We start from the raw sequence: 121,896 nt of genomic DNA on the forward strand, positions 1-121,896 counted from the left end.
AGGTTGAAAACACTGTTGTAGAGGTTTAATCTTTTGGAAAGTTAACATTTAAAATTTTTAATTCCATAATCAAATAAAACATATCATCAGTGGTGAATAATATATTCGAAATTTTAATAAATTAATTTTATACTTTTAACATAATCTTGATTACAATTTTAAACACAAAATAGTAGTTTTAGATTCTGAGCGGAGAGATGAATGTATTGATTTTACCATGCTGTGTTTTTTTTTTTTTTTTGTGTGTGTGTCTGTCATCACGTTTTGGGGCAGTAAAAATGCTTCGATTTTTGACTTCAGTACCTCGTTCGATCAGAAAGTGAATCTAGTTGGTACTTTGGGGGTCAAAAGTAAAAAATTCTTAATACTTTTCTAAATAATTGAGAAAAACAAACTAAAAATAAAGGGAAAAACAGGAAATTTTACGCACACTCATTTTTCGACAAAATCGATTTTGGTTTTTGATGTAACTTTAAAACAAATGACCATAGGTACATACAATTTTCACCTAATGTTTATATAAGTATATTCTATCCACCATGCAATTTTCAAAAAATTTCGACTTAAGTTGAACTATTCATAGGCATTTCAAATTTCGATCATTATTATTTTTTTTTAAATTAATATCGATAAAAATTTATTTGTTAGGCAGAAAAGCTTGAAAATTTAATACAAGGCTCTTAACATATTGTTACAGTAGCAGTTGAAAAATAAAAGAAATTCATAGTCACCATTTTTTTTATAAGCATTCAAAGTTTGAATTTCGACAAAATACTTAAAAATCACAAATTATTTTAAGCTAGAAATTCATAAAAAATTTTCTTTTTAAATCTAAGATTTAAAAATTTAATACAAGATTCCTTACAAGTTTTTCAATCTTTATCACAAATAAAAATTCCACCAGAAATTCAAATTAAATTTTTATGAGTATTTGAAATTTAAATTTTTACAACATTGGATTTTCACTTTTAGCGATTTCCTTATTTTGGTGTAACTCTAAAACAAATTACCGCAGATACTTGAAATTTTGACTGAATGTTTATATAGGAGTTTTTATATATTTGATAAAATTTTCAAAATATTTAGATGCAATTGTGTTTTGAGCTGTTTACTGACATTTTAATTTTTCAACTTTTTTAGTTTTTTTTTTTAAAATATCGATAAAAATTTATTTGTTCGGTAGAAAAGCTTGAAAATTTAATACACGGCTTCTAACACATTGTAACAATAGAAGTTCAAAAATATTAAAAATTCGTAGGCACGATTTTTTTTTATAAGCATTTAAAGTTCAAATTTTGACTAAATACGTAAAAATTACGGCAATGTTCAAATTATCTTAGATAGAAATTCATAAAAGTTTTTCTTTTTAATTCTAAGATTTGAAAATTTAATACAAGGCTCCTAACATATTTTTACAATAGAAGTTGAAATTTAAAAGAAAAACATAGTCACAATTTTTTTTTTACAAGCATTCAAAGTTTGAATTTTGACAACATATGTAAAAATCACGAAAATTCGCAAATTATTTCAAACTAGAAATTCATTAAAAAATTTCTTTTTAAATCTAAGATTTGAAATTTTTAATAATCTATAATATATCCTAGACAGATAAGCCGTCTTCGCTCAGAATCGTTTTTTGTATACAATGATATAATATCATTGGATTCAAATTTAATTCCATCCATTACAGTAACCTACTGTACAGCAGAGCGACATACACGGCTTGCCCGCCTTTTTTCTATTTAAATTAAAGTAAATTGTATTTGATGATCGAAAATATATCACTCCATTTAAGAGGACGCTACACCCGCATGTATTGTCTCCGTCTTACAAGTGCGTAACATTGCAAAAACTGTTTCGCGCGGGAAAGAACCGAGAAGGCTACAGCTATAACTAAGAAACGAAATTTTCACCACATAATAAGGAGAACATTTACTGTGCAACGTTGTTTTCAATTTTTCGATATCACAAATAGAAAAAAAGTTCTTATTGTTTCAAAATGCATTATTTTTGCATTTTTCAAAATCGAATAACTTGTTTTTCAGTTCTAATATCAAAAAAATAAAAACAATGTTGCACAGTCGAAATTCCCTTTTATCTGTGGTGAGAATTTCGTTTTTTAGTTATGACTGTAGCCTTCTCGGTTCTTTCCCGCGCGAAACAGTTTTTGCAATGTTACGTACTTGTAAGACGGAGACAACACATGCGGGTGTAGCGTCCTCTTAAAATCTCAAGTTTTATTTTTGATTTTCTGAGTGAAGTGATGGATATCTATAAATTTATTTTGTAATTCTTAATATTTTTTTGGTGATAAAAATGTGTCAAATTTCAAAATTTCATTAAAGATTATTTTTTTCATTTGACTGTAGTACAAAACGTATAATTATGTTCTTTGTTTGCTGTATTTTGTGTTATATTACTCGCTTATAAAATATAAACTTTGCAGGAAGTCACTTCACTAACCATATTCACCCCTTTTCTAGATTCTAAGCAGAGGTACAAAAGTATTGCTTTTACAATGTGTATACATGATAAGTAGTTGAAATGATACGTTCATTTTAAATTTTTAGGGAAGAAGTGATTTTAGTTTTAAATATGTATCCAATTGTATTTTCTAGAGGTTAAATAGATAATTTATAATAATTTTTTTAAGTGTAAGAAAAAAAACTTTTGGTTAAGTGATTTTTATATTTTATCGTCAGCCCAAGACCATAAATACTTGAAATTTCTACTAAATGAGCATAATAATTATTTAAACTTGAGTTATTTATAAAATTTGAAATTTTATATTTTTTTTAATTCAACGTACTTGTGTAATTATTATTACTTTTAGCTGAGTCAAAAAACTACATTTTTAGCATTTTAAGTATAATTTTTCTAAAGTTATCAAAATCATGAAAAATTACAAATTATTTTTGAAATTTGAGAAAAATTTCAGTTTTTAAGATTCTAAATTACAAATAAAATGTCTTGTAAGTAATTTCTATTGCAACAAAAAATATTGAATAGTTCTTTTTTTTAATGGATATAATATTAAATTTAAATTTGGAAGAAATTAATTATTTAAATAAAGAATGCTAGTTTAGATACTTTCAAAACTAGTTTTTACTAATTCAATTAGTGGATTGAGACTGCCCACAACTACCCTACTTTTAAAATGTTAAACATCTCTTACTCACCCTAAACTGCTGGCTCCTTATATACGCTCCAAACGTTTAATGCTCAATGATTGTAGCTGCCAGCTGTGACACCTACTGACCTCTAAACATATTCATCTGAACAACAAGCTTCTTATACACAAAATGCTATTTAAACCAATATAGTTCTATGGAATACAGCTCAGGGGGTCATCAAAATCTACTAAAATCAATAGAATACAAACCTATCAATCCCAAACTTTGAGGACAAATCACTAAATCACCTTATTACGTTTCCAATCACACACTCACAATATCTCCAAACTCTTAGTTGCAGACGTGGCTAAAATACACTACAAAAGATGCCATAACGGTCTTTTAATAAACCAGAGAAACCTACTCATGCACGATAGCCCTTCACTGACTATCCCTGAAAATTCTTCTAAACGGCTACTATTTATTTCGTCTTTATCTTTTTTTCTATCTATTCCCCAGTTTCTCATTTTTGTAATACATAAATAGTACAATAAATTTATTATAACAGCAAGATTTAATATTTTATACTATTAACTTAGTAATAATGGCTGACTAACAATTTTTCCTCAGAATTATTTTTCTTATACAATGATTTATGAATGAATTTAAATTTAGCACATACATTACTCTGACTTACTCAATGTTTAAGGTCATCTCCTTGTTTTTAGTATATTTAATTTAACTGTTAAAATTAATATTTTTGAAAAACACTTAATAAATAGAACTATTTAATTAAATATTGTTCTTAATCAGATAAATATGATGTTCATAATTACCTATTAGACATCAATTTTTCTATTGTAGTAGAGGATATTAAAATCATTTTGTTCTTTATTCGATTTAATAAATATCCATTATTTTATTTTATCATACAAAAATAATACAAAAATCTACATTTTATAGATATTGAAAAATAATAATATGGAAATAATATTTTTATTATTATTTATTACATACATAACTTTTATCTTTAATGTATGCAGTTTCCAACTTAATACCAGTTCCGTGAGTAAAACTAGCTGATACTCCAAACATGGATTAATATTGACCTACATAAAACATATAATATTGCTGTTAATTTCCTTGAAATCTTAAATTATAATATTAATTGATTTAAAATCAATATAATTAATATTATGTGACAATTCTATTTTTAATTTTGTTACTTTTTTAGAAGCAGAACCCAACATTTTGAGAACCATAACTTATTGTTTTGTGGTTTCTTGTCAGGTTAGATTATTACCTATCTTCTAACAATTTTATAGTTTTACTAAAAATTATTTTATTATTTTTATTTTTATCAATATTGGCTAAATTATCAATAATAATTTATGAATTTAAACTAGGTATTTGTTACAATTAATATTTTTATATTATTGATAGTAAAGTGGAACACAAAAGAACAGTTATGTTTCTATTATAAATATTATTTATAATTTTAATATATAAATTTACGAACTATAATTATATTTATGCTATTTTATGATACAATTATTTACATTTTATTACTGAATTAATTTTTGCGTTATACTTAAACATAAATTGAATTAGTTAATACAGAAATTATTTTTCAAACATTTAACTATTTATTTAAATTTATACACTTGATAGTTTTATTACAAATACATACAATTATATTATTGTTTTTTATTCAAACAATTTAAATATATATATTTAGTTTTTTTTGTAGTATTGAAAATATAGCTCAACAAATGTTTTATATATCTATTATATTTATGAGCTAATAAAATTGTCAGTAAATTTATTTTCGGTACTATTTTAAGAATAAATTTAACAATTTTATGTAAAATCAAATAAAAAATTACCATTAGACAATATTTCTTGGAACAATTATCTTTAACTAAACATCTGCTGGAAAAATTGTTGGTTTTTCTGTAGATCCCATTTCTGTTTCTGTCTGTTGACTTTTTTTTATACAATTCAGTCTATAACATAATTATAAACATTATTAACAATAAACTAAAAAAAAAACAAAAACAAAAATTATACTAACCTTACTAATAATAGCTTGAGAGCACAACATAAAATAGTTAGCATTAAAAATCCTAATGCTGAAGATATTCCTAATAACAGTGCATTTATTTTGATACTGAAAAATACTCCACTGTCTAGATGTACTTCCACTAGTTTAGAACTGTTTCCATATTTATTTGATACATAGCATGTATAGTTACCAATATGAGTTCTTAGCATTCGTAGAATATTTAAAGATCCATTTTTGTGAATTGAAAGCGATTGACTAACTATTTGATTTAGATCCCAGTTATGGACATTTGGATGGTGTGATATATTTATATCAGCTTGTTTATTTTCATGAAATGTTAATCCACCTGGCACTAACCAAGTGATTGACGGAAATGGATTTCCATAAGCCATACAATTAATTATTCCTTTTTTGGTTAACTGTAATGTAATAGGACTGTTTGTATAGTATATTTTTGGCGGGCAGTTAATTTCATTAAGTGTTTCAATAAAATTTGAATAATTTTCATAACCCGCTACAGTAGTTGTTGTATTATTGAACCATTGGCTAAACCATCCATTTTGACAATTTGGCTGAATTTGTGTATTTGACATTTGTAACTGTTGTAGGTTTTTAAGAGAAACAATATTGGATGGTAATGAATCAATTATTCCACAGTTGTTAAGTTCTATAATTTTGATGTTTGGTGATGAACTGATGAAATCGTTATCAATTGATGTTAAATGTGTACAGTTATTCAGCTTAACACTATATAGATTTAAATGTTCACCAAAGGAACTTTGATTGAGATTTCTTATCCCACAATTTTGAATACTCAGGTATTCCAGTTTGTACAAGTTTGCAATTGAATTTTTATCTAGTACAGATAAATTTGGATTACCTATACTAAGGTTTTTTAAATTGATTGTGTATTTGAAGAAATTCTCTGATATTGAATTAAAATTATTATTTTCTAAAATGACTGTTCTCAGTGAGCTAACGTGTGAAAATAAATCGTCTGATAAAATGTTTAGTTGATTGTCAGACAGGTCTATGTACTCTAAAAGAGGACAGTTGTGAAACGTATCATCCGATAGTTTAAAAATATTGTTTCTAGATAAATCCAAGTACTTCAGATAATTTTGATACAACGCCTCCACTAATTTTATCTTACTTGCCACCCATGTAATTTCCTGCAGTTGTTTCCCATTTGCAAATGTGCTATTGTTGACTATCACGGCTGGAACGTCGTTGAAATGTACGACTTCTGTGCCGTACGGAAGAATGATTGTTCCATCTTGTTGTAACGTCATGCACGACACAGTGTTGTTTATGCATTTGCAAGCCATTTCGTTATCGCATACGGTGGACAGCGCGCCCAGTGCATTCGTGAGTTTAGAAAGTATAAGTATGATGGTCGTCAAAATGATCGTAAATGAATCCATTTTCGAGTTATCTGAAACATTTCATGTTCAATAAGAATAGGGTTTGAAAATATTATTCAAATGTTTTATGCGTTTACCTTTTAATATGTCTTATATGCCGGTTGGATCTCATTTGTGCCGAGTTATCGGACACTTTTCTCGGATAAATGTTGAGAAAAATTAGAATCATAAAATGTTGTCGGCCGCGTAACGTTTGAAAAAAGATATAAGGATACTGAGTAGTGAGTACTGTCGAACGACGGTATTAAACGCTGTGAAGCCAGTTTCTTTGATGACTCAGTGTGGCCAACCGCGCCAACGACGACCGTCTTGTGGGTGCACTGTCGAGCGCGTGCCAACAGCGATTTATAACCGTCAACATAGTCATTGAACAAGAGAGTAGGACGCAACGAATAACGATCGTTATTCGTTATAAATGTATACTGTATACGCATCGAAGAAATTCAAGAAATGAAGAGCGGATAGTGGGTTACCTAAACGATCGAATAGATATAACAACTGTATTTAATATTTTCATTATGTTCATTCGTATTTCATAACAATAGGTCATTATATAATTATTTCCAATTTATTTTTTCAATCATTTCGAATGTTAATTCTCTTAGATTTCAATGTTCAGTATGTTCACAAATTTTTAGAAGAACTCTAAAACCCGAATCGTGTATATAGATAAACTGGTTCATGGTCATATATTATATTATAATACCAAACAGAAATATTCAGCTTTAAAGCGGCTTTGCTGCTAAATAACGTAAATGTCATAAACCAATTTTTAAGAGCTTTCGATGCATAACGAAAACCGCTAGTGAATTAATACTGATCTTCGGGAAATCACGGTTGTGTTTATTTTTCAACAAAAAACCGCTCGAAACAACTTGTCTAAGCGGTTGCGGCACGTCACAGCTGCTTGTCTATCGCGGGATATTGTGGGCTTGTGGCAGAGTGGCGTGACGTGTCATATTATAATATTAATGAATAATAATTTCAACATACATGAACAGACAATCGGCAAAACAAGTGTGTGGTGCTTGTATCTGGAAAATATAGACTTCTTCAAGACGCAAAATAAATCGACGGACGTCTTATAGTCATCATATACGAACATAATGTCGTCGGATTACGATAAAAAAATCTGCAACTCATAATATGTCCTAATCTCCTAATTGGCTAGTTCTTAAAAGACCGGTGTATAACCATGTTTAAATTAATTTAATTAAAAAAAAAAAAAAAATTAATAATTATAATACATTGTAATAAATTATCTCGTCTGGAAAACCATTTACAATTATAGTTCTATTAATACTAATTTGAACTTTGACTGTGCATCCCATCCTTTTTTACTTAATTATATGTACCGCACTTTTTATGCTAAGGACTTTTTGGTAGTCCACCACTGCCGTCAACTCATAACCAAGTTATGTCATAAAAAGTGGAAAAGGCAAAATCTGATTCTAGAGATCAATTATGCAGATCTGAGGCGTCTTTCACGAGTCTCGCGGCTGCCACTAGTTTCTACACATTTTTAAAACACAATTTGTACATTCATAGATTATCCCAACTTTTTAACGATTAGTTAAACACGTGCCGTAGCGTATCGTATTCATCACTCGATGATTGTCTGTTTATGAACGTTGAAATTGATAAAAGACGTTACTAATTTTATAAAATTTAGCCTGTATTTTAAATAAAACTTGTTGATTTCCTTAATATGATATATTCTTGATGATTTAAAATATAAAATCCATAACCACTTAAAATATTTTAAAGTTACTACTTACTAGAAATATTATCAACGTTCTTACGGGATTAGATATTTTTAAATTTTTTAATTATCAAAGTTGAAATTCATCTTGCTCAGATACCCTAAAGTAAATAAAATACTTATCTTATATAACACGAGTTTATGAACTGTTATAGTTGCCAACCAAAAACTAAATAAAAGTAAAACACAAGTTAAGGTTAATTTATTGGATTCATGAATCTCTCCTCTATTTCATGGTTATTCGATCATATCAATTACCTAACCTAACCTTTTAAACAAATTTGGTTATATGATAGACAATATATATTTTATAATTAAATCCAAATTAATGAAATACAATAAATTATTTTAACAACATTTTTATATCCCTTTTTAATTTTTGATTAACTAATATTATTTTGTATGTATTTCAAATACTCGATAAGAATGCATTTTGTAGTTTATATTTTAAATACTTTTATTAATAACCATTTTACCACAAGGGAACAAAAGGGTGTAATTCATCTTAGCCGAGTTTTTAGTTTCCAATACATCTGTGTCGTGTCGTGTAGTGTCATGTTCTGTAGGTCACGAAGTAACTATGCCACTAACCTGTTCTATTTCTAAGTTCGAAATATACGTATACAACAATCTATAGTAGAAACCCGACTTCTAAGTTAATTATTAAATTTTTTATCAAATCATGCGAAGTAGTGTCCACCTTTTATGAAAAATTGTAATGTTCTAAGTTACTGCTGAATAATAATAATGTAATCATTCGTCAACACAAAATAACTTCAAATAGTTTCCGAATTTTTATATTTTAACCTGTAACCTATTAATATACTTTAAATCGGCTATTTTAAAACCAGTAGCCACACCAGGGTAAAATTATTATAGTGTTTTGTTTGTGTTTGATTTTGTAAGAACACAATTTGTGTGGCGTAGTATAAAAATTAAAAATAGAATACATCCCGAAATCTGTCAGAAGTCTATCGACTAAACACGTGACATTACCATATTAGTAGTAGTTTTAATGTGAAATGTTATGCAATTAAATTTATTAACTTATATAAAAATATAATTACATTGTTATCGACTTGAACGAAAAGTACCATAAACATATTGATATTATACGGTTTATAATTTAAGCGTTATGTGTGTTATCTAAAATTTGCTGCAGTATTGTTCTTTATTAAACGCCAAAATATTATTTTTTTATTATTACAATCAATTATTTACACTACTACAATATTATTATGTAAACACGGATTATCATTTATACGCAATGTTGTGGTACTTCAAAAATTATATTTAACATCAAATAGTTCTATATTATGTTTCAGCAGCTAATGATCTAATAATTATGAATAGTCACATCAATACATTACGCTGGTTAATCTATCTTGCACTTTAAGTTGTGGTAAAATAAACAATAATTTTTAGTGTTAAAAATACAACTATAGGTTAGCTTAAAAAAGATAAAATGATCAAAACCATTTTATGTTATTGTAATTAATTATACTAACTTCTACATTGTTCATATTAGTTATATTGTCTACCATATTACATGTATGGTATACAATATACATGGTACAATGCCACTATATTAGGTTAGGTTATGTTTATCTTACCTGATATATTGATCTTTCTACATTTCCTTCAAATTTATATATTATCCTTTGTTTGTTTTGTGATGAAATCTATTATTTCGATCTTTATTTATATTTTTGTGGCCAAAATGGTATGCGGTCATAAAAAATATTTATTGAAATAAAATAATATTATTTTAATATTTTTTAACCGTTTGAATATATATTTATATAATCATCTGTACCCATAAGATTTTAGTATTGAATAATACTTGGCCTTTTAACAGTCCTAACTAATAATATTTTAATAGTATATTGACATGTTAAGACTAGTAATTTATAAAAGATAAATAGTCTTAAGATTATTGTTAGATCTGTATATTATGATAAGTCGTTGATTGCCTTATTACTTATCATGTTATTCCTGTATTGAATATTGGATAAGTAGGTACTTGTTTTTATTTAAAATAAAACGTTTATAGTTACTATTTTAATGTTATGAAAATATAAATTGGTATTATTCTCAGCTATAGGTTCATGATTAAAATCTTATTTAACTGTATACGCTTATGTTTCTTTATCCTTTGTAAATAGTATATATCTGAGCATATAATATTAAGAATCTTATTGAATATGAATAATATGATAATTATTATAACTCAACAATAAAAACAGACATTTGTCTCTTGTTAATTTAACATTATTGCTCTAACTATGTATTATTTTATGAATAGCAAATTTATATTTTTTGAATTTATAGTGTCAAAAGTTTCAAGATATTGGAGCTTCAGTTGGATTAACTCCAGCTGATATTATAGGAGAAGCAGATATAACATTTTCTTGTGTTTCTGATCCACAAGTTGCTAAAGATGTAAGATAATATTAATATAATTATTTTTCTTTCATAATTAATTTTATTTGGTGATTTTTATAGATGGTATTTGGGAATTGTGGTGTACTTCCTGAAATAGATAAAACCAAAGGATATGTTGAAATGACTGGTATTGATCCAGAAACATCTCAAGATATTTGTGAGGTTTGTGCAAGTGAAATATTAAATATTTTTATACTAATAATATCATATTTCAATACATATAACTTATTTTATTTGATTATGATGTTATTATTACTGCTTATTACAGGCTATATTAAGTAGAGGCGGGCGTTATTTAGAAGCCATGATTCAGGGAAGTAAATTGAATGCAGAAGAAGGGGAATTAATTTGTTTGACAGCTGGTGATAAGTCTTTATTCGCTGATTGTGAATCAGCATTTTGTTCGTTTGCCAACAAATCAATGTATCTAGGTAAATTTAAATACATTTATTACATTGATTCATTTTATAAATTACTCTAATTATTTATTAGGTGATGTTGGAGCAGCCACAAAAATGAATTTGATTTTACATTCAATCAAAGCGGTAGCTTTAGCAGGATTGGCTGAAGGTATGGCTCTGGCTGATAGAGCTTGTATTCCGCAACAATCTATGCTGGAAATTCTAGAATTGACTTCATTAAACTCTCCATTGTTAATAGAAAAAGGAAACGGTATGTCCATCTTAATTTATATTTAGTTTTAATTAATATGAATTATATATTATCTGTTAATTATAGCTATGATGGTCGGTAATTTTCAAACACATCAAGCTTTAAAACATATTCAAAAGGACTTAAGTTTATCATTAAACTGGTCGGATATTTTGGAACAACCTTGTCCAGTGACGGCCAGTGTAAATGAAGTATTTAAACATGCAAAACGTTTAGGTTATAGTGATCATGATACAAGTGCCGTATATATCCGAACTAAATTTTGATTGATGGAACTTTTTCGATAATCTTAAATTTTTCCTTTTTTTTTTTTTTTTTTTTTTTTTGACATTAATGACATTTAGCAGATTGAATTTTTTCATATAACAATTTATTTTGTTGAAAATATAGATGAATAATAACTATTAATTTTTACTTTTAAAAAAAAAAAGAAAAAAATGTAAATATTAGAACTGTGAATATTACTTTGCATCCATCCCATTTATCTTATATTATAAATGTATTTTTTAAAGTTACTGATATAATTGTATGGAAAAAACATAATGGTAAATATAATATATTATATATGTATGTATATTTATGTATGTTTTGTTTCTATAAATATATATGTAAATGTTAATACATATAAAACAAAAAGTAATTATGGTTTTACCTGTTTAATTTTTTTTCTAAATTAATAATTGTTTAAATAGATGATTTATGATACTGTATTATGTGGACAAATGTGTTTAACAAAATTTTAATTTAATAATATACTTGGGATAAGTGAATATATAAAATGTTAACTTCTAGAAAGTTGTGTGAAATTTGATTTAAGAATATAACATGATATATTATTATAATTTGTATACTTGTAATTTGTAAATATTTATGGATTAATAATATTTTAATGACATAGAAATAGTTGTATAAGTTGGCTAAGGCATTAAAATAATTTTGGTTTGGCTATTCAGTATAGTAACAATTTAGAAAAATACTAATGGTTTTGCCTTAAATGTTTTATCTTATAATTTAATTTTAATTTTTTTAAATTAAGTAGTTTTAAAATAGTTTTAAACACTAAGAATGTATAATTCTACATTTATACTTGCTTATTAATTTTATAATTTTTTTTTTTTTTTTTGGATGGCTTTATTTAATTTGAACCAATAAATATCTCATTTTGTTATTTAAAAGTAATTAACTACTATATAATTTCATACATTGATGATTTTTTATCATTATAAAACAAAAAGTGGTTATTAAACAATATAATATAATCAATATTATTATTTGTACTAACTAACTATTTTAATATTCATTTACCATAATTTTTTCTGTTGTTACTATTTTATATTTAATGTTGAAACATAATTTTCAAAAACTAAATGTAAATTAATAAAATAACAATAATATAACTCTTGGTTTTTAAAATTTAATCTAACTTCAATGAAACAAAAAATGTTTAATTACCTTAAGTTACCTAATAATATTATTTACAGAGAAATTTTTAAAACTCATTTTAATATACATACCATTTTAATTGTATTAGTTTTTATATAATGAGATATCAATTTATATTATTTAATTTTAAAGTAACAAATTTTAATTTATCTGAAAGTACTGATAATTTTTATTATATATGTAAACTTTTATTGACCAATAAGTATATAAATTATGAATACACTTAAAAATAATTTTACTGATATAGATTATACATTTATTATTTGTCATTATAATATTCTTATTTAATATTTGGTATTAAAAACATATAAATAAAACTGAGCATTTGATGTTTATTGCAGTAACTTCTATAATTATATGTCTGATTCAGGTGATTTATGTATTTGGATCACAAATTCACAATACATTGTCTTTATGGATCCTAGTTCTTATTAGTTTCTAACTGTGCAGAATGCTGATAAAATACATAATGAACCCTCATTATCAGAATTTTAGTACATATAGTACATATAGTACATATAGTTTTGCCTAAGTTATACATTTTTTAACGGGCCTTACATTGGACGTTTGCTGTACTCAATGTGATATAGGTAAAAATACTTAGGTGTCATTGTATTTTTTTCAATGTGACTCAATGAGATCATTAGATAAATTAGTATATTATTTTGTATGTATTATATTGAGAACCCCTTAATCCATAAAATCTAACCTTGCCTAGATATTATAATTCTCGGAAAAATCTTCTATGTAATATGAGATTGAGCATACTTAGGCGTTTAAAGCAATATAAAGCTTGAAAATCTATTACGATAAAAATATATGAGTGCTAAAAAAGCACTTATTGGTATGTACAAATATTTTATGTTTTGTACGCATCAAACACACTTAGTATGCGTTGACGGAATTAGTTAAACTACTCTGTGGTAAAATTACAACGCATGCGATCACTAACATTTTAAACAATATCTCGTTCGCGCCCTTGGAAATAGGATATAACGATGATATTTTACACATGTTAAATAATGTTATATCTTGTATAGTATGGGCACAGAATATTTCATATAGTATGTGGTATGGGAACCACCTAAACGTACTTTGATATTTTTACAATTAAATATTGCCGTGTAGTGGTAATTAAATCTGTTTGAATGTTGGTATAAGCCGAAAATGCTCTAATAATAATATAAATATCTTATTTTGTCTATTTCTGCTAACATGACCATATTATTTTATCGTATATTTATATACAAATAAGATACGATATTATTTTTAATCAACTTCAATATTATGAATAAAGTAAAATATCATATTTTTGAAATTTGTAAGGCTGAGATTTTAATTCCTCAAAAAATTCTATAAATCGTACAATCTGCAGTATAGAAATGTGTGTTAAAGAAAAGATAGGTAACGGAAACGTATTGTACACAAGGCTGGGCATTAATGCGTTAACAAGTTAAAGTTTAGTTAATTTAACTTTTTAACTTAATTAGTTATTTTTTTTATTATTATTAACTTATGGAGTACGAAGAATTAACTTTTAAGTCACTGAGTTAATTTTATTTACATACCAACAAGTTAAGATGATTTCAATTTTCAGTTTTAATTGTTATGTAATTTAGTTTCATATTTTCGTATAAAAAAATATGAATACTAAATAAAATGCCTATAATATTATGAAGTTATGAATGATTAATTATTTATCTATTTACTATAATTACCATCTATGTAGATTGTATTCACTATTTACTATAATATATACAAATATTAACAAGCAGATCAGATAATTTTTATCTTCGTGTATTGTTAAAACGTGTGACGATTTCTTATGACAGTTGTTATATTTGAAGTTCTAACCTGACCAATTTTCATGATTTCTTTTTCTAACGCGAGTACTCGGTGTGCAGACGAGCCTTCAAAAGATAAAAATCCAAAAAAATTAATTATCTATTTAGTTATTAGAAGTATACAGTTTACAATATCGTTACATGGCGACGCGCGTTGTTTGCCGTGCACACACGTACATCCTACAACCACCACTTCTCCTATAGTTACGTCATCTGCTGCAAATTGCATTAATTGCAATACTGCTGCAGTGTCGTCGTCAATTGCAGCGCCGATGTACGACACTGGCTTACTGCCTGGCCTATACAATATTGAATAGACATTTACATAGTGGCATTGCGCAATAACAGTGAAATTTTCGTATAATATATTAATAGTTAATATTATTATTATATTTGGTTTTTATTTAAAACGGAATATCAATTAATTACCCACATAGTAGGTAGAGGAAATTGTTTATTTCGTTTTCCGTGGTATTGTATTAATACCTGGTTGGTACGCAAGGAAAACATTGGGATATTCGATTAAGAGTTTTCAACTTGGTGATAAAGTGGTTAGATTCGTTATTTGATCGTCGGGATATGTTAATTTAGAAAAGAAACAATTTGAACATAATGTCTACATTATAACATACTGCACGTTCCGAACTTGCAGGCGAATGGTGACTGATAGACTAACTGCTTTTACAATAAAATTACAAGATATTAAAATAAAAAACGGTCTCCGTTGTCTTCGTGGTGGTCTGCACGACGCACGGTGATAACATAACTATTTAAAACATCAATATACATAATAATAATTAAACTCACTATACATATTATATACTTATTTATTTTGTTTTTTAATTTTATTAGTCATAAGCCCGGCAGCTATAGCCATTAGCTGCAGAGGCGCAATCTGGGTGAACAGGGGGGGGAATTTCCCCCTTCATCGACAAATTGAACATTTTTTGGTGGTTAAATTAAAATAAAACAATAAATATAAATTTGATAGAAAAATGAGGGATCAATTTAATTTATTATTACTCCTTTTTTGGAAATGCATTTTAGATTAGGTAATGGTTAGGTTTTCACAAAAAAAAAAAATGTTGGTGGACACTGTTTATCGCAAAGTAAATTATATTTTCTATTAATATTTGATCAATCTTATTAATTATTTCAATTTATATTTACTATTTCAATTTAGGTATATGTTTATATATTTAGAGCAAGGTTGTTATTAATAGGTATATAATTGAGCACAGTGAAAATTGTTAAATAGTGCATTATTTTTTTAATATTTAACTATTTTGTGTCTACAAGAGCGTTTTAGACTTTTAGCTGTATAAAATATTTAAATATGACGTATTTAATTATATTTATGTTCCTTAAATCATAAATTTTATAATTTAAGAAATTTAAAGTAAAGTATATAATGTTAATTTTATTATTATAAAAAAAATACTTAGAAGTATTTTTAGCAAAAATAATAAAGACAATTTCAAAAATTATACATTTTTATTTTAAAATTATGTGGATAATAAAATCAAGGTATATAAATTGCTAGAACACATTTTCTATGGTAGGTATAAGTATTTTAACTTTAAAAAAATGTTAACTGTTACATTTTGGAACATATCAAATTATAAAATTATAATATATGAAAACAAGAAACTTGTTATTTTTAAACTTAACTTAAGCTAAAAAGTTAAAAATAAATGTTGGTTAACTCTTAACTTAGTTCAATAGATAGACAATTTTGAATTAACTTTTAATTATTAACTTAATTTAGATTTTAATTTAACTTAGCTGAGTTAAAAAATATCATAAACTTGCCTAGCCTTGATTGTACAATGGTGAATTATTATTTCCAAAAACATTGAAAATCACTTATAAAATGTATAATAACGCTAAAATTGAAGTATTATCGGCTCCTTAATTATTTGTAAAACTTCTAGAAGTACGTCAACGAAATACAAATTTGTTTTATATTACGAAAAATCCAAAAATGTAATTCTATGTTGCGTATTTTATATTTTTTTGTATAGTTATGTAATTGGTTTTTGAGACATATTTCTTAATTTTTGAATTTATTTTCAATAACGTGTTTTATCAAAACAACATTATGTTTTTGTATGATCAAATACTTTAACACACTGCCCGCATGATCACCAAGCTGCACCAAACACCGTGCAGCACATGTACATCACATACAGAAGAGGTAATTCCAAATTAATTAACAAATCAATTATAAGTTCATCATCATCAATCAATCAGTGTAATTGAATATTTCCTAATCAATAAAAATAAATGTTAGTTTGATATAAATAAAAAATTTTAAATTTATTTTGTTTAAGTATGTAATATATATTTAAATCAAATAATTGTATTTTCTTATTTTAAATGCTATTGACTGATTAAATATTTAAGAAATTATATCGCAAATTTTAAAATTCAAATGCATACTAGTGTATTTTTAGGGCTTAAAACTTTAAAGTTAGTTAGGCTAGTTAAGCTAGTTAACTAGTTAGGCTCTAAGTTCTCTGCCTTAAAAATAAAATATCGGTGGTCTACAAATATTGCATATTATCTTTTAGGAACACGTCAGGTAGGCAAATTAACTACACCAATGTAGCGAGTATTACGATAAAAACTTAATTAATTTTAAATAATGAATCAACTGCCGTAATAATATAAGAAGTCCGCATCGTCATCAGCTTAGGTGATTGCTCCAATAATTATCAAAGAAAATTTTAATTTTAAATTTAAAATAGCAATAACAAAAAACTATTGGCAATATTAGTAAAATTTAAATTTAAAATAATATTTGATAATATTAGCGATAAAACAAATATCACAAAATGAACTGCAATCTAAATTAATGAAAATATTGTATAATTTATTGGTTAACTCATTACTAATCACAGCTAAGCCATTAAATGTACAACTCCCCTGTTTACACTCCATGATTAAAATTTGATCGCCGATTAGCTAATCAATGTATAAATTGGAAACGGTACAACTGGCCCTCAGTCTGTCAAGTAGTTTGATGGCAAGAGAGATTCCCATTTTTTGTGGGTGGGGTTGGCATTTAAAGTTCATTAGGTACTAGCTAGGGTACATATACTATTATGTACTACATAGTATATAACGGATATACCTCCATTCGTGGTGAATATTTCAATTTATAATATTTGATTGATAAATACCATATGCGTATAATATAGTCGACACAATATATTAATATAATATGGCTTATAAAGTTATAACTATATATACAGTATATACAGTAAAATGCTAAATGTGTACGTGTTTTAAGTTCAGCCTTTGGGATAAACCGCTGTCGCAAGTCGTGTCAATAATTGTATATTATGTTTATGATAATATAATTATTAGTGTATGTAAAATGTAAATATTTATCTATCGTTGAAATTCTTTAAATGTTTATTTAATTACAATAAAATAGACGCATACGTTTGGGAATTGTAAATACACTGGCTCATAACAATCTTTATATCGCGATATGTATATTAACATTTTTAAATATTCAGGGGCGGACTGGCCAGGGGGGCTAGGGGGAAATATCCCCCTGGGCTGGTCTAAATTATGAAATTTGGGCCGGTCGTCGAACAATAAACTTGTAATATATTTAGTCAATAAACATTCATATTGTTTACAAAATCACAACTGATATAGTAATAATATAGTAAAATATTTGGGTCCGCTAAGCTGTATTTCCCCCTGGGCCGACAATCTCCCAGTCCGCCCCTGTAAATATTTTTATTCACTAACGTAATTTTATGTCATTAATCATTATAAAACCAATATTTTAGAAATTATATTATATTCTTTTATTATAACTTTTTTTAAGCTGATACCTTTCTTAAAATTCAATATAATACCTATACATTTTAAAGTTCATATTGAAACATATATCACTTATTATTATCAAGAGTCACAATAATACCTATATGATTATCACAAATTAATTATAATATTTTAAGTGTACTTGATTCATGATACAATGTGTAAAAGTTGTTACTTCACGTTTTTTTAAACTCGTGATACGAAAAACTACATAATATTTTATGTTTCTATTAATTCAAAGTTTCATTTTTGATGATATGAATTTTTCGAAAGTATAGAGTTACTTATTTCCATTAAGTATGCGAAGTTGTGTAAGTTCTTAAGTTTATTGACAAGAGGTGGGCGGAAGAATAAGTATACATACAAGTTACAATCTATTAAGAAAATCTATAACAAAGAGTCACTCACCGACTCACCCTGTATAGTTTACACACACAATACTACAATAAAATGAATATAACACATAATTAACACACATACCGTAAGCGTAGGTAGGTACACTAAACAAATAGTGAATTATTAATTTGACACAGACGCAAAAACTTCAATTTTCAGATGTTAATTTAAACATATAGGATATTCCTATACCTTATTCAAATACGCGTATGCAAAAAAAAATCATTCGACAGATTTTTTTTAATGTTTAAGCTGAGATCGGATTTTTTTAAATAAAAACAGGTTAACCTTTGTCACCTTTTTTAAATTTTTTAAACTTTTTAACTATTTCAGTTTTTTTGATCGTACTTATTGTAGAATAACAGCACTTCATAAATAATAATAATTATGATAATGATATTTTATAATATTATTTTGTTATACCTCTATATTCAGTATAATGCGATTCTAATATGCTAATTTTATAAACCATAGTATTGGAATATAGCGTAGTAATGTAACTTAGTTACACCCAACATTAATTTGCTGTGTGGGTAATATTACATCGTATTTAACTATGGAGAATTACTTATTCTCGGTAGTAAAAGAAAAACAAGCGTAGGTAGGTGATGGTAGCTGCGCACTAGCCATATTGTGCTGGTGATGTAATGTAGATATATATACAACAATAATGTGCATGTTATTATTACGAAAATCATCATACAAACGACAGTGTCGTTATTTTCTATTTTCGTAAGTAAATTAAAAAAAACCCCTTTAACCATTAGACACGGAGGACGACGACGACGACGACGACGAACGGCCAATTTCCTCGATTCCTCGCAGTTTAGCCTCGAAGCTCGTGCGATACCGCCGTACCAGTGTGTATATTATACATATATATTTTAGTCTTTAATTATTGTTTTTCGTCCTTTGGCAGTGCAGTATTGTATATAGTAAGATTTAAGGCGCGTTACGAATCGTTGACGTCGTTGTTTATTTTTTTTCTCGCAAAACTCATTTGGTATCTTCTTCTTGTACACGTATATTTAATTATTATACGGGCGACGCCGCGAAGACGACGAGGTTCGGATATAATTATTTTTCCACACAGGTTTTCGTTAGTGTTGAGCCCAGATGATGACAAACAAAAAAAATCCAAAAGTATCTAGATGTGGTAGAGAGATTTTCGTACACAATTACCTATCAGGCCATCAAAATATACGGACCGATGATTCATCAACCATGTTCAGTGTTCACCCCATTTTTTTTCCATTAACAATGTATTTATTCGAATTCTGATTTTTTGCAATATTCAAGTATACCATTTAATAAAGACCATTTTTTTAAATTCTTACATTATCAACTATACGTATACCGTCCAATTTGTGTCCTACAGCGATACTAACTCGATACCTAATTTAATGAGAATTATCCTATTTTCATATTTATTGAAACTTACATTATTTTTGAGAACCACCACCTTCATTGTTAATAATATGTGATTCTATTGATATGATTACTCTAAATTTTTTTGTTCCCCATGCGACTTTGTTGTGTGGAAGTTTCACTATAATAAGTTATAACACGTTTTATATTTTTATAAAACCATTTTTAAGGACTATATTATTATCTATAGACGTTTGCATCGAAATTACTAAAAACTACTCGTTTAAAATTTGATTTAATGCCATCAAATCAATTCACATAAAAAGGTAGGGCCTAGGGCCTCATTAAAAAAATCAAATCTGAATTGTCGTATGCACTTCTTAATCATATAAAAAATGAAAATAATTAAAACAATTTTCCTTAAGTATGATAATCATACATACAAAATTCTGACAATTAGAATACGTTCATTAAAAATTGGAGGTGAGCATGCTTGGTGAATCGTATTGTTAGTTATATTGATATACGAGTAACATAACTTAAAGAGACTATAGGATGCAGATTTGTTGATTTTGAGGATGTGTAATTATATTATGATGCTATACGTTTTATTACGAATATTTTTAATTTTAGATTCTGAACGAAGTGATGAATGTATTGATTTTACAATGATGTGTGTTTTTTTTCTTTTAGATTCTGAACGAAAAGTCGTAGATACTTGAAAATTTTACCAGTTATTTAGATTGGCGACATCCACTTACCCGCTTTTTTTGTTTTAAATATAGAAAAAAACAAAAATTGTTTTTGTTGTTGTTATATGTAAATATTATTTTTAAACAAACAACTTTAGTTGGAGTATTGCTTCAAAAAGTAATGAAAAAAAAAACATTTATATTGTTCCCACAGAATTTTTTTTTGTCAGTAATTCAAATGGATATAACTATAACCAGTACAGAGGAATTTTGAGAGCGCATTCAGTAAACTAAAGTATCCAACCGGCAACCACCCTTTATTTTTTTCATGTAAAAATATATACTCGCTGCTCTCCACAATACTCCTCTGTTCACACAACATTTATGTTAAAAATTTTGGATTAAGTCTTACATGATATTGAGTCTCGAGACTCTAAATATATGACCATTCTACCAGGTTTTTAAATCTGGTAGGTATAAACAAACATATGTGTTATCAATATATTGGGTAGCAACATTATTTCGTAGGGAGTTTAGTTTTTTCTCTCTTTTTCTTCTTGTTAAATCTGTTTCCAAATAATATTAATTACATTTTACTAAAAAGTTTGCCTATTTTTATTACAAATTGAAATATAATATCTATCAACATATACAATATACATATACAAAATCTATTACAAATTTAATGTATTAATAATTATAATATACATGAAATGACTGAACCTAACCTTTCATGTATTTGTGATTAAATATTAAAATAAATAAATGTAAATATTAAAGTATAATATATAGTATACACTGTCTACAGAAATTAATAATTTAGCTGTTAATCGCTGTACTTATTTATTGTTATAGATTTTAGATTTTAATATCCCAGTTCCACAATAAAATGTCAATTAGCAATGTACTCAGACGATAATGTTATCCTAACATTCCTAATACAACATAAAAATCTCGAAAACTCATTAACAGATCTACAAATTTCTTCAGACTGTTTTACAAAATGGAAACTTACTCCCTCTTCCCAAGTAAGAGCGAAGCGAAAATATTTATCTTAAAGAGATATACAAAACCAACTCAATTAAAAATTAAAAATCAGCCTATATTATGGAATACTAAAAATCAATCAATTGAATATCTTGGAGTTCACCTTGATAAAAAATTAATATGGAAAATGCATATAAATAAAAAATTAAACCAAGTCTATACACGATTGAAAATCTAATAGCCCCTAATAAATTACGCAGCTCAACACTTCAGATTAAATGCTCACTTCTAAATTTTAATGTACACATTAATAATAAGACCATTAATTACATATGCAAAGCCAAAATGGGCAGCCGCATCCCAAACAAAAATTACAAACGATACAAAAAAAATTCTCAGAATAGCTCTCAAAACCCTATGGTACATGCGAAATACACAAATTCACAACGAGATTGGATATCATACCTTATGGATCAAAAAACATTTAAAAAAATTTCATTCGAAACTAAAAACAATAGAAAGTATACCCTTTACTTCAACATTGGGAAAAGAACCAAAAACCGCAGACTAATGCCACGGCTACCACAAAATGTTTTACTTGAAGTATTTGAAGCTCAAGAAGAGGACTATCCAGACTCGTAATCAAGCTAAAATGTATCCGTAAACTTATTTGTAAACCTTAAGAGTACGTTACAGTGGTATCTGTTGTCTCCGTCTTACCAGTGCGTAATATAGCAAATTTACGCTCAGCAGAACACTTTTAGCTCCTTTAGTTTAAAAATTACAGTGAATCGACCTATTATGAAAGTGTATGGTAAGGTACATTATCTGTGTTTGTACGTTGGTTTTTTACGATAGTTCAATTTTTAAGTGAGTTGTGAGCATATAATATACAGTACATTAAAAATGCTCATAACTCCCTTAAAAATTGAATTATCGTAAAAAACCAACGTACAAACACAGATAATGTTCTTACCATCGAATTTCATAATAATAGGTCGATTCACTGCAATATTTAAACTAAAGGAGCTACAAGTGTTCTGCTGAGCGTAAATGTTGCTATATTACGCACTGGTAAGGCGGAGACAACAAATACTACTGTTACGTACTCTTAATTGATTAACTTTATAATATTGTAAAAACATTGTAAAAATACTTGGTGTATTGAAACAATTATATTTATTAAATTAAAAAAAGAGTTTAAATTTAAGTTGAAATAATCAGATAATTTTTCAATTTGAATACGAACCAATAATACATATTAAAATGAGTGACAAAAGAATAAAACTATTCGTCGTAAAACTTCTAGAAAGTTAACCGGAGGATAAAAAATTCAAAAATGCACTTGTTAGTTCAAAAGTTCTTAAATTTGCAAAATTATTTTATGATGAAGAAACAAGAAGATTTAATTATTTAAAACGTATGTATCAAATTTTAAGTGTTAAACAAAGTCTTAGCAAACTTTTTGCATCCAATCAAATAGTTGAAAGTAACACGTTTTTTTAATGGGAATATAGGGTAATAGGAGTGGCATAAATACTTTAAATATAACGTCAAATTTATCTTTTTAATACCGATCCCAATTGTATTATTATAAATTTTGTTTGGTATACAAAAAAGTTAAACGATTAAAAGCTTCTATAATGATGGATTTACTCTTAGAACTGTTGCACGATTTGCCCCCGCCTTCCAAACATACATCATATAACATTTTCTTTCAAAAGTAGGTACCAATTTTGTATTGCTATACTTAGCTTCAATGTTATATATTGAATTCATTGTTTTAGTATTAAATTAAAGTTATAAGAATATTATCTAGTGCAGTGGTTTTTGATCTTAATGGACTTGCGACTCATTTTATATTATTTTATTTATATATTTTAGATCTCGCGCGTCTTAAAAAAATTGCTTATTATTGATAATAAATATCTTTTTATTTCAAATTTAATAGAAAATGATGTATTAGTACATGTAACAGACATGCAGGTACCCAATGATTTTTTTTCTTTGATACACAAATCATATTTATTTAAATATTTATTTTAGATACCTATGTCAGGGTTTTTGAACTTGTATAGGTAGTTGGATGGTTTATAAAATTTTTCAACCGACTACTCGTCGAGAAACAAAACGCATTATACACATTATTCATCTGTAGTTTATAAATAAATACAAAATGCGACGATGTGATTTTATTAAATTTCAATTTTGATCGTGATTGTAAGATTTTGCAGAAACAGTGATTGGTTTATTGTTTTTTTTTGCCGTAGCCAATTTCCTCCAAAAATGAGATACCGTTTTCCTCCAATAAATAATAAATAATAGATAAAATAATAAAATAATATAAATAATGTATACATAGCAAAAAAAAAAATTATAATATTGTATATATTTTTTATAATTATACGACATTTCAGCTACAAATGAATGCCTGTTTAAAGAAAAAAAAAATTAGACATAATATGAATAATTATTTTACTTTTTGTAATCACTGAGACTAGCGTTTTTTGATAACTGATATAGATAGCCGATAACAGAATGTAAATATTATCAACCCATAAACGTAAAATGTGCCTATAGCTATTTTGCCTTTACTATAGAGTTAATAATACAGAACGTAATATTAAAACACTAGCTAAAATTTTGAAGGAAAATAAACATAATTTTAGTCGAAAATAATGTGGAAGTAAATGGAAACTGGAAACCAACATTTTTTTTGTGGAGGAAAATGGACAGTAGAGGAAAAGAAAACGGTACTTCGTTTTTGGAGGAAAATGGAACTGCCCTTTTTTCGACACATTTCGGGACCATAATAAAATGTGTACAGTTCATGGTGATGGCTGATGGGTATATATCTGCTATATTATCATGGACCTTTTAAGTGGTGTGCAGGTTAAGATTTAGTCATTACAGCTAGCCATAGTAGTGTCACAAACATTTAAACATTTTATCCATAATAGGAGAAAATATTTAAACTCTCTTCTAACGTATATTCGTGATGACACTGAAGCTGGGGCTAAACTGGTTGTAGTCCTAGAGTACCAAAGTTCAAAGTAAGCCGTATATAGAGTTGAAAAATGGCCGCCATTCGTCGTTCAAAATTAATTCTCAAAAATCAGGCTGGTACCGAATTCCGTCCCGGGCCCCCTATGGTTCCATAACTGAAGACCGAATTCCGTCCCGGGGGCGGAGCAACTATGTCCGAATTCCGTCCCGGGGGTGGATAAACTATATCCGAATTCCGTCCCGACTAGTTTTAGACGGTATTAATATAAGTTAATTAAGCGTAGGTATCGTTTTTTTTGTACTATCGCAATTGCCAAAAATCAAACATAAACAATAGAATAAATGTAAATTTTACATTTTGCGTTGAGCACTTTCAATTATTTGAAGTAGCTATAGATGCAAACTAATTTAATATGTTAATAATACAATTTAAATAGTTTAATGTAAGCAAATAACCATTACCATATAGTTAATTGATGCTATAAAAATGTTTCAAAACTTATTTCAGAAAGTAAGCTCATTTAACGGATTTTATAATTATTGTATACGCATGTTCTTTACAATGAATATTTTTACACTATCATTGTACGATCAATGATTCTATACTGTGATATGACCAATATTATGCACGTTTAAGTCTCTTCATACACGAAAAATCATATTTCATATTTTTATAGATTGCAACGATTTTGTGCGAAAACTGAAATAGGCTACAATTACCAAATGGTTCAGAAATACAGGGTGATTCATCAGATGTATGCTAAGGCTATCTCAATTATTTATTTAATAATCCTGACTTTTTTAAATTTTAAGTATTCTTTAGGACTATATTTTCAAATATTTAAAAAATTTAAGTATTTAAATAGATCTTTAATATTATATATCCTTAAAATACCAGAATTCAAATATATATATATATATATATATATATATTTTTTTTTTAAATTGGACTGAAAATGGTTGATGAATCATCCCATATATACATCCAAACTATAAATGTAATTTATCTATATTATACATACACAATTAAAATAATTATTAACTATGGTTCACAAATTGAACGCTTGACTAGGGTTTTTATTTTTATGGGAATCGATTTAAATTTCAAGAAGATACTAAGAACGTCTTTTGGGGGATTACAACCCCCTATAATAATTGCGTTTAATTTAACTGTTTAATATTAAATCAGAACGCTGTGAGTTGCATATAGTTACGTTGCACTCCAGAGAATAGTTTCCATAATATTATATATAGGTACAAATATATTTGGATGTTTGTAAGAGGTTCTTTAAAGGAATGCGAAGAGCTACGAATAAACGGTGCTAGCTTGATATTAGTACACCTCGCATATCGTACTACGGAAATATCGAGTTACAGAGTCTGAAAATCAAAATTCGAATATAATGTACACTTAAGCGGTGCGCAATGAACAAGGTGGGTTCAAAAATAAACGTTTAGACTCGCGTCAAATACAACGTTTTAAAATGATGTAATTTTAACGCAGTGCGTAACACATACAAGTAATATATAACCAGATACCAAATACCACATACTCATGAACCAAGAATTTATAAGTAGTATCCATTTTGAAAATCTAAATATGATTCGAACGTCGATTACGCATTTGAGTGGTGACATCGCGCGTCCAGTTTATACCCTTTTATTTTATAATAATATGATATCTATAATACGTATTATGTAATAGCAGAGACCAGTGGCGAATTTTTTTCTTCACATTTTATATTCACCATCAACCCTATACATTTTTTCACTGTTCTCCAAATAGAAAATTCCTTTATGATGTCATTGTGCCTAAATAACGTTTAAAATTGTCCCAAACTAAGTTTTAAAGCACAGAATAGTAGACACACACACACATAAATATTGTTGTGAATCGAGTGATGCAAATATAATACACCTTGCCTTCGAGCGACGGCGTCGGCTACCGGAGATTCATTTTTAATTATATGACATTATTTTTCCACCCCGTAACTGCCGTAACTCGAAAAACCATAAGTTGTAACACTATAAGCCGCTACAAAAACCGGGGATTGGTGAATTGATTTGTTGCGTCAAAGTTGGCGAGCGCCGCCCACCGTGGCGGGTCCCTTATAAAAGCCCATACCGGTTGATTCAGCGCTCGCATTCACTCGACCAGCGCCGTCACCGTTTTTGATGACGATAGAGGACAACGCTGCTGCAGAGCTTGAGTGAGGCGTGTGCGTATACGAGAAATCGTCCGAAAAATCCGTTCTCAGACACGATCAGAGCTGATCGTAATAATTGTATAAAGCCAAGAATCAAGTCATTTCGCATTCGACCGTTGTTTTTTTATTCCGTTAACATAATAAGTTTACCTGCCGGGCGATGAGAAATTTACAAACACAAATCGCTGCAGCGTTGCTGTTGACACTGACGTTCTTCTTCTCTCACGCTATGCGACATGGTGAGTGTACCTATCCTCTTTACTATACTAACTATTGAAACACGAGTGAGTGTATTTGAAAAAAATTTGATTTTGGGTTTTCATCGAGTTTAGAAATTTTTAAATTTTATGCTTATCTATTTTTTTTAAATTTTGTCTTAAAGCGAGACTCGCATCTCCAGTCCATTTGATATAATTTCAAGCAAATCGCATTTGATAACAGATTGAAGACAATAATAGTCCTTACTCCTTAAATAATAAATTGTACCTATATAATCTAACAATGCATATTGTAGCTATAATTTAAATTAATATTTAATATAGCTAAATATGGTAAATAATTGTATTAATCACATAATCACATTTCACGCAAAAGTATTTGCATCGTACACAATACGTCATGTTTTTTAAGTGACCATTTTAACATAAGATCTTAGCGTAAATTATAATACCTAAATCTATATGCAATATACTTGAGGTGCAGTTTTCCGAATGAAAATATTATTATTATTGTTTGGATTAAAAAACGTACCTACACCTAATAATATTGTCTATTAAATTCTCGAACATCTTAAGTTTAATTCACCGTCACACCTTTATACTCGTATTCTTTATTTTTTTATTTTTTTACCTGTAGACAATCCAGAATTTTGATTTTAATATTTTTTAATATCTTAATTATTATGATGTCATATTTATGTCCTATTACCATTTTATGAACTATTATATTTACAATTTTTTTCTTTTATAATAAAAGCCATTAGTATACTAGGTACTATGATAACTTTACAATTAAATTATATTTATACATTATATGGTTAATATGAATAAATAAATACATAGTTATGGAGCAATAGAAACACAATAAAGAATTGTATTATAATTATAATGATGAACTTTTCGTAAATCAACATTATATTTATTTATTAATCATAACTATTATATAATGTATATTGTGTTTTCCCCCCAAAACCCTGGTTTGAAATAACTATGGATTATGATAAAGGTTTTCAATTTTTTTAATATATATTTTTATTAATATTTGTGTAATACCTGGAGACTTATATACTTTATGTTACTTTTATTAAAAACTTAAATACTTTTATATTGAAACTATTAATATATTACTTTGCCTTTTTATTGTTCTTATAATATATTTTTATTATTTTTATTTTTAAACTAGAATAATTGTACAATCTGTAAAATGAGATTTACAATAAGCACAAGTGTTTAACAATCATATAGAAAAGATAAAATAATACAGACAAAGTAACTTAGAATATTATTATATTAATTATAAAAATGACAATGATTCCTTTATTTATCTGCGTTATGTTACAGTGCTTATAAAATATAATATAAGTCAACTATTATACGTATTTATTAAGACATAGTTATAAGATATATTATTGAATAGTTACACATATTAGCCTGCAAACTATGGGCTCAAGTAAAGCTTGCTCATATACGTAAGCGCTAAATTTATTTATCGAGTTTTAGTCTAATATTTGTAGTTATTAAAATGTTAACTTTTACCTATACGATAAATTTATAGACGATTAATAACGACGACATTTTTTATTCAACAGAAAATGTATTATAACCTCAATGTAATCGGCAATTAAACAAGTTTTTTTGTATATTATAATTTGCATGGATATTATATTATTGTATTATACTGATGACGACGAGGCTGAAGTTCGTAAATTAAGAGTTCAAATAACTATTTAATTTTATAAGTTTAGGTACATTATTGTACTTCTGACCTATAATAGCCATATAAGTATTAAGCACTTCTGTATTATTAGGTATAAATACTGTGAATTATTATGGTTGCATTCTGATTTCTGAATCATGATTGTTGATTCCATTGATGAGTGATTGGTCTATTATAAAGGAATATAATAGTAAGATTTCTCTTTATAATTATCTAACTAATCTACAAATAGCAGAATTCGCTTAAGTCTATATTTTATATTCCATATTATATTTTGTGACGAACTTATGGGTTAGGTACTACATTTAATCTATATATTAAGCTTATATGCATTTTATGGGATTTATAATTTTATCACCATATATTATACGGTTACATAAATATGAATTATTTTGTTTTCTTAGAGAACTATAGCTGTAATGGTTGAAAAATAAGACATCGAATTTTTGTCAATTAAAACCGTCTAATTTGTTGTCATAGAATATAATAGATACGTTGTATACTCATGTTTTTTTTTTTGTTATATTCTAGTTCGAGATTTAAGTTTTCAGTATTTACACGATTTATTAAGAATTTGATAGTTTGGTGTTTTTTTTTCGTAAAACTCCTTGTTGGCGTGCAATTAAATTTTACCAAAACATTAAAGACAGGAAATTTGAAATGAAATCGTGATATTTTTACTTAGATGTTTTTTAAACATGATCATTATTGTGTAATGTGTGTGTACCTACTATATATGTCATATTTGAGCGTATCATTATGTTTTTTTTTACTTTATAAATAAATGATTTGCCAACAAAATATAAGTAAATGAGTAAATTGAAATTACATGAAAGTCGAAGTAAAAAATATATATACTTTATAAAACAAGTATCGTTCTCGGGTAATACAATTACATTTTTAAGATTTACGTCCACACACTTTTTTTGTGAAAATCTAATTTTCTACAACCTAAAACAATGTGAATACCAAAGTGTATTATTTTTGAGAACTTGATTAAAATGAAAACAAAATATTTTTAACTTTTATTTTTATACATTTATATAGGGAGAAACGTCATCCCAACGCAAAAAGGGCAATTTTCGATATAGATTTTTACTGGTATCTTACATTTATATATTATGCGAATAAACTAAAATCGTTTTACTGACAATTCGAAATTTTTTGATGACCTACCTATCTTCAATCGCATTATTTTATTTTTTCTAAAAAATTTATATTTGGAGTTTGGTGTATTTTTTTAAATAATATTATATAGTAGTATCGACGAATGAGACGCACTGTGTACGTCACATAGAATTATATTTTTGCTATAGAGTAAAAATTTTAAAATTAACCGAAACCGGAAGTTACTGTTAAATAGGTTTGTAGTTTAGACATACATGTATGTATTATACACAAAAGTAAATAGATGTATAATATATTATATATATAATGCCCCATATAATATATAACATAATATATAATGCTACTTCTTTTGTTATTTGTTGCAGTAATATTTAATTTGCAGGATTTTATTCGAAAAATAAACTCGCTAGTATAGTAATATTATATTATACCTTTTAATTTCGTTATATGCGTATACAGGTGAGTAATAATTATAATATATTAACGATTTTGTTTTATCCCTTTTTTGATTAAATATTTTTCTCCATTACAATAAATTAGATACCTATATAGGTATAGAAAGATAGAATAGGTACCTTTCGTGGTAAATTAACCATTAGGGAACTGTTATAGTGGTATTTGCTTATAATTTTTCAAAAGTGCTAATTTTTTCCCACCTATAATCACGATCAAAGTATCATTTCTATACATATAATATATATAATATATTATAGATTAGATATTCGTATTATTATCGATATTATCAACCTTCAGTGGTGGATCCGGAGAAGAGGGTTGAGGTGTCGGTTGAGAGTTGACAGTTGACCCACAGTTTTTATCACATTATTATGTAGCTCTTATTATTCTGACAAAATACAATAATTTTATTTGAAGAAATATGATCAAATTTATATTAATAGTAATTTTAAAATATTGTGCGCAGGCCTACCTATCTCAAATCGTTATGATTTGACATGGGGTCCGATTATTGCTTTTTTGGTGAAATATATAATAGGCAACTAATATTAGAAAACTAAAATTAATATATTAATATTTTGCAGTATTTTATTAGAATATAGAAAAATAAACTCATTAATACGACATATAACATTTTAAAAGCGTTATATATTATGCATGTGCGTATAATAATATTATAAAATTATAATATAGTAATGATCTTATTTTTTTATTATCTTTAGTTAAATTATTTTCTTCATCCTAATAAAAAAAGTATAGATATAGAGATAAAAGGTAGGTACCTAACCTATGTGTACGAATTAACCATTAGGAATTCTTCTAGAATTTGCTTAAATAGTACCAAATTTTTAAAGGTGTCAAATTGTTTTCACCTATTAAGTCAATAAAAGTATCATCAATTTATTGACCTTTTCTTTTTGATTAAATTTAATAATAATGAGTTGAGTGGTATCAATAACATCTTACGAGTATACCAGTGGCGTATCCATGGGGGTGGTTTGGGGGGATCAGAACCCCTCCCTCCACATATGAACCTGAGATGGCAAACTAATTTTTATATGAACTATTGGTTATTATTTTATATTTTAACATTTTTAGAATTTAGACTTGCTGAACCATCTCCCCTCCCCATAAAAAGTTCCTGGCCACGTCACTGTCTTATACACACATAATATATATTTTTATCATTATCAATATTATCAAAATTTAGTGGCTGATTCACATTTTTTCTTATTATTATTTGACTCCTATTCTAGCAAAATACAATTAATATAATTGAAGAAATATGTAAAATAATAAAAGTAATTTTTAAATATTTTACACAGGCCTCTTTCAAATCTTCATAATACCTATGTGGTGACATATAGTGTATGATTATTGTTTCATGTATGAAATATATAATTATTAAAAAACTATCACAAATACCATTATAATATGTGGGTAGTGGTCAGTAGTTTATTTTAACCATTATAGATATTACATTTTCATTCGATTTCTCAAGGCTGACAGTCCCTATTTTTATACCTAAATTGAACCATCGAGGTGATTTTTTTATTATTTCTATTATTTTCATATTATATCAGTGTAGTATAATATTATTATTATACATACATAATTTGTTGGTTTTTCAAATAAATGTAAAAAAGTGCCTTAACCTATTGATTGCAATAAAGTATTCACTACACTTTATCGAATTAAAAATGTAAGACATATATTTTAGTATATAATATTATTTTTATTCTTATTTACTGTACCTATGTATTTTAATTTCTTTTAAAATAAAGTATACATACAGATTTTAATAAAACTGATCGTTTAGATTGTTTAAAATTTAAACTTAAAATAATATGGACTATCTGGCAATTGGATAACAATTGATTAAATGCATTAAATAAAAGTATGTAAAATTCACATTTTTTTTTGTATGTAGGGATAATATAAATGCTTTTGTGGTAATTACTGATATTTTTTTGTTTTGACTCAATGAAAAGTCTCCATAAGTGACTTTTTCCTTATGTTAAAAATAAAGATGTCAATTAGAGTGCATAATTGGATTTCTATCACACTCTGGAGACCACGAATTCTCTAAAGTTTGGTTTTTTTTTAAATAGTTTTGAGTAATCTAAATCTTAGTTCAATATCATCTATCACAAAAATTATAAAGAGTATATTTTTGAGAATTCAATATATGAATTTGTCTGAATGTATTGGCTTAAAACAATTCAATATCTATTTTGTATCCAAAAAAAAAATATATATAAATTCAATGAACCCTCAAAAATATTATTCTCTATTATATTTTTTCAATTAATCTATGGTTATACTCTAAAACCATAATAATATTAGCAGAAATAGAGCGGATATTTAAAGAGTGCTTCATTTTCCTTACATATTTGAATTGGCAAAGAAATTCACAGGTACATACCTAATCAGAATCCTTACAAATACCGAGGTATTTTAAACATTTTTGTTTTCTATATTATAAATACACTAGGTACATAAATACACAATACAATAAACAATAATAAATTCAATTCATAAATGGCAGTTGAAAATAACCAAATATGTTATTATTTATATATAAAAAAAAAATTGAAAAATAAACACCCGTTTATATTGTCTCCGTCTTACAAATGCATAACATATCAAATTTTACACTCCACGGATCACGTTTAATTTTAAAGCGAGTTATGAGTATATTAAAATATTTTAAAATACTCATAATTCGCTTTAAACTTAAAATATAATAAAAAGCCATTCATAATAACGTTACATTTAATTTTTATAAGTGGTCAACTCCTCAACTCACTCTAAACTTTAATCTAACACGGAGCTAAACGTGATCTGCTTTGCGTAAAATTTGCCATGTTACGCACTAGTATAAGACGGAGACAACACATGCGGGTATAACATCATGCATGTTTTTTATACTATCTTAACGCCTATGTTAATAAACAGAGTAGGTAGAGACTAAATAACTAGAATTACTACAATTATTAGTTATTAATTTACTATATAGAGTATTTTGATAAATACCCCAGTAGTCAAAGACATAATATTAAGTTGAAAATATGAGACCTTTTAAGAGAACGCTACACCCACATGTATATTGTCTCCGTCTTACAAACGTAGGTACAACGTAGCAAAAACTGTTTTGCTCGGGACAACTGTCCTCTCTTTCTATTTATAATAATAGAATTAGAAATTACCAAAATTCCACAACGCACAGGGAAAATATTTGTCTATGGCTAGAGTGTTATCGTTATTTGTTTGATGTTTGATAAGATACAATTAAAGTTATTAGTTTGAATAGGTATATAAGTTATTTTAGATTCAGAACGGAGCGATGAATGTATTGATTTTACAATGATGTGTGTTTTTTTTTGTGTGTCTGTGTACAGCATAACTAGTCGAAAAAATGCTTCAATTTCAAACTTTGGAGGTGGATTCTGATGTAAAAGAAAGTGAATATCCTTGGTGCATTATAGAGGTCAAAAGTATAAACATTTTTCAACAGTTTTCAAAATAATCGAGAAAAACAAAAAAAAAGTGACAGAAAAACGGGAATTTTAAATTTTTACGCAAAACCAGTTTTCGACCAAATCGATTTATTTATATGGTTGTAATTCAAAAACTAATCACTGTAAATACTTGAAATTTTCACCAAATGTTTATGTTAGTGTTATCTATATAGAGTTTAATTTTCAAGTCAAATTTGACTTTTTTTTAGTTATTTATAGACAACTGAAATTTTCGATTTTTATGAGAATTTTTTTTTTTTGAAGTGTCGGTAAAAAAATGTTGGATGACCAAAAAAACTTGAAAATTTGATACAAAGTTCCTTATTGTAGCTAAAAAAAATTAAAAATCGTTATTCACAATTTTTTTTTATAAGCGTTTATAGTTCAAATTTTTACGAAATCTGTCGAAAACGCGAAAATTTAGAAGTAACTTTGAAGTTGAAAAATCATAAAAATTTTTGTGTTTATAACTAAGGATTAAAAATACAACACTAAGTTTTCCATAAGTTTTTCTTCAAGTAGCTATATAGAAAACTCGAAGCATCATTATAGGAAAAATTTTAAGTGCGTTTGAGTTTTAAATTTTTATGAAATCGCGTAACGATTACGATTTATCCTCAAACCAGTGTATATGTATAATATCTATGATAATATAAGGTATTATGAATTATGATAACTACATGCAATGTTTTTGGAAAAATTGATTAACCATGCCTTATGCAAAATGCGTCCTAATTGAAAAATAAAATATTTGTTCCAAATAATAGAATATATGACAATATTTAAATATAATATATCCTAGACTGACAAACCATCTCCGTCCAGAATCGTTTTTCGTATACAATGATACCTATCATTGCATTCAAATCTAACCTATCATAGTCAGAGGTCCACCCCACCACCTAATGTACAGCAGAGCGACATCCACTTACCCGCTTTTTTTCATTCAATTATTAAAAACTATCGGTTAGTGCTATCAAAAAAATAAAGACGCCCCAGCACAGACTATAGGTATTTATCAATTTATTATAAGAATAATATCATACAGACCACTAAGGTGTATCCACGCTGCGATTGAAAATAAATTGGCAAACAAACGGAGAAGAAAAGATACCAAACTTAACGAAATTAAACAAACTACAGAACGTTTGAAAAACATAGCAAATCTTAATAACAGAAAAAAAAGAATTATTATTAACACGTCTAAGAATTGGACATACTCGCTTCACACATGGTTACATAATGAGCAAAGAAGAACCACCCAAGTGCACAACATGCGGCGGAGTTCACTGGACTATCAAACATATACTCGTTGAATGCAGACAAACAGAAGATGCAAGAACCAAACACAAATCCCAGAATTTCTATACCAATCATTAGGTCCAAACGCGTATCAGCCATCAAACAGACACTAAACTTCATAAAAGAAACTTAAATCGAACATTTATTGTAAACAAATAGTATAAAATAATATGTAAACACAAAACTACCAATGTAAAAAATTATATAAAATCAATGTAAACAATGTCAGCCAATGGCCACCGCTGCCGAGGCTTATTCTAATAAAAAAATATATATCATACAGACATACCAGTGGACACCAGTGTCAAATTTATTTAAAAATTTAATGATTTTTATTTCTGGGAAAAGATAAATGTCAAAAAGTGTATAAAATATTTACTCAAAAATTAAACCAATATAGCAGGGATAGGCAACTCACAGTTACTATAGGGCCAATTTTTAGAAATTTAAAATATAGCGGGCCAGACCATAGAAAGCAAAAAAAAAAAAAGGTCATTCAAAATATACATTTTAAGACCCGTTCTTACAATCTCCGGTTAAGTGTCGGTTAAGACTAACCGGTAGAATTCTATCGGTTAACTCATGATAAATTCTTCCGGTTAGTGTTATCAGGCACTAACCGAGCATTGTAAGAATGGCCCTAAATAGCATTTATTTTGTTTATAATGAAATAGGACATAGGTTTAAACATTAAATTCAACGACAGCACGACACGAACGATACGAAGAAACTGATATAATTAAATAGATCAGTACAAACAGCTATGGTTAAAATCTATACGTATCCATTCGTGTGTATATACCTACTATAATTATATTGTGACATTTATACATTTAACAATGTTCAATACCAGATAACAATTATTATATCGATAAGATAGAGTATACACTATACTAGACATTATAGATTATAGAGTATAGACGATAAAGTTTAAAATTGTATACCTATACCTAATGCAATTTGAAAATGTAGCGCGGGCCAGATAAAAAAGGCTCGCGGGCCGGATGCGGCCCGCGGCCCGCCAGTTGCCCACCCCTGCAATATAGAATCAAATTTGTTTTATTGATAAAATGATAACAGAATGTTTCACATTATTAATTTATTATAAACTTTATAAAAAAATAAATAGATTTTACGTTATGTACGACAACGGATTAATATGATTTGTCTAGGGTACTTGGGAATTATTTAAGTGGGTTAAGACCCTCTAAGCTTCTCCCCATACTAACATCTAAGTATCTAACCTTGTTCATATTTAGTATACAATTTTCATAGAATAAATATTGTGATTTTAATCTAACTACTCTTTGCATTATATATTAATATACATACATGTCCATTTATTATTATCATTATATTATCGAAGCTTGTAAAGTGTACGTACACACAGTGGCATTACACTTTTTAAATTAAGTTATGCTATTTATCATAATACACTAAATACAATTTATACCCAGTTCAAAATTACTATTATAACTTCAAGTTCAACAATTGTATTTTATCGACAATTTGAAAATAATAAAATAATCCTTTACAAACATTTTTGTATGAAATGATTAAGATTTGAGGCTATTAAAGAACAAGGATGATGGATTGAATAAAATACACTATGATAAAAAAAAATTTGAAATACCAAAAAAGTAAGCCAAATTACGCCACATACACAAACACGCACGTCAGTACGTCACAGGTACGTCCTATACTTATAAATAGTAGTCTATTATTTTGAACGATCATCCTTCGGACATAAATATTATTTTCTAATTTCAAATATTGTGCGCATATCATATATATACATACATTTATCCGATCCGTTGGATTTATGGTGACGTGTTTAAAATTTAAGCTCCAAACAAACACTTATTGATCATACACTGTATATTATAAAATGATAGAAATTCACCCTGTCCGTAGGCATATACAACGTTGTTATGTACAGGGTGGTTCTTTTAAAGGTAAACAGCACTCATTATCTCGAAATTATTCACCATCTTTGAAAATATTTTATTTCAAAATTTTTTAAGACTTAACTCAATATTTAACTCATTTAAACAACATACATTTTTAATTTCATGTTCTAAGGAAGAACATTTTTTCTGCGAAATTTACAATCTTTAAAAATAGAATTTTCACTGCTATAGTTATAAATTATACCTTATAAGTAGGTATATTATCAGTATTATCATCTATAATGACGGATTTCATACTTTAACGGTAACATGTCTAATACGTATACCTACATAATATGTGTACCTACAGTGGTGTGATGTAATCGACGGGTTTCATTGAGACCATAAGTATTTTACCAGTTATTCAAAATTAATACAATTTTAATTCCATAAGAAATAATATAAATTTTTTAATTTAAATAGGCACATTTAATTTTAGGATTTATAACGCATATTATATAGTTTCAATCGAAATAGTTCCATCAGTTTCTTGTTATTACACTCGATTGATCATTATTTTGTTTATTTGTCCATAAAATATGGTGACCCACCCTGTAGTGTATTTAAAAACTAGGGAATTCGCTCTGATGTAGGTAAATATAGTAATATGAAATTTTAGTTCGGTTAGTTTTACTCAAGATTATTCACAGGTCTATCAACGGTTTTTATATAATTTGTTAAAATAAATTGTATAGAGTTAGTTTCAAATTTATAGTCAACGTTTAAAATATTTATTTGTATTGTATTATTAAGGTATAACACATTGTTTATCATAATAAAATAAACAGCATACCAACATTTTAAATACCTTTATGATATTGTTCTATGTAGTTCTACATAGTAATTTTATGTGGTGTAATTATAATGGCAATCTTCGTTTATCGCCATATTTAATGTGTAACGTGGTGGATGGTGATTTCAGAGACAATTGTTTATGAGATTTTTTTAAGAAAAATTATTTATGTATTGTATTTTAAATTATAATATAATATGTATTATATTAAATTTAGTACTTAATTTGTAAATTATAAAATGACAATGTATTTGTTTTAATCGTCTAATTACCTACTACAATTATTTTCATATCATCAAGCCCATATGTCTGGAAATATTTGATCCTCGACATACACACCATCAAAGTTAAAAATTGAATGATTTTTATTTTTACTGCTCTAATAGCTGGTTACAAACACAGATCAAAAATAAAATAAAACAAAAAAATACCATAGACTCGTTAGCTCTATATTTATTTTGTGCTATGCGCATACGATGAATTATTATAATATTATTACTCATATATATATATATATATATTTATTATAATTTAATAAAGTCACATACTGTTTGTTCAAACATATTTTTTTCATATCGTTATAGAATGGGGGAAAAATTACAAACATTCATCGGCCTAACATAATCATTAAGCCAGAATTTTTTTGCAGGATTTATAGGTATAGACTAGCTTTATATACTTAAAAATGTTATGCAATAACTTCTATAGTACCTACCTACACTAGAATTAATTTATCATATACCTCTGTTCCCAGTGATATTATGATTGCGATTCATATTGATCGACAGAGCGTTTATGATGTTATAGTATTTGCAAGCGAGCAAAATTAAAATAACTTTATGGTACCTGTGTTCGTTTACACTTTATAAATAAACGCATAATTATATCACGATTAATTAAAACAGACGTTTATTTTAACAAACTATTTATGTAGGTAATATTATGTAAATATATACAGGATGATTTTTTAAGTATATGTTCACCCTATTTTATGTTTTAATGCATAAATAGCATAATAAATACAAATTTTGATATTCGAATACTCGGGATTATTTGTACCACTCCTCGGATAATCACAACTATAAAATATCTATTTTTCAAATAGGACTTCCCTTTTCCACTTTTAATATATTATTCAACAAATATATTTTTTTTGAGTTATATAACTTTGTACTAAGAATAAAATGATTATGGGTTAAGTATATATTGGTGTTTAAATTATTTAAAAATGTTCGTAATTATACTAGTTGTTGATTTATCAATATAATGTATAAATACTTATAATAAATACTATAGTTAAAATTTTTGAAAAAATATTAAAAATCAGGAAATTAATGAAAATAAAATTTTGAAACGTCAATATTTTCAGAAAAATAAACTCTATAAAATGGCTATCTTTAATTTTTTTGGAAATAAATAAAAAAATATATTTTTTAACTTTTTTACCCAAACATTAAAATAAATTTAAAAATGAAATAATTGTAGTTCTTATCTCTGTGAATCTTATTATAAAACCAGAATTTTGATATCTCCATTATTTCGTAAGATATATCGCAATGGGTAAATCCTCGCGGGACACCCTGTATTAAAGGGAAAAGGGGGAGTGAGCATATTTAAAAAATCACCTTGTAAGTTAGTTTATCATTTATTGTGTGCATTACCCAGGGCAACAAAAAAGTATAATGCTTTATTTACTTTTATTTGAGCTTTCGGCGCTGTATCTACAAATGCTAAGATTGTAATTATACTTTTAACCTGCAATGTCTGGAAAAATTCTCGGCGTTTGGTCCTTCGTATATGTTTATATATCATATATTATGCAATAGGCAAAATATCAAACAAAAAATCATGTTTATAATAATTCCTGGTTTTAAAATATTATAATTATATTTTCAGTTGACAATTAGGAGAAATCTCTCGTAAATAGTCTTCTCTACATTTTTTATTATTTAATCTCAATATTATTTTTTAAAGTTTTTTGCTCGATAATCGCAACCTTTTTTCAACGGCTTTATAGTTATTGTTCTACGACTAATTGTTCAATTTTCAACTGATTGACACATTCTTCTTTTATTGTACCTATCGCTGCAGTTTTGACTGAGCGGATAATTTTTAGTTAGACGAAAACGTTTTTTTTTTTATGTTTCCAAAATTATAAATATTATATTAATTAAAAATGAAATAAAATACCGAAAAATATGGTATCCTATCAGTTTTCGACTTTTCGTGCCCTATAAATAATTGTCGTACACAACGATTTTCGGACAATCTTTTGACGGATATTAATTTATAGTAAATTAATATCTGTTTATCTAAACTCATTGCGCGTTGTTAGCAATTTTGCATATTTCATTCAAGTGAAGATTACCGGTCCTAAGGCGTTGACAAATGGAGTGTCATACCTATCCCCTCATATGAGATTTATATGCTATAAAAATAATTAAATATGCATACCAATTACCGATCATTATTGTTGTATCATGTAATTATGTAATTATTTATATACATGTATATGTATAAAACTATCAATAAAATAAAATGCATTACCCCTTCACTCCATATGAAAAAGCTGACAGAGCCAATTGGTATTCAATGTATAATATATATAATATATTCCTAAATGGTTCGTTCAAAACCTACCGAAATTGTAATGAAAATTCTCGCGGAGTTTGAAAAAAAATATTAAAAACTTAAGGATAATTATCTCATGGTAGTTTATGTATTACATACAAAAATCTAACATGCAGTATATAAATAAATGCTATAAATTGTTACACCGACGTGAATCCATGGGAAAAAATTATAATGTGACCTACAGTATCCTGTGGGACAGTATCCAACCCAGAGTGATAATATAGTTCTGTCCCTGTGACTGCAACAAATCATTATGAAGTTTTGGGTATAGTGCTGCTTATAGGTCAACGATCATCAAACCTGTGGGCGAAATTTATATGGTACGCAGACGGCAGACTAGATATTTATTATTTGTTTGTTTATTTTTATTTTTATTTTTTTGTTTTACTATGCAATCTGTAAATATATTTTTACAATGAGTATAAGTGTTGATAAGAAATAGAATAAAAATATTTATTATTTAAATAATTTTTTTTTTCGATGGTGAATTAAATTAGGTTTTCAAACCATTTGTTTCTAATTTTCATTTTGCTTTATTTGGACAAATGAATTCCTGAATTTCTAAATTGGACGCTTTTTACACGTAATGATACGCAAAATAGGAGTAACTGCGCAAGACTTCTATTTCAACCTCTAAGTAGTGAAATAATTATGGGTGACTATATTACCACTATACCCCAGATATCGCAACCTTTTTATAGTTGAACTTTTATGTACTAAATATTATTTAATAAAATGAGTAGGTACTATACCTACTAGTGATGCACAACGATATGTTTTCCATTATCGATATCAAGTCATTTCTATCGATATCGTATCGTGATATCGAATTACAAACGATATCGATATCGATATACGATATAATGATAGAAATATAATTTATTAATTTATAAAACTAAAAACATTAAATAATACCAATAATACTATTACCATACTGTCCATACTGGTACTACTTACTTATTTATTATAAACAATATGATATTAAAAAAAAGTTTTCATTGATATCCTGATTGGGCCTTATCATTATAGTATTGCTTATAATTTATTAGTATTTATCTTTCTTTATCGTTCATTATTTGTCAAAACTGAAATCAACAGAAAATATAAACTTTAATTAAATGATATCGAATTTCAATATCGAATATCGATGTACTTTCGATAAATTAGTATAATCGATATCATAAAATTGGTTCGATTTATATATCGATATCGAAATACGATATCGTTTTGCATTACCATAACTATAACTACCATAAATATGATTTGTTTCTAAACCATAAAATGAGTCTTAAAACTAATTTTATTTATATAAAAATAAATTAATAGAATAAAAATATTTTTTCACTAGAGGGGGGGAGTTCATGGTTTTGATTTTGACTAGTAAATTATTTTGTACCCCCTTCTGTCCCTAGTTGTTTACTCATTTATCTACGCCACTGCTTCTAAGCCTTGTATTTATGTACATACATTTTGTGCATTGAATACGTTATCAGATAATACCAACGTAGAAAGGTGCTATATACTCCTATACACTGTCACCATCCATGCAAACCGTGTGGTTATAACCGCACGTTGCCACAACGCCCACAACAATATACTAAAAAAATGAAAATATTTGCATTATTGCATTCCGCTGTTGGTTAGGTCTGGTTATTTAAATCGTTTTTCCTATACAATATTTAATTCTCATCATGAAAATGCAGACTATACCGCGGTTTCACGTCGGTGACAGTGTCAGTGTTACGTGTTTAAAATATTATGTTACGGACGTTACGGTGTTGCAGGTACATTATATACCTATTTCATTGTTCACCCGTAGTTTCCTGGTTATTATTATTATTTTAAATGCATTCACATTGGTATCTACAACCTACCTAAATCATATAACATACTAAAAAAATCACGCTGACCTGCACAGGAACTTCAGGAACTAACCGAATTAGCGTTTGATGAGAAGAAAAATAAAAAAGTTTTGAAATTATTAAATTAACGTTCGACACGAATCTTCTCCGTCCACCCCATAATAATACTAACAACAATATGATGACGATAGCCACAACAATATAATTTTATAATATATTATGTACACGTCCCTTTGTTTAAATCGTGCCACGAGCCATGGGCACCTAAGTATTTTGTAGTTTCCCTTTTTTTATTTGTTTTTCATTCCAACACTAAAATAGTTATCATTTGTGATGTATAACGTTATTAGTAATGTTATACTATATTATACTGCCTTTGTATAAATATAATTTAAGTGAATTTTAGTTTACTCATTTGTATAATACAAGATTTAAAAAAAAAACTTGTTATTTAAATATACCACGTTCTAATACTATTTGATAATTTTTATAGCTATAAGAATTTTATTAACAAAATTTTCTCTTGTACTCAACCTGTTTTGATGTTTATCGCTTTGTTTAATTATCTTTTAATATTTTAGTGTTTTAGACTTTATAAAAAATTTTTTTTAATAACTTATAGTATCAATTCAGCTTATCTATCACTAGCATTTTATGCTTATATGGATGAGCTCACCACTTGTTTGTTTTATTTTCTCTATAATCTTGTAATTTTTTGTTGCAAAAATATGTATATAATTATTATCATTATATAATGAGCCTTAAGTGGCTTAACCTGGAACCTACTTACCTACCAACCAAAATATATTGAATATATTATAATAATAAATAATAATAAATATATTATACCTACGACTTGTGCATAATGGTCATGTTGCTCAAATCATTACATTGTTATGTGAAGGCGCCTTAATAATATTTTTGTCGACATGAAATAGTGTTAAGTGGTCGTTCGTAATTTTCGTGGTGATAAATATTAAATTTTAAGTCAAACTGAAGAAATTAAAATTGTAATATACCTAATATACAGGGTGTCCCTCGAGGATTTACCCATTGCGATATCTCACGAAATAATGGAAATATTAAAATTCTGGTTATATAATAAGATTCAGAGGGATAAGAACTACAATTATTTCATTTTTAAATTTATTTTAAGGTTTTTGTACAAAATGTAAAAAATATATTTTTTTATTTAATTATTTCCAAAAATATTAAAGATAGCCATTTTGTAGGGTTTATTTTTCTGAAAATATTGACGTTTATTTTCATTAATTTCCTAATTTTTAATATTTTTTCTAGTTTTGAAGAAATAAAATATGATTATAGTTTATAACTATTATAGGAACACGGAAGGTATTCGGTCGGATGTATGGGAATGCACGCGTCGCGGCGGGTCACATGTTTGATAACATTACGGTGTTAAATAATTCGCAATTTTTCTCGAAACTAAAAAAGTATTAAAAATCAGGAAATTAATGAAAATAAAATTTTGAAACGTCAATATCTTCAGAAAAATAAACTCTATAAGATGGCTATCTTTAATTTTTTTGGAAATAATTAAACAAAAAAATATATTTTTTAACTTTTTTACCAAAACGTTAAAATAAATTAAAATATGAAATAACTGTAGTTTTGATCCCTGTGAGTCTTATTACAAAACCAGAATTTCGATATCACCATTATTTCGGGAGATATCACAATATAGGTAAATCCTCACGGGACACCCTGTATACATGGGGACGGAACTATGGAAGTTTAAACAATATATTATAATAAAATACGACAATGAAAAAAAAATTATCAAACTAATGAATATAGTTAGTTAATATGATGGTGTAAAAATGGTTTTTTTATATCTATGTATAAGGAGAACTATGTATAAGGAGTGAGCTACCACGGATTTCAAACTGTTTTAACTTTTAACCCTATCATTTAACCAGATAATCTACGTGTACTAATTGATACATTCTTAGAAAGGTACAAATTTTTTAACATAAATACGTGTGTCCTTGGGCTGAAATGCTGAATACATGATTAAATGTCTTTGACCAATTTTTCGCCAGGATTTTGTTGTCATAGTTACTTATATGGATGGAATGAATTGATTTGAAAATTATATTTATTGATCAGCATTTTATAATTTGTAATAATAACTGTCGTCTGATCGAGTAAATATTTCATGTACCTAATAGCCTAAGTATATTAGAAAATATATTTTATGTTATATATATATTAGGTTTAATGTAAAACTTTTATTAAAGATCATGCATTACTCATTCTTAAGTATCTACGTAAGTTTAATAAAATTACTTGTTTAAATTTTGATTTAGATAACACATACGTAGTATTTTTAAATAATGATCTATTTCACAATAAATGTACAGTTAAAATGGGTGATTCTCGTTAAAAATAATAAGTTGATATCAATACAAAACTACAATTTTTAAATAGGTAACGAAAAATGATTTGCGGGTAAGTAAACCTGAAATCCTAAAAAATCAAAATTTCAATAAATCCATTGTTATAGGATTAAATGGGGAAGATCATGCTTAGTTATCACCCTGCAATATATATATATATATATATATATATATATATATATATATATATATATATATATATGTATCGAATAAAAGAATATTATTAAATAGTGTACCAAAGCTGTATACAAATAGTTCTTTTTTATTGTTTATAAATCAATAACTTTATTCAGTGTAAAATTCTTAAATACTTAAACTACTATCTGATAAAACCACTTAAATATTAAGTAATAATATATACACTAATATCTTTTTATAACGTACCTTCTATAGGACGGAAAACTCCTTACAACGGAAAATAACAACAGTTCCATATAATCTATATCCCGAATATACCCGGAGGTTACACAAAAAGAATACACTTTTATTGAACTAGCTTTTCTTTATTAAGTACAAGTCTTTCTTCAATATTTAACTTAATGTAATTTACTTAAGTTTTAATTTTAAAGCTTTAAGAAATGCTCACACTGAGATCAACAATTCCCGGTTTCTGAATGTGTTTAGTAAAGGTATTTAATAAATTATATTACTAAATACGTATAATTTAAAAATAATTAATCAACTTGAATAAAATTATGTATAGAATCTTAAATAAATTTCTTAATTTGAAAAAATGTATTTATATTTTGGTACCAATATTTATTACATTATGAATCTATACAGAAAGGTCATATTTTGATACTATTAGTTATTAAACGATGTTGGCTGATATGAGTTTACTTTTAATGTAACCGCTATATATATATTTTTTTTAATTCTTAATATTAACAACGGTAACTAAGTACATCAGTACATGTAACTAACGGAAGAACAAAACGGAGATAAAAAATGTTTAAACTTATTGTGTTAAGAAGCCTAAAAATAAAATGAAAACATACATAACCTTGGTTAGGTTACACTGCCAATAGTATAGGCTGTGTGTAGGCACTGGTGATCACTATATTATAATCGAATATTATATTATATTATTATATTAAACTTTTATCAATAATTGTTTTTTTTATCTCTCTGATAATAAATATTTAATGTAAACGCTTCGTTAGTTAACTTTTTTCAGAAATAGAATATAGTGACTACTGACGAATATAAGTGAGACAATAATAGAGACAGAAGGCCATATTTATTTTTAAAAAAAGTGTGTAAGTGGATGTCGCTCTGCTGTACATTAGGGGGTGGGGTGGACCTCTGACTAGGGTAGGTTAGATTTGAATGCAATGATAGGTATCATAGTATACGAAAAACGATTCTGAATGGAGATGATCTGTCAGTCAAGGATAATATATTATATTTAAATATTGTCATATATTCTATTTTTCAATTAAGACGCATTTTACATAAGGCATGGTTAATTAATTTTTCCAAAAACATTGCATGTAGTTATCATAATTCATAATACCTTATATTATCATAGATATACATATACCTGGTTTGAGGATAAATCGTTATCGTTACGCTATTTCGTAAAAATTTAAAATTCAAACGCTCAAAACACTTTTCTTATAATGACCCTTCAAACTTTCTCTATAGCTATTTGAAGCAAAACTTATGGAAAACTTATATAGTGTTGAAATTTATAACCTTAGATATAAATACAAACAATATTATGAATTTTGAACTACAAAATAATTTGCAAATATTCATGGTTTTGACGAATTTTTGTCAATATTTTAACTTCAAATGCTAATAAAAAAAAAATTTTGCCAATGTATTCTTATAATTTTTTAATCATTATAAGAATAACTTATGAGGAACTTTGTATTACATTTTCAAGAATTTTGATTGGGCCAAAAAATTTTATCGACAAAATTGAAAATGTCAGCTATCTATAAATATCTCAAAAAGTCAAAATATTTTGAAAACTAAATCATGTAAAGAAAATGCCAATCTCAATAACTGGTAAAATTTTCAAGTATCTACGACGTATACTTTTTGAATAACAACAAATATTAAAAATTGTTTGAGGATAAATCGTTATCGTTACGATAACCTCAAATTTTTTCTATAATGATGCATTGATTTTTCTCTATAGCTACTTGAAGGAAAACTTGTGGAAAACTTAGTGTTCTATTTTTAATCCTTAGTTATAAACACAAACAATTTTATGATTTTTCAACTTCAAAATTACTTGCAAATTTTCGCGTTTTCGACAGATTTAACAGATTTAACAGATTTATTAAAAGTTTGAACTATAAACGCTTATAAAAAAAAAAATTGTGACCACGATTTTAAATTTTTTTTAGCTACAATAAGAACAACTTATAAAGAACCTTGAATCAAATTTTCAAGTTTTTTTGGTTTTCCAACATATTTTTACTGACACTTAAAAAAAAATTTTCATGAAAATCGAAAATTTAAGTTGTCTATAAATAACTAAAAAAAAAATCAAAATTGACTTGAATATTAAACTGTATATATTTAACACTAACATAAACATTTGGTGAAAATTTCAAGTATTTACAGTGATTAGTTTTTGAATTACAATCATATAAATAAATCGATTTGGTCGAAAACTGGTTTCGTCTAAAAATTCCTGTTTTTCTGTCACTTTTTTTTTGTTTTTCTCGATTTTTTTGAAAACTGTTGGCAAATGTTTATACTTTTGACCTCTATAATGCACCAAGGTTATTCACTTTCTTTTACATCGGAAACCACTCCCAAAGTTTGAAATTGAAGCATTATTTCGACTAGTTATGCTGTACATAGACACACACAAAAAAAAAAACACACACATCATTTTAAAATCAACACATTCATCACTCCGTTCAGAATCTAAAATTTCTTTGATTATAGATATTATTGTAAGTTATTAAAATTAAACAAGTTCAGAAAGCTCACCCGGCGTGTGAGCTATATTCCCTGTTTTCACGGTACAAATTAAACAATAAACTATAATTTCATATGAGACAATTTAAAAATAATTATTTAAGTATGTAAGTGCTGGCTTACAAAATCTTAAGAATTTGAGATTATGTATAATTACAACACAGAATAGATTAAAGTGCCTACAATAATTATAATTGAATCGTTCCATATATTATATCATTATCAATTGTTTTCAAACCTCCCTGATAATAAGTTTTTAATCTCGTCGAAATTTTTGTTACGGTACTTTAAATTAACAGATCTTTTTATACAATGGCATATATACGGGGGAGATATGGGTATAGACCCAACCTTGGTCTATTATTTTTTACTTATAATATTATGATGTCGATGGAATTGAACTAGCCCCTCCCCTTAGAGAAATTAAATGTTCGCTAACGTATGTTACCCCCCCCCTTGACAAAATCCTAAATATGCCATTGCTTTTTTATAAAGTTTCATCAAATACATTTTTCCAGATTCAGAATACAGTGACGAGTATAAGCGAGATAATAACAGGGACAGGAGAGAATCTGTTGCAGGATTGATACCATTTCCTAGAGTTGGGAGGTCTGGTATCAACTCTGCTTTACAAATGGACAATTTGTGTATGTATTTTTATTCCGTTTGACATGACTTATTATATTATTATTTGTTGTTGGATTAACAACAATTTTTGTTACTTATCATTTAGACGACACCCAACGAGAACTGAGAAGTCATAAACGAGAAGGACTCATACCATTTCCAAGGATTGGCAGAAGGAGTGACTCGAAGAACACAGCTCTCTGGTTCGGTCCTAGATTAGGACGATCGGTAGTGATACCAGAAAATTATGATATGTCGTATTTGGATTCAGGTACCTACTGTATAATCTATAATAGTTATTGGGATTAACCGTGGGCTGGACATATTTCCAGTATACCAGTTATTATTGTTGTTATTTAAAAAATATAGAAATTAAATATATTTTCGATATTTTAGAATACTAGTATGGCCGTAATTCGGTAATTATCGTTGTTCGTTATTGTTTATTTTTTTGTCTCCGTGTACACGATAAGTGTTCGAAATAGTCCTTCGATTTTTGACTTCAGCAAGAATTTATATTCTTTAGTGTTGTTTTAATTATTGTTGGTAAATAATTTTTCACTAGAACAAAAAACTTAAAAATTTTAAACTACCCATGTTTCTCATATAAGTGGTTTATAATTTAATAAAAATAATAATAATAAACATAGTTCTTTTTTATAAACGTTTCAACTTCAAATTTGGATGATATTACATATTTATACCATGAATAACGATTTTAGTTATTTTTTGTCATTTAAAAATATTATTTTTGTGTTCTTGAAATTTTCATAGCAGATATTAATACATAAAATTTTCAAATTTAATTTTTTGGCAAAAATGAATTTAATACCTACTGTAATACAAATGTTTAATAGTAAAATAAAGTACTTTAATCAAAATAATATTAGAAAACATACCTACTTAATTAGTGTTATTATTGGCTGATGACCGTCTTCGATAATAATTGTTTTTATGTATAATATGATTTTATATTTCACTCTGGAATGAGGACGTGACTCTGGAAACTTTGGCTGGAGGTACTTTTGATGGGATTTTTTACTTAGAGCCTTCTTGGAAACTGGGTAACTCTTGAATTTGGTGATGTGGTCCTTGAAGCAAAGTACACACTTGGCTGAACTATTCCAGACCATGGTGCATTTGTTAGTATGATGTTCCGCACCCCATTTTACGCAGCGGGTGACGTGGTTCAATAGTTTTGCGTATAGTCAAAAGATTGGCACCTATGGCATTGTGAAAAGCTACAGCTCTTTTTGTGGGGTTTTCTGATAACCTCTTTGGTATATTAAGCAACGACTTAATATTGTTAATGTTCTCATTATTTTTATTCGGGTAGATCTCCACAAAAAATTAGTATGGATGTTTATTTTTGTCTTTGGCGTTGTAAACGTGTTTTGCTTGATGTGGATGTCCTATAGTTCATCCAGAGTAGAGAATATGTCGGTGATTAAGATAGAAGGTTATATATTGCTGTTGACGACCCTGTAAGGTAAAAATGTGTGAAAACTAACGTCACTTTCATTTAAGTTAAGTACAATTTTGTTGAAGATATTACGACCTTGCAAGTAAAACCGCTCGGGCTGATATTTGTCGAAATGGAGTTGAAGGCAGAGTAATAACTGACAATTTTCTTTAAAATACTGAACGGTGAGAGGTGATTTTGTGAGGTTGTCTTTAGAGCTGTTTGAAGGTGAGGAAATGTTGTTATTTCTACAAGGGCCATTATTGACGAGAACGTCGAGAACAGCAAACTTGTTTATACAAAATATTTTAATTCTGATAATCCTGCCTAGGTGATGAGGACGAATTCGAAATATGACGTTTTAAGGTGCTGCGTGTAGGTACTCTCAGCGAATCAGTACTAATTTTCTGAGATTTATTTATCGACGACATCGTTGGTTGAAGATGATAGATACTATAGAACTATAGACGAATAAACATTGCGTGCACTGCAGCAATAACGGAGCGAGATAATTCGATGTATGTGTGTATTTTCATGTTGACGTTACAGCTGAACTGAAGCCAAACAATTATATTAGTATTACCTATTGTCGATACACTTTATGAAATCTAAATTTAAAATCCTCCAGTGCTTTAAAATCATATAAATGCATATTAAATATTTTTCATTAGTTTGTCCTATTATTTAATTGTTCACATTGTGATCTAATAATAGTTTTGCTATTTGATACATCAATTATATCTTGTTTGTATCTTATTTATTCAGTGCCGTAGAAACCGCGGTGCGTGCGGTTCATTGCACCGGGGCCTCGCGTTGAAATTTCTAATATGTTATAGGAGGCACATACTTAATTAAAATAATATAAGAATTAAGAATCCATGCTAACAACAATTTTTTTCTTAAGATCATAATATAATGATAATGCCGTAAGCACTTTGTTATTTTAGTATAATATAGCACCGCCAGGCTTCAAATTAGCACTCCCAGTTCCCATATTATAATAACATGTAATAATATAATTATTTTTAAATGTTTTGAATACATAATATATTATGTACAGTATAGTTGCTTAATAGCTTAAATAAATAAAGAGTAGCGATTACATTAACATTTATACAATTTCAACTTTATTATTAGTTATTAATTTGTCTATACAAAGAATTGAAGAAAAATTAATTAAAATTGTAATTGATTATATTTGACATTTGTATTATAATTAAAAAGTAAGAATATAAATAAGTGAAAATTTAAAATTATTGCAATGCAGTTTATCTATTATTAGTGGGGTTGTGGACTGTGGGGGCTATAAGCCTCCCACAAATCTGTGTACCATCAATTATATCAGCACCCCCTACATTCACACCCAATGTGCGCCTTAAAAGGGGCCACAAATTTAATTTGCACTGGGGCCCATCTATTTCTAGCTACTGCACTGTATTTATTAATTTTGTTTCGTATAAGGAATTCGATTTAGGATTACTCATATTATATATATATACATATACATATATTAAAGCACATTTGTGCAGCATAATTTATCAAAACTGGCTACATTTAGTTTAGCTTAGTTTTGAACTGTAAATTATAGGTTTATCCATAGACATAAGACATATGAAACAACTAGATAGCCGACTACGGGATAATATTTAAGTCAGCCACCATATGCCAACAGGGCAATGTTTACAAAATCGCATGGTTGATAAGAATATTTATTAATGATAACAAAATTAATATAAATATTTGTACTGTAGTATTATATTATGTACTTATTACTACTTTATGTAATTTAATTTGTAGTTGACATTTTGACTATAGAATATGAAAAGAAATTCGTTTTTTCATTATTTGAATTATTATTTATTATCACTTATCAATATAGGTATCTTATCTATTGAGTTTTTATGTAAACATTGCCCTGTTGGCATATGGCGGCCCGACTTCAACGTTCTTATGGGAATGTAATTCACAGTCGGCTATCTAGTTGTTTTATATGTCTATGAGTTTATCATATAAAAATTCTACTAACCTACTTATTAATGTCTTTCATATCTTTAATTTATTAATATTGTTTGTTGATTTGTGACAGATATGCCAATGATCATAAAGACGTTGATCGAAATGAAAAGCAAAAACATTGGTGATGAAGATGACAATCTAATCTAACATTATGTTGTTTACTTTAAAATTTATTTTACTTTCCTTAAAATATTTACGTGATCTAGCTAGTAGTGCGATAGTATATGCAGCTGTAAAACTTAGTATTTGATACCTACCTACAGATATTTATTTTGAAATCAAATTGTTAGTGTTGATGTTAATAATATAATAGATACAATGATGAATGAATGAATAGTGTAATTATTTAATAATCATTATATAATTATGATAATAGAATAAAAAAATTATGGCTATATTTCGAATTATGCAAATGTATTATTATTACTAAGAATTGCGATAATTTAATTAAAATAAGTTTACTTCGTCTAAATGTATTCTTCCCCGATCTTTATAGGAATCCTAAATAATAATTTCCAATCAAACGGTTTTCTTATTTTGTTGTAATTCAAATAAATAACCATAAGTATCATAAGTACTTGATATTTTCACCAAATTTTTAATAAGCTTTTAAAATATTTTAAAATATTTATTATGATATTATCGATTTTTTGATTAATGTTTTAAATATATCGGCACAATAATATTCACTCTGATAAAAAGCTTGAAAGTTTAATACATTTGTATCATTGTATCAAAATATTGTAAACAAAGTAAATCTCATACGATGCTATTTTAGCTAATCATAAATATTTAAGATACATAATAATAAGTGAGATTTAAATTATAAACATTTAATTCATTTAACAAGTTAAAATGTCCCTGAAACCACAAAAATTTGGAAAATGTATAAAATATTAGTGTTCAATTTGTAAAAATCTAAGACTTCAAAGCGTAATAAGAATCTTTATATGCCTTATATAAGTAAATTAAATTTAAATATTAATAATATATAATAGGTACTATAATATTACGCATATACTGTTTAAGAGAAATTTTAAAATGACACTTTATTTAATTGTTTATATTTTATTAGGATAAAAAAACTTTTTTCCACTCATTTGACAAAAAAAAAAAACTGTATCACACATGTTTAGTAAACTTCAACATTTTCTTTAATATCGTATATTGAAAGTTTTTTTTATCACCTTAAGATGTTTTAGAATATAATCAAAATTTTATCAGAAATGTTTACTACTATAATAATATTACCTCGGTAGCTGCAAATAATCATCTGTAGACTAAAGAATATAATTTTTTTTTTTATATTAGAAATTTACAATCTGTTATTATCGAGGACTATAAGCAAATGTGCATAGAGTAATTTACATGAATATTTTGAGGGAAGAAACTACCTATTAGTGACACTACCTATTTTGAGTTTTTTTTTTTATAGGAATATAATGATATGTTTTTTATAACGGTGAAAATCATTACTTTTAAATGATATTTGATTTTGGTTGAACCTTCAGGTGGTCCAAAAATAAGGGTATTTTTAATTTATTGTGAATATAATACTTTTTATAAAATATTTATACCTTTAATATTAACATTAAAATATTATTATAATTATTACACGGCGCGTTAAGTAGGCAATTTAGGTACACTTTCGCTGTAAGTGTTATTCCAAATTTAGATAAATATTACAACAACAAGTACAGCCCAGTGGCGTTTTCAACAAAAGGTAAGAAATCTTTTGCTTGAATTTCGAATGGAAAAATAGCCTATATGTCACACGAGTTAATCAAAAAATATTATATACCATGTCCGAATTCATAAAATATACATAAAAAATATACATACATTTATTTTATTTTTCCTATTTTGGAATATTTTAAGCATTTTACATTTAAAGTACTATTTTCAATACTTATCTGCGTAATATGTTAATTTAAAAGCAAACAAGAAAAAAAAGTATCCGAATAAATAATAAAAAATACTATTAGCTCTCGTTTTATAATATAATTTATTAAACATACCAATTAATAATTACTTTTAAATTTTAAATACAAAATAATAGATTAACACTTTTTTTTTAAAGTTCAAACACAGTTCACTTACTTGTTTGTGTATAATATGTAATTTGTTGGTTATTATTAAAAACAGGATACACTTTAACTCAGTTTCTTCTATTACTATTACTCAGTAGGTACTTTATATATTTTTGAATCCTACTTGCGAGGCATGAGACTTAACTATGGAATCATTAATTCCTATCACTTACAATATTTAACTTATGCATTTTTTGCATGAGCAACAACTTAACTTTCTTGTGTACTATGTTTTTATAGACATATAGTATAACAGGAGCTATGAATTTATAACACACGGTCACTGACAACTACCCTGTCTTACCACGATGTTCGTGACCTAACCGAGTAAGTGAGCAAAGTTCGTTATTGTCACTGCGCTTTTCTTAGCTATTAGGAATGATTTTCTGATAGGTAAATGATCGAGCTGAACAAGCATTCCAATGTCATCGTCGTCAAAAGTCATTTTTTTTTTGACATTTATAAATTATTTAGTTTTAAAAATGTTTAGTATTTTTGAACATTTTACTCAAGGTACTTAAAATTTTAAGATTAAATAATTTTACCACTCCTAGCTAAAAAATGATAACGACATATACAAAAATTATACTAACCTTTCGAAATATATTTATTACTCCGCTCTCGATGTAAAAATGTTCCTTCGCGTCTTATTAATTATTATAACATAATAGTTCTTTATTAAAGTTATTATTCATTAATTCATTATACATATATTATATTAAATTATAATATTATAATATTTAACCATGCCACTTTGGTTATTTGTATAAATTTTTTTTTTTCTTTTCGTATCAATTATTACACTCGAAAATGGTAAATCATTTTAATAACACAATACGAAACCTGGTAATCTAAATTTCTATTTGTGAATCATATAAAAACATGATTCATTATTAAATGAATACAATAAAATTTAATGGAATAATCATGCATGTCCACTAAATCTTGTTTAAGTAATCATTATCTCATTATTGATTCAATAAATGTTTAATGATTGTTCATGTGGCAATGCGTATAATACACAAAATAGGTATACTAAATTTTAGCTGATTACTGTTATTGAGTTATATATTGTAAAGTAATATTTAAAGTAATTGCTCGTTATTCAAAAGTTATTGAAAGTTGTAACTATAGTAAATTATTGCCTATCTATAATTAACTTACGTCACGACTATATAAAATCTAGTGATTGGTCGAACCCTGATTTTTAAAATCGAACCGAACTTGAACCAAACTATAAATGTTTTTTTCGAACCCGAACCGAACCTAGAATTAGTTTAAGTCTAACTAGAACTCAACATATTTATCATTAGTTAATAATTATATATTATCATGTGAAATTACTAATTGTTCAACTGAACCAGGACTAAGTCTATGTCTACTCTTAATAGTATAATTTGTCTTGATTTTGAGAACATGCGCTCAGAGCAAACGGACGTGGCAACCGGCGGGAATATCTATAGGTCCTAGATATTTTATTCCAACTGGTAATAAATTTGGGAATTTAGTTTGATTATAGCTACACCAAGTTAGAGGATTTAATGTTGTACCGTTTCACATGATTTTATCGACAGTACAGGCGTACAGCCGTGGTATAGAAATATTCCACGGGTTTATCCAAAATAGATTTTACCCTCTACAATAAATATGATGAAAACAAAAATAGGAGTATTATGAGGTTTTAAGATATCTCGGCGAAAGAGATTACGGTGAAACTTTTTCGGTGAATGTGTATGTTGGCGTCGTTGGCGAATGAATGCATCGGCGAACGGGTATGTTGGCGAAATTACATTAAACGCAAATATTTAAATATACGTAACATAGAGTTTGCTTATTGTAATTTAATACGTTAATGAATTCCTAACCTACAACTATTCTCCATTACTTTTCCTATTTGCTTATTGTACATATTTTGCTACACAATTTTGTACATTTTCTATTTTAATATAAAAAAAAAAAAAAATGTGTTATTGGTGGAGATAGCACTGCAGTCACGGGTTCAATCTTTAATTGTATTTTCGATTATAATGTGGTTATTTGTCCGATAATGCCATAACGATAACTATATCGTCTATCAGTCAAACTGTAATAACCGATTGGAATGTGTTTTAAAGTTACAATGTGTTAGTGATCAAGTTGAAATCAAACGGTCCACGTTCCATTGTTAAATACTGTGTTATTTTGTCACTATGTTATTTTTTATTAACTATCTGTACATTAACGATTAGATCGAAACCAACATTGGTAGACGAAAGTAATTTTTGCTACATTATAGATAAACCATATAACGGAAAAGTAAGTTAAAATTATATTATGTTATTGATAAATACAAAGTATAAAATCTGTATATGAATACTCGTTTAAAATATTATGTTTTTAGATTCTGAACGAAGTGATGAATGTATTGATTTTACAATGATGTGTTTTTTTTTATTTTTGTGTCTGTGTACAGCATAACTAGTCGAAATAATGCTTCGATTTCAAACTTTGGGGGTGGTTTCCGATGTAAAATTGAAGATCCTTGGTGCATTATACAGGTCAAAAGTAAACATTTTCCAACAGTTTTCAAAAACATCGAGAAAAACAAAAAAAAAAAATGACAAAAAAACGGGAATTTTTACGCAAAATCAGTTTTCTACCAAATCGTTTTTTTTATATGGTTGTAATTTAAAAACTAATCACTGTAAGTACTTGAAATTTTCACCAAATGTTTATGTTAGTGTTATATATATACAGTTTAATTTTCAAAAAGTTTTGACTTTTTTGAGTTATTTATAGACCACTGAAATTTTCGAATTTTTTGAGAATTTTTTTTTGAAGTGTCGGTAAAAAAATGTTGGACGATCAAAAAAACTTGAAAATTTAATGCAAGGTTCCTCATAAGTTATTCATATAGTGATTAAAAAATTACAAAAATACATAGGCACGATTTTTTTTATTAGCATTTGAAGTTCAAATTTTGACTAAATACATAAAAATTACGGCAATGTTCAAATTATCTTAGATCTAAATTCATAGAAGTTTTTCTTTTTAATTCTAAGATTTGAGAATTTAATACAAGGCTCATAATATATTTTTACAATAGCAGTTGAAAAATAAAAGAAATATATAGACACATTTTTTGTTTACATGCATTCAAAGTTTAATTTTGACAACATACGTAAAAATCACGAAAATTCGTAAATTATTATAAGTTAGAAATTCATAAAAAATTTCCTTTTTAAATCTAAGATTTGAAAATTTAATACAAGATTCCTTACAAATTTGTCAACCTTTATCACTAAAAAAATGTCAACCGGAAATTCAAATTAAATTTTTATTAGCATTTGAATTTCAAATATTGACAGAAATTCGTCAAAACCATGAATATTTGCAAATTATTTTGTAGTTCAAAATTCATAATATTGTTTGTATTTCTATCTAAGGTTATAAAGGGTAGCACAATTTTTTTTCATAAGCGTTTATAGTTCAAATTTTTACGAAATCTGTCGAAAATGCGAAAATTTGCAAATAATTTTGAAGCTGAAAAATCGTAAAATTTTTTGTGTTTATAACTAAGAATTAAGAATACAACACTAAATTTTCCACAAGTTTTCCTTCAAGTAGCTATAGAGAAATCTCGAAGCGTCATTATAGGAAAAATTTGAGGTGCGTTTGAATTTTAAATTTTTACGAAATAGCGTTACGATAACGATTTATCCTGAAACGATTTTAAATATTTGTTATTCAGGGGCGGACTGGGAGATTGTCGGCCCAGGGGGAAATACAGCTTAGCGGACCTAAATATTTTACTGTATTATTACTATATCAGTTGTGATTTTGTAAACAATATGAATGTTTATTGCCTAAATATATTACAAGTTTATTGTTCGACGACCGGCCCAAATTTCATAATTTAGACCAGCCCAGGAGGATATTTCCCCCTAGCCCCCCTGGCCAGTCCACCCCTGTTGTTATTTTTCAAAAAGTATAAGTCGTAGATACGTGAAAATTTTATCAGTTGTTTAGATTGGCATTTTCTTTACATGATTTGATTTTAAAAATATTTTGACTTTTTTTGAGATATAAATAGACAACTGAAATTTTCAATTTTTCAGAAAAATTTTTTTGAAGGGTTGATAAAATTTTTTCGGCACTATCAAAATGTTTGAAAATTGAATACAAAGTTCCTCATAAGTTATTCTTATAGTAATTAAAAAATTATAAAAATACGTAGGCACAATTTTTTTTTTATTAGCATTTGAAGTTCAAATATTGACTAAATACGTAAAAATTACGAAAATTTGCAAATTATTTTAAGCTAGAAATTTATACAAAATTTTCTTTTTAAATCAAAGATTTGAAAATTTTTAATTATCTACAATATATCCTAGACTGACAAATCATCTCCGTTCAGAATCGTTTTTCGTATACAATGATACCTATCATTGCATTCAAATCTAACCTACCCTAGTCAGAGGTCCACCCCACCACCTAATGTACAGCAGAGCGACATCCACTTACCCGCTTTGTTAGATTCTGAACGAAGTAATGAATGTATTGAGTTTAGAATGATGTGTGTGTTTTTTTTGTGTCTGTCATCTCGTTTTGGGCCAGTAAAAATGCTTGATTTTTGACTTCAGTACCTCGTTCGATCAGAAAATGAATCTAGTTGGTACTTTAGGGGGTCAAACGTAATATTTTTCTAAATAATCGGGATAAACAAACTAAAAATTAAGGGAAAAACGGGAAATTTTACGCACACTCATTTTTCGACAAAATTGATTTTGGTTTTTGATGTAACTTTAAAACGAATGACCATAGATACATGAAATTTTCGCCGAATGTTTATATAAGTATATTCTATCACCATGCAATTTTCAAAAAATTTTGACTTAAGTTGAATTATTCATAGGCATTTGAAATTTTCGATCATTATTAGTTTTTTTTAAATTAATATCGATAAAAATTTATTTGTTAGGCAGAAAAGCTTGAAAATTTAATACAAGGCTCTTAACATATTGTTACAATAGCAGTTGAAAAATAAAAGAATGAATAGTCACAATTTTTTTTTATAAGCATTCAAAGTTTGAATTTTGACAAAATACGTAAAAATCACGAAAATTCACAAATTATTTTAAGCTAGAAATTCATAAAAAATTTTCTTTTTAAATCTAAGATTTCAAAATTTAATACAAGATTCATTACAAGTTTTTCAATCTTTATCACAAATAAAAATTCCACCGGAAATTCAAATTAAATTTTGATGAGCATTTGAATTTCAAATATTGACAAAAATTCGTCAAAACCATTAATCTCCGCAAATTATTTTGTAGTTCAAAATTCATAATTTTGTTTGTATTTATATCTAACGTTATAAAACTACACTGCTGTTCTCCCTACACAGATATAGATAATTATCTATATCTGTGGCTTGATATCAATAACTGTTATCAATTATCATGTACACATCGAAGTCAATATACTTTGATTAAATTGTTCTGTGATTAAAGTAGTTGTCAGTTGGTATAGACAACGTGCATGGCTGGTGGCATATTATGATTGCATGATTGCGAGACTTCCCGACATCAATAAATCGTACACTCGTGTTTTTTAGTTTTTTACAAACTTTATGTTTCAGCCGGAAATTGTTAATATATAAAGCTGACTAGGTATTTTAGTTTATGACATAGAATCATCGACATTTGTATATTCAGTCATGGTATGTATCGATTTAACAATACTATTATTGGCTTATTCTTGGTGTTTGTAACTGAAAGTCTTGTGATTTTCTAGACCGAAACACGCAAAGGCACCGTCAAGGTAGAGTATCTGCGACAGATCGAAAAGGAGATCCAACGTCAATGGCACGAACAGAAGATTCACGAAATTGATGCACCGCCATCCAAGAATACAAAGAGGAAAGGTGATGAGAAATATTTGGCGACGTTTCCATTTCCGTACATGAATGGCAGGCTACATTTAGGGCATACATTTTCCCTTTCTAAATGCGAGGTATGTTTGTTCTCAAAATATCTCCTCAAAATGAGAAAAACCAATGTCAAATGTACTGATTTTTAGTTTGCAGTTCGATTTCAACGTTTGAAAGGCAAACAAGTCTTGTTTCCGTTTGGATTTCATTGTACTGGTATGCCTATTAAAGCGTGTGCAGATAAATTGAAATGGGAGATTCAGACATTTGGCTGTCCACCACGCTTCCCAGATGATGATGAAGAAGAAATTGAAGTCGAAATAAATACAGATATTATTAAGGACAAGAGTAAAGGCAAAAAGGTTACTTATAAAAACAATTAAATATGAATAAATTCATGCATCTTACTGATAGGCATTTTTGTGTAGAGTAAAGCCATTGCAAAAGGCAGTAGAGCTAAATATCAATGGCAAATTATGAAAAGTTTGGGTTTTGAAGATAATGAACAAATACGAAGTTTTGAAGATCCTTTGACGTGGTTAAATTATTTTCCACCTTTAGCTGTTAACGATCTTAAAAGTATTGGTATTCATGTAAGCATTTTAAATCAAATGTTTGTACAATGCATATACTTCATTTAGTGTTGATTCTAATACTTAGGTCGATTGGCGCAGGACATTCATAACAACAAATGAAAATCCATTTTTTGATAGTTTTGTTCGTTGGCAATTTTTACGTCTTCGTGATAATAACAAAATTAAGTTTGGAAAACGGTATACTGTATTTTCACCGAAAGACAATCAGCCGTGTATGGACCATGACAGATCCAAAGGTGAAGGCGTTGGTCCTCAAGAATATACTTTAATTAAAATGAAATTAGTTCAACCCTATCCTGAAAAACTTAAATTCACCAAAAAGTATTACTAAATTGTTTATATTATATGATATAATAATTTTTATTTATGTCTAATTTATAAATTATCTGTTCAGGTCTTTGAAAAATAAACCAGTATTTTTAGTGGCTGCTACTTTACGGCCAGAGACAATGTATGGTCAGACTAATTGCTGGGTACACCCTGACTTGGAATATATTACTTTTAAATTAAATGATGAAAGCATTTTCGTTTGTAGTGAAAGAGCTGCTAAGAACATGTCATATCAAGGGTTCACAGCAAAAAATGGAGAATATGAAATTATTACCAAACTAAAAGGACAAGTAATTTCAAACAATTAACCATTTATTGTTCAATAATAGTGTTATTTACCCATATTTTAGGATATTTTAGGTGCAAAGTTGAATGCACCACTTAGTTTCAATGATATCATATATACCCTACCAATGTTATCAATTAAGCCTGATAAAGGTACTGGAGTTGTTACAAGTGTTCCTTCTGATTCGCCTGATGATTATGCAGCTTTAACTGATCTAAAAAAGAAACCAGCATTCCGTGAAAAATATTATATTACTGATGAAATGGTTCTTCCATTTGAGCCTGTGAGTAATTTTTGTCAGATTTCAAATATGATCAATAATTATTTTTTTAATTAACTTAAATGTATTTTATTACATAATATCTGTATAATATGTATTATATTAATATTTAACATAAAAACATTATTTTTATGAGTTATTTATTTCAGATACCTATTATTGAAATCCCAGAATTCGGAAACTTATGTGCTGTTACAGTTTATGATGAATTAAAAATTCAAAGTCAAAATGATAAAGAAAAATTACAAATAGCTAAAGAGAAAGTTTACTTAAAAGCATTTTATGAAGGGGTTAGCCTTCATTGAATTTAAATTCTTTGAATGTTAATTTTCTAAATAAATTTTAAATTTCAGATACTTATAGTTGGAGAATTCAAAGGACAAAAAGTGCAAGATGTTAAAAAAGTTTTACAACAAAAACTTACAGATTCAAAAGAAGCTGTTATTTATTATGAACCTGAAAAAACCATATTGTCTAGGTATGTTAAAACATTTTGATTTATGTCATTTCAGAATTATATTTTTTAACTGATTTATAGGTCTGGCGATGAATGTGTTATTGCTTTATGTGATCAATGGTATTTAGATTATGGTGAATCAGAGTGGAAAGCAGCTGCAGAATTGGCATTAAAGAATATAAATACTTACCATGAAGAAGTTAAGAAAAATTTTATGTCTTGTTTAAACTGGTTGCACGAATATGCTTGTTCTAGAACTTATGGATTAGGTAATGAAATTATTTTTCATTTTTATATTTTAATTCCACTCTAAGCAAATTAATATTTAAACATAAAAGGAACAAAATTGCCATGGGACGAATATTGGTTAATTGAGTCTCTATCTGATTCTACTATTTATATGGCATATTATACAATCGCTCATTTTCTACAAGAAGGGACATTCAAAGGAGAAAATGGAAACAGATATAATATTAAGTAAGTCAATGTAAATAATCAATATCAGAATAATGTTTTTTTTTTTTAGTTTATTAATATAATTGTTTCAATACACCAAGTATTTTTACAATGCTCAGATTAATGTTAAATGTTAATTATAAATTATAGGAAAAATTAATAAATTAATATTTTTGTTTTAAATATTAAATTTTCATACTTGTTTTTGAAATAATCAATCTATTATGTTTGCACTTTAGGCCAGAAGAGTTAACTCCCGAAGTTTGGGATTACATATTTTTGGATAATAAGAATTATCCTAAACAATGTAAAATTAATAAAAAATATTTAGATATTATGAAAAATGAATTTGAATATTGGTATCCAGTAGACTTACGATGTTCTGGCAAAGATTTAATTCAGAATCATTTAACATTTTTTATATACAACCATTGCGCCATTTGGGCTAATCGGCCAGATCTTTGGCCAAAGAGTATAAGAGCAAATGGACATTTATTATTAAACTCAGCAAAGGTAAAATTATTTTTTAAACATATATCATTATTTTTATGTTTTAAATATTAAATTTTGAATATTATTATTGTTCTATTTATGCTAGATGTCTAAATCAGATGGAAATTTTATGACATTAGAAGAAGCGGTTAATAAGTTTAGTGCAGATGGTATGAGATTTTGTTTAGCCGATGCTGGAGATGCCATTGAAGACGCAAATTTTGTTGAAAATATGGCTGACGCAGGTATTTAATTTTTAATGTTTAAATATGTAAATATTTAATTTCTATTTTGTATTTAATATAGATTATTTATTTTTTAGGTATTTTAAGACTTTATACATTTATTGAATGGGTTAAAGAAGTGCTAGCTTCAGAGGCTACGCTTAGAAATGGACCAACTGATTCGTTTACAGATACTGTATTTATGAGGTAACTTTAAGTTCTACTTTTTATTTATTTAACTTAACTAAAATTCTTAAAATAGATTATTCCTTTACTAAAACAATTTTTTTTTTCAGCGAAATAAATCTTAAAATTCAACAAACTGGCGAATATTATGAAAAACTTTTATTCAAAGAAGCTTTGAGAACTGGTTTCTTTGAATTACAAGCCGCTCGTGATAGGTATCGTGAACTTTGTGGCAATCCAGAACTTGGAGGTGAATGTATGCACAAAGATCTGATATTGCATTTCATTAAAGTTCAGACTATTCTGTTGGCTCCAATTTGTCCACACGTCTCTGAACATGTTTACCAGCTATTAGGAAATGTAATTATTTGAAAAATTACAATTTTTTTTTCTATAAACAAACTGTAATTATTTATTTTAATTTTATAGGCTGATAGTGTGGTCAAGGCAAGTTGGCCTCAAGCCGATGAAGTTGATTATAAACTCCTTCAAAGTGGCGAATACTTGATGGAAGCAGCTCATTCTTTTAGACTGCAACAAAAAAATATGCTGAATATTGGAGCTAAAAAGAATCAAGCTAAAGCCAAAGTGGTAGAAAAACCAACAAAAGCTGTAGCATGGGTCGCAAAGACATTCCCTCCGTGGCAAACAACCATATTGGAAACAATGAAACAGCTTTACTCCGTATGTCTAAATAATATATTTGTAGGAGAGGCCAGGGAGGAACCCTTTAATATGGTCTTGTTATTTTTATTTCTAAGAGAATTACAAATGGTCTATTATTAAGGCATTCATTGTAGACAGTAGACAATACTTTCTGGAGTTATGTGTTCTTAGTGTTAAAAACAATCATGATGTATAACTTCTGCATGCTCATATAACTGTTGAACTAGATAAAGTTTTTTTCAAATCATGAGCTTTTTGTTTGTCATATAGAATGGTCTATCAATTAGATAGGAATTCTGGAAACAGATTTAAATTCTTCATTAATTTTTCCAGCTAATTTTTAATTAATTTAATTTAATTTCAACTGATAAATATTTCAAATTTCCAAATTTTAAGAGCTTTTAAATAAAATTTAAAGTTGAAATATACAAATTGGGAACGTTTTTACTTTTTTTTCAGAAAGTTTCATAAGAAATTATTTTTTATTTTTAAAAACATCTTTTAATTTAATGTATATGGCTGAATGTATGTAATGGCACAAAATAAAAATAAAAGGTAACATTATTATCTAAGGCTTTTCATAAGCTTTTTATTATAATGTTACCTTTAATTTTGATAGGAGACCAAATCACTCTACATTTTAAATTAACAAAGCTAAACGTGGTCTGCTGAAAATAAAATTTGCCATGTTACTTACTTGTAAGACGCATACAACACATGAGGGTGTAGTGTCTACTTAATTATGCCGTATAAAACATGTTTTTATAGTATCATAATGCCTAAATTAATAAACTGAATAGGTAAAGACTAAATAACTATAAGTACTACAGCTATTAGTTATTAATTGATTATATAAAGTATTTGGCTAAATACCCCAGTAGTTAAAAACATAATATCTAGTTGAAAATTTGAGACTAAATTTAATTCAAAATTATAATTATAGATCTAAACATATAAAGAACTTCCTTTGAAATGTAATTTAACACAATTTTAGAAGCCGTTGAAAACTAGTTTTCTTTGGCAGTTCTGTAAAGTGTTATTTTCATTGCTAATAGCAATACTATAAATCTCTTTACCAATTAGATATTATATTCCAAGCTTTCCACATTCCATGGCTTGTTAAGCTGAAATTTAAAAATCAAACATTCATTGATTATTTCAATTGTATATACAGGGTGATTCTTTTATCAAACAACACTCATTATTTAAAAAAGTATTGACTTTTTTCAAATTTTTTTTTTCAAAATTGTAGATTTACACTCTTCTTGAATTGTTTATTTTTTTTATATTTTTCACCCTTATATTTATTAGATAAACCACTATCGACTTTTGATTTTCAAATGGTAACCTATACTTAAAATTTCATAAATTAATAAAGCTATTTTTTTTATTAATTATTATGTTAAAATTTCGAATTTAGCGCTAGTAGTTTATGAGTATACCTATAACTCAATATTAAAGTTTAGATTGGAAGAGTGGAGTGGTACGGGGTTACCCTGCAAAATGTTTGTCCACTACTCCGCTTGTTTAAACTTAAAATACTTATAACTCATAAACTACTCGTCCTAAATTCGATTTTTATGTATCAAAATTTTTAGAAAAATATTCTGCTTTGGAATATGAAATTAAAAAGCTATGTTGCAATTCTAAAAAGTAAAAAACTTATAAAATGATAAGGATAATAAATATAATTTTTTAATAAAAGCGTTGGTTTTTAACAACTTGAAACTATGTAAAAAAATATTTTGAAAAAAGTCAATACTTTTTTAAATAATGAGTGTTGTTTGATAAATTCAATTTGAATAAATCACATTGTATATTATTACTAAGATGTATTTTATTTGTCACACAACTTTAATATAATGTCTTTATGTACCCAGGAAAATGGCAATACCTTACCAGATAATAAAATCATTTCTTCGGCTCTGGGTAAAAAAGAATCACTCAAAAAGTACATGAAGCGAGCAATGCCGTTCGCACAGATGGTAAAAGAAAAACTGATCAAGGTTGGTGATTCTGCTTTCAATGTTAAATTGGACTTTGATGAAAAATCCGTGCTCGAAGTGAACAGATCCTATCTAGAAAACACTTTGGATGTTAGTATATCGTACTTAATAATATTGTGATAACTAGGGCTCGGATTTTAAAGCATAATAAATAACAAAAAAAGCATAAAATTGTTTAAAAAAAGCAAAAATGAAGCATATTTATTTTTAAAAAAAGCACGACTAAAAATTAACACGAATTAGTTAGCAATATAAAATCGATCCATCTGTTTGAAAAATTTCTTCACCAAATTCTAACACTAATTGTTTTAAAAATGCATTCGTTTTGACTTTTGGCATATTAATAAATTACAACACTATAAATCACTATAAAACTTAAATTTTAAACACGTCTAGATCGATGTTATACGAGTACTGAGCGTAGGTTCTACAAACTATATGCAATATTCGATAAGCTATCGGACCCATAAGCTATCTGTAGATCGATAATCTATACATTTCAATCATTACATTTAATGACGTTTCGCACTAATGGTACGGTCACGGTCATTATTGCGGGTATTCACATTTCTTATTAAGTAAATAAACACTTTTATTTTATTTTCATAGCATAACAACAAATAAAAATTCCACAGCTTGAATAACTGAAAAAAGCAAAAAAAGCATTTATACTAAAAAAAGCAAAAAAAAATTTGTTTATTTCGAATCAGATTAACGTGAAACAAATTTATGTATAAAAATTAGATTTCTATCTTAAATATATAAATAGAAGCATTTGCTTTAAAATCCGAGCCCTAGTGATAACTAATTTGTATGGGAAAAATTGTTGTCCCTACACGAAAGTAGGAGGTAAACATTGCATACATTAATATATATAAAAGAAATGTGCTAGTGAATATAAAAATAATATGTAGTTCCTACATGGCTACACCAATCATACACTAACTTTTTTAAACTATTGTAATTTCAAATTCAAATAAATAGGTACATATATTAAATTTGATTTACAAAAATATAGTAACACAAAAACAAAAAATAGTAAAAATACATTGAAATAAACTGAAGTAGAAAATCATATAAAAGACAACATTTTAGATTGTACAACAAACAATTATTTAATTTTTTTAGAACTTTCAAAATATAACTATTATAGTTTGATATTACAATAAATCAATAACAAAGAATATATTTTAATATTAATCAATATGATTATATTAAATATTTATGTGTTCATAATTAACCATATAATTACAAAATATTATTTTATCCTTTCTAAGGTATTAGCACCCATTTGACTACATTTAATTTATAGGATATAAGTAAAATATATTTATTTTAATGGCATTTAGGTCATTAAAATAATTTTTGACTTAATTTTAACATACTAATTTTACTAATAATATAATATAAAAATAATGATTTAAATTATTCAATCATGTGTATTGTGTATTGTGTAATATACATATTAATATTAATCACATATAAACAGAAGTGCTAACATACATAACTTTTTTACTGTGTAGAAACTTACATATATAATTTTTTTTAAATGTTGTTACAATGTATATTTTTACCGGCTAAGTTTCGTATAGGAATTTATATGTGTAGATTTAACTGTAAATAATATACAGTTTGCAACAAAATACAATGGTTCTTTTATTGATATTTCAGTTAGAAAATTTTGACATTAAATATTCTGACAGCAGCGAAGCACCAGAAAATATTCGTAATGAATGTTGTCCTGGAGAACCATACATAACGTTCTTGCCACCGGATGAATCCTTAAGTCTGCTCGTTGTTAATCCACAGCCGCAAAAGCCATTTTTCCAACGAGAACTTGCTGTTTACAACAGTGACACAGTTGAAAAGTTGATCAAAAGGCTGAAAAAAATTGATCTAAAACTGAGTAAGTGCACAATATTTTTATTATTATACCAATGGTGTGCACAGGAATTTGGAATGGTGGGGAGGATATCATAAAATAATTTATAAAATATAATTATCAAGGCTGGGTTTGTAGTACCTTAAACAATATGCTATCATACCCTAAACATTACTACCTACTAACAAAGTATTTATTTTTTTTATTTAAATATGGTTTATATGACATAATTCATTTAAAACGATTATGAAAAAATTTTACAAATGGGACCAATTGTTTTAAATATCTTTAATTTGGAAAAAAATTATTCCCATAAATTATTATTTATATATTTATAGTTTATTAAATTTATATAAAAATCATGTAAGTTTCAAATTCAAATTTTGGATCTAAAAAATTAAAAAATTACCTTAAAATAAAATCGACAAAAAATTCAAAATGAAAACTTCTTATTCTATTTCACTAAAACATGAAAAGAGTATATGGTATAAAATGAGCATCCCATTGCTAGATTCTGAAAAAATGCAAAGTACATTGAAATCCCAGCTTTAATAGTTTATCATAATTATACTCCATTTAACCTTGACCAGTTGTAATTTTTATATATTTTTTCAAATGATTAATGGCAGAGAAATGTCTTAAGTCCAGTCGTGTTTACGGAATAAATAAAAAAAATCTCTGTGCACACCAATTTACAATAATATAATAATATTATGCAATTGTCGATGCCTATTCCTAAAACAGTTGCCAATGCGGGTGCACTCAGGTGTAACACACAATATCGTAATATTAAGTTTTAAACTCTGAGTATAAAACTAAACATTTATCATTCCTTTTCTCTCAACTTTAGTACTAAATGGAGAACTTTCAGATAAGTATTTATAGATATTTATTGTTGTCGATGTCTTAAATGCAGTTTTACCATACCCATTTTACGGTTAGAAAAAGATTCTCATTTTTATTGTGGTACTAAGAAACTGTAATATAAAATAGTTTTTTTGTTATTGTAGTAACATTCAATGGTGTTAAAAAAACTTCTATTTTGAAATTTTGAATTTTCATTATTAGTAGGTATGTTTCTTATACTGAGTATGATAGAACAATCAAATGTCATAAAAACTTACCATCCAAAGAGGGAAGGAGCTCATTGTTTGTATAATAATAAATAGTTTAAAAAAACATATTGATTTAAATGAAAAAAAACTGTATTTTTTATAATTTTTATTTACGAGTAGGATACAATATTTTCTCTTTTTCTGCCTTAACTTAATGCACATTTTGAAAAAAATTGTGATAATGAGAACAGGTATTAATAACTAAATGTTATATATTGCATGTTGCACCTGCTGAATTTATTTTTTGGGTACTCTCTGATCTATTAGATTGAGTTTGATTGCATAATATTATATCATAATTGAATTATTACTTGTTAATTTGTGCCAACAACTTTTTTCGGTTGACCAGCATCTAACAAAATAACTCTATGGAGGTACAAAGATCCAAATTTAGGCCCGAGGTTGATTCCCAATCACATACAACCAACAGAGAATAGCGTCATGATGACCCCAAAAACGTTGTTTTTTATCGATACAGAAAAGAAAATCATAAAATACGGTGACAGTCCGTCAAAAAGTCAACTGCTTGGAGATAGCATAATCTATCTTGTTCAGTAATTGTGTTGTGTCAAATTTTGTGTTATATTAGTTTAATTCAAAATCCGTTGTTCTGGCTACTGACAATATTTTATAGTAGTCATAAGGAATACCATTGATGTCAACAGTAATGCCTGTTAACTTCGTTCTTTCTTCTTTTGATGGAACAGGAATCCAAAACAATCCAAATACTTTGAAAATTGATGGATCATAATAAGTGTATTTGATTCAATAAATATATCATATTCAATTAAAATGTATTTCATTATTTAATACATTTATTTTAATTATATATCATAATAAGTTAACCATATGATTGATGACACGCTTTGTTAGAAAGTTAGAAAAATTTATATTTATATCAGTCTACCCAAAATAAGTATCTGTTTATGATTATTAATACATGATTTTCATTTTACGAAAGACCAAGAATATTATAAAACAAAAACGGTTTTAGGTTTTTTAACTTGTGTTTATAACACCTTATATCCCCATTTTATCCTTCCACCCGTCCGTTACTTACGTCATCAGTACATTGTTATGAATGAATATATGTATATATTTTATTTATTTATTTATAGTCCGTAGACTAGTTACTGTGCCTATTTACAATAATTTGTATTAAGATCTTACAACAGTATTCAAAGTAAATTATTTATACTAGCCAGTTTTTAAAAATATCAATATTTTAGTATCTAATGTATTAATTGTTTCCAACAATAAAAACATGGTACAAAAATATAAAGATTACCAATTTTTTATAACTTTGTACATAATATGAGGTTATAAAATATGTATAAAAATTGGGAATTTAGCTTACTTGTAGAGTGAGCTTCTCTAACTTTTTTAATTACATCAACTTAACAGTTGAGTCTAATTTTATCGCCAGAGTTAAAGCGGCTCCTAGAAAAACAACAGACATGTCGAGCTTTTGTCTACAATTTCCTGTTAGTTATTCACTTTTTTTTTTACATACAAAGAACTAATTTTTCAGCTTTATTTAATTGATAATTGTTATTAAAAAATTAAAAAATTACAATTTTATTTTTTTACAACTATTCATGAAAGAGCAGTGATTTATGGACAAATTTGAATAGTTTTGATATTTTTATTCAATAAACCAACAGAATAATGTTTTTCTAGCAATTGATCAAACAAATTAAAATTGAAAATAAAATTGTATATTTTTAACAAATAATGTACAGCTTTTAAACTAAGATAAAAATATATTTTAAAAAAAAATGTATATACGTCAAATATTGGTAACTTTCGAGTAATAATTAAAATGTATTAAGTTTATATTCCCTCAAGAGCTTTCCAAAAAAATATTATAACAAACATACAAAAAAGTAAAAACTGTTTACGACAAATATTTTAATTAATAATAGTTTGTGTAACATTAAATACAAAATTAAAAAAAAAAAATGTCAACTGATAACTAATGAACAAAAATAATCGTAACAACTTATATCTACAAAGAACTGACAATATGTCATGAAATATATATATAGTAACAAATATAAAATTATTTTCCTAGGTTTAATTTGTATCTTGAACATCAATTTTAAACTTTTACAGTTAATTTTATATTTGATAAGTTAATAAATTATCGCCTGTTTTGGAAAGACCCTCAAGCCTGTTATTTAGTATATAAATATAATAATAAATCATAATATTACAACACATAGGCATAAAGTAGTAATAATAATAGTAGTAGTAATAAAAACAAAAAAAAAAGAAGTGAAAAATAAATAGTTACAACATACAAAACTATCACATTTTGTTTCAATTTAACGATAAGACTACTAATACATATTATTTTCACTTCAGTGATTTGGAAAACCAAAAAATTTCATTAAATACATAAAAAAAGAAAATAATATCTTAATGGAAAATAAATAAATTAACTTTAACAACAGATAAGAAATGTATGTATTTTAAACTTTTTTTTTTTTAAAACATTTGATTATTGCAAACAAGCTTGGACTTTTTCTATCCATTCTTGGGCGGTAGTCATATCACTAGCAGAAAAATTGTATGTTCTTCTGTTTGTACGCAGCTATAGATACAATAAAAAAAACGTTGTTTTCTAAATAAAATACATTTAGTAAGAAAACAATAAAAATTACATACATCAAAGAAAGATTTGTCATCAGTTTTTTTAGGTGCGCCAGGTGTTGGGTTGGCTTGAGACACAGACATTACTTCAGCAAGATCTAAGTTAGATTAATTATTAATAAATAATATATTGCTAATAACTATGTAAGTAACCTGACAAAATATGAATAAAATTAAACATAAAATAATAATTATAACATAACTAATGAAATTTTAATAATATCAGAAACTGATACTAATTAGTATGTATTTGAATATATATTCATTGCTATCGTGTTCTGCTGAATGAGCATGTTAATTTGTGAATTAAAAAATGAACATTTATAGTAGAATACAATTATAAAGTCATATTGAATGTTTTAATACATAAACACAACTTAAGCAAAAAAGTACTTAGGAAAATATTTATTGACTGGTTAAAAAAAAAAAAAAAATGTCTATGTAATACTATAGTAGTTTAATCACAATATATTATGTATTTTATATAATCGAATAATTCATTTTTACTTATACTTATTTTAGATTGTTAACTATCTTAATTTTTGTTTGACCATTTTTGTGGCTTATTAATATAAAACGAACATGAACATAATGAGAAAAAGTTTTTCCTAAACATATCATATGATAACTTTTTTAAATAATTTAATTTTGGTTAAAATTTAATTTTTAAAATAATATTTAAGTATTTTTTATGCATGAGCACATATTTATCAGAGCATAATTTTTGGTTTGATTAGAGCTTAATCTCCTAATTATCAAAATTAATTTCATTCTGATAAAATACGATGTGTTTAAAGGATGTTGTTTTTGTGATCTTATCACTTAAAATATTATTAAGAAGAACACAGTTCTTAAAGTATAAGATATTATAGTATGTTTACCTATATATCCCTTGCAATGTGAATCATCCATAGAATCATAGTACCTCAATTGATGTTTTATTGAATCCAAAACAAACCAACGTTGTTTCCATGCTTTCAAAAGAGCTCCACGTTTGTATAAGTAACCTTCATGAGTCCTGTTCTCGGCAACATTGGATGAGAATTGTTCATAATATTGCTGATGAATACCATTCATATCTACAACATTACATCGGTTGAATAATGACTTAATAATTCATAAGATAAATTAATAAGATTGAAATATGACTCACTTGAATTCACTGAAGTTGTTTCACCACATGTTCTGTTAGCATTTTGATTAGTTAACGTTCGGTCTGCAACAGCCTTATATTTAGTACAGCTTTTAGGTACATTTTCTGAACATTTTTCGTGACAACTATAACCACAATCGCAACATCTCATACCAGTCTGAAAGTTTAGAAGACAAATAGATATAATAATTTGATTTAGACATAATAACTATATTATTACTTTACTTTACTATCATTAAAGTATAACAATTGTATCATAATTATACTAACTAGATCTGTGGGTTTAATGAATTATGTTGCAATACATAACCTTAAAAAAAATTTTGCTATAATTATTTTTTAATAAAAGGCAAATTAAAAAAAAAACCTTAAAAAAATTATTTTTTTTAAATACAGAATAACAACACCAACTGATTGTAAAACAAATTGATTTATTTGCTAATATGTGCTAATATGATATAATAAAAAACAAGAAAAGAAATTATTTAGAAATTCAAATCTTAAAATATATAAAAATTAAAAAATTTAATTCACTGTTATATTATATACTTTTTAAAGGCCTGTTGAATTTTTCAATTAATAAATAAATAATTGTATTCAATAACTTCGTGCCTTTTTATAAAAAGTTAAAAAAAAATGAATATTTCTATGAATTCAATGATTTAATTAAAATTATATCATCAGTTCAAATTTAATATAACATTATAATTATAAAAATTAATTGATTTATACTTGTTATACACTACTGATTATTTTGCTTTGTGATAAAATAATTATGGCAATATTCAAATGATATGTACAATTGAAGTACAAAAATAAATATTAGATAGAGAAAAATTCAAAAATTTGATGCTAAATATGTTAAAATATGTCATGCATCCAAATGTTAAGATGTTTATGAAATGATCTTTAGTTAAAAACAAAAAATTCCATTTGAAGATTTTTTAATACAAATACTTAAATGAAACTCAAGCAAAATATAAATATATGATACTTTGGTTTTGATATAAAATCCAGATCTTTTATTGAGGTAGGGACAAATAACAATACTATTACATTTGCATGAACCACACACTTCCTATATCCTAACCAATTTACAAATATTAATTTACTTTGTTATGCATACACCAATAATAAAAATAAACATCAACGAATTACAATCTTAAAAAGAAAATAATATATATTTCTTTTGCAAACATTCATAAATGTATTTTTACAAACTGAAAATAATCATTTTATTTACCTTTACGGGTCCCCAGAGAAGACTAGAACAAAAATCACAGTAGGTAGGAGTGGTAAAGTTATACTTTTCAAAGCGATGTGGATGAGAATGAGGTGGATTCGTATCCGTGTTTGTAGATGAAGTGTTACTTGCTTTGCCACGCATGAGAATTTCAATGGTGGATCGTTTGTGCAACAACCGCCCGTGATATCTGACCAGTTGTGTACTAAACGAAGCGTGTCTCTAAAGAGAAAATAATGGATTTGAATTAAATAAAGCTTTTCTTATAAATAATTTATACCTTTAACGATTCTGCAGTAACCGGAATTTCTAATTTATCCCAGAGAACCTTCCATTTTTGAGGCAAAAGGCCTAGCTCAGTTTCTAATTTATGAATGTCATCCAATAAATATTTAAATGCATCTGGCATATATCGTTCTACTATATTATACCTGATGAATAACAACAAAAAAGGATATGAAATGTAAATAATAATTTTAAATTTTAATCTAATGATGATTGATTAAAAGATGAAAAAAAATCTGAAAACCAATACCCAGTTGTTATGACTTTCCGTTGGTTTTTGATAGAAATACCGTCTGCAGCTTCAGCTTCTTCTTCTTGTTGCATATCCATCTGAATTATTTCCAAATCGTAGCTGGGTCCGTGAGCCAATTCTTCATTTAAATAATATTGCCAAACATTCAAATTAGGCAATGAGGATTGTGGTCTAAGGACCTAAATAACAAGTAAATAAAAAAATTGAACAATAGAATTATTTTTTTTGATTTAATAGGGTAATAAATTTGCCATGGCCAAAAATGTTAATGTACCGGTTGCTCAATATTTGGCATGTACATGAAGTTGTAAAATATTGATGTACGTGCATTATGTTTTTCAATATAATCAAACACAGATTGTCCCAAATTTGGTACATAGTGAGACGAGACATTGTTACCGGCTAGACGGCCTCCTACAATTCATAATAAACATTAAATGTGAAAACATTTACAAATTTTGGATAAAAATAATAATAAAAATAATAATACCCGGATAAACAATATCATCGTCTGAACCAGTGTCAACGCTTTTGTGGTGTGATGTAAGTGATCCTCGTTTGTCTTCAACAGCAGCCACTCCACATTCTACTCTTTCCAGTTCACAGTCCAACAAAAACGTTCGGAATCGACAAGACACTGAGTGATATGCCAAAAATCTCAAATAGTAATCATTGAATTCAAATGATAATGGGAACTGGCCATGGATTTGATGGACAATATCAAGAAACTGTAAGAAGGTTGGTGCAAACCCAGAAGCTTGGGATGCAGTGGCTAGATTACTGCGATGACTGAACCGGTGACCAAATGCAAGCCATTCTTTTTCAACCAACACCCGGAAACCTTCGATTGTGCGATAATATGGGTCCATGCATAATTGTGCAATTGATGACAGTTGACAAGTTATGTCCCATCCTTCTTCTAAACATAACATGACTGATGAACCTTGCACATCAATCAAATCTACTATAGCCCCAGACAATTGCATAATGTTTCGTAATTGTTGTAACCAGTCTGAACTTTCAATCATTCTAAATCAACGGAAAAATAATTTTTTTTTAATCTAAATTCAACATATCACTATTATTTTCATTTATACTCTAGATTGACATCAGTAATAAAGTTACATGATAGTAAATTAAAATGGAGCAAGCAAAATAACTGTTTTTTTATATATATACATATGATATAACTTCTGGTGAAGTACATTTTTTAATTAAAATAAAAAATACATTTTTGTCAAGATATAAAAAATGATTAAAGAAAGATAGAAGTAGAGGTGCTCAGGATCTCATAAAAGTATGGTTACATTGATTTTTAAATTTTTGTAAATTGAAATCAAATTTTATATTTTTGTTTGTTTTTCAATCTAAGATATTAGGTATCCAATTATTACAAAATTTTCATTTGGAATACATTTTTACAATGGTAACTTAGATAAAATTTTATTCTGATAATGTCTAAATCTGTTTCACATATTTTGTTGAAAACTTAAGTTATGAAATGTCATTATTACGTTTAACATAATATTCGAAATATTTCCTTAAATACCTTGCCTTTTATAGCAATTAACATATAAATATTTATCTTTATCTATACCACTAATAAATAATACTCTGGTATTTATTATTTGATAGATGTTTAAACATACAGTAATATATAATGAAACAGCATTTATTTTGTTAGTTGTTGATAGTCTAAAAAACCACTAAACCAATTTTGAAGTCTTATTTTCACAAGAAAGTTCTAGACCAGTGAACATTCTTGCCGCCAAAAAACTGATGATCATAACCAGGAAATAGAAATATATCTGTGAAACTAATTGTTCGGTCTTTACTGTAATATTTTAAAATTTATTTTTGTTAAAAAACCAATTCACAACCAGAGCAAGGCTATGAACAATAATTGTACATTGCATGGTCACAAGTACTAAAATTGAACTGCTCAAAATTTGTATTAATACTACAATTAAGTAATAATTTTAGCAAGTGAAGTAGTCAAAAGACAAAATTTCATAATGACTAACTAGATTCATAAAATAAAATAATGCCCGGAACAATATATTAACTTAAATTTTTTTTTCAACTGAAGAATAAATGCTGTATAAGAGTGGTTTATTTGATAAATAGACAACGAATAATTTGTATGTATTCTAAATATTTCTAATCAAATCTACAGAAAATTTTAAGGAGTCTGAATGCTCAGTGATGAAAAATTAATGATTTTATATCACTAGTAGAAAACAAGATCTTTCAAATAGAACTACTATTATACTGTATACACCACGAGCACTTCAACTTAGAATTTGTATCAATAAATAAATTACACATTGTACTTACTTGTAAAAAGAATGTTCTGGCTCATTACTAGTAGAACTTGGTACACATGCTCGCATAAGTTTTTTAAACGAAGTCTTACTATGACGAATGTCAGCATACTCAATTGGGATAAAATCAATTTTCATGATAGAATCACCTTTCATACCCTATAAAAATATAAATTATTTTTAATTGAAAACTGACAATAAATGTTACACTAATATTTTGATTTTCTGTTTAATTTAATTACCTTCATTTGGGTTTTATCACCAAGTATGTACAAAGCAGCTCTATGAAATTCATGTGGACTATCTGAATTTGAATCGGGATCAGCCATCGACATACGACCATATTGTTGACTTTGAAACATAGATGAAGAGTAACTATTATTTGATGAAGTACTAATGTTACGTTTTTCTTTTAATGAGCCCCAGCGTCCAAATTGTTTATTGCCACCACTAGAACGCATTGGGCCCCTATATTATGTAAATGGTATTAACATTATGATATTAATTTCCATAAAGTATCATACTTATTCATTTTTGGAAAATATATATTTTTTTAAATTGTGGTTAATTTAACTATTTATAATACCTGCGTGAAATATCTGGTGAAAGAATATCTTCATCTGCAGCCAACAAAAGTGAATTTATACTAAGGCTGCTATCCGATAATCCCCAAGCAGCACCACTATTACGAAGAGTTGATAAAGGAGTAGAAGCAACAATAGCTGATAAGTATCTTTCTTGCTCTACAGAAGAATTGCTCTCTGAATTCAATGTACCTAGAAATAAAAGGATATACAATTACAATATTTAAATTAAACATTTTTCAAAAAGATAAATACATAATACATTAATGAAAAAAATACCTGTTGATGATGGATGAGTTGATTTCAGCATCCCAATAAGATTTTTTCCATGATACCCCGAACCACGTAATAATAATGCCGATGTTCGCTGATGGCGCCATGTGATAATTGGAACTCTACTATGACGATAATTTCGATAAAACCTTCGAATGCTGTCATCTGAAATAATTGATGGAACCACCCAGAGAGCAGGATAACTAAAATTATATTAAACAAAAAGTTTTTAATGTATATAGAACTACTCATAATCATTTCATCAATACAAATCAAACAATATTTACCTGCGGCACATTAAATATGCTGAATTTAGTGTGGTGATTTTAAACGGCTCTTTATTATTATTTTTCTGCCCAATATTATTTGAACTAGTATTTTTTGGTGCGAGGCCTAGTCGAATCCAATCCCGTACATAACTCCTTTCGGTTACACGTTCCAATGTTTTCGGATCAGAAACATTAGAAACAATGTTAGAGGTATTTAGCACATTAATATCTAATTCATTTACTAGAAAAAAAAATATTAACGTTAATACAAATTAAATTTGTATGACTAAAAGATTAGGCAGATACTTGAAGCATCACATTTTTCAATGTATGTTAACAAAATGGTTTTTAAAAATATATATATTCAATAAATTGTATTAAATTATGATTTTATACATTAAGCATTATTTATTAATAAATTATTTTAGAACAGAAATTTTTTAAATACAAAATTTGAATGAAAATTTTTAATAATATAAAAAGCATACAATAATGAAAAACTCATTATTGAGAATAATTTGACATACCAGATAAGTCATCAAGATTGTTAAATGGAGGAAGGGTCATCCGACCGGGAGTAGTCATGTATTTGTTAGCCTTGTTTATTGAACTATTTGATATGTTAGGTAAAACATATTTATGACGTTTGGACGAACTCTTTTGCTTGAAACCTGCTTTACGAGCAGTTTTCATCAAAGTTTTTTTTGCAAAGCCCCTAACAAAAACAAAAAAAATCAAAATCACTCATAAAATATAATGTGTAAAAATGAAATCAAAACTCACTTGAGGGTGGCATTTTTTTCTTTATCATTTGTCATTGGCATTTCATAAATTGGAATTTGGCCTGTAAATGCAAAGTGATTAAATACATTTGGAGGATGTCGTACTTTGTGTATAAATTTTCGGAAACATTCTATATCTTCAGCATTTACTTCTTCATCAAATGCCACTTTGATTAACTAGAATGTATTAAGGTTATAAACATTGTGTAATTCAAGTCCAATATTTCATCAATAATATCTTACCTGGAATGTGCAAGACCTAAATTGATGACCTTCTTGTAACCATTGGTCTAAGTGGGCCAAATATTGAACTGTTATACGTTTTTCTTTGGTTAACGACGTAACAGGAAATGATCTAACTACAATTTGTTCACAAGCAAAAGGATCCAAAGGAGTTCCTTTAAATACTATACGATAATTTGTAATAAAAATAGCTCCTTCTGCAGGTAACAGAGGTGGTCCACCAACTAATCCTCCTAATCCTTCTTCTCTTCCATCTGGTAGCAAATAAACTCTTAAACCATCCATCAGTGGTTCTTCTCCTGGTAGCATATTGGGTGTCAATATTTTAGGCTAAATATTTAAAACAATTTATTAATAATAGTATAGTATTTTATTACAATTAATACAGTTTATTTAAATTATTTAATATTACTTTTTGTATGGGTGGTAATCGCTTGGACTCTCTATTGACACCATCTAATGTTTCAATATGTATATGAACCACGCCTGGAATCATTTGATGTAATGCACGAATGTGTTCTTCACTAACTTCTCCTTCAGTACACACTTTATCAACAAAACGACTAACCATTTTAATGACCTTGTTGCCAATTTCATTAGGTTCTGGTTCAGCAAAACCACTTTCAACATCAGATTCACATACACTACCTGACCTGTCAACGGCACTAAAGAAAAAATGAAAAAAAGGCGGGTAAGTCGTGGATGTCGCTCCGCTGTACAGTATACTGTAACCTATAGGTTACAAGTGGGTTACTGTAATGGATGGATGTAATGGAATTAAATTTGAATCCAATGATATTATATCATTGTATATGAAAAATGATTCTGAGCGAAGACGGTTTATCTGTCTAGGATATATTATGGATTATTAAAAATTTTTAAATCTTAGATTTAAAAAGAAAAATTTAATGAATTTCTAGCTTAAAATAATTTGAGAATTTTCGTGATTTTTACGTATGTTGTCAAAATTCAAACTTTGAATACTAGTAGAAAAAATTGTGACTATGAATTTATTTTATTTTTCAACTGCTATTGTTAAAATGTGTTAGAATTCTTGTATTAAATTTTCAAGCTTTTCAAGCTAAGAACACATACATTTTTATCGATATTTATAGAAAAAAAACCAAAAAAGTTGAAAAATTAAAATGTCAGTAAACAGCTCAAAACAATTCTTAATATTTTGAAAATTTCAAATATAGAAAATGCCTATATAAACATTCAGTCAAAATATCAAGTATCTGCGGTCATTTGTTTTAGAGTTACACCAAAATAAAGAAATCGCTAAAAGTGAAAATCCAATGTTGTAAAAATTTTAATTTCAAATGCTCATAAAAATTTAATTTGAATTTCCGGCGGACTTTTAATTTGTGATAAAGATTGAAAAACTTTTAAGGAATCTTGTATTAAATTTTCAAATCTTAGATTTAAAAAGGAAATTTTTTATGAATTTCTAGCTTAAAATAATTTGTGAATTTTTGTAATTTTTACATATTTTGTCAATATTCAAATTTTGAATGCTTAAAAAATAAAATGTGACTATCTATTTCTTTTATTTTTCAACTGCTATTGTAACAATATGTTAAGAGCCTTGTATTAAATTTTCAAGCTTTTCTGCGTAACAAATAAATTATTATCGATATTAAATTAAAAAAAACTAATAATGATCGAAAATTGCAAATACTTATGAATAGTTCAACTTAAGTTGAAAATTTTTGAAAATTGCATGGTGGATATAATATACTTAAATAAACATTGCGTAAAAATTTCATGTATCTATGGTCATTTGTTTTAAAGTTACATCAAAAACCAAAATCGATTTTGTCGAAAACTGATTGTGAGTAAAATTTCCCGTCTTTCCCTTAATTTTTAGTTTGTTTTTCTCGATTATTTAGAAAACTATTAAGAATTTTTTACTTTTGACCCTCAAAGTACTAACTAGATGCACTTTCTGATCGAACGAGGTACTGAAGCCAAAAATCGAAGCACGTTTACTGCCCCAAAACGTGATGACACACACAAAAAAAAAAACACACATCATGGTAAAATCAATACATTCATCGCTCCGCTCAGAATCTAAAATATTCAATATAGCTACCTAATAAAAACAAAAATAACATTTTAAAATGAATACCTATTTGTTATACTGTTAGATGTTCTTTCATCATCAATATTTTTGTTTGATGATTGATGATTTGAAGAACTCTTAATATTATTTCCTCCTACATCTAACGGAACAAGTAAATACACCATACGATTAGCATAATGAATAGCTTGACTGTACAGTGTTGATTCTTCACTTGATATATATTCCTTAAGTTTATCTTAACAAAAATATAAATCAATTCAATTATAAATAAATATTCATCATAAGTATTACTTATAAATTTATCATTACCAGAATTGTTAGATGGACGTAACCTCATTTGTTCAGCTGCTATTTCTAAAGCAGATAGTTCTTGTGAACGACTAAATCTGTCATTTAAAATATTATCTTTATTCTAAAATAGATAATGAGTCATCAGTTTCAACAAAAACATATTCAGATCACTATTATATTATATTACATGATTTTCACGGGGACTAGATAGATTCATTGATGAAGATCTTTTATGATTTGAGAGATTATTGTCGGAATAAAGAGATTTGATGTCCCTTTGAACATCTAAATAATAGGCAGATTCCCAAAATAATTGATTTTTCCAAACTAGGTGATCCTATATTACACAATGAATTATAACCAATTAACACATAGCTTATATCATAAATAAACATAACAATATTATAGTATTAAATAATAAGATTACTTGAATACATGTGTATGCAAATTGAATCACTCCAGTACAAAGTTTACGGCAAAATGCTGTTGCTAAAGGCAAGAGAGCTGCTGCTATACCAAATTCGTCCATAGGTGAGCCATCCTGATATTAAATTATTAATTGATTTTTAAGTAATACAAAATATTCTTGAATAATGTTTAGTAATCAATTATTTGTAATACATTTAAACAATATAAATATATATACACAGTGTGCTCACAAATTAAGGTAATACTAAATATCTCAAGTGGATAGCGTTGTATTGAAATGGGGTTTTCAGGAGGTGATAAGGAGTACCTAAATACATATTTTCACTTTTTAGTTATAGTTATTCAGCAAACGGAATACAACTTACATTTTTTTTATGGAAAAGATATTTTTTCTATTTTCAAAACTAACCAAGTTAAGAATAAGCCAAAATTTGGAATTAGGCATAATTTATATTAAATTAAATTTTGATTTATAATTACTAGAAATAATGAAATATGTGTGAAATAATTAAACATTATTTTTAATGTACAATATTTTGTCAACTTACTGTATTAATTATATGTATAACAAAATATTTATAGTGTTAATGGCATTCTTAATATTGTAATAAAAAATAAATTGTATTAACTAAATTTATCTTGTGAATTGTACAAAGTTTAATTTAGTTAATACATTTTATTTTTTACTATACTTAATATTAATATTACTATTATCATCATAACTTTTGTTATACATTTTATTAATACAGTTGACAAAATATCATACACTAAAAATAATGTTCAATTATTTCACACAAATATTATTAATTTCAGTAGTTATAAATGAAAATTTCATTTAACACAAATTATGCATAAATTCAAATATATGTACACTAATAGTGTTAAAAATTTGAAATTTATCTGAAAATATGTTTTTAAGTACTCCCTATATAACTCTATTTTAAGTCATCCACCTGAGATATGAAGTGTTACCTTTAATCGTAAGCACACTGTATATATGAATTTAAACTAATATTACATACTTTTAAGCAATAAACCAAAAACTTAAATAAATAAATTTTACCATCCAAATAAAAGTAGTTTTGTTTAAACTCTAAATCTTTCAATTTTATTTTAATATTCATAGCTCTTCAAATTAATATTTATAACAAAAATGTTTAACATATAAAACATCAGCAAAGCGATAAATTTCTTATTAATATTTACATTAAATAAACTATTTGGTATACACACTACTTTAAATTTTAAAAATCATACCTGTAATGCACAATTCATTAATCGTACAACTAAATCAAATTGTTGATGTTCAAGCATAGCTTTATTTCCTTGAACATGTTGGGCAAGTTCTGTGCATAAAGCTAATCTTGCAGCCCTACATTTTAATGCTCTTAACACAGCTGGAAATGTTTTACGTGCATCCGAGATCTTATTTTCAAAAATACAATTTACACAGTTACGAAGTACCTAAAATTAGAATTAAATTTATGCATATAATTTTATAAACTAATGTTTTTAATGATCATACAACTTACTTCTAATCTCCTAGCAGAATTACTGACAGTTGTTCTTAGATCATTAGAATTTGTTATTGGCGGTCCCATAGGTACTATACGAGGTGGTGTTGGTTTAATTGATGAAAGCCTGTAATAATATATGATAATAATAACAATTAAAACTAATTAGAATATAAATTAGCAAAATACTAACTTTGAGTTCAAATTATGTTTAATTAAACCGTCATCAATAATTGTCTGAACACAATTGGCATCAAGTTTTGGAAATGGAGGTTGATGAATTCTAGTAAATGCCCCTTCTGGAGGTTTCAAGATTTTTTGAACATATGGTTGTGGATTGGGATTTTCATTTAAGTATAATGCTTGAGCTAATTCCTAAGACATTATGAATGATCAAGTCAAATGTATAACACAATAAATGACACATTTTACTGGAGTTTAATTTTCAAATATTCAAATATATGTATTATTAACAACTAATATTAAATAAATTCGTAAATTGAAAAATCTTAAAAACAAAACATCAAATTTTAATATAATAAATTTGTAATATTTATGGAATCAATATTACTTCTTACCTAAAAATGATCTGAATCTTGTATTATTAATTAGTAAACATAATGAGATTACAAATTTACAAAGTGGCTTTAAGCATGCCCACCCTACTTTTATACTTAAATAAACATATATTCAAATTATGAATTTTGGAATTTTTAAATACACTTGAATACTATATTTTTGAATCTTTGAAATTTTTTGTATCACTTAGTCTATAGTAATGGGTTAGCTAAATATAGGGGCCTAGACAATTAAAAAAGTTATTAATTACTATTGATTTATCAAAACAAATAATTTGTAAAAATGATAAACGTATAATAAATATACATCTAATATTACAATTAGTTTTTATTTTTGTAAAATCATTTTTAAGTATTATTATCCTAGGTGTAAATATTTTAACAACTAAGAAACTACAGATTAGATTTCGATTTCGATTTATTAAAATGTTCACAAAAAATATCCGATAATAATTTACAGTTAAAAATATGGGATCTCATTTGAAAAATAGAAGTTTGTATTGCTATAATAGGACACTCTTTATGTGGTACAAAAAACATTAGAAATTTGAAAAATGGTCATTAGAACTAATTAAAAAAATTCTAAAAATCAAAATTTGAATGAATGTCCTATTTAAGAAAAAAATTAAGGTTACCATGCATATCAAATACATAACATACCTGGATATGAGTAAGAACTAAACGACCATCATCTAACGCCTCAGTTCGAAGTAATTCATTCATATTGCAATATAACTCATCCCATTGATCACAAGAACGCCAAGCTGGACCTCTTTCCGTAACAAAACTATTAAAAAACATACAGTCTAACACTCTAGTAGTGAACTCATCATCTATTAAACATCTTTCGCCTAAAAATGCAGCCTAGAAATTAATTATTTTAATTATTATTATTATTTTTTTTTTTTTTTGTGAATTCTTGTTAATGTAACTTATTTTTTAATGATTTACTTTATGAAATGTGATGACTGGTTTCGGATGTATTCGTATAATAGTCAAACAACAACGATAACCTTGAAGTAATTGAGCAAATGTTCTCATAAAAACAGCTCTCACTTCTTTATCAATGAGCGTAGGAGGTGGTGGTTGAACAGTATTAGAAGTCGGAGGGAATGCATGGTCTGCACAACACAATTCTGGTTGTAACACTAGACTTAAACAATCTTGAGTTTGTGTTAATAGTGGCTCAGGCAATAAAGGTAAACTTATACCGTCAGGTACCAGAATACTGCCACCATCCAAATCAGCTACTATCACATCCATCTACATGCCACCATAATGCAAATGTATAGTTTATAAATGTAAACTTAAAACTCTAATTAATTTAGTATGCTTACTTGTTCAGAAACATCAGTTTTAAGAGAAGCATGTACACCCATTAGAAATGGTGTAGGAGTGGACAATACTTCAACTAAACCCGCAGGTAACAATGGTATATAAACATGGCTATATTTGAATGGATACATAAGAGATATTAGAGCAGAACAACCTTCAGTGAGTCTACTATAACTTCTAGAAGTCATCAGTACTTTTTGTTCAGTCATAATAGCACAGAATAATACAACAACATTATGAATTCCTAAACAGAAATTTCAAAAATTTTAAATTGGAGTAAACATAATATTATATACATTAAATGTAGTTAAAAAAAAAATTAATTACCAAGTTCTTGAAATAATAAATAAACTGCATTTTTGGTTACGGGCAATGTTTGAGATAATGGAGGTTGTAATGCTTGTCTATCCCCGGCACCTATGCTAAAGCGTACTTGAGGTCCTCCTGGCTGAGGAACTTGAACACAACCCAACATATTTCCTACTAATGTTTCTATAGGAGTTTCTACATTTTCTACATAAACAGTGTAAATAATACCTAAACAATTCTGAAAATATTTCATACAATTATTATTAATATTAATACAATAAATTAAATAAGTATTTAAAATTATATTACTCGGAATGTTTCGATATAATCTAATCTCGAAACCAAAACTAGACATTTTGGTGCATACATGATGCTGTGATGTTGTCTTTGATTTGTATGATTGTTTCTTGAAAGTGCTATGTTTTCTACAACACCATCCTCTTCCTACACATGTCACATACCAAAAATTAGAATATTTCAAACCATTATTAAACATAATTTTACTGTTGATATTATTCTCTTAATTAATTCAAATGTTTTTTTAAATTGTATTACATATTCATTAATTTAGTTTCTACAACAATATTCAATTTAATCATATTTTGTACATTGTTAACATAAATATAAAAAATATATATTATATGAACTAATAACTATAAAATCAATAAAAGCCAAAATATAATTTGTTTATCTTTTATAACCAAACTATTATCTCAATTTAGTGAGATAACTTCACTAATATATTATTAAGATTTATTTTAATTACAAATTATAATTAATTCATAATATTCAAAAAAAAAATTATCATTAGTTAAAAAATAAAACCATATTTAAGTATTAGTATAAGATAAACTAAATAATTATATATTGGTTAAAAATATAATCAGTTTTACTTGCCTCATCAACAGGTTTACTAGGTGTAATTGACACTGTTTCATTAAAGCATAAACAAGCACAATAATGTCTTTCAGCCTCTACATCAGTAAGAACAAACACAAAAAACCTAGGTTCTTGTCGTTCCGATGACAAAGACCACCCTTGAGGTTGACAAAACTATAAAAATAGTACAATTTTAAATACTCGGTATTAAATTTAATTAATCTTTCCATTTTAGGGATTAATGAAAAAAATCATTTTAATAAATCTGGATATAAATTAGTAATTACCCATTCAATTCCGTCAATAAAAGGAGTGTCATTCCAGTCTTTTTCTGGAAATCTCTGGATAATCATACCTTTACTGGTCCCGCTACCTGTTAAAAAAATTGTAGAAAAGAAATTAAAATATGGGACGCTTAAATTACGGGCGGTATTCAAATTTATATTGTATAAGCTTTCGCAAAATACATCATTTTTCGCTAAACGACCATTACGCAAAATGATATGTGTTAACAAAACAATATATTTTAACGACATACAATCATAGAGCATAAATCATTGAGTGAAGAATATAGTGTCATAATGTATAATTAAATTAACACAAAGGATTTCTTACGTTCTTTTTCGTGGTCATAGCCTACGACCACGAAATAATCCGCTAGCCGAGACATGACTTAAGTTAGAAGCCCGTCGTTTTGATGAGTCGTGATCACAGTCCACAGTTATTTACACGGCAATAGGGAGCCACAACAACAATAATATTATTACATCGATCGTTATAATGCGAAATCATCGGTCACATAGTAATAAAATAAAATAATATACTAAATAGCAAATATGTAATCAGTATTGGTCCGAGTAGATAAAAGAAAAAAAATTATATTAACAATAAGTAATTATTGTTTTTTTTTATTACGAACATAGTTTAGTTTTAATTTTTTTACTTTTTCGGATTCTGTTGGAATGAATAATGATACGCATAGTGGAAACTCCCAGATAAGATAAAGATGGCGACTTGACGTCACCTGCGTTGACCAGCGGGGTAGTAGTCGTGGACAGAACTTCTGCGCCCATTGCTTATTTGCTTATCGTTATCGCCGGCCAATTATCTATATCGACGATATCCATTATCGTAATTTATCATTTAAAATATGTTCAAATTTTCAATGCTTCCATCACGAATCACGATGTAGAGTATAGAGATTGTGCTTTCATGATAGAAAATTCAAAATTGAACCACAGAATAGATTTAATATATCATTGAATTGTACTATATAATATATTTATATTATGGTTATTATATAGTCTGTCGTTCAATGGATAGAAATAGCTGAATATTTCATTAATTCATCATCACGATTTTCCTGAATTAATGTATACAGAGTTACTGTGCTTTTTGAAGTATATGCAAATATAAAATATATTGCTATGCGTTAAAGAATAATAAAATCAAACTTAGATATTATAGCTATGTCTTAAGCTTAACATTATTAAAAAATTAACTTCAATAAATGCATTTAAAATTTGTATTATTAGGTAATTTAAGGCTTTTTTGGTCAATTCTGTATTATAATTTATAATAAATAACAATTATTTACTAAATAATATTCCCAATTCACAAACACTAAACAATATTCAATCCGACAGGAGTACAGGACTATCCTATTTTTAGTTAATTATCCCGAAGCCCTGAGACATTAAATTAGTCAATAACAATAACGATTATTGAATAATGTAAATACATCACCTAGGCATAGGCTGGGAACTTGGAATAATTGGAATTACGGTTGTAGATTATGATCTGTAGACGAAACTCAAATCATTATCATAGGCGTGCGCAGGCCTCTTTTTCAGGATATGCAGAAGGCTGACAATGGCGCGCCCTGAAAGTTATTTTAAGCTCGTAAAATTCTGATAATATGTATACTCAATTCACAAATATTGAAAAAACCTACTGTTTAATTAAAAAAATATTGTAATAAATACCATAATACAAGAAGTATGTATTTCGCAAATACTTGGTAGTTGATAACTGATAACTGGATGTTTCAATTTTCCAAAGTCGATGTTCGCCCTTCACAGAACTTCAGGGTATGCAGCTGCATAGTGCATAGTGCATACCCATCATACCCGATACCCCCTGCGCACGCCTATGATCATTATTCATTATTAAAAACCCCCAACGGGATTTGAAATAATTAAAGTAGGTATAAAAATACGTATACAAAGAATAAAATATAAAAATATAATAATATTGAAAGTTCAAATATTATACTAGTTTGATCGGTAATCGGTCAAAATATCCAAGGACAAAATATCCACGGACAAAATATCCAAGGACAAAATATCCAACGGTCAAAATATCCAAATTTTACGTAAATTAGTATATTACACTTTATTTTCTAATAAAATTAACTCCTAAATATATAAATTACGTTAGTAGTATAATAATATCACAAAATATACTGCACAAACATTAGTCAAATAATATAAAATAAAATGTAAAACAATTTGTTTTTATGAATATAGGAATAATTTGCTAAAAAAAATTACTACCTACACTATTTTCTAAAAATTTAAAAATTATACATATATATATTTAATTATATAATAATATATTAACTACATTTATATAATTATTCCGTTGGATATTTTGTCCTAGATTCAGTTTGATCTACGCTAGAGATACGACCAAATTTCAAATTTCTATTTTTCTATTTTCATCTATTCTGTGCCCCGTGAATCAAGATACAGATACAGCCTAATAATAATAATTAATAGAGAAAACCCTAACGGCTTGGACGTTCTAACACAGAATAGATTAAATTCTAAGACCGTGATCATAGGATAAAATGTTATTGCCTTATTGTCAATAAGTAATTGGGCGAATTACAAATTTACGATAATACGATTTATGTCCCGTACTCGGCAGACTCCGGTCTCCGACATAGATTAAAGAATAGTCTCCCATAGTCCGATGAAGTCATGAAGAATTGAAGAGAAAAATGAAAATCTTCAATCTTCTCATTCTTTAATTTCTACATTGTGATTTAATATTATATTATTTACAGAAGACGCGAGCGAAATCTACCGGACAACTGGGAACAATATAACCATAGACATTTATACTACTCATAGAAAAGAGATTAAACTACTACAGTATAACGCATATAACGTAAAAAAATCATAAGAAGTAAGTAAAGTATGTATGTTGTGTCGTGTGTATCAATTATGTGGTATCACCATTCACAATCGCGCACAATCACTTTATCAATCGACTCCGCTACTACTACTAATAATAATAATAATAACAAAATAATAAATATCAGAGCTCAGAGGAACAGCGTAATCTCAAAAAAATAATCGCTTAATGCGTTTTCGTGTGACCTAAATATAATTTTTCCAAACGCTTCCCGTGAATTATCGTTTCGTCCAGCCGTGTCGACATCACCGAAAATGGATGTGGACAACGACCCGCTAGACCAGAACCTCTTGCGCCAGTTCAATTGTCTGTGTACGACGGACAAGGAGAATTTGGTTAAAGGTTTGCGAGAACTGATCGGCGATCAGCTAACCGAGTCCGCAGCGGTGTTCTTTCTGGAGATGAACGACTGGTAAGTGAAAAATGGAAATGTTTACAAACGTCTATAGCAGGGATGGCTCCGCGTGCACATGCTTTATCAGAGGAACTCACGAACGTGCAAAAAAGAATAACCATGAAGCCGCAACACTAACTAGATGCACAACATACGTCTTATTTTTAGTGTTTGAATATATCATTTTCATTTCAAATCGTCCGTAGAAATGAGCAAGAACTAAAAGGTCTTAATATGCATAGCGAATAAAATTAAGACACTTTGATATTAAAAGGTTTGCTACTCTTGATCCCTACAAATTCGACTTTTTGTCATTAAGTGTGTGTTTCTAATATTAACGTTATCGTGTTAATAAGTGAAATTGAATTGCGATATGACGTTTCGTTCATTGAGCGATTCCTAAGAGTTCTTACAGTTAGGGTTAGGCCACATGTCCTGGTCTTAAATATAGTGTCCCATTTTACCGATGAAATATTTACTGACAGGCAATGTCCGGAATCAAACTTCAATAATCTATATTGATTTTGTCTTTTATCAAACATTTTTTGTAATAAAAAAAAAATATTATTTTGATTATTTATCGAGTTATTTATTTGATTGACCAAATCTATTTTTAAATTATTTTTATTACCCAGCGGCTACTATTGTTAATGAATATTTAATTGTTTTCCTTTTGAAAATCGACATTTTTTAAATTCACTTATCACTATTTGATAATTTTGCCATTGGTTGCTCATTTCAGTTTGTACTGTTGAGTTAGTTTTTGCCTTACAAACGTTTTTTAGAATGCTAAACATTGTGAGTCATAATCTAGTTGGCTGTAGAGAATTGGTACAAATTTTGTTCTGGTTTTAGTAAATTAAAATATGACTACCCTACTTATTGTAGCTTTATTTAATTGTTTAATAATTCATAAAATTCTTATTTTATTTAATGGGTTATTCACCTTATAGACAAAACCTCAATTATGTTAATGATTCTTGAGACTTTATAACAACTTACACGTTAAGATCATTCTCAATGCTTGCCCTGAACAACCGCAAAATGCCCTGCAGATAATATTTTTTAATCATTAAAATAGAGTAACATTATGTTTTAGGAATATGCACAGGGCTATTGGCACATATTTTGATGTTAACAATGAAAGTGCGATACCGTCCATGTCTTTGGTCAGAGATGAAAACAGTGAAAATGTCCTGCAGTTGCCACCAAACCTACGGTAATGAGTGTGTTGCGACAGCAACAGTTAATGAACCAAACAATCATCATTGTTTATATTTTATTTTATACTCTTACCCCGTGTCTTCATTTGCTCTGTTGTGTTCACTACAGGTTCACCAAATCCTGGGAAGTTAAGAACAATGGTCGCATGAAGTGGCCACCTGGTTGTACTCTTCAGTTCAATGGAGGCGACTCCATTTCTGTTTACACTTCGTTGCCAACAACAACTCTCGAACCCGGGTGTACCATGACACTGAGCACTGATTTTATAACACCTTCTAAACCAGGATCATACCAATCTAAATGGCGTATGATGTTGCCAACAGGAACATATTTTGGAGGTGAATATATTTGTTTTGCTTTATCTTATTAATATAAATTATTAGAATTATATAATAAAATACGAAGGGAAAAAAAAATTAATTCAAAGACATTAAACACATGTAACTGTTATTTGATACCTTGACCGAAAGAATCATTTATATCATAATATTATTACCTATAACACAATGTCCAGACTGAAATTTTGTGATCATTAAAATATTAAATCTAAAACATTTTGTAAAATGAAAATTGTTGACTCATCATCTGATACTAAATTATTTTTTGAAAAACTAAAAAAATCTACTTAAACTGATAAGCTCTGAATGTTTGATTTTGGAATTTTAATATTCATACAAAATTTTATTTAATAGATTTTTGTGTATTATTATTAAATATTCAACATTAAAAAAGTATATTGATTTAATATAGATACAATTTGGACTTTAGTCCAAGTAGAAGACAATGATTCATTTCAAAATGAATTATCAAGGCAGTTGGTCGAAAGCATTAATTTGGGTTCCCCTATGCAAATCCAACCTAATGTTTTAAATCCCTTTTCTACATCACAGCAAACCCAACCGGAAATCCAAGTAAGTATTCAGTAAAAAAAGTTTAGATTGTATCATACAATACAATTTTGATAGTTTAAAGTAATATAAAAAGTTGTAACTATAATAAGTATGTTTAGATAAATATTAAAATTAAATTTCAGGTTTGTAGTTTTGTGGTTGCATATTTAATTTCTTGTGATATGTATACTGTATAGTGTTATTTTTATTTTTTTAGGACACTGATCAGTCGCAAACCAATATGGAAAGTGATATATTGTGATTATAAATTTGGTGATTTGAGACTCAACTTGTTACATTATTGAACATTGGATATAATAATTTTTAATTTTGTTACAAATATTATTTTAATAATAAATATTTTTAAATATACCTTTAATTACATAGATGTAATATAAAGGTTATAATAAAATTATGATTTCAACATAAAGTTAGTAATTAAGAAACCTATTTAATTTTTTTTTTTTTGTTTTGTCAAATGAAATTTTGCAAAATCCAAGTTACATTATGTCATGATCAGGTGTCTGTTATATAAAGTGTACAGTTTATATTTTATTGTTTTATCATGACAATATATATTTTTTGTTACATACTAACTAGTTCTATAAGTATGACTAGTTTTATAAAAATATAATAAGACTTTTAAAAAAAAATGAAATGTTTCGCATTTTTTAAGTAAAAATTATTTTATATACATTAACAAATATATATATTGTATACATATGATATTTGTGTGTATATACTATATACAAACCTTATTTTAACAGTTCTCATATTATGTTATTGGTTAACATTATCTATAACTAAAAAAAAAATATGCCAAGATTAGTACTGCTCAAATGCTTAAATTTTATTTTTTTTAATTATTTAAAAGCTGTGAACGTCTCATATAAATTTTTAATTACTATGTATACGTTGTTCAACTGTTATTTGAACAAATATTATGTATGCATATATTCAACTTAAATTAATCAATATAAACTATTTTATTAAAATATATGTTGATTTCATGCATGTATATTCCATACTATCCTCTTTATACAGCCATATCCATTGATATTTTTGGGTACGGAACATAACCATTTAATGTAAAGTCACTAAAATTGAAATCATCTATTCTTTTGACTTCTCTATTGATAGTTAGTGTGGGAAATTGTTTAGGTTTCCTTTGAAGTTGTATTTTGAGTGCATCAATATGATTCAGATAGACGTGACTATCGCCCAATGTGTGAATAAATTCACCTGGCTATTTTTAAAAACAATAAAATAAAATAAACTAATTAATTATGTAATTTATGATAGGTATGATATCATTGTAGTATCAAACTATCAACAAAAATAATTATGGGTTGCATCAACATAAAATTTAAAAAAATGATTTAGTGACTGATAATAGATCCATTAAACAAATACATATTTAAATCTGACCTCAGCAAGTTACTATAAAAAAAGTGATTGTATATTTAATTTATCAAATACTGCTTGATATTTACTTTCAATCCGGTGACATGGGCTATCATGTATGTAAGTAATGAATAACTGGCAATATTGAAGGGTACCCCTAGACCCATGTCAGCCGATCGTTGGTACATTTGACAGGACAAATACCCATCGGCGACAAAAAACTGTACCAGACAATGACATGGTGGTAAGGCCATTTTAGGTACATCGCATGGATTCCATGCAATCATAAGCATTCGCCTGTCATCAGGGTTAGTTTTGATTGTATTGATGACGTTTTGAAGTTGATCAATGCCTTTCCCTGAGTAATCTGTGTGTACATCTACATACTCAGCACCGTAATGTCGCCATTGAAATCCATAAACGGGTCCCAAGTCACCTTAATGTTTTTTTGAGTTAATAAAATTTGTAAAAGTACTGTATAATATTAATCAGTGTAAGGAAATATCTTTACATAAATCATGATCATACAAATGGTAGATATATTGTCGTTTATATTAAATCATCATTATTCACAAAACATTTGTATGTGTCTACATTTATGTAATCATAAACTTCCAGATTACCTTCTTCACGATTGGTAAGTCCAATTGAGTCTAAATATGAACGTGTGCTGTTAGCATCCCAAACTTTTACATCTTTTTCAGATAATTCTTTAGAATTTGTTGATCCTTTAATAAACCATAATAATTCTTCAACGACACCACGCCAAAACACCCTTTTTGTTGTCAACAGTGGAAAAACACCTAAGTAATTAGAATCAAACATTTTGATAAAATATTCTGAAATATTCGTTGATAACTATCTAAATCATATTGTATTTATAAATATTACCATCCATTAAATTGTAACGCATTTGAGCGCCGAACAATGAAAGTGTGCCAACTCTAGTTCTGTCCATTTTTTTGTGTCCTTTTTCTAATATTTTTTTTATATGGTCCAAGTACTGTTGTTCATCTTCATTGTTCAAATTCTGTTTAAATTCTGAGTCACCCTGCAAAATGAAAAAATAAATGAAATTCGATCTATGCCAACAGAAATAAAAACGTACCATTTAAAAAAAATAAAAATTAAACAAGGTTTATGACTTCAGCGCAGCAAAACAGTCGTAAACTACGAAAACGAGGACGAAGATTACACTACCACAGTCAACAATATCATAAGCCATAGAACTCATAAAAGGTACTGAAGGTAGTGCAACAAGTGGAGAAAATAAACGTCCGTTAACGTATTATTATCAAAATCTTTAAAACCTTATCTCATAACTACAAACTAGTGGTGGGCATATCCGGATTTCAAAAATCCGAATTATTCGGATTTGTCAAATCCGGATTTCACGGATTATCCGGATTATTCAAGTAAAATTATTATAGTAAAATTACTCAATGTTAACACGTTTGATGCAACAGAAATACTATTCCTACAAATATGTCTCCACTCTCCACTTGATAATTTTTATTTGATAATTGTAAAAGAACATGTCCGAGTAAACAATTAATGTTGTAAGATAAATTTAACTTATGTTAACTTCTCCCGGGGAAAATAACGTCAAAAATCTAGCCGCCGGACCGGGAATCGAACCCAGGTCTCTCGCTTGCCGGGCGATTGCTCTACCACTAAGCTACCCGACCGCATAGACCTAAGACGCTATTATCCCCAAGTTAACGGATGTTTACATTTATCTTCAAAAATCCTTTTTCAATAACCATCCGAAGGTCATGCAGTAAAGATTAATTAATTGGGTATACACTATACTTGTCTATTTGAAATGTATACATTTCGAACGATTATTATGATACGAACTTTGATATAATATAACATTTTTTTAAATTTTCATTATAATAAAATTATTTATTTTACCATACATTAAAAATATTTGTAAGTCTGAAGTCACATAAAAAGCAAATCCATAAATCCGGATAATTCGGGAAATCCGGATAAGAATTTGATTCAAATCCGGATTTGGATATCCGGATATTCGGATAATTCAGATATTCGGATTTCATGCCCATCCCTACTACAAACTGTCAACGGTTCGCATAATCATTATTCACTAATCAAAAAATTTATTTTTCTCGAGAGGATCGACTGGATCGAGTGGATCGTGAATCGACCATCGAAATTCGACATAAGGATTATAAAATTATTTATTATAGATATATTATATATTAAAGATAATATCTATGATATCGATGTCGATTGTCGAACCCTAAAGAGTAGAAACTAGAGTAATCCTTTATTATATTTCAACCATGCTCCATAGTATAAGGAAATATGATTCAAGATTTTCAAGGAAGAAATTGGAGTGTATTGATTTAATTTTGAGTGTTCAAGAAGTTATACGTTTAATGTTCATCATACAAGCGATATGTACTTAGTCGATACGTATCGAATTATTGAAAATTTTGTACATGTATTTCATATTATACCAAAGCTAAGTCTGTGGCAACAGTTAAATGCATTTTCATTTTTCAATAACATAACATTAAAATAGTTTAAAAGATATTTAAACGTAACTACATAAGTTCTATTAAACAAACATTTTAAATGATTCTTACAACGTATTTTTTCTTTCAATACATTTAGTCATATTTTGGGTACACAATATCATTTATCTGACAGTCATCATTCGATTTCCAGGATATTAATTTAGAAAAAGAAACAATGACAGCATTTTAACATAATGTCTATACTACAACATATTGCACGCTTCGAAAACTTGGCGCATGGTGATAGATAGACTATAAATTAACTGGTATTACAATTATTACAAAATATTGAAATAATAAAGAACGGTCTCTGTTGTTGTGATCAGCACAACACACGACAATAATACAAATATATATAATTCGGATTAGTTTCCACCTTTGTTTAGCTATTTGTTGGGGGAAATGGTTTGTTTGGAACACGTAATGTATGTGTGGCAAGGATTTGTAGATAAAAACCCGAAAGGTCACCCATCTGGGTGCTAGCGACACTGGCCGTTACGTACACTCAAAACGTTTTCACAATTGACGCACCAACTCAAGCAATATGGCACATATATTTATCTATCAGTGGCATATTTTGGATTTTGTAAAGTGAGGGATATAAGTTAGCAAACATTACATTTCCCTAATAGAAAAGGGTTGTTCATTTACCATCGAAATCACAATATTATAAATAATTAACAAATAAGAGACCAAGGAAAGATCTATCCCTTATATTGATAGGTTTTTGAAAAGTTTTGTTAGCTATACTGTTTTTATATTCCTAGCTACTAGTTTACTGTAGTGTAAAAGTAAACAAACTATACATTGTTAAAAAAAAAATTTATATAAATATACAATTATATCTATTTATTTATTTTATTTTAAAACCTATTAATTATCCAAGAGTACACAGACAAATGTCATAATAATATACAGTAATGATTATACACAATAATATACAGTATACACAATACTTTACAAACAACGAATAAAAATTATGGTTGACATATGACTGAATACAATATATCGTTTAGTAATCCTTTAATTTCACGTAAACGACAATACAGTGAAATGGGTTCTATTTTTATAGCAGTATTGTAAATGACCATTGGCATTTTGGCAATATTAAACATTTTGTTCATTCTTTTTTATTCTGCCGTAGAAAAAATCTATGTCAAAAGTCAAAAACTTAAAATTATTTATGGAACTTCATAGTTAGGTTAGATAAGTATTTAGATAAGAAGATAAGATTAGTTATAGTTTATAACAAAACTGAAAACAGCTCGAACCACCTACATGTTCAGTGTTGGATAAATTACTTTTAAGAAGTAATGAAACTATGTTACTCGTAACTTCATATATAATTATTTAAATTACATATGCGTTCCCTAAAAGCGGTGTAGTACAAATTAAGTGTAAATATTTTACAATTATAGACTGCAGACTGGTAAGGTAGAACTAGTAACCACAGACTTTTAGGTAGGTAGGTATATCGGTTTTAAACAGTCTTGTTAATTATTTGAATACTTGTATTTAAATACTTTTTATTTGTATTTATATTCAAGAATACTAAATACTTTTTTTAATTCTATAATTCTAGCCCAATTCCATTTTCCAATATTTCATATGTACTGTTTTAGATTTTGTTTTGGAAATATTATTTTATAAAGGTTCTAACTTCTGAGAATTTATAAAAAATAATTTTCCATAATTAAATAAGTATAAACTAAATAAAAATAAATATTTCAATATAAAATTTATTATACTAAAAAAAAGAATTAATTGGAGTATTTTGTATGATCAACATATTTAAAGTATTATCAAACTTTTAAATAATATTTACTTGATTGAATTGTCTAAATTACGTATTACCCATATATTTTGTAATACTTAATAGTTATTTTAAAATTTAAATGATCGTGTTATGACAATTTAAATATGAATGATGGTATTGTTGATGGTTATAATAATATGATTGGCAGTCACTTTTTTAATAGATTTCGTTAACAGATAAATAGCAAACATAATTGTACTATTCATATTTTTGTAACAGAAAATAAATGAAAAACCACAAGCTCAACTTCTTAAATTTATTTTAGGTGACAACCTTTAGACATCAATTCACCTAAATACAAATTGTTGGCATACTAATCTTTAAAATATTTTTGAGCCCATAATATACATAAATAAATATATAAAATATAATAAACCTTAATGTACAAAAAATATTATTATATTTTTATACCTTTATACCTTTAAAAATTGTAATTTCAGGTTAAATAAACTAAAAATTTAATACAGAAGCTGTTGAAGCGCATGACAATTGCTTAGTATGAACATTTTCAGTATCATCACCACTGTTCAAGCATGGAGGAAGATGTAATTTCTAAATAAATTAACATATTTTATAATTAAAATTTGGTAGAGAATCAAAGAGGAAAATTAAGTGTTCTAAAATAAAAATTGTAATTACCAGAGCTCTGATTCAAGTTGTAGTTGTAGACATAAATATATGTCAAATAAATGTATAATAGTAAATTAAGATCAAATTTGTTTTTACTGAAAAATTATTTTTTATTTTTACTTAAAGCGATTGATATTCAATCATGAAATTCATAGCTCTGGTGATATGCATAATCATCATTATTAGATAATATAACATTGTTCAAGGTCTTTAAGTGCTTGGTTTAAAATATTTATAATACCTCAATGCATAGCTTTTTTCTTGTGAGTTTTGTAGCCCAATCTACAGACAGAGGTTCATATAAAAAGGTGTTAAATGACGCTAATTTACCAATTATAAGCTTCCCATTATAGTCCGCACATGAACTTAAATCCATTGGTTTGAAGATAAGTACTGTATCCACAAAATGTTCTATTCGACATTTAATCAACTAAAAAAACAAACAAAAACAATATGTTATTTTGATTAAGTATTAGATTAAATATTAAGAAAATAAACAAATAAATTCTTACATCATCAATTATATGAGCTCGACATGTTATAAGACAAGTAGCATACGAAGAACGAACAAGAATTCTAAGCTTGTACAAAAATGTAACCACATCCATATCATTAGAATCCCAAATTGGTGAATAAAAATTACTAATTGTTATTCTTAACACCCGTCTTTGTTCAACAGGAATTTTTGTACTAAACCCATCTTTAATTATAATTGAATTTATGTGTTCTAGTAGCTCGGAGTAACTGGTACCTGGGGGTGAAATAAAAACAAAATAATGCTCAAAAATAACTTACATAATGACTATACGCATCAATTAAATAATTTTTTTTAAATAATATATTGGGCTAATTTTATTTTATATTAATAAATGTACTATTCCTATAACTATCAGAGTACAAAATAGTTCAAATTGTTAAATAGTTAAAAATTAACAAATTATCATAACATTGTATTTGATTAATTAGATAACTCTGTAAAAATTTAATTTTTTAAAGTATTGTTTATGGATTAATAAGAGCGTGGAAAATATCATGTTTTGTGAAAAAATAAGGGTACCTTGTGATTTTTTACCAGGCCAATATCTAATATTTGGTAATTCATCAACAGGAATTTTAGCTGACATATCAAATGTATGTCCAAAAGATATTGATGTATGATGTGGTTTAGAGTCATATATAGGATTTTGACTATAGCGCCAAGCTATTTTAAAATCCTCAGCAATAACATCAGTTGGTTGAAAACTATCTTCTTGAATTGGTTTTGGTAAATCATTTGCCTAAAACAATAAGCAAGTTAGACAATTCATAGTTAAGTTATGTAGTTGCTATTTGGAATTCTAAAAAAAAATAATATTAATTTATTCATAGTAAACAACAGAATAAAAAAAATTACAATTGCTTCTGGTTTCTTTTCGACATCAACAATTAAAATAGAATGATCACATACAACTCCTTCAGCTATAAAATGTTTTGTTACCAAATCTGCATTTAGGCCATAATTTTCTTCTTCTACAAGGAAAAATAATAATAATCCAATTAAAATAATGTCCAAATGCAATAAGGATGTAATTAAAAAAATATATTTGAAGTAAATAGTTATCATCATAATATTATGTATGTAGCCTAAGTATAGTATACATAAAAAAAGTTGTCAATACTTACCGACAAGAGCCACAGTGCCTATTGGAATACCTCCATCTAAACCAAACCAATAATTGAAGAAAAAAATTAATTTGTTATGAATTTTTTTTTAAATTTTAACAACATATTTATCGTAACTAGAATAAGAAATGAGTATATAAGAGATAGAATAGGAGTGGCTCCAATAGTTGACAAATTGTGTGAGAATAGGTTATGATGGCTAGTAAATGTTTTAAGAAGAGAAAAAACTGAGGCAGTTTCAGTGACAAAGAACATGAGTGTGGATTGAAAAAGAGGAAGAGGAAGACCGAAAAAGAGATGGTTTGAAGTTATAGAGTGCGATATGAAAATGACTGGTGTTTGTGAGGAGAATGCTAAGGATCTCAGTAAGTGGAAATTGAAGACCAGGATAGCCGACCCCAAAAAGTTGGTAAAGAAGGCGAAGGAAAAGAAGAAGATTTATCGTAACTCATATTATAAGTAAATATGAAATATTGTTCATATTTAATTCCTTACCCAAAACTGCGTCTAATGATACTATTCCAGTAGAAATTAAAATTTGATTTTTAGTCACTGACGTTTTTGTACCTTTTAATTTTAAACTTTTTCTTTGGCTGATGGTGTGTGATTGCAAGTTCAATGACATAATGGGATATATGTCGGGGGGTTCTACACTTATTACAAAATATATTTATTCTGTGACATAAATATTAAATAAATAAAAACAAAAAATGGGTCTAGCAATTAAATTATTAAAATAAATAATATTTATAATAATTGGATACACATTTGGAAATTTTTTTTGAGTGATTCGAAAATGATACTTGACTACTTGAGTAATGAGTAGGGATGGGTTACAGTTAGGCCCCTGTGATAAGAATTGGATCCCTTGATAAGAAATTATAACTGTTAATCTTAATCAAGAGTTCGAACCCATAGAGTAATATATAATAATAATAATATATAATATATAGTCTGTGGTCTAACCACAAATAAAAAAAAAAGCGGGTAAGTCGTGGATGTCGCTCTGCTGTACAGTAGGTTACAAGTGGTCAGTAGGTTACTGTTATGGATGGAATTAAATTTGAATCCAATGATATTATTATTATATCATTGTATACGAAAAACGATTCTGAGCGGAAACGGTTTATCTGTCTAGGATATATTATAGATTATTAAAAATGTTCAAATCATAGATTTAAAAAGACAAATTTTTTATGCATTTCTAGTTTAAAATAATTTGCGAATTTTCTTTATTTTCGTGACTTTTACATATGTTGTCAAAATTCAAACTTTGAATGCTTATAAAAAACAATTGTGACTATATATTTATTTTATTTTTCAACTGCTATTGTAAAAATATGTTAGGAGCCTTGTATTAAATGTTCAAATCTTAGATATAAAAGGAACATTTTTTGTGAATTTCTAGCAAAAATTAATTTACGAATTTTCGTGATTTTTATGTATTTTGTCAAAATTCAAACTTTGAATGCTTGTAAAAAAAAATTATGACAATGCATTTCTTTTATTTTGCAACTGCTATTGTAAAAATATGTAGGAGCCTTGTATTAAATTTTCAAATCTTAGAATTAAAAAGAAAAACTTTTATGAATTTCTAAGATAATTTGAACATTGTCGTAATTTTTACGTATTTAGTCAAAATTTAAACTTTAAATGCTTATAAAGAAATTAAACAATTACATCATGAATATAATTGACACTGATTTGAATGAGTACATAAAAATTAAAAAGCATTAAGAATAACCATCTAAATCTTGTGCACATGAATATTAGGTCTTAAGAGGACGTGATACCCGCATATGTTGACTCTGTCTTACTAGTGCATTATATGGTAAATTTTACGTTTAGCAGAACACGTGTAGCTCCGTTTGCTTAAAAATTAGAGTGAATTGACCTCTTATAAAATTTAAAGGTATGATTGTTATCTAGACAACCTCATATGCTTTTTATTTTATTTAAATTTTAAAGAAAGTTATGAGTATTTTAAGATGCACAAAAAATTTACAATTTTAAAATACTCATAACTCTCTTTAAATTTAATATAAAATTATTTATTTAATTATTTAATTATTAATTTAATTTAATTATTTAATTATTAATTTAATTTAATTATTTAATTATTAATTTAATAAAAAAAGATAATAATCTTATCTTTAAATTTTATAAGAGGTCAATTCACTCTAATTTTTAAGCAAACGGAGCTACACGTGTTCTGCTGAGCGAAAAATGTACCATGTTACGCATTTGTAAGACAGGGACAACACATGCGAGTATCACGTCCTCTTAATAATCATAATATAGATGAAGTCTTGTGTCTGATAAATGACTCAATTAGTAGCTTAGATATAATATTTAGTGAAACTTGGAACAGCACGGGGTTTGTACCGCAAGGTATAACTGGTTTTTCGAATTTTAAAAGTAAAAATAACTTTAACCAAAATGATGGAGTTCTTATCTATATAAATAATAATCTTCATGGTATATCTGTTGAACAACCATTGTTCTCTGAGGCCAGTTGCTTAAAAATAAATCTAAAAGCAAATAATAAACAAATTACGATACTAGCCACATACCGTTCCCCAAAATCGAATATAAACATTTTTCTATCTGAACTGAATACTTCAAGGTAATTATAATTACCTTGGAATACTTATTTACCTCGGGTGTCTTAGAAAATAATTGTATATGGATTGGTGATATAAATATTGACATAAACATAGACCTTATACTCAGTATAAGGTCTATGGACATAAAACAATTTTTATAACATAAAGCCGCTAATCATCGCATTATCATTGTTATATTGTTATCATGTATATTTTCCACGCATGCGCATTTGTTATCATAGTTGTCGGGGATATAGCCACAGCGTATTTTTAATTTTATCCCTCTGTCACCAGAGTTCAGACTTCAGAACAATGTCGAAAAATCTAGGTGAGTTACTGAATTCATATTTAAGTATTGTGTTCTTTGTGTTATGCTATGATGAAATAAATTCATGTTTGGTTTAGTGCAATGCCAACAACACCCAGATGCACCATTGATTGAAGATTACAGAGCTGGCGATCAAATATGTTCCGAATGTGGTCTTGTGGTTGGTGATCGAGTAATAGATGTTGGTTCTGAATGGAGGACATTCAGTAATGACAAAGGCAGCAATAGTGCTGATCCTTCTCGTGTTGGAGGGGCAGAAAATCCATTGCTCAATGGTTCTGACTTGTCTACACTGGTTGGTCCTTCTAGGGGTGACGCATCATTTGATGAGTTTGGTGGTATGAAGTATAAAAATAAGGGTATGGTTTGTTCAACCAATCGTTCACTACTTAATGCCTATAGGGAAATTGGCCTTATGGCTGATCGCATAAATTTGCCAAGGAATATAGTGGATAGGGCCAATGTACTATTCAAACAAGTGCACGACGGCAAAAATCTTAAAGGTCGATCAAATGACGCGATTGCTTCAGCTAGCTTGTATATTGCTTGTAGGCAAGAAGGAGTACCACGTACATTCAAAGAAATATGTGCTGTAAGCAAAGTTAGTAAAAAAGAAATCGGAAGAGTTTTTAAATTAATATTGAAGGCGTTGGAAACCAGTGTTGATTTGATAACAACTGGAGATTTCATGTCAAGATTTTGTTGTAACTTGGGATTACCAAACATGGTCCAGAGAGCAGCCACGCATATTGCTAAAAAAGCAGTAGAATACGATATTGTACCAGGTCGTTCTCCTATATCTGTAGCGGCTGCAGCAATATTTATGGCGTCCCAAGCATCTGATGAAAAACGTTCTCAAAAAGAAATTGGGGACATTGCTGGTGTTGCAGAAGTCACAATTAAACAGTCATATAAACTGATTTTGGCTAATGCAACTTTACTATTCCCAGAAGACTTTAAGTTTGTGACTCAGATTTCTGATCTTCCAACATCCTAAATATTCCTTATAAATAAGTAAGTATTATTCAACTAAATTACAGTTATGAAAAATCCTACAAATATATATTTTTCATAATTTTACCGTACAATTTATTTTTATTAAGGTTTGGACTAAAAAATTAAGATACATGTGTTGTTTGTATTTATATTTTTATAAAATAAACAAATATTTGTCTTTACTATATAAATTATTTTATTAATAAATAGCACAATACATGAGTAATACTACTTTGTAACAACTACAAGTACCTAAATCATACATTTTAGAAATATACTAAGTAGTAAGTATAAAATAATAGCTAATAATGTTGAGATTTTTAAGACTTAAACAATTTTGATATTGTTAATTATTATATCCCAGACCGCCGTGGTTAGGAATATATAAAGAAAAGAAAATGAAACATTTATGTGATCTACCGGATCGTGTGACCTACCAAATTGGGTATTCGCATAATATTTTTAGTGAAGTTAAAAATCATAAAATCATGTTATACTATCAATTAATTTATTAGTAAAACAATTATAAAATAATACAGGATTATATTTGATAATGTAAAAATCAGCTTAACAAAATATCAGTAAAAAAAAAAATGTATGAATATTGAATACATACTTCTATAGCAATATCATATCAAAATTATTTTAAAAATGTCATATAACTATTTGTTTAAAAAAATTTTTTAGCAATACACTTTTTGTACATCTCTTAAAAATATTTTTTTAAATATATCCTGCCTGTTAATGGATCAGTAAGGCTATAAAATAATAAATAATCGTCTTATTGGTAGGTCACATACTAAACAAATACCAATGTTTCTTTTAAGAAAGATGTTAGTACAACGTGAACATTACACAACAAAATATAATATAATGAATATAATCTTTTATTTTTTTGCTCGGCACTCATAAAAATAAAGTTTTTCGATTAGACAATTTGTTTTCTGTTAAAAGTTTTAACCATTAACTCCCTTTTTCTTTTTTAATATCAGTCTAATTTATTGCTGACCAGTAATCATCTACTAAATTAAATAATTGAACTGAACAATACTAGTAAGTCATAAAGCATGCCATATTAACCCAGGTACAAAAACATTGCTTTAGTAAGAAAACTTTTGAGTATTTGCTAAATTTTAACTACCTACCCAGCAAAAATAGTAAAAACAATAGTATACTAGTATAGTGCCTACTGAAGAATTAAGGCTGTGTTATTTAAGCCAAACTTGAAAGTGAGCATTTGTTCACGTTTTTATGTGTTATGAAATTATAATGTCTATAGTTATAGGCAAGTTTTGGGTGTTAATGCAATAAAAAAAGGCATTTATTTTATTATTAAAAATAAAACAAAAATATCTTAAATGTTTGATTTAATATGTAATTTTGTATTTTTGTATAAATTGGAGTTGAAAATAACTATGATACTAAATGGCATTCAATTATTTTTTGATTTTTTGGTTATGGAAAGAATTACTTACCTTGTTATAATTTTTCAATACTGGGTTATAAAAATGGAACATTTAAAACATTTTCAAGTGGAAGATAAAGTGCAAATTTTATATAAGATACATTTTGTCACATAGGCGCCCGTAAGGGGTGGGGGGGCAAGCTAAGGAATTTGCCCCCCCCATGGCTTTTTCAAAATATTTTTTTTAATTGAATGTTTTAAGATAAATTACTATATACTATACAACAAATTGAAAGCGGTTTTAAAAATAGTAGGATACCATTAGAAATATTAAAAACATTATATTAGATTTAATTGATCTAATTAATAATAACAAATATTAAGAAGAAATTGTTGATCGTTTCGGAAGAGATGTGAGACGATTACAATTTCTTTTTGAGAATTAGTTACCTTCACCTTTTACTTATATCTATGTATCTAATACCTATAAAATAAGTTGTAATATGTTATATAGATCGAACACACACAATTATATGTAAAAATGTCTGTTACTAGTTCAAAAGGTGTAAAATTATCTTTAAAATTTTACCATGTAAAAAAAAAAAGATAAAATAAAAATTTGGTGTAAATTTTAATTATCTAGATTTCATGATTATTTGTTTTTGAATTAAAACAAAAAATGAAAATATCTTTTGTTGTACAAATTTGAACTTATATTGCTCTTAAAAATTTAATTTGACTTTCCGGTAGACGTATTTTTATTTTTTTTATGTTTTTTTTATTCATAATATATCAAATAATTGTTAAGTATTATGTATAATTCACATAACACATATTAAGTATAATTATAAGTTATCGATCATACAATTCTTTACAAATATTGCAAAACCATATATTTTTTTGCCATATTTCTGTTTTATCGGACACGCTTTTTTTTGTTGCAATTATTCTTAAAGAAATTTATGAAGTTAAGTATGCTGAAAACGATAATGAAATCAGAATTCGGAGGACGGATTTAGTATTGAAGTTATACCTAATCGGAGTTGCAACTATATATGATAACCTTTAATACCTATAACGCTAAACGAAATTTATATTGAACTGTTGCGTAATAGTAACTTACTAATTTTGCTCAACTTTAAAGCAACAATAAATTATCTATTCTGTGTTATGATAAAGATAACCAAGGCAATAATTATAATTAATTCGTAAGTAGTTAAGTGATTCTTTTGTTAGATGCACTGTGTCACTGTAACATTTTACATTTGATATCATAATATGTGGAAAACATTAATTGTATTAAAACAAGTGTTTTGTAGACATTGTAGACTTATAAAATGTATATTAAGGGGCTTCGATACCCTTTGTTTTTAAGAGGACGCTACACTGGTCATTTTCAGCGGTAAAAACACGTCTACCAAAAACAAACGAAATGGCATCAAAAAATGGTTTTATAGGAAAAATACTCATAATGAAATTTATAGAGAACAATATTTAGGAGGGTACCTCATCGGTGTTTTTTAAAATATCAATTAGTAAAAAAGTTACAGTTATTTAAAAAATGTAAAAAAAAAGGTTTTTGTCCCTTTAATATCAAGCTGTGTATTTTAGATTAATACAAAACCCCAATGAGGTTCCCTCCGAAATATTATTTTCTATAAAATTGATTATAGGTATATTTACTCTAAAACCACTTTTCAATGGCTTTTCATTTGTTTTTCGACAGCATGTTTACGTCGTTAGATTTGATTTTTCATTGCCATCATGTGCTGCCACCTACTTGTCGTTGTGACGGCGGCCGCTAATTCCCCCCACTACGCCAAAAAGTTAATTCAACAATGACTGTCTCATGCGGTCGGTCGTGGGTCGGTTATCGGCAACGACAGACGCTTCTGAGAAATGAGAATAGATTATGCGCCGATTATGAACCAAACCAAAATTGTTCCTAATATGGATTATTGACATTATAGTAATGATAATAATGAAAAAATAAAATTATTATAATTATGCGATCGGCAATCATAGACGGCATTCCAACACTGACCGACTGGATAACTCTTTGATTTGGTTCATTGTTCAATAATTTTTATAATATAATTACTATGGACATTCTAATATTTTCAGACGGTAGGTACATCAAACTTCAAAATATGCATCATTCAGCAATAATAAATTCAAGTACCTAATCATATTAAATAAATATTCAAATTAATTGAAACAATTACCTATTATCATTTATTATAATATAATTATGACTATACCCCACAAAAAAAAAATATAAGTTAATGTATTTATAAATATACACACCGTACTTATTAATTAGTGATTACGAATTCCGGACAGCGGAAGTAACAATACGAGACTACCTACTAATAGCTGTATTTCCAGAAATGTGTATAACAATTAAAAATAAATATTGAAGTATAATTTTATTATTACTATAACTTTATCTATAGTAATACTCAAATATTATCATAAAGTAAACTCTGAAAAATAACCATTCCTTCTGGATGATTCAACGTGATCAAATCAGTTGTAAACATTTTTGTGACTTTTTTACAATTATACGGTTGTTGTACATTGTACATTATGGCAAAAAAAAAAATGCGCTAAAGCGTACACGGTCAACTAAAAATATGGTTACTAAGACACTTTCACAAAAACGATCAAAAAACCCGAGGTAAGTGCCCTAAATTACATATTATTTATTTTTAAAATTAAAACCATATTGCCAATTTAATTTTAAATTTAAAAACAGCCTAGAACGAAAAAAATTGCTCTGTTGTATAGTGTCGAGTCTCGATCGTACCTCGTCATAGAGAAGGTCACTGATTTTGAAATGTCGATAAAAAAATGTTATGCCACCCAAAAAATTTAAAAAATGTAATACAAAGAACTTATTGCAATTGAAAAATTCGTTAGAACTTTGAAGTTCATATTTTAACATATCCGTCAACTCAATGACGAGGCCAACGCGATACCTACTATGCAGCAGAGCGGTTATACTAATTTTTTTTTTTTTTAGTTATGAAACTTTAGAGGTGATGTTGTGGACAACATCACATTCAATGATCTTGAAGAATCTTCGCTGCAAATTCGATTCAACAACGTTGATCAAAATTCGAGGTAATAACATTATTTTTAAATAGCACCTATGTACATCGTCGTGTTTGTTAATATAACATTATAGAAACAGTTATATCTAATTATAATAAAATATAAAATATATAGTATATATATTCATAATTTTGCAACAATATAATTTTTTTGTTAATATTAGTTTTTTTGGAAAAAATCCTAAAAATACCTATTAAATTATGTATTGGTACCTATATTACGATATTTATAATATTTAGATATGTTGAATATAGGCAATTCGAATTCAATTGCCATAGTGCGTGCGTGCGTTCTTCGTCGTTTTGAGTTTTTTTTTTTTCGTTTCGATTCTGAACGAAGTGATGAATGTATTGATTTTACAATGATGTGTGTTTTTTTTTTGTCTGTGTACAGCATAGCTAGTCGAAATAATGCTTAAATTTCAAACTTTGGAGGTGGTTTCTGATGTAAAAGTGAATATCCTTGTTGCATTGTAGAGGTCTAAAGTAAACATTTTCCAACAGTTTTCAAAAAAGCGGGATGTCGCTCTGCAGTACAATAGGGGGTGGGGTGGACCTCTGACTAGGGTAGGTTAAATTTGAATGCAATGATAGGTATCATTGTATACGAAAAACGATTCTGAACGTAGATGATTTGTCAGTCTAGGATAATATATTATATTTAAATATTGTCATATATTCAATTTTGAAACAAATATTTTATTTTTCAATTAGGACGCATTTTGCATAGGCATGGTTAATCAATTTTTCCAAAAACATTGAATGTAGTTATCATAATTCATAATACCTTATTATATTATCATAGATATACATATACCTGATTTGAGGCAAACATATGTTGTTTTATATGTCTATGGTTTGAGGATAAATCGTTATCATTACGCGATTTCATAAAAATTTAAAACTCAAACGCTCAAAACATTTTTCCTATAATGACGCTTCAAATTTTCTCTATAGCTATTTGACAACTGAAATTTTCAATTTTTCTGAAAATTTTTTTTTGAAGTGTTGATACAATTTTTTTGGCCCTATCAAAATACTTGAAAATTTAATACAAAGTTCCTCATAAGTTATTCATATAGTGATTAAAAAATTACAAAAATACATAGGCACGATTTTTTTTTATTAGCATTTGAAGTTCAAATTTTGACTAAATACATAAAAATTACGCCAATGTTCACATTATCAAATTATCTTAGATCGAAATTCATAAAAGTTTTTCTTCTTAATTCTAAGATTTGAGAATTTAATACAAGGCTCATAATATATTTTTACAATAGTAGTTGAAAAATAAAAGAAATATATATCCACATTTTTTTTTTACAAGTATTTAAATTTAAATTTTGACAACATACGTAAAAATCACGAAAATTCGCAAATTATTTTAAGCTAGAAATTCATAAAAAATTTTCTTTTAAAATCTAAGATTTGAAAATTTTTAATAATCTATAATATACCCTAGACAGATAAACCATCTCCGTTCAGAATCGTTTTTCGTATACAATGATACCTATCATTGCATTCAAATTTAACCTACCCTATAGTCATAGGTCCACCCCACCCCCTAATGTACAGCAGACCGATACCCACTTATCCGCTTTTTTATGAATAATTTTGATAGTAAGTAAATGTTAAGGCTTTAGTGATCAACCACATAGCTACTGACTTCGTCATCTTTTTTATATTTATCTTATCGAAAATGTGTAATACGTCTGCACTCTGCATCGATTAGTGTAAATATCATAAAATGTGTAATAAAGCAAGCAAGTGACTACACTGGTAGCTAGTAAGTGTACTTAGAAAAAAAATTGCATAGTTTTAGTTGAGCAACCTATCGATTTTTAAAATTTTATTTCCCAAAATGTGTGTTTTACGGTTCTTTATAAGAATGCAAAAAAAAGCCCGCTCAAACTTCGTTTTGAAGTTATTGTCGATTTTGTTTTAAATACCTACTTAGAATTGAATATTTTTAATTATTTTTTCAAAATGTATGGTTTTTACTTTTTTAGCGCTTAATAAATTGGTAAATTCTAAACTTAGCTAAAATACTTACTTTTGAAGTTTTTGCACGTAAACATTGAAAAAAAACACAATTTTTAAGATTCATAATAAATCATTTCTAAAATTAGCTAGAATCAGTTTGTTTAATATTTTTATTTTTACTGTGTACAGTTTTTGATGAAAAAGTTTTTAGTGAAGTCAGAATTGTGCTATCTAGCTTAGTTTTAGAGTAACAGCCTTACCTAACAGGTAACAGGTTTTTTAATAAAATGTATACCTATACTATAACTAATATTTGTAATTAATTAAATAAATAATGTGTTATAACCGTTATAACGACCCCATTTTATACGCGATTCTATTTCTAATTCTATTTTTTCCAGTGTCGTTACAATCGCACTTATCGCAATTTCCTATAGACTGGCTGGGTAACTTTTGTCTTTTAGTCAAGTTTTAGAACAGTTGGACATTTGTCATTTAGGGCGGGTTGCATAAAGAACTGTCTGTAAATTTGTTACCAGCCCTGTAATTTACCGGCTCTATAAGGTTTTTAATGATTGTGTAAACGATTCTCGGGTTGCATAAAGAAATATAAAATTATTAATAACCGTGGTTACCAAATAAATTAAACCATATTAAACCAAAAAATTGTGCGTAACCGCGTAGGTATATTAACTTAAAAATATTTTTTATTCTTTAATAATCGCAAAAACTAAAAAATATATAATATAAATTGAATATTGATAATCTTTGATAGTAAAACTTGTTTATCTTATCATAATAATAATATTATATTATTTTAACCGATCTGTAATTAGTTACAGAGCCCAAATCGGATCTGCAGTTTACAGGTCCGGTAGCCGATAATTTACAGAGCCGGTAACTTTACCCGCTTTACCGAGCGTTCAAGCAACACCTAATTTTATTTACAGATCCGTTAACGTACTTACAGATCTGTAAGTAGTTACAGGACGTTTATGCAACCCGCCCTAAGTCACATTAGTGATTAGTCACGACCACGCTGTCACGCTGGTAGTAGACAGTACTGTCTAACCTTGTTATACAGTTACGATTATTTGGCAATGGATCTGTGAAACTTACCTACAACGGAATAAGATTCCGTAGCTTTTTTCAAGAAAAATACATTTTACCACATAAACGAATCTGTTTGAACGGTCACAAAGCGAAACTCTATTTTGGTAAACAAGTATTTTGGAAGTTTTACTAACGTATAAATTTGACATATTCTACTATCACATATTTTATTTTATTTTATTTTCATATTATCAATAAATACATTGGCATTAGCTTTGGGTAGTTTTTTATTATAATAAACATATTAAAAATATGTTGCATAAAATACTATGTATTCGAAATCAAGGAATCCCGGAATAAAAATCCCCGGGAAAAAATAATAATGATAATAAAAAATCCCCAAAGCAACTAATTAGTATTTAAATTATAATAATAAAAATAATAATATTATCTTATATTATATCTTTATACCTATATTATTAATTAATATACATATATCATTGAAATATGCAACAAATATGTAGTAAAAATCATTAATATGTGCAACAAATATGCATTTACAAAATTTATATTTAAAAATTCAAAGTTGTACTAAGTATGAAAAAAATATAAAATAATAAAATATAAATGTATAAATAAGAACACGTATAAATAAATACATAAATATGACTGTTATCGACTAAAATGTTCACATTCATACCACAAATTTAGTGTGCAATAAGAAAGCATTTTACAGATAAAAAAGGTTCGCGGGCTGCCAGTTGCATAGAGCAATAAAATGTGAAATTGGGAAAATACAAGTTATAAAATAATTATTTACACGTCTATCTATACGTTATTATAACGGTTACGGTTAGTACATCTTCAGTTCCTGTTAAGTAACTTTAATTTGTGTGACTGTGCGACTTAGGGAATCGTTAAATCTAATCAAGAGAACGATAAAATTTGCTTAAATGGTTATACTTATGTACGCCAAAAAGACTGTAAGTTTTTTAAGAGATAGACGTGTGCAAAATATAGTTCATTTAAATGTTTAGCTATTTTAAAAACATCGCATCAAAATAGTAATCCAAGGGATATCCATGAACACAATCATTCTGCCGATAAAAATGGTAAGATTTATTTTAATTATTTTGTCATAATTAATTTGAGATAAACCTAGTTATATTTTAAGCTGGTAGGTAAAAACATTTTTGCCATTTATTTAGGCCATTTTTTGACGATTTTAATGCATTTTCTTAGTTTTTAGAGAATCTTTTCCAATTTCGTTCATGTTATGAACGAAAATTGTTGCGATTAAAAAGAAACTTTCTGCAAACTGCCGACGGCGACGGTACGAATAATAAATTATATAGCACGACAAATTATTGTCGATAACAATATTTTATCATAAGCCTCGATAGGCACCTATTACTGAATTAGTATCAAAAATATCTAGAAGTAATACCTGAAATAGTTACCAACTAATATATTAATATACATACTTTAATAGTCTAATATACTATAACTAGGTATATTATTATAATTATGTATCTTTTTGTATAGTTGCTTTGGGGATTATTTTTCCGGGGATTTTTTTCCTGGGGATTTTATTTACCGGGGATTTTTTTTCCGATTACCAAATCAAGGTAGTCGCGACGAGTCGACGGTAGGCGCGATAACGCACAAGTACCAACTTTTCTCCGGCAGGCATTAATCCAAACATGGCATAGTTTTTGATCTTTTGAAAATTTATGATAAGATATGTTAGGAGCCTTATATTAAATTTTCAAATCTTAGAATTAAAAACAAAAACTTTTATGAATTTCTATCTAAGATAATTTGAACATGGCCGTAATTTTTACGTATTTAGTCAAAATTTGAACTTTAAATGCTAATAAAAAAAAATCGTGACTATGAATTTCTTTTAATCTTCAACTGCTATTGTAACAATATGTTAGGAGCCTTGTATTAAATTTTCAAGCTTTTCTACCCAACAAATACATTTTTATCGATATTTATTTAAAAAAAATTAATAATGACCGAAAATTGCATGGTGGATAGAATATACTTATATAAACATTCGGTGAAAATTGCATGTATCTATGGCCATTTGTTTTAAAGTTTAATCAAAAACCAAAATCGAATTTGTAGAAAACTGATGGTGCGTAAAATTTCCCGTTTTTCCCTTAATTTTTAGTTTGTGTTTCTCGATTATTTAGAAAAGTACAAAACCTTGTAATTACAAGTAAGTCGTGTAATAATTATTGTTTGATTAATTATCATTAGTTTAATAAAAAATAATTTTACAGTTCCTCATTACGTAAAAATACTTTTTTCTACAAATCACATTTGTCCTTATTAAATATTTGTGGATTCGTAAATCTATGGTCGATAAACTGTCCTTCCTTGGTCATTCAAAAACAGCTTCGATTAGCAAATCAAACGGTGGTCGATTGGAGTTCGTTCTGCAGAGAAGTGATTTTCGACCATATGATAAAAAAAAAAAACAATTGGGAGGCATCGGAGAAGTCGTCGAAATAGACGAATCAAAATTTGGACGCCGTAAATATCACCGAGGACACCGGGTAGAAGTCCAGTGGGTATTTGGCGGATATGAACGGGGAAGTGGAGATTGCTTCCTATAATTCCAGTGGAAGACCGAAGCGCAGAAACTTAGGTGCGCATAATCGAAGAATGGATAAAATCAGGCACGACCATTATTTCCTATTATTGGAAGGTACGTATTATTTAGCACTATAATATAGGGTGATCGGTCAAAACAAAATAAAATTAGAAAAATACGAAATAGGTAATAAATAAAACCGTCGCCGTCGTTTTGATTAGTCATAGATAGTAAGATTTCTTATCGGTACCTATAACATTTTATAGTCTTGATGTATAACCACAAATAGTGTATAAATGGTCTTACCCGTGCCACTACTCTACAACTTGGTGATAAATTTGCACGTTAAAGTTTGTTATTTAGCATAATTTATAATATCGAATACCTACATGGAATTACCATAACTTTTGAACGGTAAGTTTCCGCAAATTTTTTCGAACAGTTTTGAATTCAGCATGAAAAAACACATATTTTGGGGGAAAAATAGGGTGTCCGGTAAAGTAGATGTATACCGCATGGCGATTAGGTATATTATTATATTTTTTTTTTGGCTGCATAGTGCATACTAGACACTTGTTGCGGTCATGACGATTTTTGAGATAAACAGATATAACAGTTGCGGTCACGCAAATTTAGGTAATATCTTAATTGCGGTCATAGCTTTATTACACTTCAATACTCAGCGAAATTTATATTATGTGATAAACATATTTTTCGATATAATGTACACAGCGTTTATAAATAAAATAGATTAAATTGTATACACCGATCATAGTTTCGAATATTCGAATAATTTAAACATAAGTATCAACATTTTTAACCATACCTACACAATAAATAATAGTGTGTAGACAGTCCTAAACAGTATGTTATATTTTCGATATAAATGGGAAGGAAAATGTTGATTGATACATTTTTCTAAATTAAATAAATAAACGAAATATTAATTTCATATTTAATTATTATATAAACTATATATTATATTATACTATTTAGTATACTTAGTTATTATTATTTGAGTGACCGCAACTAGTGTGTAACCTTTTTAAGGGGTGACCGCAACTAGTACGCAATTTTGGATTATGACGGCAACTAGTACACACCGTTTTTTTTGTATCTTATTCATACAAGAATATCTAATGTATAATGTAGGTAATCAATTAGGAAATGTATATAAGTACTAACTTTTTTTAAGACTAATAAATTCTTATTCTTTTATTTTAATACAAAAAATGTAAAAATAATAAATATTACAGAAAAATTAATCTCGTAACAATAGTTGTGGGTGGTAGGTATTTTCCGTAAATTCGTAATCGTCGTCGTCAGTCTTTTATTCTATTATATATGTGTACAATTCATTTAAATAATTCATTTTTATAATTTTATTTTGATATGTATATTAAATATTCAATATGTAAAAGTAATTTTTTGGTTATCAATTAAACCTCCCTTCAATACTTTTATCGTGAAAAAAATTAGATACCTATATGTTGGCTTTCTTCAGGGTAGTATATTCTAATAAAAAATGATAGGAACATCATTGGTCATAAATTCTTATTCAAAATAGGTATTCAATTAATGTGCTGTAGGTGGTTAATAAAAAAATATTAATATTTACTATTACCTATGTTAACAATTTTCTATATTAGGTATATATATTCTATATTCTAATATATGCGCTTAAAATAATTATTGTATATTATATATATGTATATTCTTAGTAAATTGACAACTCGAAATTTTTTTTATTCCCTTAGAAAAATAAATTATATATAAATAAATATAAATTCGAGTTAGACATTTCAAAGAAAATTTTTATCTCCCTCCTACTTCGAGTTATCGCTACTCGTCTGTATATAATAAATAAACCGGAATTTCTTTTGCCGGACTTTGGTTAGAACATTGCCACTCGATATCTGCTTCCTGTTTTTTTTTTTTAATTAGGTAATATAACAAATTATTTTAGATGTACAATCATAGCAATATGCCGACGGCTCCTCCCATGGAGTTTGTAGAGCCATTTTGTTACCAGCCACAGCCGTAACAACAGTCGCTGAGTTAGTAATGCAGCCGCTGTACTACATACTGCCGCTGCAGCCACAGCCACACCGCCCACACCACATTAAAAAAATTAGTGAGTTAAATGATTTAATCAACTTTAGTTTATGACGTAATGTACCAATATTAAAACATTTTAATTATAATTGATTACAGATTGTTTCACGTGCAAAAAGCTGGGGCATAAGGCTGTTAACTGTTTTTGGCGCAGATAGGGTATGTTGATGCATATATATTTGAAAACACGTGTGTTTTTTTGGCAGAATTTCTAATGGGCACTCGTATGTTTCTGCCATGCCCGGGTGGGTAGCTCTCTCTGGGTCTCTTCCATAGACCTTATACTCATAAGGTCTATGGTCTCTTCAGAGTTCAGACAGTGTGAACTGCCCATGACCGGGATACGAACCGGCGACGGTGCGCGTCGTGACCGATGCGTAAATCCGTCAGTCTTTGCGCCCCCTCAAATAAGTTTATTTAATGTAACATTTATAAACAACAACATATGCCTATAATAAATATATTTATAATTAATATATTACATTAATATCAACCATTATTCAATGTTTTTTTTTATTGATTCAAATTAACATATTATTTACCATTAGCATGCCACATGCCCACATGTATATATATTATATTTTGATGTTTTTTATGCTCTTTTAGTTTCTATAAAATCTTAATAAATATACATTAAGTCATTAACATTATTATAATAAAATAATTGAGACAAATAAGTAAAACAACAAATTCTTATATTGAATAATAAATATTCTCAGTAAATAAAACTTAAATTTTTAATCTCATAAAATATCCATGACATTAATTCTAACTTCGCCAAACATAACATTAATAATAATTAATATATACATTACACTTAATACCTAGGTGTTATATTTAATGATTTTGATTTTTTTAATTGAAATAAGCATATTATTAAACATAAGTACTACCTAGCAAACATATATTTTTATATTTTATACCTGTTGTCCGTGAATCTAAATAATAATAAAAATATTATCATGATGTTAAACTACTAAAAAGGTACTTTTAATTCATTGATTAAATCTATGTTTCAGAGAAACTACAACGATCACCATTAAAGATAAGACAACCAGGCCAAAAAATAAAAGATTGGGCCGCTTTAGGACCCCATGTTGTAAGTTTCAAATACATTTTAGTATACAAATACACAACACTGTTGAAAACAGAAATTAATAGTATTTTCTTTTTTAGATGATCCAGAAATAATTGAAAGAAAAAAAATTTGTCAAAAAATAGGTATAGGTAATTATTTTAAAAATAAATATTATTTGTAACAAAAACTTGACTTTTTATTACCTATACCTATATGAAACCTAATTTCAAAGAAAATAGGAACAACAATTTAGTTTAGTAAATTACTTGCAAGTGTAACTACACTTACACATTCATTATTAATTTTTATATAAAAGGTAGATGGTTTAACTTTCAGATTGGGTACAAATTTGTTTTTGTTTTTTTAATGAAACAAAAATAAATAATTTATTTATATAGGTAAATAAATAAATATAATAATATAATATGTAAACAATAAATTATCTAACGATCAAATAATCTAACAGAATTTATAAATGACCCTAACAGAAACAGATTTTACTTTCTATAAATTATTATTTTTAAAACGATACAAAATTAAGTTAACCTGCAATAAGTAATAACCCTGTGTCATGTGATCTACAATAAGTAGATTTGATAGGAATTGTTATTAAGTTCACAAATTGGAATTAAACATTAATTATATACTCTAATTACCATAATTCAATATTTCAATATCTATAGCAGTATGTACATAAATAATAACTAATAATTGTGTTGTGGAATAATTTAATTACTATATTCATTATTTTTTCGTACTTATATTTGGAACGCTAGTACTGCACAATTAGAATGTAACCAATATTTTACTTTTGAGTTTTTGACACTCACATTATATATTTTATAATTAGGTACAATAACGTATAACAAAAAATAAAAAATACGTTATTAGAATTAAATTTGTAGGTACTATTGTAAAATAGACCTCAAACAAGTCAAACATAGACACTGGCTACTAGAGCTCGGTAAAATGAAAGTAAGTATTTTTTAAAAATTTCTAAATCCAGCCGTTTGTAGTTTCGGCTGCCGCGTATTTCAAAAGTTGCGGCCGGGCTTTCGTAAGCTCCTGACATTTTCCGGGCTGTCTCACCGCGTTCTGATTGCATATTCAAAATCTACACTTCATTGCGAAAATTTGCATACCACTTAAAAAGTGGTGACGGTCGACGGAATTGTAAGTATTTTTTTAAATTTGCCAAATATGTGTTCTATTGTTAAATTATTATTTTTTTTTCGGAAAACTGTGCTATTTTCCGGTGAATAGAGTTTTATTGCTAAATTTAGTTTTATGGACGTGTTTGAGAACCCTGCTCACCTCACGCTTATCAAATATTGCTAGCGGAGCATACATCTTATTCTATAATGCCCAAGACATGATGTAGAAAAGATAAGGTCGGGACTCTTTGCTTTTGCTTAACATTGTGTCCGCTTAGAGAATTAACATTGCCAATAATATCAACAATTTAAATCTTAAAGAATTTTCTGATATTATTGGCATTGAAACGATAGAAAAATTTAATAATATTGAGAACATTGTTGAAACAGAAAATCAATCTGAAGAATTTTTTATTTTATACAGAATTTATGAACAATTAAAAGGTAATCAACAGAACAGCGAAGTAGACCTTGAACTTTAAAAAAGAAAAATCTAATGCAGATCAGTCAAACTCTGCTATTGTTACAACAAGTTCTTCTGAAGTGGAATTAGAAAAAGAAATTTTAGGGATTCCAATTAACCACCCGGACACCCTAATAAAAAACAATAAAAATCATATAATTCTAAAAAAGTTAGAAATATCACCAATTGAGTCATGTTTGATTTGGCCTGTGACTCCTGAAAGAAAAGGTACAAGAATAACAGAAAGGGTACCATATGTAATAACATCAGATAATTGGAAAAACTTATATGAAAATAAAGAAAAAAAGAAACGGTCTATTGAAGAAGAAAAAGAAATGAGAAAGAAAACTAGGGAAGAAAACAAAATATTGAAAGAAACAAAACCAAAAAAGACAAATAAAAGAAATATTGTAAAAAATTTATTTTCAGATTTAAGTAGAAATTATAAACCAGAAACAGTGACTAGTCAAACTATTAATTTAGAAACTTTACAATTTAAGAATTCATATAATATTATAGATGAACTACCAAGTTCACCAAACCCTTGTAGCAATATCTATAACAGTTGCATTATTAAAACAGGATGTTTTAAATTATGTAATACTGACATAGAACAATCAAACTTGGGTATTGAATGTAATTTTTGCTGTGATAAATTCCACCAAAAATGTGCCAACTATGATTCATTTTGTGATCTCAGTAGTGATGAAACACTTTTTATTTGCCAAAGTTGTGAAAAATCGGTAATTGTTAACTAAGTTTTATTTTAATGTTTTGATACTGATTAACTTGCATAAGATTTTTTTTATACCTATTTAGTTTGTTTTGATTATTCTTGAAAACATTATTTTCTTGTTTTCTTTATATAACCTAATTTTGAAAAGATTTTCATGTTTTTATTATTATTATACTATTTAAAGTTCTACCAAGAACCTAACTACCTATTTGGTGCTTAAATTTGTTTTATTAACTAGGTATACTTTTGTTGTTTTTATTTATTATAAAAATTATGTTAAATAATAATAGTGATTTATATTTTTTTAATTGTTACAAAAATTGTTGCACACTTTGCATAGGACCTACTACTTAATCATTATAAATGTGAAATTATTTTCGTAAATTTTATTACCTGTCTAGAGGTAATACACTAACACTAACTGGAATCGTTAAAAAAAATAGTTGTAGACAGTTTAGTATTGTAATCACTATACAATATATACCTAATATGGGGTAGGTAATAATTCTGGCTTACTATAAAATACCTATTTGGTATGTGATTCAATTTATAACAACCACTGCATAGGTAGTATCTAAGTATTATGAGGATCTGTAATATATTTTTAAGATAATTATACATTATTGTTCAAAGAACATAATTTAATGGTAAGTACAATAATTTATCAATACCTATATACCTGTAGATATTTTTTCTTAACAAAAAAATAGTTAATAACTAAGTTTCTAGTAGTCTCTAAAGAATTAAAACATAATTTGTCATATAATTTTAGTGGGTGCCAATAACTAATGATGAGAGTGCCAATAACCTCAACAATGGTGCCAATAACTAAATGTTTTGATATTTTTGTAAAGAACTATAAATATAAAAAAACCTATTCTAAACCAATTTTGATAATAAACTTATGGGTGGATTACATTGGGCGAATTTACTCGCTTCTTACCAGCGAACTAAGTCGCGCGCGACTAAGCGTGTAGTGACCGGTCCGATTACACTACGGCTAGTAGAGTCTCGTATTCGCGCATGTCACAAGTTGTATACATACTGTTTAATAATTTGGTTATAAGTTATCTGTGGTTAATATTTAAAGTTTGAGTTTTGTAAGTATGAAGTGGAACAGTAATAATATAATTGATTTTTTTTAAATGTATGAAAAATATCCATTACTTTGGAACATTAAGCACAAGGACTACTGCAACATAAAATTAAAAGATGAAATATTTAAAAGCTTCTATTCAGAACTTGAGAGTCAAGGATTGGTAGAAGGAATGGACGAAAAGCAACTAAAAGCCAAAATAAAAAATATAAAGGATGTTTATCGGAACGAACTGGCTAAAATAGAAAAAAGTAGGAAAAGTGGAAGTGGAACAGACGATATTTATTATCCAAAACTTGTGTGGTTTGACCAGGCAAACTTTTTTCGTGAAGTGTTATCTACAAGAAACAGCCAATCAAATTTGGTAAGTTTTAATATTACAAGTATTATTATATAACTATATTAACACTCAATCAATAAAAATTGAAATATAATGATATAAATATATTTTATTTTATATCTTAATTCGTGCTGCAGACGCACCCAGCGGAAAAAACCCGTGCCGAATACTTATATAGTTTGATACCTGCTGCCATGGAGCTCCAAAAACAGGCCAAATGCTAGATCTCGTCACAATCGGCCTTATATCTTGTACACACCTCATCACCACCACACACC

The 121,896-nt window shown here is 27.3% G+C and overlaps 9 protein-coding genes, 1 long non-coding RNA gene and 1 other non-coding gene across 15 annotated transcripts in view; 6 read left to right on the forward strand and 5 right to left on the reverse strand.

The window, feature by feature from the left end:
• The window catches only part of Ndf (Nucleosome-destabilizing factor), a 17,753-nt gene extending 5,947 nt beyond the window's left edge, over window positions 1-11,806 (forward strand). The window contains exons 8-12 of the mRNA XM_015511448.2: window positions 10,696-10,806; window positions 10,870-10,971; window positions 11,078-11,240; window positions 11,302-11,481; window positions 11,548-11,806. Coding sequence (XP_015366934.1) covers window positions 10,696-10,806; window positions 10,870-10,971; window positions 11,078-11,240; window positions 11,302-11,481; window positions 11,548-11,747 — 756 coding nt within the window. The 3' untranslated portion in view covers window positions 11,748-11,806. The remainder of the gene's footprint in view (window positions 1-10,695; window positions 10,807-10,869; window positions 10,972-11,077; window positions 11,241-11,301; window positions 11,482-11,547) is intronic.
• Window positions 4,013-6,840, reverse strand: LOC107163850 (uncharacterized). Its single transcript, XM_015511449.2, has 4 exons — window positions 6,680-6,840; window positions 5,188-6,613; window positions 5,000-5,119; window positions 4,013-4,222 (listed from the first exon to the last, which is right to left on the reverse strand). The coding sequence occupies exons 2-3, from the start codon at window positions 6,600-6,602 to the stop codon at window positions 5,035-5,037; spliced, it is 1,500 nt and encodes a 499-aa protein (XP_015366935.2). The 5' UTR covers window positions 6,603-6,613; window positions 6,680-6,840; the 3' UTR covers window positions 4,013-4,222; window positions 5,000-5,034.
• A 15,398-nt stretch (window positions 11,807-27,204) lies between the features above and the next one.
• Window positions 27,205-52,645, forward strand: Capa (cardio acceleratory peptide capability). The gene is made up of 4 exons (XM_015511441.2): window positions 27,205-27,506; window positions 48,729-48,857; window positions 48,944-49,108; window positions 52,386-52,645. The coding sequence occupies exons 1-4, from the start codon at window positions 27,428-27,430 to the stop codon at window positions 52,460-52,462; spliced, it is 450 nt and encodes a 149-aa protein (XP_015366927.2). The 5' UTR covers window positions 27,205-27,427; the 3' UTR covers window positions 52,463-52,645.
• A 7,248-nt stretch (window positions 52,646-59,893) lies between these two features.
• On the forward strand, window positions 59,894-70,085 carry LeuRS (Leucyl-tRNA synthetase). Its single transcript, XM_015511447.2, has 19 exons — window positions 59,894-60,106; window positions 60,181-60,399; window positions 60,466-60,678; window positions 60,745-60,909; window positions 60,977-61,233; window positions 61,307-61,532; window positions 61,593-61,811; window positions 61,958-62,098; window positions 62,162-62,286; window positions 62,347-62,534; window positions 62,604-62,742; window positions 62,961-63,234; window positions 63,320-63,458; window positions 63,536-63,644; window positions 63,734-63,983; window positions 64,053-64,307; window positions 66,170-66,385; window positions 67,967-68,201; window positions 69,642-70,085. The coding sequence occupies exons 1-19, from the start codon at window positions 60,104-60,106 to the stop codon at window positions 69,848-69,850; spliced, it is 3,582 nt and encodes a 1,193-aa protein (XP_015366933.2). The 5' UTR covers window positions 59,894-60,103; the 3' UTR covers window positions 69,851-70,085.
• A 908-nt stretch (window positions 70,086-70,993) lies between these two features.
• Sbf (SET domain binding factor) lies at window positions 70,994-87,746 on the reverse strand. Of its 3 annotated transcripts, none has more exons than XM_089228020.1 (33): window positions 87,393-87,746; window positions 87,065-87,150; window positions 86,796-86,951; window positions 86,208-86,342; window positions 85,917-86,136; window positions 85,592-85,833; window positions 85,206-85,517; window positions 84,915-85,118; window positions 83,870-84,051; window positions 83,695-83,803; window positions 83,420-83,626; window positions 82,161-82,274; window positions 81,921-82,070; window positions 81,752-81,854; window positions 81,488-81,677; window positions 79,769-80,021; window positions 79,357-79,686; window positions 79,115-79,290; window positions 78,859-79,046; window positions 78,350-78,572; window positions 78,069-78,265; window positions 77,792-77,981; window positions 77,448-77,556; window positions 77,219-77,364; window positions 75,372-75,910; window positions 75,156-75,295; window positions 74,879-75,060; window positions 74,624-74,774; window positions 74,344-74,565; window positions 73,101-73,257; window positions 72,829-73,026; window positions 71,963-72,045; window positions 70,994-71,888 (listed from the first exon to the last, which is right to left on the reverse strand). In XM_089228020.1, exons 1-33 carry the CDS (start codon window positions 87,445-87,447, stop codon window positions 71,796-71,798), a joined length of 6,042 nt encoding a protein of 2,013 aa, XP_089084146.1. In that variant the 5' UTR covers window positions 87,448-87,746; the 3' UTR covers window positions 70,994-71,795. The 3 variants fall into 3 exon arrangements, with proteins under 3 accessions (XP_089084146.1, XP_089084144.1, XP_089084145.1); XM_089228018.1 differs by having other exon boundaries at window positions 77,448-77,673; XM_089228019.1 differs by having other exon boundaries at window positions 77,448-77,673; window positions 86,208-86,338; window positions 86,792-86,951.
• A 2,305-nt stretch (window positions 87,747-90,051) lies between these two features.
• LOC107163841 (protein ILRUN) lies at window positions 90,052-93,212 on the forward strand. The gene is made up of 5 exons (XM_015511437.2): window positions 90,052-90,390; window positions 91,472-91,591; window positions 91,705-91,934; window positions 92,347-92,507; window positions 92,704-93,212. The coding sequence occupies exons 1-5, from the start codon at window positions 90,233-90,235 to the stop codon at window positions 92,746-92,748; spliced, it is 714 nt and encodes a 237-aa protein (XP_015366923.1). The 5' UTR covers window positions 90,052-90,232; the 3' UTR covers window positions 92,749-93,212.
• A 99-nt stretch (window positions 93,213-93,311) lies between these two features.
• On the reverse strand, window positions 93,312-95,308 carry Ts (Thymidylate synthase). Its single transcript, XM_015511438.2, has 5 exons — window positions 94,999-95,308; window positions 94,782-94,941; window positions 94,514-94,693; window positions 93,980-94,326; window positions 93,312-93,732 (listed from the first exon to the last, which is right to left on the reverse strand). Exons 1-5 carry the CDS (start codon window positions 94,999-95,001, stop codon window positions 93,523-93,525), a joined length of 900 nt encoding a protein of 299 aa, XP_015366924.1. The 5' UTR covers window positions 95,002-95,308; the 3' UTR covers window positions 93,312-93,522.
• Window positions 95,309-95,505: 197 nt separating this feature from the next.
• Window positions 95,506-95,578, reverse strand: TRNAA-GGC (transfer RNA alanine (anticodon GGC)). Its single transcript has one exon. It is a non-coding gene; the product is annotated as a tRNA-Ala (tRNA).
• A 1,692-nt stretch (window positions 95,579-97,270) lies between these two features.
• On the reverse strand, window positions 97,271-101,371 carry Elp4 (Elongator complex protein 4). 3 transcript variants are annotated; one of them, XM_089225694.1, is made up of 8 exons: window positions 101,040-101,370; window positions 100,545-100,580; window positions 100,276-100,391; window positions 99,940-100,159; window positions 99,395-99,633; window positions 99,124-99,312; window positions 98,664-98,804; window positions 97,271-97,587 (listed from the first exon to the last, which is right to left on the reverse strand). In XM_089225694.1, exons 1-7 carry the CDS (start codon window positions 101,167-101,169, stop codon window positions 98,703-98,705), a joined length of 1,032 nt encoding a protein of 343 aa, XP_089081820.1. In that variant the 5' UTR covers window positions 101,170-101,370; the 3' UTR covers window positions 97,271-97,587; window positions 98,664-98,702. The 3 variants fall into 3 exon arrangements, with proteins under 3 accessions (XP_089081820.1, XP_089081819.1, XP_089081821.1); XM_089225693.1 differs by having other exon boundaries at window positions 98,672-98,804; window positions 101,040-101,369; XM_089225695.1 differs by lacking the exon at window positions 97,271-97,587 and having other exon boundaries at window positions 98,495-98,804; window positions 101,112-101,371.
• A 1,953-nt stretch (window positions 101,372-103,324) lies between these two features.
• Window positions 103,325-104,665, forward strand: TfIIB (transcription factor IIB). The gene is made up of 2 exons (XM_015521935.2): window positions 103,325-103,478; window positions 103,556-104,665. The coding sequence occupies exons 1-2, from the start codon at window positions 103,373-103,375 to the stop codon at window positions 104,473-104,475; spliced, it is 1,026 nt and encodes a 341-aa protein (XP_015377421.2). The 5' UTR covers window positions 103,325-103,372; the 3' UTR covers window positions 104,476-104,665.
• Window positions 104,666-110,391: 5,726 nt separating this feature from the next.
• Window positions 110,392-118,016, forward strand: LOC149055905 (uncharacterized). Its single transcript, XR_016191723.1, has 5 exons — window positions 110,392-114,750; window positions 116,603-116,770; window positions 116,851-116,910; window positions 117,771-117,850; window positions 117,928-118,016. It is a non-coding gene; the product is annotated as an uncharacterized LOC149055905 (long non-coding RNA).
• The last annotated feature ends 3,880 nt before the right edge of the window (window positions 118,017-121,896 follow it).

The sequence above is a fragment of the Diuraphis noxia genome, unplaced genomic scaffold, assembly GCF_037042655.1.
Source record: "Diuraphis noxia isolate RWA-SAM2 unplaced genomic scaffold, SU_Dnox_SAM2 contig0004, whole genome shotgun sequence".
Taxonomy (NCBI): domain Eukaryota; kingdom Metazoa; phylum Arthropoda; class Insecta; order Hemiptera; family Aphididae; genus Diuraphis; species Diuraphis noxia.

Coding starts and splice junctions, on each gene's coding strand:
- LeuRS (XM_015511447.2), top strand. Junction 62,535..62,603: donor TTCTAGAACTTATGGATTAG/GTAATGAAATTA, acceptor TAAACATAAAAG/GAACAAAATTGCCATGGGAC. Junction 68,202..69,641: donor AAAAATTGATCTAAAACTGA/GTAAGTGCACAA, acceptor TCGGTTGACCAG/CATCTAACAAAATAACTCTA.
- LOC107163841 (XM_015511437.2), top strand. CDS start 90,233: ATGGATGTGGACAACGACCCGCTAGACCAGAACCTCTTGCGCCAGTTC. Junction 91,935..92,346: donor AACAGGAACATATTTTGGAG/GTGAATATATTT, acceptor GATTTAATATAG/ATACAATTTGGACTTTAGTC. Junction 92,508..92,703: donor AAACCCAACCGGAAATCCAA/GTAAGTATTCAG, acceptor TTATTTTTTTAG/GACACTGATCAGTCGCAAAC.
- Sbf (XM_089228018.1), bottom strand. CDS start 87,447: ATGTCTCGGCTAGCGGATTATTTCGTGGTCGTAGGCTATGACCACGAA. Junction 85,119..85,205: donor CAGTCATCACATTTCATAAA/GTAAATCATTAA, acceptor ATTAATTTCTAG/GCTGCATTTTTAGGCGAAAG. Junction 84,052..84,914: donor TAGTTCTTACTCATATCCAG/GTATGTTATGTA, acceptor ATAATGTCTTAG/GAATTAGCTCAAGCATTATA.
- TfIIB (XM_015521935.2), top strand. CDS start 103,373: ATGCGCATTTGTTATCATAGTTGTCGGGGATATAGCCACAGCGTATTT. Junction 103,479..103,555: donor AACAATGTCGAAAAATCTAG/GTGAGTTACTGA, acceptor TGTTTGGTTTAG/TGCAATGCCAACAACACCCA.
- Capa (XM_015511441.2), top strand. CDS start 27,428: ATGAGAAATTTACAAACACAAATCGCTGCAGCGTTGCTGTTGACACTG. Junction 48,858..48,943: donor TTTACAAATGGACAATTTGT/GTATGTATTTTT, acceptor CTTATCATTTAG/ACGACACCCAACGAGAACTG. Junction 49,109..52,385: donor TATGTCGTATTTGGATTCAG/GTACCTACTGTA, acceptor GATTTGTGACAG/ATATGCCAATGATCATAAAG.
- Ts (XM_015511438.2), bottom strand. Junction 94,327..94,513: donor ACTTACCAATCGTGAAGAAG/GTAATCTGGAAG, acceptor AAAAACATTAAG/GTGACTTGGGACCCGTTTAT. Junction 93,733..93,979: donor CCCATGTCACCGGATTGAAA/GTAAATATCAAG, acceptor TTTTAAAAATAG/CCAGGTGAATTTATTCACAC.
- Elp4 (XM_089225694.1), bottom strand. CDS start 101,169: ATGTCATTGAACTTGCAATCACACACCATCAGCCAAAGAAAAAGTTTA. Junction 100,581..101,039: donor ATCATTAGACGCAGTTTTGG/GTAAGGAATTAA, acceptor GGTTTGGTTTAG/ATGGAGGTATTCCAATAGGC. Junction 100,392..100,544: donor AGGCACTGTGGCTCTTGTCG/GTAAGTATTGAC, acceptor TTTTCCTTGTAG/AAGAAGAAAATTATGGCCTA.
- LOC107163850 (XM_015511449.2), bottom strand. CDS start 6,602: ATGGATTCATTTACGATCATTTTGACGACCATCATACTTATACTTTCT. Junction 5,120..5,187: donor CTCAAGCTATTATTAGTAAG/GTTAGTATAATT, acceptor ATTATGTTATAG/ACTGAATTGTATAAAAAAAA.